Raw genomic sequence first — 139,494 nt, 5'->3', positions numbered from 1 at the left:
CAGAAAATCTCTCTGGTTCTGGGCCCTTCGAAGCTCTGTGTGCACACTTAGGGGAAGAGGGCTGCCCAAGAGGCTTCTTGTTGAATGACAGACAACTAGTGCATTATTGGCATTGCCCAGGAATTGGCAAGCCCAGGAAAAAAGTTCTGTTCTGGACTGCACAGCTCACCATTCTTTACTTGGCCCAAGCAGAGAGGAAAGTTAAAATCCTTAGAGAGGAAGACCTAGATTGTGTTAAGTGTTGGCAGGAGGAAGTGGTGGAAGATATATTTATTTTCATTTCCCCAGCATTGGCATGCACTCAGCAAATGTTTCCATACATTAAATAAACTATTTTTAGTTCCCATTTTGCTGTTAACTTATTGTATGACTTCAAGCAAGTGATTTTTGCTTAAGCCTCAGTGTCTCTAACTTTACAGTTGGTACGGCCCCTGAGATAACACCTATGAACAAATTTATAAACTCTAAAGCTCTATGCACATGAAAGGATGAAAAATAAGTTGTCTCCGTGTTGTTGTTTGTTTGTTTTGTTTTGAGACAGGGTTTCACTCTGCCGCCTAGGCTGGAGTGCAGTGGCGCAATCTCAACTCTGCACCTTCTGCCTCCTTGGCTCAAGCGATCCTCCCACCTCAGCCTCCGGAGTAGCTGGGACTACAGGCACACGGCCACCATGTCCAGCTAATTTATGCATTTTTTTGGTGGAGACAGGGTTTCAACATGTTGCCCAGGCTCGACTCAAACTTCTGAGCTCAAGCAATCCACCCACCTTTGCCTCCCAAAGTGCTGGGATTACAGGCATGAGCCACTGCACCCAACCAGTTGTCTCTGTTTTGCTGCTTCTCAAATACCAACAGATATTAAACACTGTCAAAAACACAGTGCTAATATTTTCTATGACTTTCTTCCAATCTAAAAGCTCCTATACCTTGTAAAAACGCATATTCTTGCTCATGGGCTAAAGCTGATTTCATTATAAAATTTTAAAAATTTGGCCTTAAGTGTCTTTGTTTTTTCAGAGTTGAATGTTATAAAAATTTTTGTTCACCTTAGTTTTAATTAAGATGGATTTTCTAGGCTGCTCCATAAAAACTCATTTAACTCATAGTGTAATCACCTACATTTCTGCTGTTAATTCTTAGTTCTGACAACTACAGCTGTATCTACTACTTATAGTCTATTACTGTTATAAATTGAATACTTACAATGTCCGTAGCACTGTGCTTTGGGTTTTGTATATATTCTCTTTAATCTTCATAACAACTCAGTAAGGAAGATATTATTCTTTTTCTACACATGCAAAAAGAGACTCTGAAAGGTAAAGGGACTCAACTCAGCTAAGAAATAATAGAGCCAGGATTCAGCCAAGTCTGGCTTACTTCAGTGTCCTTGGTCTTTCTGTTATGTTAACTGACTGACTTCAAACATATTTATGGAACATAGCCCACTGGTAAATTAGAGTCTATATATATGAATGTCAGAACTACCAATTCATTTTTAAGAAGAAAAGTAAGAGGAGGGATGGGGGAGGAGGAGGAGGAAGAGGAGAATGAACAGAAGGGGGAAGAATGAGGAATATGAGGAACAGGGAAACCACTGTAATATGTAACTTTTCCAAAAATCTTTACTAAATATGCCTCGGATTACCACACTTAATGCCCTTCATTGTTTGGTACAATCAAATGAACAGTATACAATCATTCTTTTGACATTTTCTAATTCAAATTACAGCGTTGATAGTACTAAAATAAACCAGGAAACAGCTTCTACAGTGCTCCTTGTGTAAAAATAATCCTTAAAAGATTTTAAAGATAATTCCCACCATCAAGCATACAAAAGAGGTCCCTGCATCTTTCATCTATTACATCATCTATCTCTACTGATACCACTTCAGCAGGGAATAGCTTGTTCAGTAACTATTGTTGGGTCTTTGCACATTCTGCTACAGGTGTTGTCTTGACTTAAGAATGAGTAACTTCTTCTAGTATTATCACACTGGCTGGAGGCAAAACTCTTAAGAAACATGAAGTAGAACTTGGCTTGAAGCCTTTTGAAAATATAATTACTCTCTAAATTTCCAATCTACACAATAGCATTTTACAGTAGCAACATCATTCCAGCACAGTGAGAGAAATGTTAAACTTAGCTTATTGGTAAAAATAGTCTACATAGCTTTAAAAAAATGCATATTTTAAATAAGTTTGAAACATAAGCTAACTTCCCACATTTCTTCCCAGTCTTTGGAATATGGGCAATTTGACACTCAGCCTACAATTAGAAAATATAGAGTGTGCAATCAGAAAAGCTAAAAAAGCTTCTAACTATGAATCAAAGAAATATGCATATTACACTCAATTATTCAGAAGTTAATTATCCAAAATCATCCAATATTAGCCAGAACCATTCAAATCTTCTTCATTTCCCTCATTTTCAGCCACTGCTCAGCAAGCTGTGTACATCTTCCAGGAGTACTTATAAAAATTAAGCTAAGAGACAAGGAGACTCTCTTATTAGCTAATATTTAGGGTCCTAAAACCTAGGTAAAGAAATAACAGCAATGGTTATCCACTGGGGTAACTGAGAGGATGTGATACATCAGAGCACCCTAGGAATTGTCTCTACCAATTTATTTGTTTTGTTCAATTTGTAAATTTGATTATGTGAATCATTTTAATCTTGGCTATACAATTATTCTAAAGCAGATATTAAGTCTTGCTTAAATTTAATCAACATTTTTGGAAATCCTAAATAGGGCAGTGGGGAAGAGGAGAAAATGCTTTCAGTTCAAATGCAAACATTTAACATTTCATTTACATTTTCTCTTCAATATAAAGTGATTAAACTGTATGCTCAATGTATTCACCTGATTTACAAACATTTATGCTGTAGCCAAAAACCCTACGTTACAATCCTGTTTAGTGATGGTCTTGTCCATGAGCAGCCCACAGACAGATGATTGGCAGGTCAGCTGGGTCTAAAAATAAAACAATGAGAAGAAGAGTTGAGTATCCACAGGGAAGTAGAAAAATAATAAGACTGATTTTCCAGTGAGGGTTATGGAAATCAGTACCTTCAACTTAAAGACACACATTGTGAATGATTTAAGTTTTAATGAGGTGCAAGTTAGATTGTGACTGTGAATTACTTCATAAGACGGAAGTGTAGTTAAAGCTTTAATCACCTTAGTTTATTTCATGGTCAACAATCATTTTACAATGCCACAGTGCATTTAATAGTGGAAATGAAAACAACCCAGAAGAAATACAGTACCAGAGAGATAAGTTCAAACTTAATGACTCACATGAGTGAGCTAAAAGAAAACCAAAATGTCATACTTCGAAAACCAATCAGTGAGTTAGCCCATCAGGCACTCAACATTTCTGGAAACCTACTATGTGGTAAGAATTGAACCAAGATTTTTCTTGTGGAGAATGAAGGGGGAGTTTGAACTGAGGATGGATCTGATTAAATAAATATTTCTAGAAGATCACAGGCCACTTTGCAGTAACATGTAGAATATATTGGAAGAAGGAGATACTAGAGCACAGAAGCCAATTAGGAAGGGATGAGGGCTTGGGCCATGTTATGGGGTTAGAAAGGAATGAGTGGAAGATAGAAATATTTTAAAAGAAGAATCAACAAGATGGACCTCATAAGATTTCATGATGTAAGTTGGCATTATTGATAGAAATAGGAAAGATGGGAAAGGGAATCTCTTGCAGTTGAGCAGGTAACTTTTGGGTTGGTGTGGAATATCTTCAATTTAAGAAGATGGTAGTTCATCTAAATAGTTGCTGGATCAATTTAATTTACCATAAGAACCCAAAGTATATGTGATTTCTTCATAATGTCACCTACTATAATTTTATGCAGTGATGAAGCTGAGTTTGAAAAGATGCAATTTATTAATTATATTTTTACATTTACCTTCTGTTAATTACTACTAGTCAGATATAATACTTATTGCAGAAAGCTGAGATTTAATTGTATCTTTGAAACCTACTTTCTTATACAATGAATGTTGTCTACATCTTATCAATATATGAACTGTAAACAGATTCAAACTTTGCCTATGTTGAATCTGTTTGTCAGGAGATTGGGGTCTGAAACTATCTTGCATGATATTGAGTTAATCACAGCATGCCACAATCTTTGAAACAGCTCACAGAGGCTAGTGTGTTCAGCGCAACGTGGATCTCTAAATTCTATGCTTTCATGTAAACAAGCTGTAGTCCAGAACCACCAGACCTGCACTTAGCCATCGGGCTCTATTTTAATCTCACTTCTCTTTCAAAATTACTGTCTTCCTGAAATGCCAAACATATCTGTCACAAATTACAGAAGTTCTTTCCAATTCTCCTGATATTACTTTATTTTCATGGTACATGAGATTAAGCAATAGATTACTTTTTGTTTTTTAAGCACAGGACAAGTAGGAAACAAGGAGATAAGGAAATGGTATATTCGATGCTCTATATGTTTAGACTAGTTAACAAAATTGAGATTCAAATATAAAGAACATCTTGGCCTGGTGTGGTGGCTCACGCCTGTAATCCCAGCACTTTGGGAGGCTGAGGCGAGAGGATCACCTGAGGTTATGAGTCCAAGACCAGCCTGGTCAACATGGTGAAACTCTGTCTCTACTGAAAATACAAAGTTAGCCGGGTGTGGTGGTGCGTGCCTGTAGTTCCAGCTACTCGGGAGGCTGAGGCAGGAGACTCACTTGAACCAAGGAGGTGGAGGTTGCAGTGAGCTGAGATCGCGCCATTGCTCTCTAGCCTGGGCGACAGAGCAAGACTCCGTCTCAAAAAACAAAAAACAAACAAACAAAACATTTCTGTACTAATCATACACAAACCATAAAATCCGGCCAATTTAATTTATAGTAGTGTAATGATGTTTAAAAACCCTTGCTTAAATATTTCACACCCTAAAAGTATTAGTCCTATACCAACAAGTAGAGTAGTTCCTTGAATGCTGGGGTTGTATCCTCAGTTTCCACTACAGTATTTGAAGTATAGGAGGTATCCAGTAATAAAAGAAGCAGGGAGGGAAGAGTATTGTGCCTTGGTGACAGTCACAACAAATTGATGAATCTCTAAGATGTTATTAATGAATGGAAAACTGAACTGTAGTTATATCATCACAGGACATGTTCTGGGTATTTTGACTTTTTAAAAAAATTGCAAATAGCTGATTATCTTGCCATTTATTGTTTCTCTTAAAAAAAAGCTTACTTTCTCTTAAAAAAAAAACCACAAAGTAATAAAACCACTAAAAATCCAGCAGGCAATTGGTTTGCTTCCCATTATAATGCATCTAGATAGTTGATTACTATGCAGTCATAAAAAATAATGAAAACCACATTATAATTCACATTTAAATTACAGAACATTATGTATAGCGCAATTTTATTTTTATTTTAAAAAAGTTATATTAACTTAAAAATTGTTCCTAAGATAAATATGTATTTTGGTAAAGATACATACCAGAATCCAATCAGTGATTATCTCTGAGCAATGGGATTACAAGTGATTTTTTAAGTTTTGCTTCTCTGTAGGTTATTTTTTTCTATAGTGAACATGTATTATAAGAAAGATAATTATAAGAAAAAATAAAAATAATTAAATTGTTTTAAAATGTATAAACCCCAGAGTCACAGCTGCATAAAAATAAATTTTAATTGCTTTTAAGTTAATATTTACTGCATATTATTTAGGACTAACAATTTCTTCAGAATCTGATTTTCTTGTTACATCTTTGGAGATAACTGCAAATTAACAAAGAGATGTTATGGTTGAAGCAAGTATGAATGAGAAGAAAGGCATCTACACAGGAGCAGCCAAGGCTGAATTTTGAGAAGGCGAGGTTTAACCAGGTCTGGCCCTCCAGGAAGAGAGAAGGTCAGTCACAGTAACCACTACCATTCATTGAATCTTACTGTATCCAAGCATCATGCTAATGCTTTACTTAAAATATCTCTAATTCTCACTACATTCTTGAAAAGTTGGAGTTATTATCTCATGTATCATATAATGAAACAGACTCAGAGAAGGAAATTACTTAAATCGATACAACTATTTAACAAGGCAGCTCCACTAGACTGACGGGACATTAGTGAGACCAAAGCAAGAAGGCAAATTGGTCCAGGTAGAGATGGAAAGACGCTGCTAAGCCCTGAGTTTCACGTCAACATTCCTCTTAATCAATGTCTAGTACAACACTACTAGGCCAATGGTTGGTCCTTCAATAACCTCCAACAACAGTTAGGGCCACAGTTACCATCACTGACACAACACATGGGAGAGCAAAGGATTTCATATGAAGAAAAGGTGCATTGGGTTTATCCTGATGACACAATGGTGGGAGGGCAACCAGTGAGGGAGAAAGGGGGATGCTTGCAGCTAGCTCAAGGAAGTGTGCAAAATGCATAGCCTATCTAAATTATTTAATACTCACAGTGAAATATGGTAATGAATGGTAATGTGTCCTCCTTGTAACCAACATCTGGCAGGTAGAGGTGAGTGTAGACACTAAAGCCACACCAAATTGTCAGTCATTTCGCTGTTACTCTCTTTGGAATTTATCACTATCTAAACATCTATCTATCACTATCTAAATATGTGTATATTTTGTTTAAAACTCATCTCTCTCTCTAAAATATAAATTCTATGAGAACAGGGTTTTTTTTGTCTATTTTATTCATCGCTATATTCCTAGTACTTAGTTCCTGACACAGATTAGACTGTCAATAATAACTGAATGATTGAATCAACTATATTATGAATATCGAGCTGGCTCCTACACAGTCATTAACAAGAAGCCTGTCATACGAAAGACTGGACTGTGTTTGAGAACGGCAGTGGAATATCTGCACAGAAATGGAACCCAGGTGGCCAAAGATGTGAAACTCAGACATCACTGAGATATCTGCCTGCCTGAAGTCGAACAGTGGGAGTTCTTTACGTCTAGGTTGATCAGTAAAACTATGAGATACATTCAATTCTATAAAAGGCATAGTGAAATTAGAACGAAGACTCAAAATCGAGCTTTGGTAAAATACCTCAGTTAGGCAGGAAGAACTGAAAGACAGATAAGAATTGACCATGAAAAAAAAAGTTTTAAGAAAGTTGTGGTATGTGCACTGCTGTCAAGCTATCCCTGTGATGATTTTAACCATAAATTTTAATGTAAATAACATACATGGCAATTTCAATATAAGATGATCACTTGTTCAACTGATTAGGGTACCAGAAAGCCAAGCTGAATTATGCTGATAGATTCAATCAGAAAAGGAACCAGAATGCAAGTTGAGAGAGATCTAGTCCCCCTGACTGAGGGAGAATGAAGAAATATCCATGTATCTGAGACTACTACTTGAAGGCTAACATAAAGAGCTCAAAAGTGGATATTCAATAACATTTCACATATTTGTACAATCATCTACAGCACAGTGGATGCAAAATTTTTAGAATTTGTTCTGGAGCAAAACTACTGAATATACCCCAAAGGAGTCACAATTTCCTGGAGAGGCAGGGAATCCACTTTGGATTCTTTTAATTCTGTAGTTTATCTGCTTACTGTTTGCTGCCTCTTACTATGTCCCTCTTGAGTGCTGTGCTAAGTATAGTAGGGGCAACAAAAAAGAACAGAACACAGTCCCTAACAGCCTTGCCATCTTGTGTTTCAGCAGAGTGAATGGGTAAAAGACAAACTGCAGTGGGTTCAAGGTGAAATATGATGCAAAGAAATGGGCACAGTTAATCTAAGACACCATTTTTCTTTCTCCCTCCTTTCTTTTCTCCTCTTCTCCCTTTGGAGGTAACTCTCTGTTCCAAATGAGTTGAGAGAAGAGAACCAGAAAAAGCTGAAGCTACTCCTTTTTCAAGTTAAAAAAGCAGCCAGCACATAATGACTCAAGGGAAATTACAATAAAACACACAAAAAAACCCACGTTAGTAAAATATTGGTAAAAAAGAATGAGACAGGTTAGCAATTAGAGACTCTTCCAAATATTAAACACTGGTCAAGGAATTACTAACTTGTGTAACCTGGGCCAATGTCTTAACTCTCTGACCTTCAATTTCCTCATTATAAAAATGTAAGCATTAGGTTAGAACAGTAGTTCTCAAATGTTTATCCATTTAAGAATCAGGGACTTGTTAATAAACTAAATTCCCTAGCCTCAGCCAAGGATTCTGACTTGAAATCTCCTACATGAGATCCAGAAGTCTGCATTTTAAACACACTCCTCATATGGTGTGATGCATAGTCCTTGCTCTGAAGAACACTGAGAGGTCATGCGCTGTGCAAGGCTTGATTACAAAAGGAAAATAGCAGAAATATTAACTACACATCTTGTAATTTCTTTTCTTCCTCTTTCTATTCATGTATTACCATTGTAATACATTCACAAATAGTTTACAAGAGGAATTATTTTGTAAATAGAAGTATAATTTAATCTGTATGCAATTCCTTCTGCAGTGAAATAAAAATCATACTTTTATCAGAAAATGAGGCTTAAACCCAACACTGCATCCAAACTAAGAAAAATAATTAACTCGCACTCACAAAGCAAAATGAAGTTTCCAAAAGATTTCATGAGTTACGGTTTATGATGTGGAGAGAAGAGTATGAGGTATCAAATGGAAAATGTTTTCATTCTCCCACTGAAAATATGTTCTAGGAGTCATGGTTATTTCATATGCATATATTAGGCATTCATGCAGCTCCTGTATGCATCCAGGGACTGGCATGGCAGTTTTCTACAGAGAAGTGGAAGGAGAGCAGGAAGTGAAGCATCCTGGTCCTCAGGAAGCTTGTGACTGCTTCAATGTAGACATATACTCCCATACATGAAAAAAGTGGTACTTGAGTTTGTGCCTTATCCTTTGGGTAACTCCTCTGCCACCTGGCATTTTCGGGCTAATAGTATTTTATTTTGAAAAATACCATAATTTTTTCCCTTAGTGGCAAAGATACACAGCTTGAATGCATGACCATTCAGTGCTAACATTCCTCATACAGTCAGATTATTTGGATCAAAATGAAATTACCATCCTCATTTCCTCAACCATGAATTTTTTGAAATTCAGTTACTTCATGATCCATTTCAAAAAGCTCTCCGGCTATCATTCCCCCTCAGCATTTAATCTGTTTCAAATTTAAGTTTACAAGGAGTTCAAGAGCTTTTGATGGCTCCATATTTATTAAGTGAAGATCAAAGACTCTCTTTGCTTTTTTAAGTTTTTTTGCATCTGAAAGGGATGACATAACATTTCAGATGATAGTCTTTCTGACCAAGGAATTCAGCATGAAAATGTCTTCCTTTTCAAGCACTTACTTCTCTCTAAGCCTAAACATTCTCTCAATTATAAGCACATTGCCATCGAACATAAAATTTTATTCGGTGTTGGATTTCAAGGACTCCAGGAATTTAGCACACCTGTTTTGTTTTGTTTTTTTCCTACCGGAAACCACTGTCCCTTTTCTTCCCACAAAGCCCTTTTTCCAGTTAGATTGGCTCCAGTGCTTACAAAGAGGTATAAGTCAAAGGTTATCTTTCTAAACAGATCTTGTAGAGAATATGGCTTTGTTGTGTTGTTTCTAACAAAAAATAATCAATGAATTTAAAAGATGGATCATATATGGAGAAAATATTACAGAAATATATAACAGACAAAAGATTACTGTCCAGAATACATAAGGACCTTCTAAAAACCAGCAAGAAGAAAAGGACAAACAAGAGAAAAGAAAAGAAAGCAAAATATTTGGTCACAGAACAGAAAGCCCAAATGATCAATTAATGTGAAAAGATACTCAAACTCACCCATAATCAGAAAAAAAAGAAAAACCACAAAGTAAGAAAATACGATTTTACACAGATCATACTGGCAAAGATTATAACGTTTAACAATACTGCATATAGGCTAGGATGTAGAGAAGCAGGACATGAGTAAGTTAGCATTAAACATCTTATAGAACAACTGGCAATACATTTGAAAATACACATATCCTATGACCCACCAGTTCCATTTCTAGGAATATATCCTAGTTCACACTTATCTACAAGGAGATAAAGCATTAGCTGTGATACTAACAACTTACTAAACAGTAAGAATATCTTAAATGTCCATCAAGTCGATAAGGGAGAAATAAATTGGGGTACTGTTTTTTGTTTGTTGTTTTTTTTTTGAGACGCAGTCTCGCTCTGTCGCCCAGGCTGGAGTGCAGTGGCCGGATCTCAGCTCACTGCAAGCTCCGCCTCTCCGGCTCACGCCATTCTCCTGCCTCAGCCTCCCGAGCAGCTGGGACTACAGGCGCCAGCCACTACGCCCGGCTAGTTTTTTGTATTTTTTTAGTAGAGACGGGGTTTCACCGTGTTAGCCAGCATGGTCTCGATCTCCTGACCTCGTGATCCGCCCATCTCGGCCTCCCAAAGTGCTGGGATTACAGGCTAGAGCCACCGCACCCGGCCAAATTGGGGTACTGTTAAATGATGGAATCTATGCAGCACTTAAGAGGAGTTATCAAGACCTATATGTATCAACACAGACATAGAAAATGAATAAAAAAGCAAGTTGCAGAACCTTATGTACTATATATACTATTTATGTAGACTTAAAACCATATGAATCAACATTGTATATTGTTAATATATGTATATAGCAAAAGATCATAGAATAAACAGAATTACTGATTACAGGTGCCTCTGTGGAAGGTAGGAGAAATGGGACTGAAAGACGGTCCGGCTGGGTGCAGTGGCTCATGTCTATAATCACAGCACTTTGGGGAGGTTCAAGACCAGCCTAGGCAACATGGTGAAACCCTCTCTCTACAGAAAAATACAAAAATTTGCTGAGCATTGTGGCACGTGCCTGTAGTCCCAGCTGCCTGGGGGGCTGAGGCAGGCGGATGGCTTGAACCCAGGAGTAGGTTGAGGCTGCAGTGAGCCGAGATTGTACCACTGCACTCCAGCCTGGGTGACAAAGTGAGACCCTGCCTTAAAAAAAATAAAAAAAAAAAAAAAGGAAGAGGGTTGATATGGTTAAGCTTTGTTCCCCCACCCAAATCTCATCTTGAATTGTAATCCTCAGGTGTTGAGTGAGAGAACTGGTTGGAGGTGATTGGATCATGGGTGCAGTTTCCCCATGTTGTTCTTGTGATACTGTGGGAGTTCTCACGAGATCTGATGGTTTTATAAATGGTAGTTTCCGTTGGGCTTTCTCTTTTTTTTTGAGACGGTCTCACTATGTCACCCAGGCTGGAGTGCAGTGGCGCCATTTTGACTCACTGTAACCTCTGCCTCCTGGGTTCGAGAGATTCTCCTGCCTCAGCTTCTGGAGTACAGGCACGCACCACCCTGCCCGGCTAATTTTTGTGATTTTAGTAGAGATGGGGTTGACCAGGCTGGTCTCAAACTCCTGGCCTCAGGTGATCCGCCCGCCTTGGCCTCCCAAAGTGCTGGGATTACAGGCGTGAGCTACCACGCCCAGCCTCCCTTGGGCTTTTTACACTCTCGACTGCCACCACGTAAGGTATGCCTGGTTCCCCTTTCGCCATGATTGTAAGTTTCCTGAGGCCTCCCAAGCCATACAGAACTGTGAGTCAATGAAACCTCTTTTCCTTATAAATCACCCAGTCTCAGGTAATATCTTTATAGCAGTGTGAGAACGGACTAATACAAAGTTCCATAGGAGATTTCATCTTTATACGTGCTGTGTTTCGTTTTTCATTAGAAGGTAAAGCAAATAAAACAATGCTAATATGTATTACTTGAGTGGACAGTGCACTGATTTATGTCATATTATTCTTTGTACTTCTTTGTAGTTATTAAAACTAAAATAAATAATAGCAGGAAATAACTGGGGGAAAAACAAAAATACTAATGACAATTCTTTTAAACCATAAGAGTGTTATGGTGGAGCTAGCCAGCTCTGCAGAGCTAGTTTCACAAAATGCAGTGGTGATATTTACAAAGCATTCTGAGAATTACTCATTGCAAGAATCCAAAGACAACTACAAGGACTGGGAATACTTGCTTCACGGAAAATTGAAAGTTGAGAAAAGGTACAAGTTACAGAAATTAAGACATACAAATTGGTAAGTCTCCTATATTTTGTATTTGATAAGAGTAATGATTACTACAATCTATGTAGCTTATTGATGGAGTCTAAGTTTCTACCAATTCAAAGACAACCTCCCTAATCAACATGTCAAATCTTAAGAATTTGTAATATAAAACAATTATGTTAAACTTGACTAAAATATATGCAACACAGTACATTCTTTTAGAGGCAGTCACAAACTCTAACATGTACAGGCAGGTAACTTTCATGAGTAAAGTGATTACAGGTGAAAATGAATGAATCAATGTGTAAATAAAATCATTCAACCAATTTAGTCCATCTTGGATTTTATAACCTTGGTAGACAAAGGAATAGAGGAGTATTTCTCTAGGAACACTGGTGTAAGTCTTGGGGTAAATGGTGACTGACGCTAGGCTTCAGCACAGGAGCCAGACACAGGGATGTGGGGTTTATGGTGAACAGGAAGTACAAGTCCTATGCTGGTCCTGTCTTAAAGGGGGCATGGGTATAGTCAGGCTAAGCCAACTGCTTCCATACAGGAATTATAAACCACAGTGTTGTTACATGATCCAATTTTTCACTATTAGCCAAAAAAAATCCAGATTTTATGTTAATCTACTAACTTTTAAATGTTAAAAAAAATGTTAAATGTTACCTGGAGATAAGTCAAAATGTGAATTATCATATATTGAAAGAAATATTACACAGCTGTACAACGAATGAGAAAGCTCTTAAAATACTGAGGTAGCATGATTTCCATGAAATACTAAGTAAAAAAAGGCAAAGTGCAAAACAGTGTCTGAGTATAGAATCGTGTCTACAGTGATGGAAAGGAAAAGAAATGCTTTTTGCTTTTATTTTCAAAATGGGAAAGATGGAAGAATAAATCCAAGCTAATAAATGTGGTTACCCATGAGGGTGGGGTGGATGGAAGAAGGAAACACAGAAGAAAACAGAGTTGGAAACAAAACTTCTGCACTTTGATATACAGTTTTGACTTTGGAATTGTGTGTATGCTTTATATAAGAAAGAAGTAAAAAAAGAAAATCACCAAAACAAATGAACCTAAGTACTGAGCAGGGAGTGAGGGTCTGAAGGTCTGTGTACCTGATGCCCAGGAACTCCATGGTAAAGCTCATGGTTGGCATGCCACGCTCAACACTTACACTGTCCCGCTGTCAGCCCTCCCACCCAAGGGAAGGGTCTGGCAAAAAAATAGTCATCAGTGAGAAAACCCAGGCCAGTTCCCTGTTATTATCAGTTTAGTCCTTAATTATAAATATAGTGGATCAAACATTTAAGGAAAACATAAAAGAGAACCAAGGTGAACAATGTGATACAATTCAAGAGAAAATAGAAATATTTCAGTAACAAGAGACTTCTAGAATAGTTCTAATTAGTAATCTCAAGAGATAGAGAAGATAATACAATCATCAAGTGCAAGCTGATGTGAAGAAACAATCATAAAGAGTTGGATATTGGCTGGGCGTGGTGGCTGGAGCCTGCAATCCCAGCACTTTGGGAGGCCGAGGCAGGTGGATCACGAGGTCAGGAGATCCAGACCATCCTGGCTAATACGGTGAAACCCCGTCTCTACTAAAAATACAAAAAAAAGAAAAAACAAATTAGCCAGGCGAGGTGGCGGGTGCTGTAGTCCCAGCTGCTCGGGAGGCTGAGGCAGGAGAATGGTGTGAACCCAGGAGGCGGAGCTTGCAGTGAGCCGAGATAGCGCCACTGCACTCCAGGCTGGGAGACACAGCAAGACTCCGTCTCAAAAAAAGAAAAAAAAAAAAAAAAAAGAGTTGGATATTAAATATGACTATCAAAACAAAGAACCCATCCAATAGAAAAAGGTATGAATTGCTTATATACTCAATTTTACATATTGTAAGCATATTAACATATAATTATATATAATACATACACATAGAAAATTTAAATACAACACAAAAATGGCCAATGAATATTTAAAAACTGTTTAACCTCACAAGTAAACAGGGAAATATAAGTTAAAACTAGGTACTTTTCACAGTTCAGAATGGCAAAAGTAACATTGCTATTTTGGTAATCTAATGATGTATAAACAAATCACTCAGAAACAATGTCTTAAAAAATCATTTATTCTCTCTCATGGTTTCTGTGCATGCATGAGGAATTCATTAGCGGTTTGGCTGAGCAGTTCTGACTTGGGGTGTCTCATTCCCATTAAGTTAGTTTTTAAAGGCTTGACTGGGGTGGGAGAAACCACTTCCGTGACTGGCAAGTTGGTGCTTGCGATTGGAGGCAGGCCTCGGTTCCGCTCCACAGGATCTTCTGGAGCGTCCTAGTGGCATGGCAGCTAGCTTCTTCTGAGAGACCAGTTCAAGAAAGCCAAGGCTTTTATGTCCTAGCCTCGGAAATACCACATGATTACTCACTATATTCTACTGGACACATGGGCTAGCTCTAATTTAGTATAAAAGGGACAACCCAAAGCGTATGGAAGCTAAGAGGCGGGGATCTCTGGTGGATGGCCAGCACAACTGCAATATTCAGTTTCGGTAAACATGGAAGGAAATCCGTGTCCTCAACCACTACTGCTGGATGTGTAAATTATCTTTAGAGGGCAATTTGACAGTAGCTAGTCAGATTTAAAATGCACATATCTTTGCAATGTATTTTATGTAAAAGAAATATGTACAAAGATGCTTATTGTAGCAGGGATTTTAATAACCAAAAAAAAAACCAAACAAACAAACAAAAAAGGATGGGGAATCTAAATATCTGTAAATAATAGAATGGATAAATTATGGAATACTGTGAAGCAGTTAAAAATAAATGTAGCAGATCCATGACTGACCAAGGAATGATTTCTAAGACACATTGTTAAAAAATAAGCTGGAAAAGGATATACTTCCATTTACATAAAAAACAAACACATGAACACTGTATGTATATGTTTGTGTGTATACATATATAGACATGAAAATCCACAGGAAACCTTTGGAAGGACACATGTAAAATTTTTGGCAGTTAACTTGCAAAATAATACAGAGCATGGGAAGTGGAGGCAGCACTTTTACTTTATAATATTTTGTTATATCGTTAATAAAACAATTTTGTTATTCCCAGAGCAAGTCTTCAGAAAACTAAGGAGAGAGCAAGGTCTCAACTTCTGAGTCTGCTTTCACTGAGGCTTAAGAAATAGGAAAGGGATGTTGGACACACAGCCATTAAAATACTGGCTCCCACTTAATTCTTTAGTTTCATCATCTATAAAATAGTGATAAGATACAGTATCTACTGTACAATGCCATCATGATCAAATGAGACAATGAAAGTCACTGGCACTTATGAAAAACTCAAAAAGTGGTGACTGTTGTTTTAGGTCTATTCTAAATCTCTTATCAGAAATAAAACAGTGTTTTGTCAATATGCAGAGTGTAACTGAATATATGCTAAGAGAAATAAAACCAATCATGACCTGTATTGGTTTCTTCTTCTTCTCCCAAAAGTATTTAAGGAAGGCGTGCTACCTGGATCTGCTATTAGTTTATGAAGAGTGTATCTGCTGGTACTATAAAATCAAAATACAATTTATTGTTGTAGAGGAAAAAAAGTCTTTAGAAAAGCTTAACTATGGTTAGAAAAATCAATTTCAATTATAACACCTTCTCAACTTAAACATTTCTATTAAAGTTTCTATATTTCAATATTAATACCTTCTAATTTCAACTGTAATACCTTCTCAACTTGAACATTTCTATTAAAGTATAATAACACCTATTAAAACAGCAACCCACTTACAGGTCTCTGATTCTATAACCTTGCAACTAGATGTAGAAATGAATCTTGCCTATACCACTGATTCACTGAATTGTCAGGACAGGTCATTTACCTTCTCTGGGCTTGAGTTTTCCTCATTGAAAAGTAAGAAATCTGGGTTAAATTATCTCTAACAACACTTTCTATCCCAAAAGTGTTCTATGACAAAGTGTTCTCTGGCCCTCCTTTAATCAGAAGCACTATTTTCCTTGTAAATCGATCAAAGCATCAGATGTACTTCTTGTTCACCATGAGAATGTGGTTTCTAGCAAAGGACTTTCTTAAAACACTGCAATAACAAGCAGTGTCTGTGGAATTCATCATGATGGGATCTGACCTGAAACCAGGGTATAGATTCTTTTTAATATGCAATGGCAGTGGAAAACTTACTAATCATAAGATCCTAAATAAAATGTACCTTAATATTGGTCACTCACTGAGGGGTTTGTCCTATCTGACATTCTTTGCCGAAGTTACTTTTGCCTTACCAGTTTACTGTCACTCAACTTTTCACATTATCAAGAACTGTGTTGTCCCATACCTTCTATCAAGAACTGTGTTGTCCCATACCTTCTGTACCATTTCCAAACTTTTCTGTATAATAAAATATCTATTAACACATATTGGGTAGGCTCTGGGTTGAAAATCTCATGAAATACATTTAGGAAAAGTGTTTTACATTTAGGTCTTTAATCCATCTTGAGTTAATTTTTGTATAAGGTATAAGGAAGGGGACCAGTTTCAGTTTTCTGCATATGGCTAGCCAGTTTTCCCAGGACCATTTATGAAATACAGAATCCTTTCCCCATTGTTTTTGTCAGGTTTGTCGCAATGGTTGTAGATGTGTTATTTTTCTGAGGTCTCTGTTCTGTTCCATTGGTCTATATGTGTTTTAGTACCAGCACTATGCTGTTTTGATTACTCTAGCCTTGTAGTATGGTTTGAAGTCGGGTAATGTGATGCTTCCAGCTTTGTTCTCTTTGCTTAGGTTTGTCATGGCTATATGGGCTCTTTTGTAGTTCCATATGAAATTTAATTTTTTCTAATTCTGTGAAGAATGTTAATGGTAGTTTGATGGGACTAGCATTGAATCTATAAATTACTTTGGGCAGTATGTTCATTTTCATATTAATTCTTCCTATCCATGAGGATGTTAGGTTTTTCCATTTGTTTGTGTCCTCTCTTATTTCCTTGAGCAGTGGTTTGTAGTTCTCCTTGAAGCGATTCTTCACCACCCTTGTTAGCTGTATTCCTAGGTATTTTATTCTCTTTGTAGTAATTACGAATGTGAGTTCATTCATGATCTGGCTCTCTGCTTGTCTTTCGTTGGTGTATAGGAATGCTTGTGATTTTTGCATACTGATTAAACCTAGGCAATACCATTTAGGACACAGGCATGGGCAAAGACTTCATGACGAAAATGCCAAAAGCAATTGCAATAAAAGCAAAAATTGACAAATAAGATCTAATTAAAGAGTTTCTGCACAACAAAAGAAATTACCAACAGAGTGAACAGGCAACCTACAGAATGGGAGAACATTTTTGCAATCTATCCATCTGACAAAGATCTAATATCCAGAATCTACAAGGAACTTAAACAAATTTACAAGAAGAAAACAAAAAACCCCATCAAAAAGTGGGCAAAGGATATGGTCAGACACTTCTCAAAAGAAGACATTTATGCGGCCAATAAACATGAAAAAAGGCTCAACATCACTGATCATTTGAGAAATGCAAATCAAAACCACAATGAGATACCACCTCATGCCAGTCAGAATGGTATTATTAAAAAGTCAAAACAACAGATGCTGGTGAGGCTGTGGAGAAACAGGAATGCTTTTACACTGTTGGTGCAATGTAAATTAATTCAACCACTGTGGAAGACGGTGTGGCGATTTCTCAAGGATCTAGAACCAGAAATACCATTTGACCCAGCAATCCCATTATTGGGTATATACCCAAAGGAATATACATCAGTCTACTATTAAGGCACATGTGCATATATGTTTACTGAAGCATTATTTATAATAGCAAACACATGGAACCAGCCCAAATGCCCATCAATGACCCACTGGATAAAGAAAATGTGGTACATATGCACCACGGAATACTATGCAGCCATAGAAAGGAATGAAATCATGTCCTTTGCAGACACATGGATGAAGCTGGAAACCATCATCCTTAGCAAACACAGGAACAGAAAACCAAACACTGCATGTTCTCACTCATAAGTGGGAGTTGAACAGTGAGAACACATGGACACAGGGAAGGGACAACACACACCGGGGCCAATTGGGAGGTGGGGTACAAGGGGAGGGAGAGCATTGGGACAAACAGCTAATGCATGCACGGCTTAAAACCTAGATGATGAGTTGATAGGTACAGCAAATCATGATGGCACACATATACCTACGTAACAAACCTATACGTTCTGCACTTGTATCCCAGAACTTAAAGTAAAATGAAAAATATGTACATATATTGAAAAGTATTAAAAAAAAAAAAGTGTGCAACTACCTTTTCTCTTCGACAGTTCAACTAACAACATAAACCATCTGAACTCGAATCATTTTTTCTATTTAAAGCCACAGTAAAAGTTAGAATGCATCCATTCAGTTGAGTTCCTACATTCTATTACCATCTTTATAAAACTGCTTGAACAGTTCTAGGTTTTTTCATGCTGATTAACAGGATCAGCCCATATGATCATGAAAATACTCACTGTGCCAACAGCAGACACCACAAGACAGGTAAGTGTCAAGTCCTTCCGATCTTAAGTACTTGGCCACTATAGGTTAAAATTTCGAGACTGAGAGTTCCAGAAAACTTTCTTATATTCAAGATATATTAATAATTTCAGATGTATAAACTACTTCTCTTGAAATATAACTTTTTAGCAAAAAAAGATTCTCAGCAGAGTTTTACTGCAATTGTAAAGCAAACATAAGCTGGGAGCAATGGCACATGCCTATAGCCCCAGCTACTTGGAAGGCTGAGGTGACAGAATCGCCTAAGCCCAGGAGTTCCAAGCAGCTTAGGCAACATAGCAAGATCTCATCTCTAAAAAGAAAAAGAGAATAAATATAAGACCTTTGTTTCAGGATCTTATTATGTATTTTACAATACATGTCACGTTCTATTGAGTGGCACAGGGTGAGACTCTGAGTATGTCTTTTTCTTGTATAAAGAGTTGAGAACTCACTTTGCAGAACAGCACAAAGGAATCTGGAGGCTTGGGGCTATGTTTTTCACCACTGCTTCTTCCACAGTGCTATCACAATGCTTTGTACATAAATGCTTAATAAATGTTCACTAAACTTAATTTGAGAGGTTATAGAGAACATACACAAAAACTCTTGATACAATATATAGATACTGTAAAATATAGTTACGTATTTTCAAAATCAAGAATATTTTATTCAATGAGGTAGATAAAAATATAACTCAAAGGTAAGGCATTTTCAAAATGTCCACGTATTATGGAATTTAAAATGTATCCTAATTTATGTTGTCAATGTTAAATGTTTTCATAACTCATATCTATTCAAGTATTTTTCAATGTTTAGAAAAAAGATTTTTGTTAGCCAAAATAAAAACTAAAAAGATGTAAGGCAAAATAATTCATTTTATTTCTTAAATGCCTGCATATTTATAATCATATAAATTTTCATGCATTATATAATGTATGAGATACTGTACTTTCACATTAATTAAAAATTAAAAATATTAGGAGACTAATTCAACCACTTCTGAAGAAATGAATGGCTGATCAGAAAATGTCAAATTACTATCACAAGCCCAAGATTTTATCATAATCATGAATAGCATTTAATCATGAATATCATTAACTTTTAAAACTATATTTATAGTTTTTAGATTAAAATCCCATATTGGGTCAATGAGACTTTACTCCAAATTATAGTCACATATGGAAGAAAGTTTTTAATTCAATATTTTATTATAGTCCACAGTATAAAGATAATTTTCATGAGGGTTACATGATGGATAGCTAGCAAAAGAAATATGCTAGCACAGGGTGGTAACTGCCAACTAAGCATGCACTGAACCAACAGACTACTTTAGTAAGTCCTTGATTATTGCTAGCTTTTCTATAATGTTCAGGATCTCAAAGGTCACTAAATTTTATAATTATCTCCAAACAATTTTCTTCATGGTCATTTAAGCTTTGTCTAAACAGCTGGGTGTGTTGCCAAGCGACATCACCATCTCCTCTGCTTAATTCTGCTTCCAAAATAACTTCAGTGGCACCAGAAAAATCAGCATAGGAGTGAAGATTGTTATCTGTTTGAGGGGAAAAAAATTAACATTTTGCTTTTGGTAATTTAAAGAGCACAGATCATTTTGAAATGCATTTTATATAGGCTGATGTATAAGTTAAAATAAACCCTTAAAAATAAATACAAATTATTCTTTATGGAAGAAATGCATCCTTTGAAACAAAGAAATGATTTTTTTCCTTGCGTTTGTATTTCACAACAGAAAACATCGGCCTTTCTGTTACAATAGGATCACACAGGTTTTATTTAAATTTTTTTTTTTTTTTTAACTGAAATAGTATCAATAACTCTTGGGTACAAAAAAGAACTACATCTCAAATAAGTACAAGTGGTCTTCAGAGTGGTAAATATATATTTCATGATTAATTCTCCAGTCAAATGCTTACCGCCTGTCAGTTCTACTCGTGCTGTATCAGATCGCAATTTCCATTCTATTGTTCCAGTTTGAAAAGTTTGACTAGTTGTTCTAATAGAAATGCTATCGATTTTTAGGCCAACCGACCCACACTCAAACTTCCAGGAAATATAAGCAAAAGATGATCCTTCCTTTCGGGCCAAATATACCTATAAGGAGTAGGGATGGGGAGAAAGGAACTGTCAGAAATAATGAAATAATACAGAAAACAAACTTAGTGAAGAATATTACTGTCACAGGGTAGTATGTACAAGTCGTTATTTAAAAACCAACTTTTCCCTGTTGAAAAGGTTTTTAACTGCTAACATTTTTTTTTTTTTTGGCAATTTTTCCCGTGGCATCTTTGAATGCAGATGTCCCCAATAAGTGCAATTCTAAAGGACTGCATCCTAACCAAATTTTGGTAAATCATATTCTTTTATATTAAGACAACTTTTTAAAATGAGTTTTATGATTAATCCTGCTGAAAATGAAGAATCCTTTTAAATGCAACTACTCCTTAATTTTTATTTCTTTTCTAAGTCTGGATTTTCATATACGCTTTCCTAGCGTGACGTGATATGCTGTAGCCTCTAAATCGAGAAAATACCTCAGCCATTGCTAACTAACGGTTTAAAAGGTGATATCCGTGCTCACTTCTCTAAATGGCATGCTCCCTGTTCCTTCATCAATACCCTTTAGCACATTAAATGTATACTATTGAAGGCATCTAAGCCTACTGGCTGCTTCCAGCTCATTCCCTCTCATACTTCTATCTACACTCCTCAAAACATTGCCATGAAAACTGACATCCATAGCCTTGGTCTTTCACAGGTCACTCTATTCAACCATGCTCAAACTCTTAAGACTCTGACTCTTCAGTTGTTCATCCCTTACATCTGAATTCCCACAAAATTCTATGTATTTGTTTGAAATAATTCCTGGAAAGAAACCCCTTCTTCACTAATACTGCACTTACTACTACAGTTTGGACTTTACACTCATCTTGCTGCAATTGACTACTGCTGTGCAATTCCAATTGCTCTGATCATATTTTTATTTTCAAGTGTATTATTTTAGACACAGGGTCTCACTCTGTCACCCAGGCTGGAATGCAGTGGTGCGATCATAACTCACTGCAGCCTCGAACTCCTGGGTTCAAATGACTCTGTTGTCTCAGCCTCCAACTACCATGCCTGGCTAATTAAAAAAATTTTTTAGAGGCAGGGTCTCACTTGGACGCCTGCCTCAGTCTCCTGAGTTGCTGAGATTACAGGTGTGAGCTACCGTGCCTGGCTCTGATCAGGTTAATGTTTTAAAATCCCACTCTCTTTATGTCATCTGCCTGGTCTGAAAGGTACAGCAAGTACTTGGTTCTTACATTAAGTCTAATCTATTAGCTTTAAAAATCCTCCACAATTAGGCCGGGCATGGTGGCTCATGCCTGTAATCCCAGGACTTTGGGAGGCTGAGGCGGGCGGATCCACGAGGTCAGGAGATCGAGACCATCCTAACACAGTGAAACCCTGTGTCTACTAAAAATGCAAACTATTAGCCGGGCATGGTGGCGGGCGCCTGCAGTCCCAGCTACTCGGGAGGCTGAGGCAGGAGAATGGTGTGAACCTGGGAGGCAGAGCTTGCAGTAAGCCGAGATTGCACCACTGCACTCCAGCCTGGGCGACAGAACAAGACTCCATCTCAAAAAAAAAAAAAAAAAAGAAAAGAAAAGAAAATACTCCACAATTTCATCCCACCTTGAATTGCCAATGCTCCTTTATATTTTTGTATACTATACTCCTTGATACTGCCCATATTCTGACCTACCTTCATCAAATCATAAGCTCTCTGGGGGGCACAGTTTCTGGATTCATAAAAGCATTTAGGGCCAGGCGCGGTCACTCACACCAGTAATCCTGGCACTTTGGGAGGCTGAGGCAGTCAGATCACTTGAGATAAGGAGTTCAAGACCAGCCTGGCCAACGTGGTGGAACCCCGTCTCTATTAAAAATACAAAAATTAGCCAGGCATGTTGGTGCACCCCTGTAATCCCAGCTACTCAGGAGGCTGATACATGAATACTGCTTGAACTAGGGAGGCGGAGGTTGCAGTGAGTGAGATTGTGCCACTGCACTCCAGCCCAAGTGACAGAGCGAGACTCTGTCTAAAAAAAAAAATAAAAATAAAAACATTTAGTAAATATTAAGTATTAAAGATCTGTATGCAAATATATATATATGTGTGTATATATATTCATGTTAGACTTGATCTTTTTAGGAACATCTAACTCATACTCTAGCTCAGGGGAAAATAGTTGAAAGTACCATATAAAACACATCTGCCATGGAATATCCTATTACATGTACTATTCTGTATTCTGGTCTTTACTCATCAAGTAAAAACATCAATCACCAATAGTATTCTAATCACCATCTATTTGACAACCAACCTATAGCTATTTTTCTTCCAGGTGTGCCCGTTAATCTGAAAAATTTTAGAATCAGTGAGTTAGAGATTATGTAACAACTGAGCAATCACTCTCCAAAGAAAATGATCTGAAACTACTACTTAAACTAGGTATGTATAGCCAACTGTTGTTTGTTGTTGACAAACCTAGACGTGGAACTGTCAATTGCTCCATTTAAGTTTGGACAACGTCACTATAACATCCTCTAGTGTTCATGTATGTTCCTACTGCATGCTCCTCCTAAAGCCGTTTGTAAGGAGGACGTGGGACTCAGGACTCCACCGGTGTTCCCTGGGAGTCATTAGTTTCACCCATCCTAAACTATTAGACATCTGAGTTACACACAGGTTAATCGCTCCTTTAAAGGAATGGCTACCAAAGGGGGATATCTGGGAAAGAAGAGCCAAACAGAGAGGTTACTGGAAGAAAGGTGAATTAAAAGAACTAAAAGACTTGAGGAAAGTAATCTTAAGACATAAAAATTTATATCTCAACATGCATTTCTGTATCTTGTGTATTTTCAGAGCTCACTAGATTCAAATGTCCCTCAAAAGTATGGGTATAAAATATGATAGGTTGAATTAGGTTAACTTCAAATCTAGCTTACTCCAATAACTGCCTTAATTATACTGTGTGGGTCTGGGTCAGAACTGTGGTTTTAACTGTAAGAGAAGGTTTATAGTAGCTGTTGAACATGCCTGACAGCATTTATTAAAGACTTAAAATTTTCAGTCCTAAAGGCATCATCAGCTTTTAAGACTAGAAAGTTAAAGAATAAGATAGAGGTCATGATTTAATACTTACATGTTTAAACATTCAAACATACTATGAGCAAAATAAAAAATGTCTCATGCTAAAGAAACAGTATATGGAGATCAAACACCCTATTTATATAGAAAATTCCTATCATCTTTTTTGCACAATATATTCTGTCAAAGACTCATTTTTAGAGGTGGTAGAAAGTTACCAAGAATACGTATACTCAGTTTGGTAAATTAAAATGTGCCAAAACAATGGAATTTATAAAAAACCTCCAAATCTGGTCCTGTCTATGTATAATACCAACACAATCAGTAACTATACCTTTATTTAAAAGGGGGAAAAAAGGCAAACATTCACTTGTTTAGTGTAGAGAAAAAACATTTTTTTATAACTGCTGATTATTCCTAACATCATGAGTTATTTGATAGACACATTTTTGCCTGTTGGCTTAAAAATTTTTTTTTTAATTTATTGTGTACATTCTATAAGCTCGGTTTTGTAATTTGTAGGTCTCTAAAAGGTGAGTGTTGCTATCCTACTTTAGCAGGAGTGCTAGTAAAGTCAGAAATCATGGAGGTTTTCTCCCGTATTCTATATATACCACCCCAACCCTCCTCCCACCAGTGACCCATCCTTGCTCCTTTTTGATGTCTGTAAGCACATATGGGCATATACCTTTGGGTGAGAACAAGACCTGTGTGTCTAGGGTTTAGGCATAAGCCATACTATTCACAATGTATACAAATAGAACTTGTCCTTCGGGTTGTGGCTGTAACCACTATTTTCAGGACTGAACAATTTGCATGTTGGCTTCTTTATGTAATTAATATTCTATAGAAGATCTTTGCTCAAAGATTTTTTGATTACTACATGTCAGGCTGCTATGGCTCCCTAGAGGTTCAGTTTGTACTATATTGTTTGAAGCTCTTCTTTAATACATTCTTAAAATTATTGTTCTACTTAGGCTGCTAAGATTCACTCAAATTAAGTTCACCATACAGCAGGCACCCTGATGGTCGTCATTCCTACAGATATAGAGCAAAATAGTTGTATTTCAAGGGATCTTAAATTGTTGCTGGTAAACTGGTACTTGCAATGAGTCTTATTTTTGGTTATTCCATTTTATCTTGAAAATCAAACATGAATCCACTCCTAGTTCCCACTGTATTTAAATATTTCTGTGTATACTTCCAATTTATTCCATTTGGAGAATCTGGTTAGAATTTTTAAGATTTCCATGTATACTTCCAATTTACTCCATGTGAAATAGGAAACTTTCATGGTTTCCTGTTACATAATTGCAAGGTAATCAAAGTCCCTGGGACCTGACAATTATTTACCTCTCTAGTCTCATTTCTCACTATTCTCCTTCATACTCTCTACTTTTCACTCTTTCCTGAATACACCAGATGTCTCTCACCTCAGTGCTTTCAAACCCACTATTTCTCAGGTCCCCAAACAACCTCCCCTTCCATATCCTATCCTCATACTAAGAAACTCTCCCTCTTCCTCCTCTCCAAAAGCCAACTCAGATATTACTTCTTCTCAAAGGCCTTCCCTGACTCAGTGTGAAACTATGATATGTGTGTGTGTATATATATCTCTCCAGATTTTCATTCACGGTTCCTGGCTCATAACTCCCATAGCCTTTGTTATTTCTAAGGCAGGCCATGGAAACGAAACATATACTCTACTCTCCCCACAACTTTCTGTCTTGGAGCTGACCATAAAGAATTTATCTGACCTACCTTGTCTGATTGTGGGTCATAACACCCCTGTTTCAGAAAGTGTCCTGTTCCATACCCTGGAGGTGGAAATGCCGCACAGAGACCAAGAAGAATCTGAACAGATAGGCTTCGCTGGGGTTTGTCAGGCTATTAGTATCAGATCACACCCTTTTTGTCCAAACATATTTCTACACTGTTGTCATGGTTATGAAAATCCAATGAAGTCTCCACAAAAGGCCTATGAGAACAGCGTTTGGAGAACTTCTGGAGAGCTGATCACATGGAGGTTCCTAGAGGGTGGCGCACCTGGGGAGGGCAGAGGGGCTCCATGTGCCTTCCTATACCTTGTCCTCTGCATCTCTTCATCTGCATCCTTTGTAATATCCTTTATAATAAACCACTAAATGTGTTTCCCTGAGTTCTGTGAGTCACTCTAGCAAATTAATTGACTCCAAGGAGAGAGTGATAGGAACCTGATTTACAGTCAGTTGGTAAGAAGCACAGGTAAAACAAACTGGAGCTTGTGACTGGCATCTGAAGTGGGGAGGAGACAGTCTTGGGGACTAAGCCCTCAACATTTGGGATCTAATGTTATCTCCATGAAGATTATGTTAGAATTGATTGCATTAGAGGTCACTCAGCTGGTTCTGCTACAGAATTGCTTGCTTGCTTATTTGGGGGAACCCACCCCCCACATATTTGGTCACAGAGGTCTGAGTTGATTGTTGTAGAGAGAACAGAAAAACAAAACAAAATACGTGTAGAGTGAACAAAAAAAAAAAAAAAACAAAATACTTGGAGTATGAGGTTTTTTTCACTCAGATTCAGGGTGTTAGTGGCTCTTGTTTCTGTCTTCTTTCTCTCAGTATCATAAACAAACACATACTCTTCTACCATTTACCCCATTAATCTAAACGGTTGGCCCACACATGTCTTTCATTTACCAGCTGATATGCACCTTGAGGCTTGCCTCTTAATTCACCATTACATCTGACTGCCAAGCACAATATTTGACAATGTGCATATTCGCTAAGTGCTGAATGAATTCTTGACATAATGCCATGCACCCGCCCCCTCCATCAAAATGCTAAAATGACTGTAGTGACAAAGAGAGAGAGAAAACTGATCAAAACCAAAAAGTATCTAAGACCATCTAAAGGACACTCAACAAAGTGAAGTTTTTACAGTGCTCTACATAGTCCTAGGGGTGATGCAGAATTTATGCCACATACATTCTTACATTCACCAATCTTTACTAAACACTTACTATGTATCGGGTACTATGCCAGATGTATGAATACTGAGAGTACAAAAGTGAGTAGAAAAAGACAAGGTCTCCCCCTGAGAATTGTTTACAATCTAATGTAAACATTGTTACAGAAAGAGACAAATAATTTATTCTCATACCTATTTGTTGAATACATGCCATGAAAGAGAGGTACATGGTACAAATGAACCTATAAAGAGGGAAATGGATTCAGTTTGCTGGGACCTGAGGGAGTGAGGCTTGGACCAAGTGGCAAGGTTAAGAATACATTAATCAAAAAAGAGAAGTATAGGAGGTTCTGTGAAGAAGGGAGAAGGGGCAATATATCTGCAATGCAGAGAGCAAGGGGTAGCATAGTGCAAGGCAAAGCCAGAGAAGAAGGCAAGGAGCAGATTTGGAAAAGACTTGGAGCTATGTCTTACTCTAAGAGCACTCAGTTAAGGATTAAGTTTTTGTAAATGTTTCTTTAGCGATAGCATGGATCACAGGTTTGAAAGGATTAGGGCAGATGGAGATTAGCAAGGAAGCTATTAATACTACTTTTATCAAGGTGTTATCACTTGCCTCCCAAAAAGCATACTGGTTTTCTTGATTTAGTTTTTATATTCTTTTCAATTCAGATATTATTGAACAATGTTATTTGCTAAATAGCAAATTTTAATCTTTGTGCTCCTGGGAGGATACCTCTTTGAGAGGTAAAGAATCTGTTCTAAAACTCTGAAAGCAGGCTGCATGTGATCTGTCATGACACCTGGTTGGAGATTACCAAGAAAAAGTGTGGTGAAAAATACATTTACTATTCAACAGAGCTAGAAAATCCCTAATTGGGGGCGTGCTAGTACAGAACCAGAAATACTGATTTAGATGGAATACCCAAATTATAATGACAATTGTTACTTCCGAGTTATCACTGTCTACAAGATTCTAGTATTTTTCTTCATTTGATACTAAATATATGTAGCTAGAAAGAAACTCATTCAACTTAAAAAAAATGGTACCCTTCATAAAAGTATATCAAGGCATAAGCTTTACTTGAATAGGGGTGTGTTTTCTATTTAATGGCCTTTGTCTATCATTTACATTATTTAAATCTTTCTCATACAATAGACCCTCTGTGGCTAAAATGTTCTATTTGGAGATGCTGAAACATGCCACGTACTCCATGCCTTGTTTTGGTTTCCTTGCCTGATGAACACCTACTCAACCTTCAGCGTCCAGCTCAAATGTCGTCTGCTCAGTGGAGCTTTGCCCAACTCCCACAGCCAGAGCTAATCACTCCCACCTCGCTGTTTCCATAGCAGTGTGCTGATATCCTTATTATAGCACTCTGCATCATGGTTAAGATGGCGGTTTATGCTTTGGCTTCCCCTTTTAGATCGTGAGGTCAGGAATCATCTTTTTGTCCATGTAGCTGAGAATAATGCCTGGCACAACAGTACAAGTTTGCTGATGAACAAATGAGTGTATAAGACAAAGAAGGAATACTCCATAGAGTAGTTCTGTTTCTTGGCATATCACATCTTCTGTAACATATCACTATTTTCCCCATCATTACTATTTTACTAATGTTGCTGGTTAGGAGGAAACACATGATTTTTCTCCATTTCAGCAAGTATAGTCACTGGATAAATAACACTTTTATTCTATCTTGCTTTCTGTTCAGAGAAATTCTTAGGCTAAGGATAGTCTTCTAGAAGATGTTCATCCTCTCTCATCAACTACCTAACTAATTACAGATATCTTGAAATTTTAAATTTTATCTCTATTTTTATGCATTTCTTTAGCTAAAGAAGAAAATTCCAAAATTTAGAATAATCCTATAAGTTATTAATACAAAAATGCCTCAACTTTTTTAGTATTAGACAATGTGATATAAATGGAGTATTTCTATGTTTAAGCAGCAAGGTAAATTTTTGAACAAAAACTTACGGTTGAAAAAGAGAAAAGCAGAGACCTTATCACTGTATAGACGTCTTTGGTAATTTGACTAATGCCTAGTATGGTGACAGAATATAATAGATGCTCATAAACACTAGCAGCTGTTTATATGTGTCTCACTTTTTAAATCTATCCAATATATTTTACAAGTGAACAACTTCCCACTCAAGTATATCTTGGTAAATTAACTTTAAAAGCTTCCTATAAGTTAATTAATTCCTATGAAACTCTATCAATAATAAGATCAGATCTACTGAGGTCATGTGAATAGCTTTAAGTTTATTTTTGGTGTATTTCTAAGGAGCAGGCAGTTTTAAAGCAAAGCCTCTTATTTGTTACTGAGAGCATGTGATGATAACATGCAACTTGGTATAAATGCACTGCTATAGTCCTAACCTCTACTTACTTATTTTTTTAAGATACAGAGAAGAAATAACCAATATTGCTGCTCAATCATCCATTCTTTGAAGTGACTGCCTATTAGATGTTTAGCTTTCTGAAATTTTGAACTAAATCTATTATACTCCCTAAATAGCCTGTATTTAATGGGTAATCAATACACATCTGTGAAGGAATTAATTCACTCTCTCTCTATATATATATATTTATAGTATTGAATAGTGTATATATATAGTATTGAATAGAATATATATATTCATGCAAAAATCATTCACATGACTTCATCATACATTTGATTATTTTTCCCCATGAAAGAATTAAATTCATCCTCTTAGATGAAAACAGATACTTCCTTGATAAAAATGCAAGAATTTCTAGTGGACTTTTGATTACACACTGGGGACACAATTTTCTTTTCCAGGTTAAAGGATTACTAAAAATAAGTATGATATATCAGTTTTCATATTTTGCACAACTGAAAAATGAAGCCAATCTATATTTGCTTAAACAATGACAAAAGTTTTAAACGGTTTTATGTATTAAGTTACCATGTGCCAGTCTGTTTCAACTTTTCTGAATATAGATTCCATTTTCCACACACCATTCTCCCATCCAGAAATGGTTTGATTGTTATTTGAAACTCGAACATAACGATCTTTCACAATATTATAACAAAGGTGGAGCTGTTTAGAAATCTTCTCATTTTCAGAGGGAATAAACGAGGTTTCTTTTCTCTTAAAAAGAAAGCAGAATTAGTTTTTCAACATTATGAAAGATGTAAAAAAGAAAAAAGAGAAATTACTAAGCAGAGTGGTAAGAGAATCCTTCAAAATTGAAAAGAAAAAATTGGTGCCATTGGAAAATTTGGAAATTACTTTATAAATTAAATATAATCAGTATGATGTTATTATAGCTCTAAACATTACTAGAGAGAAAAACAAGAAGTATGAGCTCTGACTTATATTTTTGTGATTTTGCATTCAATGAATTCATTAATTTTTATTCTTTTCTACCACCACCACTATCCCCTACTTGGACTTCTACAACTGTCTCCTGAAGCTGACTCCCAGCTTTCAACTCTTACCTCTCCTATCCATGCTCCACATAGCAATGAAATTGATTTTTAAAAAAATGTAAACTAGGATATGTCATTTTCCTGCTTAACTCACTTCAGTGACTTAAACTCCAAGCTCTTTACCAAGGCTACCAGGGCCTTATGATGGTTCATCCTGTTTGCTTCTCCAACCAGATGTCCTGTTACTCTTCCCTTTCATTTCTACACTCACATCATATTACTTTTCCTTTAGTTCCTCAAAAAGGTCCAGCTCATTTTGCCTCACGGCCTTGAGACATGCTGCTTCTTTCGTCTAGGATGCTGTTCTTTCTACTCTCCACATACTTGATTCTTTCTCATCCTCAGTCCTCAACCATTTCTTCAGTGTCCTTTCCTAATTCCCTAAGGTAGGAGAGCAGCTGAGAGGTATAGCATGAAACAGTCTTTTGCATGTGTAAAATTATTACAAAAGCTCACATTTTAACCTTAAAATCCCAGGCAATCTTTGCATTCTAGTCCAAAATAACATTAATATTTTATAAAATTTTTTTTTTTTTTTTTTGAGACGGAGTCTCGCTCTGCCGCCCAGGATGGAGTGCAGTGGCCGGATCTCAGCACACTGCAAGCTCCGCCTCCCGGGTTTGCGCCATTCTCCTGCCTCAGCCTCCTGAGTAGCTGGGAATACAGGTGCCCGCCACCTCGCCCGGCTATTTTTTTGTATTTTTTTAGTAGAGACGGGGTTTCACCGTGTTAGCCAGGATGGTCTCGATCTCCTGACCTCGTGATCTGCCCGTCTCGGCCTCCCAAAGTGCTGGGATTACAGGCTTGAGCCACCGCGCCCGGCCAAAATATTTTCATTCTAAGATTAAAATAAAACTTTTCTTTCTGGAAATGATATCACCAATGTTCCTTCTGTTTCCAACTGATTGCAAGATTAATTCCAAAAGTATTTAGGATCAATGTTTCTCTATTTACTTTTAAAACAAACATCTATTTCTAAAGGAAAAAATGATTTCTTTTTAAATCCATGGCCCTAAAATGGTCTCCAGCAATTAAGAAACTTAAAAAAAAAATTCAAAAGAGAAAACAATGTGGTATGCAACCCAATTCATATTTTTAAAGTTAATCAACTTCCATGCCGTGCAAGAGGTAGCACACCCATGCATAAAAAGAAATGAAGACCTAAATAATATCCATGTTTTAAATTGAACACAGCTGTGAATTAAATTAGCTCTTTTTAACTGGCTGTATTAAGATTTATACTTGTAACACACTGCATTGGCAGTGATTTGAATTATTTGTTGAATTTGGATCTTGTAATCCTATGGCTGAACCAACACTTTTAACTGCCTGCTACAGACGATAGGACAAATTAAAAAGCAAACATAAAATTTATTAGGGATAATCCACTCCTTTAAAACATACTCTGTTACTAGATAAATGAGCTGCAACAATGGCAAATTTAGAAAAAGTAGATAAATAAAACTCTGGAACTGCTTGATATTGATATTGTGATGAGTTATTTTCCTTTCAAGCATTTTTCATTGCAAATTTCCTAAACATTTATATTAAATGCTCTCCAGTGACTCAACTTTAGCTCCCTAAAGGCGAAGGAAAGTCTATTATACTGTCCTAATGCCCGTTACAAAGCCTAGCACACTGATTTTTACCTAGTCACTTAACTTTAGGACCTAACTATGGAAATTATATTTCTATTGTTATTTACTTTTGGGAGATTAATCATGTGATATCTTAAAAAATAAGTTTTAATATAACAGTAATTATACCACCAACAATAATTTCTAGCCAATATCAGATATATGCAAGCATATACCAAGAAATAAACACTTTCATCTGCTGAATTCCCCAAATTCTGTATTTTCCCCACTCCATAAAGTTTTCATCTGGAGAGGATAAAAGTGAAACAGCAGTCTTCTAAATGCATTAGAATCTCATTTTAAAAGACCTAAATAAGCACTTCACAAAAGAGAATGAGGACATCCAAAAGTTTAAAGAACAGGCATTCAACATAATTAGTCATCACCAAAATGCAAATTAAAATCACGATGCTACTATATGCCACCAGAACTGCTAAAATGGAAAAGATAGACAATACCAAGTGTACACAAAGATGTCGAAAAATTTCATATACTGCTGTGAGAGTATAAGCTGGCATAACCATTTTGAAAAATTGTTTGGCAATATCTACTAAAGCTGAATACATACTCATACTCTATTACCTATCAATTCCATTCCTAGGTATACATCCAACAAAATGCCTAAACATATTCACTGAAAACATGAATATAAATGTTCAGAGCAGCACCATTTATATCAGCCAAAACTAGAAATAACCCAAATAGCCATCAACAGTGAAAAATTACATTCATACAATGAATTATACAGCAATGAGACTAAACATACCATACATATTGCAACATGCAACTCACTGACACAAAGTTGCACAAAAGAAGTTATATACAAAACAGTACGTGCTATATGATTCCATTTATATAAAGCACAATAACAGGCAAAATTAATATATGATGTTAGAAGCCAGAATAACGATTACTTTCAAGAGTGTAAGACAGTGTGGAAAGAAACTCACGCTTGTTTCTACAGTTCCAGTGATCTATTTCTTATTCTGGTTGGTGATTATATGGGTGTTAAATATCTAAACATTCATTAAGCTGTACATTTGTAATTTGTGCATTTTCCTGTATATTCTTCAGTAAAAGTTATACTACACTAAAAATTTACATAAGGTAAAAAAAATTTTAAGTCCCATTTTAAAAATGCTTTGCTAACGCTTACACATGATTATGCTATGTCAATCAATTACTGGTTCTCTTCAAATGTTTGCATTTTAAAATAATTACTCTCAAGTTAACTGAAAGGTCATAGTCAATGCAGTTGGAGCATAGTACAGGAAAAGCATAGTATAGGAAGCAGGAAAGTAAAATGATCATCATGCTAGAATGAATTAAATACCTGTAGACCCATTTCACCTCGGGCTACTCTCCAAGCCACTGACCCAGATATTCTTCCCCCAAGTTCTCCAGGTTTAGGGGTTTTGGGAGATATAAATTCAACAAGCTCCACAATTATCCTCTGGAGAAGTTCTTTCCTTCTGTTTTCTGACAAAAACAGTTGCCTCTGTAATTCATGTTTTTTAAAAAAGTTGTTAAGATTAGGGGAATGTATAGGTCCATCTCTAAGCAAGAATATACTTAAAACACTTGCATTTTAAGAGGTCTTGAAACAAGTATTGAATTTTATTTTCAAACATATATTAATTCAGAAAATAAAAAGGACACTGTGGAAAAGTTAAATAATTTTATAAATTTTACATTGGGAAATCATTTAACACCTATTTCCAACTCTCCATGAGCTCTACTGTCCTAGATTTATTTATAATGAAGGTAGCAACTTCTGTTTCTGGATATGATAGACTGGCTTGTGTCAGAATGTCTTGCTGAGAAAAGCTAGAAAAGCTAGTAGAAACACACACACAGAACACTCACATATAAACACCTGTTGAATGCAACAGAAAGCTGCAAAGGCAGCCAGAACTTGAGAAGTTAAGACTCCAAGAGAAGAAAAGAATTCAGGTGAAGGGCACATACTGCACCCTTTTCCCTTCCAGTCATTTGTCAATTATTAAGTGGCATGAGAACAGTCTGAGAAGCCAAGGACAAAATAGTGACTAAAGTGCTGGAAATCAAACCAGAATTTTTAGCAGAATCACAGTGCTGGGGTAAAAATAAACTGAGGGTCAGAGTCTTCTACAGCAAGGGGGTCTAGCAAATACTCCAGGTTTTCAGGTAGAGATCTCTGAAGGGCTACACATTAGGCGTAAATGCAGATTCAAAATAGACTGAAACCTCACCTGGAATCATAATCACTGATTGGATTAATGTGCTCTGCTCTGTTCTGACTGCCTGCTACAGCAAAATTCATTGCTTATTTTTTAATTTATGAAAAAACCCCACATGTATAGAGTTAAATTTTTCAATACTATCCATGGGGTATAAAATAAAAATTGAACCTTTCATCTTGGAACCCCAGTTCCTCTCCTCGGAAGTAGTCATTGTTAATAATTTCCTGTGCCTTGCTTCAGAAATGTCCTCACATGGACGTGTGTGTGTGTGTGTTTGTGCGTGTGTGTGTGTGTATGTACACACATACTACATAAATATGAGTCTGTGTCATATCCAAAGCACAGTTACATTGATAAATAAGACAACACACTTGTCAGGTACTACCAACACTGAAATTTTGTTTCATAGAACTTTGAGATGAGACAGTTTAATCCAAAACTCGTAATATTTAAAATGAGTCCTCAAAATTTTCAATGAACAGAAAGACAGAACATATTAAAATATTCTTGCTTATGAAACAATGCTACTACTTTAAGAATTTCAATAGGCTAATAAATGGCTATTCTTGATTACATAAAAAATGTCAACTGTTCTTTCAAAAAAGATAGCCACCACATACCTGCTTATTAAGCCCATTAATAGTTTCTCGAAGTAATGCTTCTTTAACCTTAGTTCTTCTGGCAATCACCTCTTCATGTTTACAGGAATATCGCCAAGTAACATCAACTACCTGAAAGAAATAACAGACTACAAATAATTAACAAGATTACAACCATCGACCTTTATTTACTAGATACCTAAAATGTATGTAATTTTTAAATGCTTTTTTTTTTTTTTTTTTTTTTTTCTGGAAGTCTCGCTCTGTTGTCCAGGCTAGAGTGCAGTGGCGTGATCTCAGCTCACTGTAGTCTCACTTCCCAGGGTCAAGTGATTCTAGTATCTCAGCCTCCCGAGTAGCTGGGACTACAGGCATGTACTATCACGTCCAGCTAATTTTCGTATTGTTTTAAGTAGAGACAGGGTTTCACCACGTTGGCCAGGCTGGTCTCAAACTCCTGACCTCAGGTGATCCACCTACCTTGGCCTCCCAAAGTGCTGGGATTATAGGCATGAGCCACCATGCCCAGCCTTAAATGCAATTTTTAGAATACTATCCTTTGTTTAAAATTTAAAAGCCATGGGGCCAGGTGCAGTAATCTCAGCACTTTGGGAGGCTGCAGTGAGCAGATCACTTGAGGTCAGGAGTTTGAGACCAGCCTGGCCAACATGGTGAAACCACATCTCTACTAAAAAAAAAATACAAAAAAATATTAGCCAAGTATGGTGGCACGTGCTTGTAATCCCAGTTACTCAGGAGGCTGAGGCAGGAGAATCGCTTGAACCTGGGAGGCAGAGGTTGCAGTGAGCCGGGATTGTATAAGTGCACTCCAGTCTGGGCAACAGGGTGAGACTCTGTCTCGAAAAATTAAAATAAAATAAAATAAAACTTTAAAAGTCTGTAAAATAAACTGAATTCGTCACTTATTCATTCCTAAACAGTTGATAGTTTAACCAGAAATGCTATGATAAAAAAGTGAAAATTTCAAAACATTACCTTTTTAAAATGTATCTGCAAAGCTGATTTCACAAAATTCAATAAATAAAAATTTTATCCATTTTTATTATATTAAATTTATATTATAGAACTGATTTTTAATACAAGTGGAAAGACAATTCAATGGAGAAAAAATAATCTTTTCAGTAAATGGTACTAGAACAATTCATTATCCATATGTAAAAAAAACCCTTCATACCTTAGATCCTATAAAAAAATTAACTCAAAATGGATCACAGATCTAAGTGTAAAACTAAAAATATAAAACTTCTAAGACATAACATAGGAGAAAATCATTGTGACCAACGGCTAGGCAAAATTTCTTAAATATAACATCAAAAGGCACAATCCATAAAACAACAAATTAGTAAACTGAACACCAGTTTCTTCTCTTCAAAAGTTATTAAGAGTATGAAAAGACAAACTACAGATAGGGAGAAAAATCTTTGCAAAGCACATATCTGATAATGGACTTATGTAAGATTATATAAAGAACTCTCAAAACCCAACAGTAAGAAAAAACAATACCCAATTAAAAAAAAAAATAAGGGGACATATGGATGGTAAGCAAACACGTAAAAAGATGCTCAATATTATTTGTCGTTAGGGAAGTACAAATAAAAACCATAATGAAATGCCACTACACACCTATTAAAGGGGATAAAATTAAAAAGTCAGATCATACTAAATGTTAGCAAGGACATGGAGGAACCGGAAACCCTCACATACTGCTGTGGATGGCACAATCACGTTGGAAAACAGTTTAGTGGTTTCTTAAAAAGTTATATGTATATCTACCATATAATGCAGCCATTCTACTCGTAGGCATTAAGCAAAGAGAAAAGGCAGCATATGCCCGTATAAAGACTTGTGTGACTGACTGTTCATGGCAGCTTAGTTTGAAATTGTGAAAAAAACTGGGAACTACCCAAATAGCCATCAACAGGTTAAATGGTAAACTATGGCACATCCATACAATGAATACTGATTTACAGTGGTGATTTCAGTGTATACAAATAAAACTTATCAAACTGTACAATTTAAATATATGCAGGTTATCGTATGTTAATTTTACATTCATAAAACTGTCAAAAAAGAAAAAACTGTATTTTTTATTTTTGGAAAAAAGTTTTTTTCTTTTATGCCCTACCTCATCTTTTGAAAATGCTATGACGTAGGAAAGCTTCTTGCCCCATCCTATTTCATAAAGAAGTGGCTTGTCACAGACATCTTCACATGCATCACAGTGTAGCCACCGCTGCTGAGAAGGAGAATAGACTTCTGTCCAGACATGGTCTACTCAAGTAAGAGAAAAGAGAACAATGGAAAAAAGACAATGAAATCAGAATGACTTCTAATAACTATACACAAACCCCTAAGAATCATAAAGTAATGTGTAATATTCTGAATTTTAGTTAATAAGTACATTTTGTGGCACACAGGATTTTAGAATACCTGTATTAATTTCTGTCTCTTTGAAATCTTAAAAATGTTTTTCCAATCTCCTTTAATGTAGTCAGTTTTAGGCTTACTGCACGCTTTATCTCTTAAGAAGGTAGACATATTAAACAGCAGCATAAAAAGTATCATTCCGATTTTACCATCATGAAGGAGTTAATGCCACTTTTGAAACTACAGTCTCTCTCGCTGGACGTTAAGACCCAGAACCAGCAAGAAGCCTAATAGAATCTCTGGTCAATATATGCTTTATATTTGATTTTAAGAGAACACTAACTATTAACGGAAGGTTTCATTTAATTCTTTAGAAAATGGAAACACAAGGAAAACAACTTTTTAACATGTAGACCACCAAGTCATTTCTAAATAGGGACAACACAAATATCACATGACTTTTATTTTATTATTTCTGTATACTGCGATTTAAGTTTACAGTTTACTAAATCTTTTATAGTAATCCCTATAGCAATGAAGATTTCTATGGCACATTATTAAATGTTTTTATCCATATATAAATAGCATCACTATAAATGCCATGGTAAATTGCTAATAAAAGATATAATACCTAGTGTTTGATAGATCAATAGGGTGGTTATAGTTTACAATAGTCTACTGCATATTTCATATGAGAGGAGAGAGTAATTCAAATGTTTCCAGCATAAAGACAAATATTTAAGATCACAGATATCCCAATAATACTGATTTGCTCTGTGGAATTTATATAAATGCATTAAATTATTACAAGTAGTCCCCAAATATGTATATCCATTATGCATCAATAAAAATAAAATAAAGGGGAAAAAAAGAATATTTATAGTGCAAAGCACCAGGCACAACGCTAGGTGTTTTACAAAACTCTTGTGATCCCTTCAAAAAACCTGGAAGGTTGGTATTATTACTGTTTTACACAAGGCAAATGGAAGGTCAGACTGACAAGGCCAAAAAGTAACAGAGAATGCTGGGCTCAGAATGTAAACCCAAACCTGTAAGCCTGCAAAGCCCTACTACCCTCTGCTCATTCCACATTCTGTACCTGTGTAATCCCAAACATAGCGAGCTTCAAATCCTAAAGCTCGACAGCACAGTGTAAAACAATTGGCCCACTCGCCACACCGTCCACATCTTGTTTCCAAAAGTTTCTCAGGGTTATTATATCTGGTTTAAAAAGAAAAAAAAAAACTTTGATTATCAAAATCAAGATTTTAAAGATAATTTACATTACCTCTATGCTAAACAGAAACGTTTCTTAATTTTTTTTTGTTTTTTTTTGAGATGGAGTCTCACTCTGTCATCCAGGTTGGAGTGCAGTGGCGTGATCTCAGCTCACTGCAACCTCTGCCTCCCGGGTTCAAGTGATTCTCCTGCCTCAGCCTCCACAGTACCTGGGACTATAGGCACGTGCCACCAGGTCTGGCTAATTTTGTTTGTATTTTTAATAGAGACAGGGTTTCAACGTGTTAGCCAGGATGGTCTCGATCTCCTGACCTCATGATCCACCCCGCCTGCCTCAGTCTCCCAAAGTGCTGAGATTATAGGCGTGAGGCACTGCGCCCAGTCTTTAATTTGTTTTTAAATATTGCTTTAGGAATCTAGGATATATGAGGCACAATGTTAGAATCTTTGGTGAAAAATAAACAGTAGTACTGCTTTCAAGGTGTTTACAATCCTGAGGAAAGGAATGAACACAAATAATTTTAATATATGGCAGAATGTGATCAAACAATGCAACAGGTCAGATTTAGTGTTTAATATATGGCAGAATGTGATCAAACAATACAACAGGTCAGGTTAGTGATCAAAAAATACAACAAGTCAGAAAGTGGCTGGGGAGGAGAGCTTTTATTTGACCTGTGTTTTGAATAACGTAAGATTTGGACAAGCAAACTGGTATAACTAGCTCACTATATTTAAAAGGTAAACAACTTTAACAAATTACTCAACAAAAATTTTAGCTTAAATTCAATTTTATCTAAAATATTATCTTTCTTTCTAATAATCATTTTGATTAAAATTTTACTCTTTTGAAGTATTTAAAGGTGCCTGCTAATTTAGAAGTTGTTTTTTGGGATCTATTTGTAACATTCTTTTCAGAAGTTACTCCAATTATAAAATTACCAGACAATTCGAGAACACTAAATTTTGCATTTTGTGTTGAGATGGGTTTTGAACTGATCGAGCTGACCAGGAAAAGTGCTGCAGCTGAGCAGCGAGGTCAGCGATGTGCTTTGGAAGGAAAGGAAACAGTGGCATAAATGAATGGGCTCTGCGATGACAAGTCTGTTAAGCAAATGCTTAATGAAACATTTCTTAAGCTAAATAAATGAATTCAGAACTTAGGTAATTAAATAACTTTTTTCTTTTCTTTTTTTTTTTTTTTTTGATGAAGTCTCACTCTTTTGCCCAGACTGGAGTGCAGTGGCACAATCTCAGATCACTGCAACCTCTGCCTCCCAGGTTCAAGCAATCCTCCTGCCTCAGCCTCCTCATATAGAGAACAGCTAGAGATTGAAACGAGCACATGATTAGAAACTATGTCCTGAGCTAAAAAAATTAGATATTTTTAAGACGTGGTATGTTTTCTTGACTGATAATACAACCAAACTTTATAAGCATCGCCAATTCAGAAAATCTGAAAACAGGCTTATAAATGAAAGAATGCAAATTTAAAATTTAAAATGTCCTTAGTTTAAAATTAAGAGATATGAGGAGTAGGTTAGGTTGGGCAGGGGAAGCACCTAACTAAAACAAACTTCTGCTAATAATACTGATAATAATAATAATGCTGATTATTGTGAGAGTAAATACAATTATGTGTTTAAAATAATCATCCGATGATAACATGGAAGGTTAAAGTATACTTCAGCATTATTATTATCAGTATTGTTAGTTACCAGACAGTTAAAAATTAGGAATTAAAAAAGTAATACAAGATATATAGCATTAAACATGACTATACTCAAGTTATACTTTAGAACAAGAGTCAACTAATTTCCTATACAAGACAGATGGTGAATATTTCAGACTTTGTGGGTCATATCATTTCTGTCACCATTATTCAACTCTGCTGTTCCAGCATAAAAACAGACCACAAGTATATGAATCAGCATGGTTATCTTCTAATATAACTTTACTGACAAAAACAGGATGTTGGCTGGATTTAGCCTGCCAGCCAGTTTGCTCACCTGTGTTTCAGAGGAATACGTTTCTGATAATTAAAATAAATATTAAAAAGTTCATTTAGTAAAAACTCTCTTCTAACTATTTCATTAAGAGGTTATTCTGACTTTACTGTCCTGGGCACCCACCTTGGGAATCGATTGCTGAACTGGCAGGCATCACAGTAATGATCTTCCACTTTCTTTGCGCCCCACTTCAGCTCATCGTCATTGGGTAGTAATGATCTATCTCTAGACCTAGTCTGTCCACCACATTTGCTGCACAAAATGTTATTCACCCAGTGAAAAAATTCTTCCTTAAACCAGTGCAAAAGCTCCAGCAAAAGAAAATCCTCATCACTTATATTAGTACCTGAGAAATTAAGGGAGAACCAAGTAAGAGCTAAAGCTGGCAAAATTTAAAATATCCACACATATTTATTCTCAAATATGAACCTGAAAAATATGAAAACGTAAGATGATTTTAAAGGTTTTCACTAATAAGAGACAAGAAGAAACTGTCATTTATTATGCACTAGGCTGAAATACAATGACATGTATAACTGCACATTAAAAACAGTAGAACATTTACCATTTTATATCCTCTAACTGACATTATGCATTAGCAAGTGAGCTAAACACAATGACCTCTTAGGGAACTACAGTCAGTTAGGAATTGATCCTGAAGTACAAGGGAGGTAGAAAAATAAATTTGATTTTTAAAAACATTTAAAAATGGGATACATTAAATTTGTTGTCAGGTATATACACAAGTAAACATTAAACAATCACAAAAGGCAGAAATCGCAGAATTCCAGACATTTAAAAAATCATCCTAATTATTAGCCTTTCTATTAGGGCTTCAACTGTACAATATAATCCATCTATGGATACTCATCCCCAAACACATAAAAACACAACCATATCTCTAGTATATATAACAATCCTAATATTATGACAGATAATATTATACCCACTTTTCCATAAACAGATCTCTCTTGATCATATTCAAGACCATGGTAACTCTGGCAAGAAGGGAAGGAGAGGGAAAATCAATCTTAAAAACATATATGGGGGTTCTCATCTCTATCTTTAATGTTTTATGATTAAGATAGAGTGATAAAACATAAATATGAAGGATATATATAGCATAGAAATCTAAAAAAGCTTGATGTTGGTCATAGGTGTATGATACATTATACTTTGTGCTTGTATTTAAGTTTGATGTGTTTCAAAATAAAAAACTACAGAGAAAAAAAAAAAACTACAGAGAATATAAAAAGGTCAGAAATATTAATGTTCCTGGAGGGAAAACTCAATATTTCTAAAGTTGTTAACCTTCCACAAATTAATCTATAATTTAATACAATCCCAAATAAAATTATACAATATTTTTTCATAAAATTTGACAAGCTAGCCAGGCGTGGTGGCTCACACCTCTAATCCCAGCACTTTGGAAGGCCAAAACAGGCGGATCATCTGAGATCAGGAGTTCAAGACTAGCCTGGCCAGCAAGGTGAAACTTTTGTCTCTGCTAAAAACTACAAAAATTTTCTGGGTGTGGTGGTAGGCGCCTGTAATCCCAGCTACTCGGGAGGCTGAGGCAGGAGAATCACCTGAACCTGGGATGCAGAGGTTGCAGTGAGCCAAGATTGTGCCACTGCACTCAAGCCTGAGTGACAGAGCGAAACTCTGTCTCATTAAAAAAAAAAAAAAAAATTGACAAGCTAACTACAAAATCTCATGTGAAAGAGAAAATGCACAAAAAACCCCACACAACTTTGAATAAGAATCATGAGGTAAATCTGCCTACAGTGTATCAAGACATATTACAAAACTCTAATAATTGAAACATTGTGATATTAGTGAGGAATAAACAAACAGATCAATGAAACAAGAGTCCTGAAAGACAGATTTCTAAGCAAATGCACAGTATTTAATAAAGTTAGCATTTTAAAGCAGCTTTAACAGGATGGACTGTTTCAATAAATGATATTTGGACAAACAGCTATCTAAGTATCAGATCCCTACTATAGTTCATTAAAAAAAAAAAAAACTCCTTCTCCAGAATACTATAAAAGTAATAATAGAAGTTTATAGGTGAATGTGTTTATGTTTATGACTTTGGGTTAGGGAAGGTCTTAAGCAAGATACAAACCATTAAATCAATAATAAAAAAAATTTTTCTTATGTTAAAAATAAAAACTTTTGAATTTCAAAAGCTATACTAAAGAACCCTGGGAGGAAAAAATTATAACATGTCTAACAAAGAAAATATAAATTTCTGGCCGGGCACAGTGGCTTGTGCCTGTAATCCCAGCACTTTGGGAGGCTGAGGCAGGCAGATCACCTGAAGTCAGGAGTTGGAGAACAGCCTGCCCAACGTGGTGAAACCCCACCTCTACTAAAAACACACACACACACACACACACACAAAAGCTGGTCGTGGTGGCAGGTGCCTGTACTCCCAGCTACTCAGGAGGCTGAGGCAGGAGAATCACTTGAACCTGGGAGGCAGAGGCTGCAGTGAGCTGAGATCACGCCACTGCACTCCAACCTGGGCGATATCTCAAAAAAAAAAATTTCTAAATACATAAAAAACTTCTATAAATCAGTAAGAACATTAAGAAACCCATTAGAAAAATTCACAAAGTCCATAAAAGAAATTCAATACTTTCATTAAGTGGAAACAAATATTCTTAGACACTTCTAGTATAAATTGGAAGGCAATTTGGCAGGATCCATTATAGTATAAAAGTATTACACGCACTTGACATTTCAGTATCCATCCAAGAGAAACACTTGTGCATGTGTGTCAAAAGATATTTTACAAGACTCTCCACTGTGGTGGCATTTAGAACAGAGAAAATGGAAACAACCTCTTTGTCCATCAACAGGGAATTGTATAAATAATAGTATATGTACAATCAAACACTATGGAGTGAAAAGGCTGTCCAATACATATTTGTAAATGAAAAACACCAAGGAGCTGAATAGATGAGATGATAAATTTTACATAAACCCCACACAACTTAAACTATTTTTATAGATAATTATTTACAGGTATAAATACCCAGGACAAGACATGAAAAGGAACAGAACTGAATGGCAGGGAGAGTTTGGAGTTTCCCATATAATATGAAAGCTTTCCAACAGGAAGATATTCATGAATTAGTTACATTAAAAACAAAGTTTTAGAAACAGAGGACTATCATTCTCCTTCTCGGTCTAGTGCCTACCATGCAGCAGCTAGGGTCATCTTTTTTAAAGTACGGGCCAGATTATATGACTTAAAAAACCCTCCAATGGGTTTCCATCTCATTCAGAATAAAATTCAAAGTCCCAACTCTTGTTCTTTCAGCTGGCCCCCTGTAGTAGGCTAAAAAATGGCCCTCAGAGGATATCCATGTCCTAATCACTGTAGCCTATGAATGTAGTTACCTTATGTGGCAAAAAAAAGAGAAAGGTCTTTGCAGATGTTATAAAGTTAAGGATCTTTAGATGGGGAGATTATCCTGGAATATGTGGATAAATCCAATCACAAGTAACCTCATAAGAAGCAAGTAAACGGAGATTTTACACACAGAGAAGGCAATGTGAAGATGGGACAGAGAGAGATTTGAAGATGCTGGCCTTAAGACCGGACTGTTGCAGCCACAAACCAAGGACTGCCAGCAGCAACTAAAAGCTGAAAGAAGCAAAGAACAGATTCTCCCCTCCAAAAGGAGCATGGCTCTGGGGATACTTTGATTTCTCTCTGTGACAATGATTTTGGATTTCTGCCTTCTGGAACTGTAAGAATGCATTTCTTTTTATTTCACCAAGTTTGTGGTAATTTGTTATAGTAGCCCCAGGAAATGTAAATACCCTCTTACCTCTCTGACCTCAAACCCTATCTCCTCCTGTCTTGTTCACTGGCTATAGCCACCATGCTCTCCCTGCCATCTCTTAAACTTGCCAACCTCACTCCTTTGCAGCTGCTCATGCCTTCTACCTAAAAGGGAAATCATTGCTTTTTAGAGAAGCCATCCCTGAAAATCTTGTATCAAACAGCATCTTACTAATCATCACTCACTCTCTGTTCTCCCGCTGGTCTTCCTAGCACTTTTCACTAGTGTGTGTGTGTGTGTGTGTGTGTGTGTGTGTGTTGTGTTCCCATAATGGTAGGTACTTAGTTTTGTTCACTGCTATATCTCCAACACTTAGTGTTCTGCTTGCTATATACACTAGATGCTTAATAAATACTTGAATGATGAAGGGACTGAACAAACATGCCTCAAAATATTACTTAGAATTGCAATTGTTCACTAGTCATTATCAAGACCAAGAAGGAAAGGATAACAGCGTATTTGTACTTCTGTTACATACTCCAGGTATAAATCAGCACGTCTCCAGCTGAAAGTACGACTACCAAACAGTAACACCCAATTAAGGGTCAATGTTCCTCATTTAAGCAATATCCTTAACTAGGGGCTCAGAAAAAATAAAAGTAGATTCCTGTATGATGAAAGCTCAGAAATTTCAGAGATAAGGGAAGCCTGATTTAGATGCTAAATTCTGTGAAGACAATATTGGGTTTACTTCAAAAATTAAGACTTCAAATTTCTAAAGTTACCATCTTCAAAAATACCATATAAATGTAGATTTCTAGTAACTTATCAGTGACAAAATAAAATCAACAAGTTTAGGCCCCAACTCCATTCTCTGAAAACCCCTTCAATGTACAAGAGAATGAGAAAATGGGTAAAAACATCAGTAGAGGTAGCCTCATCCATGTTCTCCATCTCATATCTTCATATGCAATTTAGTAGGCCAAGACACATTTTGTTACCACTTTTCAAAACTAGGTTCCTCCTCCAGAAAGGTGTTTCACCTGTATCTGAAACATGCAATCATGACAAACCTTCAGTCTACCAGGCCAGAGCTATCAAACCATGCTTCTCTATCTCATTTGGCAGTGTCACAAGGTCCCCACTTCTGCATCAAACCAAAACACTTTCCCCAGTCCATAGACCCAGAATATGATTTTGTCTGGAAAGGAAAAAACAGTCCACTGCACTAATGAAAGAAAATCACCAACTTGGCCAGCGGGGGCTTTGTCATCATCTCAGTGCCATTCACTCACTGGGGCAGAGACTGATGGTGGCCATATAATATTCACTTGCCACTTCGTCCTCATTTGTAGAATTTCAGTTTTGGAGGGATGACAATGCACCAGCTAAAAAACTACAGATCCCAACTTCCCTTGCGACTAAGTGTGGCTAAATGACTAAACTTCACGTGACTCCAAGAAGATAACTTCAAGAGAAGGAGCTCAAATTAGAGATAAAACCTTTACGCTTTTTCTCCATTTCTTCTTCCTGATGTTTGGTCTGGAAATGTAATGGCTGGAGCTGCCGCAGCCATTTTGGACTACAAGGTGATGTGAAGGATGGAAAACATGTACATCTGAGCTGAAAGACAGAAGGCACCTAGGTCTTTGATGATAGCTCACCATTAGCACCAGACTACCTCCATAATTTCTTACATGAGAAAATAATATCTCAGCCACCAGTCATTTTACTCATAGCAGAACCTAATCCTAATTGATATACTCATTGTGCCTGCTGTACCACTTATTTCACTGTATGTTTAAGTTTCCTTCACTTGTTACTCTTCCTCTTCCTATATCCTGTTGTGTTTCTAAACGATCACCATCCAATAGAATTTTCAGCAATAATGGAAATAATTCCTATTCCTACTGTCTAGTAAGGTTGTCATTAACCACTTGAGGTTATTGAGTAGCTGAAATGTGCTGAATGTGACTGAAGAACTTGATTTTTCATCTCAATTTAATTTAAATGTAAATATCCAGGCTAGTGCTACACTGTTTTCTAGAACCTCTGTAATCCTACCTCTCCACCCTGTCCTCTCAATTTTAGCAATCTCATTTACCTGCATGGCTTTACCTATCATCCTAAAGTGTATTTCAAGGCTTGACTTCTTATTGAATTTCCAGGCCTATGTTTTCAGTGACAGTCCAGATAGCAGGCACCTCAACTCGCTCTTCCTTTCCCTTCAAAACCTGTTTCTACTAACTCCTTTAATTTCCTAGTTGCCTAGATTCAAAGTTACCCAGTCATCTTTGACATCTTCCTTATATATACATGATGCCTTATCCTATCGACTGCCAATTACACATATTCTATAACCCCAACAACTTTCACATCCATCTTCTCCCTTGTAATCTCAACCCTTTGTTCACCCTCTTACCCCTCTTATGTAAATTAGATTACTATTGTGTTTTAATTTTTCTCTCTTTGTACTCTTTTGATTTTAATTCATTCCACAAGTTATTACTAATCTTCCTTAAATACAGTCTGATGTCACTCACTCAAAGCGTCAGTAGTCAATCCTGCTGAATTACCTATTCAAGAACACCTGAAATATCATTTTCTGCTTTCTGATGAAAAAGGTTATGTAACATTTCTGCTATGTGTTCAATTACAGTCACAATATAACATTAGTCTTTTTGCCAAGACTTGTGTTTCCTTTGAATTTCTTTGGTCTTTACAATTTCAAACCTTATTAGAAATATGCTTTGTTTCATTTTACTGCTAATTCTTTTTGAAAACATTAAAAATGAACTTGGTATACACTGCTCTGTCTGAAATTCAATGTCAACCAAAACACGGTTTCAGCCTACTTGATCTTCCACTGCTTTATATACACCCTACCCTACACACAGTCTAACTGTATTATTCATTGTTCCCAAATAGAGCCTGTCCTTCTCTGCCTCTATGCATGTTGACCACTACATTTGGAAGAAAATCCCCAATCTCTTAGTATGTACTTTGACATATTTTATAAATCCCACTCATCCTTCACGCCCTAAAAAAAAAAAAAAAAGCCCAGTCTTGTACTGATTTTCATAATTTTTACTACTCATCTGCTGGCATTTCTTTCCTATTTTAATTAAAACTTTTTAAGTGTGAAAGAATGTATACATAGATCTTAAAAGTCATACTCCAATGTGATGAAGTTATTGATGTTTATCTTCTCCCTATTTTCCAAATTTTCTACAACCCCTGTATTATCTTTATAATTAGAAAGAAAAAATGCTGGAGCAAATGTTAGCAGGGAACATCAGCAGATTTTTATGGGAAATGGACTTTAAGTCTTAGCTAATGGACTTGAAGGATTCTTGGTCCACTGATAAGACCATTCCCACTGTGAGGACAGATGGACAAATGCATCAGGATAAACATAACGTTCACCTAACTAATGCTCTTTATTGTAGATTCTTGCTCCTTGAGCAATCTCCTGGTTATTATTTGCCTAGAGAGAGAGAAAATATGATGGACACAAACAGGAACATTCTGTCTCTATGCTATTTCTCATTGAAGTTTATTCATTTAGCAACATAATGGTTTTTTTTTATTTTCATTTTTTTTACTTTTTGAGACGGAGTTTCGCTCTTTTGCCCAGGCTGGAGTGCAGTGGCGCAATCTCCACTCACTGCAACCTCTGCCTTCAGGTTTCAAGCAATTCTCCTGCCTCAGACTCCCAAGTAGCTGGGATTATAGGCAACTGCAACTGGCTAATTTTTGTATTTTTAGTAGAGACGGGGTTTCACCATGTTGGCCAGGTTGGTCTACAACATGTTTTAAAAATTATACCTCATACATTACATTTGTTGGACTCTGCTTTACACTCAGTTGATCTGTATATTTGAATTCTCATCTTCTATTCAGCTGCTTCTTAAGGCAAGGCTATATTATTATACTGTCTCTCCCCTGCAGGGCCCAGCCCAACGACTCAAACACAAAACATGTTCAGTAAGTACCTGATAAACAGGCATTTATGTAAGGCATCATATAAAGGACCACAGTACTTTGAAGCTGGACAGGGCCTGTATAATCACATATTAAAAAGTATTCTTATTGTACACACAGGAAAAAAACCGTTAATACAAGAAGAGAACAACTGTCTTAAAGTTAGCAGGCCTGTAGCAGAAGTAAATCTAAGGCCCAAGCCAGTCATCAAAAATTTAAAAATGGCATAGCGTAACATTTTTAAAAAGACAAAAATCACCAAAATACAAATCACCAAAATACAATGGGTAGCAAAATATATAAATGACATATGTGAAAATTGATCAAATGGTTAAAAAAGGAAGAGATACACATAGTTAAGCCTTCAGAGGGATTTCTGGTTTCAGCTTCCAGCTTCTATCAAGCAGAGGTCAATACTTCCACCTTTAAAACAATAAAAAGCTCAACTGAAATCAGTGACTTTTCTTGGACCCATTAGAGAACTGAGGTCACAGAGTGAACTATCACCCCAAAATCCACAAAGACAAATAAAGAGAATCACAGCCCAAATCTGCTTAAATGGAACAGAAGTCACTAGAGCCATAAACTGGTAAGGATATTTAAATAGCAATTTTGACAAACTGCTGCAAGCTGAGTATGGACTAGCTTGGAAGTAAGAAATTCAGTCTTGGGAGAGGTCCCTACACTTCTGTGCATTTTGCCTGCAGGAAGCCCACCAGGTTTTCACAATAAAAACCAAGAAAAATCCTTTGTGGCTCTAGAAAAGATGAGATGTGTAAGAATTGTGAGGTATTGCCAGAGTGTTCTTCACAATTAAGGCCTACTCTCTAGGGAAAAAGATTTTACCAGAGTCTTCTCTGAACTGGGGGAAGGACATACATTCCCCCGACTCCAGCCCCTTGTAGCCCTCCTGTCTCACCTATGGGGGTAAAAAGGCTAACAAACACTTGTGACAGGCACAGGCCCAGAGATATAGGCCCACTAAAATACCGAGATTTAATCAAAAGATTATAGAACCTTCTCCTTGATACCTTACCATCACACCAATAGGGCTCCAGTATAGTAACAATGGATTACAACTAAACAAACACCAAGCAGGATAAATGCAGACCCTAAGGAGGAGCTCTTAGGGAAGCCTAAAGACAATGCGGGAGACAACAAGAACACTGGAGGAATCTGAAGCCTCTGATACCTACAGCTATAGCAAACATGAAAACAACTCTAGTTAGATTAATTCCTAGATTAGCATAAAACCTTACATGAAAGGCCTGTTTACCTCAGTTCCTATTATCCAGTACATCAAGCCCAGCTTTTAAATGTATTATTTCATTTATTTCTAAAAATTATCATTCTTATTTCTACATGAAGAAACTGAGTCATAGAGATTAAATTACTTGCTCAGTGACGCACAGGAAGTAGCGGAGCTGAATTTATACAAAGACAGTTGACTCCAAAACCTACTCTTAATAAATAATGTCTCTCTACTAACAAAAGTGAGTCAATGGTCTATTCATATGGATTAATTCTGAATATGGTTTCTGTTAGATTCACATTAAAATTCACTAATTTAAATTCACTAGTGATGCTATCATATATTCTGTGGGCTAAAGTTCTACTTTACCTAAAATATTCATATACCAATGATTAAACTGCAAATACATATTCAGGTTAAAAAAAAAAGTTGTTAAAAAGAATGTTCAAAAGACTTGAATAAACATTTCTCCAAAGAAGATATTCAAATGACCAATAAGCACATGAAAAAAATGCTCAATATCATGAATTAGGAAAATGCAAATCAAAACTACAGTGACATACCACTTCATCCTCATTAGCATGGCTACTATTGAAAAAATCAGAAAATAGTAAGTGTTGGTAAGAACATGGGAAATCAGAACACTTGTGCACTGTTAGCAATGTAAAATGATACAGTCACTGTGGAAAACAGTATGGTGGTTCCTCAAAAAATTAAAAATAGAATTGCCGTAAGATCCAGCAGTTCTACTTCTGGGTATATACCAAAAATAACTGAAACCAGGATTTCAGAGTAAAGTATTTGCACACCCATGTTCATAGCAACATTATTCACAATAGCCAAAATGTTGAAACAACCCAAGTATCCATGAATGAATGAATAAATGGATATGCAAAATGTGATATATACATACAATAGGATATTATTCACCTTAAAAAGGAAGCTCTCTCCTCCTCAGCGCTGCCTACAGAGGTGGCAGCCATCAGACCCCTTGTGAAGCCCAAGATCATGAAAAAGAGAACCAAGAAGTTCATCTGGCACCAGTCTGACCAATGTGTCAAAATTAAGTGTAACTGGCGGAAACCCAGAGGTATTGACAACAGGGTTCATAGAAGGTTCAAGGGCCAGATCTTGATGCCCAACATTAGTTATGGGAGCAACAAAAAAACAAAGGACATGCTGCCCAGTGGCTTCCAGAAGTTCCTGGTCCACAACGTCAAGGAGCTGTAAGTGCTGCTGATGTGCAACAAATCTTACTGTGCTGAGAATGCTCACAACGTTTCCTCCAAGAACTGCAAAGCCATCATGGAAAGAGCCACCCAGCTAGCCATCAGAGTCACCAACCCCAATGCGAGGCTGCACAGCTAAGAAAATGAGTAGACAGCCCATGTGCATGTTTTGTGTTTAAATAAAACTATAAAAACTGCCCAAAAAAAGGAGGAAATTCTGCAATATGTTACAACCTAGATATATTAGTTTGTTCTTATGCTGCTATGAAGAAATACCTGCAACTGGGTAATTTATAAAGAAAAGGTTTAATTGACTCACAGTTCCGCATGGCTGGGGAGGCCTCCTGAAACTTACAATCATGGCGGAAGGCACCTTTTCACAGGGCAGCAGGAGAGAGAATGAGTGCAAGCAGGGGAAATGCCAGATGCGTACAAAACCATCAGATCTCACGAGACTCACTTATTATTATGACAGCAGCATGGGGGAACCACCCCAATGATTCAAGTACCTCCACCTGGTCCCACCCTTGACACATGGGGATTATAAGGATTACAATTCAAGGTGAGATTTGGGTGGGCACACAGAGCCAAACCATATCACTGGATGAACCTTGAGGTTCATTATGCTAAGTGAAATAAACCAGTCACCAAAAGACAAATACTGTATGATTCCACTTATATGAGATAGAATAGTCAAAATCACAGCAACAAAGTAGAATAGTGGTTGCTGGAAGCTGGGGAAGGATTATTATTTAATGAGTATCATTTCGGTTTTACAAGATAAAAAAAGCTATAGATGGTGGTAATAGCTGAACAACATTATGACTATATTTAATAACACTGAATTGTACACTTAAAAATGGGTAAGATGGTAAATTTTGTTATATGTATTTTACTTCAATTAAAAAATTGAAAAAAAGGGTGTTATGTGCCCACGAGATATATGCAATAAAATTATACTATTATTATACTTCTTAAAAATTCAAATTGAAATAGGTTAAATATTTATAATGTATAACACTGTAAAACAATGTATAAGAGCAAAAGGCACTACAACTGTCCCTTGGTATATGCCGGGGACTGGTTCCAGGACCCCAACCTATACCAGAATCCACACATATTCATGTCTCAGTCATCCCTGCAGAACCCATGTATATAAAGAGCTGACCCTCCGTATGAGTTTTGCATCCTGTGAATCCACATTTGGTTTAAAAGAATCCACGTATAAGTGGACCCATGCAGTTCAAACCCGTGTTGTTCAAGGGTCAGTTGTATTTCAGTATTTTCTGTTTATTTAGCAATGATTTACATTTAGCAATAAATGATTATGTAAAGCTACTACCTTTATCCAATTTTCTAACTCTTGATAACTTTTCTTGTGATTTCCTTTTTAGTTCTTGGACTGGAATACAAGCCAACGCTTTCTCCTGAAGAGCAGGATTTTCATAGACCAGCACATGCTGAATGTTGGACTGAAGAACTCCTAGAATGGCTGAATCAGGAGTAACCTAATAAGAAAAAAAATACTGAAATTAACTTTTCACTATATGTTACAAAAATAATATATAATAAAAGAGCACTGTGGTTTTATGATTTTATAGGTAGAAGGGAATGTATGGATTCACTTAAATATAATAATAATACCCACGACCTTCATAACATTAGTATTAGGATACAGCCACATTTGTGTCAGATCCTAAGATCTATCTATTTTTTTCCCTTTGTATATACTATTAAGGATATATTTAAACAAGGATATGCAGAATTCTTGAATACAAGCATGGATCAATACAGCGCTCTGATCTAAGGAGCTAATGGCCCCTTCCACTTTAAATCCCTGTAACGTACAGCAGTAGCAAAAGAGGTGTGCTTTTAAATCAGGAATTTTGAGAAATTCCTGAAAGAGAAAAGGCAAATATGAAAGGACTTAAGGAAGAAACCTCCAGAGAGGGTGGTGATGAAAAGTAAAAAAAGTTTCCAAAACAATCCCAAGGGCAGAGAAGCCAGAGGATCTACAGAATAGGAAGTGTCCTCAGAGCAAGCATTAGGGAGAGTGGTTGAACTCTGGAGGAACAGCTAATTATTTTGGCTTCTCCCTCCTTATCACCTCATCAACAAAAAGGTCTGCCTCTGAGCAGTGAGCGTGCATGCTTAGAGTCACAAAAGGAAAGGGGAGTAACCAAGCTCAGAACTGCTGTCACTGGCACATCCCATTGTGCGGTATGTACTGCCCTTCTCCACAGCTGTCAGAAGCAAATGCAGTATTCACAGACAAGCTGGCAGGACCTCTCAAACACATATGGATCCACAACAACTGTGGGGGAGATGCATGAGAATCAGTATCAGAAGAACTAATCCTGTAGCAATGACAGAAATACAGAAGAAACTTTAAAAAGTTTCAATAGTATACTATATTCAGAGAAAGACTCAACTATGGATCTTGGATAGAAAAATTTTATTTATTTATTTATTTATTTATTTATTTATTTACTTATTTATTATTTTTTGAGACGGAGTCTCACTCTGTTGCCCAGGCTGGAGTGCAGTGGTGCCATCCTGGCTCGCTGCAACCTCTGCCTCCTGGGTTCAAGTGATTCTCCTGCCTCAGTCTCCCGAGTAGCTGGGAGTACAGGTGCCCGCCACCACGCCCGGCTAATTTTTGTATTTTTAGTAGAGACTGGGTTTCACCATACTGGCCAGGCTGGTCTCAAACTCCTGACCTTGTGATCTGCCTGCCTTGGCCTGCCAAAGTGCTGGGATTACAGGCGTGAGCCACTGCGCCCGGCTGGATATAAAAAATTTAAACATTAAAATAAAGAAGAAGCCAGGCACTTTGGGAGGCCAAGGTGGAAGGATTACTTGAGTTGGGAGTTCTAGGCCAACCTGGGTCAAAAAAAAAAAAAAAATTAGGTAGCCAGGTATAGTGTTGTGTGCCTATAGTCCCAGCTACTCAGGAGGCTAAGGTGGGAAGATCGCTTGAGCCCAGGAGGTCAAGGCTGCAGTGAGCTGTGATTGCCCTACTGCACTCCAGCCTGGGCAATGTAGTCTCAAAAATAAATTAATAAGTAATATAAAATAAATTAACGATACAAAATAAAGAAGAAAGCATAGATGGTGTCAAACGGTAGAATAAACACGGCTAAAGAGTGATCAGTTAATTAGTAACCAAAGACATTTTCTGAGAAGGAGGCATAAAAAGAACAAATAGACATTGAGGATAAATCCAAAACTTCTCACATCCAGTTAATGGAAATTCCAGAAAAACAGTAAAAACAATGGAAGAAGGCAACTGCTCAAAAAAATAACAGAAATAAATTTCTTATAGCTGAAGAGCTAGTATGTATGGAAAACAAAACAAAAACAAATGCTAAGCATATAATGATGACATTTTATGATAGCAAGGCTAAAAACAAAATCCTAAAAGTCTTCAAGTAAGAAGAAACATTACATGTAAAGAAAAAATTATTTGATGTCAGATATTTCATTGGAAACAATGAAGCAAATTTTTTGAAAATCTGAGGGAAAATGATTAGGAATGCAGAATTCATTCCCAGTCAAACTAATCATGTACAGGGGCAAAATAAATACATTTTCTGATATGTGACAATACAGAAATTATATCACTCTCAAATCCTATCTAAAAGAATTATGAGGAAAGTTATTATAGCCAAAAAATAAATATAGCCTACATTAATTTTTAAAAATAAATACATACTAGGGAGTAGGATCTAAAATAAAAGTACTGGTACAAGTTTTGATTGGTATAGATAATCACAGTTGGAAAGCAAAATCTCAATTTTTTCATAAGAAAAGTAGCAAGGAAGGGAGCAGAACAGAGGTTCTTCTCTTATGGTAAGATGTTGGTAGAAAAATATAAAATTAAAAATTTGCATTACAGATTTCAGGTCAATAATTAAAAGATTAAAAAGATTATATCTAATTCCTAACTCTTACAGGAATAAACCTATTATAGAAAAAAACTTGATCTAAACAAAACAGGGAGAAAAGAAAAAAAAAGCAAGAATATAGACAACACAAAATAAGATATCAGAAGTAAGTTTAAACATATTAGCAATTAGAATAAATGTAAATGGGTTAAATGTGCATAGTGCAAAGTAGAGACAGGTCGATAACAACAACAAAAAAAATTACCAAATACTTACATGTCAGGCACTGTATTAAGCACTGGAATAGGTGCACAAGACAGACATAATCAATTTAAGGTCTATGGGGAAAAGGTATTAAACAAATAATGACAGACCCACCACAGTAACTGAAAAATATTTGTGTGTGAATGTGTTAGATACTGGAAAAAAAATGGAGACCAAAATAGATATAGTATGGGCATTACCCTCACACAGCAAGTAGTCTATGGATACAAAAACAAGCAAATACTGATAAACAATGTTCATTTACTCAAATATTTATTTATCCTTTATTTGCTAGGTGCTGGGGATATAATGGTTAAAAATTAATCATGCGGATAAATATTATTAAGCAAATATGTAGCATAAAATGAGACTTTACAACAAGGTCCTTGAACCTGAACTTCCTTGAAGAAATGATATTTGTGGCAGAATAGGAAGGATGAGAAAACGCTAGTGAAGAGGGAAGGAAAAGACCATTCCTGTCAGAAAACAGCACAAAGGTAGCTGGGGATCGCTTAGCATATTTTGAAGGATCAGAGAGATCAGTGTTGAGTACCAAGAGAAACAAGGGGAAAGCAGTGGAGAGATAAAGATCATTCTGGTCGCTTTTCATTGCAATGGTAAGCCATTACAGAGATGAAAGTAAGAAGAGTAGAACAATCTGATCTGTTTTCAGAATATCACTTGAGCCGCTATGTAGAGAAAGCAGGTATCAGAAGACCCCATGGGGGACTACTGCAGAACTCCAAAAGAGCTGGTGGCTTAAATTAGGGTAGTTTTACAACTGGTAGGAAAAAAAAAGTGAATGGACATGAAAAGAACTTAGGAAGTAAAATCAATAAGTTTTGGTGACTGTACTATGAAGTCAAGAGTATTTGGAAAAGGAAAAAAACACATTAGAGATGATTCATGGCTTTTTTGTTTGTTTGTCTGTTTTTGGATATGAGCAACTGGGTCAGCACTTGAACCACTTGCAGCAGGAGAAAAACCATGAAATGACCAACTCAGTTAAAGAATATCAATAGGCTCTCTCTCTGGATGACAAGTGTCTGGATAACATGGAGTGAGGCAAGATGGCACCTCCCAAGAATGCTCCAAGGGATGCCTTGGTGATGGCACAGATCCTGAAGGATATGGGAATCACAGACTACAAACCAAAGGTTATAAATCAAATTTTGGAATTTGCTTTCCGAAATGTGACAATTCTGCATGACGCAAAAATTTATTCAAGCCATGCTAAGAAACCTAATGTTGATGCAGATGATAGATACTGCTTAACAGCTCCAAACTATAGGTTGAAGTCCTTAATTAAAAAGGGACCTAACCAAGGGAGACTAGTTTCACGATTAACTGTTGGTGCTGTTAGCAAACCTACCACTCCTATCACAGCGACCCCACAAACAGTGTCTGTCCCGAATAAAGTTTCAACTCCAATGTCAGTGACAAGCCAAAGATTTAATAGTGCAGATTCCACCTTCTCAGTCCACACCTGTCAAAGCAGTTCCCGCAACAACTGCAGTTCAAAATGTTCCAACTAATCCCACAATGATTGGGCCCCAAAATATTCTTATTACCACCAACATGGTTTTGTCATAGAACACAGTCAATGAAGCAAACCCACTGAAGAGAAAAACATGAAGATGATGAATACAATGATACTACGTAAGGAATTATAGTCTAGTCTAGATGCATTTCAAAAGGAAAGCTGGTTTTGAGCCCAATATACTGAACTAGAATATTCTAGATCTTCTCATTTTACCTTAAAAGACTGAAATGTAGCTGCAGCATTTTTCCTATTAGCTAAAACTGTTAGATCGCTTTAGTAAACATACAAATGTGTTTTTCATTGGACTTCAATTACCAACAGTTAAGTACTTGTTTCTTAAGTTTCATTAATGTTGAGTCCTAGTATGGTAATTCTGGTTTTGAGACACTTTTCTGCCTTCTATCACTGACAGCAGCACCTAAGTCTCAGGTTCTACAGCCTGGTCAGCAGATTTATCTTTTACAGCATAATTTCTAATCTACATTTAAATACTACTTTATTTTATAAGGTAAAATAGTCACTTTTATTGTCACTAGCTTTTTCATTTTTACCAAATCTCTCAATTTGGTAAAATTTTCCAAAAATGTTTTTGGAAAGGGTAGATTTAGAGGAGAGATTCTAAACCCATTTTGAATGTATTTGTTTCTTGGCCTTCTTTAATTCCCCAACTGAACTCCCTTTCTAAATCCCATCCATTTTCTGCACCTACCCCATAGGCTTGTTTCTGTCTCTCCATTGTTCTTAAATGTAAAAGGCCATACCTGGAATTTAAAAAATATAATTCCTGGTAATACAGCTTACTGTCATTTTCATATTTTTAAAACATTCTCTACATGCCTAATGTTTCGTGATTCATTTTAACCCGATGGTTTGCATTTGCTGTTTTTCACTCTACATCAGAACAGTTGGGTTTTACTCTTTAGTTTTTATGCCTGTTGAGCTTTCTGTGCTTTTGACAGGTAGTTTTGGGTCAGTTACAGTTTTAGTCTTACATTCCAAGTTGATAACTCTACCATATTTCACATTTCTAAATTTAACAGAGATGCTGTAGGTTAAAATTTGTTTTGATAAGTAATTACACTGGACCTAGGCAAAACCACTGAAGAACAAGTGTTTTCTTCCTTTTTACCACATACATATATGTTTTGATCACTGCTGCTTGAGTCCTCCTATTGGTAAAATTCAGATCATATTTTTAGCTTGTTGCTGAGGATATCACATATAAGATGGGATCAAACCTGAAAGTAAGACACTAATGGTTCTCCATCCTCTAAAAACAAGGAAAACAAACTAGTGTGATGTGACTTGCATTTATGTGCACTCTGCACTGGTTTCCCGATAATACTGTAATATTGCTGAACACTTTCCCCGTTTTCCTCTTACACACATCTTAAAGTCATATTGGGAAAGACGGCAAAGCTTTTGAGAATATAAACAGACCTGTTTTGTTTTTCTTAAGTTCAACATATATTTGCAGAATTTTGTAAAATAAATGTTCATATCATAATTTAGAATTTATAGCCAAGGATTCTCAAAACAGAAGTTTCATCTTAGGATAGTGCTTGATATATCTAAGAAAAAGTTCAGTAACAGAGAAGAAATGTCTCAAATGTCTCATCAGTTTTAGAGTTTTTTGATATTAGGGAAAGGTAATAGAAAAACAGGTAAAATGTATAAAAACAGACCTGATCAACATCATAGGAGATATCTGCTATATAGCATGGGATATCATTACTTGAATGTTCTCAGGGAGGCAGCAAGTCAAAAGGCCTAGGTTCTAGTCCCAGCTTTATCATTTACCAGCTGTGTGCCCTTACTTCACCTGTTAGCCTTGCTCTAAATAGTAGTAGGAAAAAAAACACCTATCCTGCCTACCTCACAGGGCTGTTGTAAGGGTTTGACTGGTATACGTGGAAGTTCTTTCAAACTTGTAAAATGCTATATGACTATAAGGAAATATTAATGTATTTGTTCCAAGGTTATTAATAAAATTTGAGCTTAAAAGAAAAAAGACTACCAAATGGTAAAAACCAACTGAAAAAAGTCAAATTTGGCAACATGGAAATCACTGATTGTAGTAAGAATACAGTCTAACAATAGCATTAATAAGGAAAACAATTTGCAAGAGACTGAGTTATACAAGTGATGTGCAACAGTGGGCTGGCTAAGCTGTACCAAAGGAGCTGTACGAGATGGTCCACAGGGATGTGGAAAGTATGAGAATTTCTATTTCTATTTTGTCCGACAAGTAAAACAATTAAGTTATAATAATATTTACTATCTGGATTAACAGTGCCTCCCTCACAGACTGCAGAAGCTACCCTGATGTAAGAGAAAAAATGTCATAAAGTCAAAGGGTTAACAGTGGCACCCGCACTCCTACTTCTGCAGCTGTCATGTGACAAAGTTGTGCAGTTCAAATGTGCTGGATTAAGTGGAATTACGGATTATATCATTTTAACTAAATTAACCCCCAATCTAGCTTAAAAAGATTACAAAGAACTCTAGGCCCCGAGGCTAATAATAATAACAAAAGCACACATTAACAAGGAGAAAATGACAGGGCAACCACATCATCTGCTTTTTTAGCATAAGCACTTCAACAGCTACATTTTAGTGCAAAAAAGAAAATCACTAACAATCTAATGAGATCTAACAAAGCCCCTTAAATTCAAAATTATCAAGACTATTTGAAATATGGATTTGTTTACATTCATTAGATAATATAGTATTAACAAATTTTTTGGTGGGGCGTGGTGGCTTATGGCTATAACCCTAGCACTTTGGGCAGCTGAGGGAGGCGGACTGCTTGAGACCAGCAGTTCCAGACCACCCTGAGCAACATGGCAAGACCCCCATCTCTACAAAAAATAAAGAAAAATTAGCTGGGCTTGGGGTATACACCTGTAGTCCCAGCTACTTGGAAGGCTGAGGTGGGAGGATCATTTGAGCCCAGGAGGTCAAAGCTGCAGTGAGCTGTGATCATGCCACTGCGTTCCAGCCTGAGCGACAAAGCGAGACCCTGTCTCAAAATAAATAAATAAATTTTTTTGAATTAAACATATTATTTAATATTTAGATCCTCTTTACATTGTTTTATAATATGTACAGTATATTGCCATAGTAGTACATGTATATAACATATAAACAAATGAACACAAATGTATTGACAATATGTGCTCAAAAATATTTTACTGATAGGGCATATAATTAAAGTATAGAGACCCACTAGAAAAGTATGTAAGAAATAAAGATGCAATAATGAGTACTGGGAAGAGGAAGCAAGAAAGACAGGGCATGGAGGACCAGGGATATTTCTATGTCACCTTGTTCCTAAGATAGGAGAGCTTAAAGGTAAAGCTCTTAAACATTAACCTGCTTGTTAAAAAATGTAGATTCCAAACTTCACTCTTCTTCCATTTTGATTCAGCCAGCCTGGAATTATGTTCAGAAATTTGCATGTGATGCCAGTGGAACAATCTCAAACGAAAACTGGCCTAAAACAAGGTTTACATACCACTAGGAAGATTCCCCAAGAAAAGAACAGGTACAAGATGGGGCACTGTCCATGTGAGATTCCATGGTGAACAGAGTAGAAGGGATATAGGGAGAGAGGAGCAACTGGCCTTTATTAAGAGCAGACACATTGCCTCCATTACAGAAGAGATTGTGCAACAGCTGACAGAAGAAATGTAGAGTTGGTGATGACAAGTCCAGGGAATTCGTCATGGAAACAAATATGCTCCTTTACTAGGATTAGTATAGAAACAGGAAAAAAAAAAAAAAAAAAAAGGAATGTCTCCATTTTTATTTGAAAGAATTCATATTAAAATGAAGCACTTATAGTGTCTCATTTTTCTTAAATGCAGACTTTCATTTACCAAGAAGGTAAGAATTCATCCGGAGTATTTCTATTTTCAATTTAATTATTTTCAATCTGAAAATTATCTGATTCACTGTAGTTTTAATGGCACTCAAAATATTTTAAACAATAAAGTTTATTTTCTTGCCTTATTTCTTTACATATTCATTGGCACAACTCTGAAAAAACTAAGTCATAAAAATAGAAGGTTGCTGATTACATGGCGATTACAGCAGCTGGGTAACCATGTACTAATGCTACAGAAGGCAGCAGTTAATTGAGACACTAAAGTTACTTGGAGTATAAATGGAAGTTTGAAATGTGAAATCTGCTGGTTTTAGATCAAAGAGTTTTTATCTTCACTAATCATACTTCCAATTATTTTGATTTCTGATATGAGACATATTTAAGACTTTTCATAAGAAAAAAAGTACAATGTGTATAATTTTATCAAATCATGGGAATTAATAAGTGGAAGTTAGATTAGCAAATTCACTTCTTTAGTTAAAACACACACACACACACACACACACACACAAAACAAATCAAGGCTTGAGCCTACTTGCCCTCTCTTTAATTTTATGCAACCCTTTGAGACCTTAAAATTTAAAACCTGTTTTTAGACATAAAATTTCTGTTATTTTAAATATGTTTTAATCAACTTGTGACTTCAGTAAACTTATTTAAAGAAAAACTTTTCTATTTATAAAGGTAATACATGTTGCTTCAGAAAATACTGAATAGTATAAATAATATGAAAGCACCCATAATTTCATCACTCAGAGTACATTATGGTTAAGATGTCTGTGTATGGCCTTCCAAACCTTTAAAAAAATGAACATATATATACACATATATATGTGTGTGTGTGTGTATGTTTCTAATAAGAAAAATCAAAATATTACACATATACAGACAACATATATTGTTTAATTTTGGAATTCTCAGTTTACCTTTTTTCCATATAATAATGTTCTTCATGTCAAAACAGACCACATCTTCATTTTTAACAGACCCTAAGTACGCTGATATAAGGATACAATGTAATCCCCCATCAAAGGGCATGTAGGTATTAGTTAACTTTTAAGAGTGGTAGGTTCATGAAAAAGAAAGTGGATGTTTAAATCTTATGTTCAAATAGGTTTCTTCTCTTACAAAGCTGGCATATAGGCCGGGCGCAGTGGCTCACGCCTGTAACCCAGCACTTTGGGAGGCCAAGGCGGGCGGATCACCTGAGGTCGGGAGTTCAAGACCAGCCTGACCAACATGGAGAAACCCCGTCTCTACTAAAAATACTAAAAATATTGAATTAAGGTATTGAATTAAGGTATTGATAATAGCTGGGCATGATGGTACATGCCTGTAATCCCAACTATAGGGAGGCTGAGGCAGGAGAATCACTTGAACCCAGGAGGCGGAGGTTGTTGTCAGCCGAGATTACGCCATTGCACTCCAGCCTGGGCAACAAGAGTGAAACTCCGTCTCCGAAAAAAAAAAAAAACTCACACATAGATCTAGACTAAGACTAAGAGGTTGCCTTATTGTTGCTTTATGAGATAAAATTAGTTTTAAAATTAACTAGTTCATTTTATTATTTATCATTATCTGATAATATATGACTTTTATAATTTCAATGAAATAATCACAAATTATGATAACTGGTTTAAATAAACATATACCCATATATAAATTGGTAGTAATTTCTGGAGCAATAAAGAGTTGATGAAAAGTTCCTACCAATTTCATATACATACTCAAAGTAGTCATGTGCTAAATAAAAGCATACATTTAGATTACCTGAGTAAAAAGTACTGACTGTATAATTTAAGCATATTATACTTCAGAATCACATCTTTAACCTAGATAAAGTTGCGAAGCTGGAAACAATGCTTCTAACACGCTGAGGTACCACGTCATTGAAAAATTGTCCTTGCTGTTCTGAATCTGCCTTTGGAAGGCAACAGGTATAAAAATAAAGGATGATCAGAAAGTTACTTCCATTAGGAACACTAAACACTTAGCATGTACAACCAGCAAGTTTGAAAATCAATTAAGTCATTAGGGAAATGCAAATTAAAACCAAAATGAAATACTACTTAACAACCACTAAAATGGGTATACTAAAAAAGACAGTAACAATGGTTGGTGAGGATACTAAGAAACTGGAAGCCTCACATATTTCTGATGAGAAGGTAAAATGGTACAATTTTGGAAAACAGCTTGGTAATTTCTTAAAAACAAATATAAACTTACCATACAACCCAGTGGTTCCACTCCTAGGAATCTACTCAAGAGAAATAAAAACACATGTCTACACAAAAATTTGTATGTGAATGTTCACAGCAGCATTATTCATAATAGGCAAACATGGGAAACAACCCAAATGTCCATCAACTGATGAATGGAAACAATATGTGGCAAATCCTTAAAATGGAATATTATTCAACAATAAAAAGGAACACAATACTGATATATCCTACAATATGAAGAATTTCAAAAATGTTACACAAAGTAAAAGTCAGAAACAAAAGATTATATACTATGTAATTCTATTAACATAAAATGCCCAGAAAAAGTAGCAAGATTAACTTTCTAATAATCACCACCACTATCATCATTTATTCAGCATCAATATATTCCAGTATTTTGTATCTTAAAAGCTTACTGGCAAATGTCAACATCAGTGACTATCATCTTGACTTATACATCAACATTTTACTTGATATAGTTTTAACCAAAAAAACACAAACAAAACAAAACAAAACAAAAAAATAGTTATAAGTTCACTAGGACTTATCTAGTTTATACACAGGTCAAATGCTTTAAAAACTATCTCTCTGGCTCCCTGACTTTGGTACATTTTAATTCTCAGTATCTCCACTCAAAATGGGCAAGGTAGAAGAAAACTGTCAAATTCTGTAGTATAGCAACTAATGATAAAAGCATAATTAACAAAACACTTTTAAGAAATACGTATATTCAAGTGATCCACAAATAACCAAGAGTTGTCAATGAAAAACAAGATTCATTCTAATTTCTCTCAACTTCTTTAAGAAATACAGAAGATATTTTGTCTGAAGGACTAGAGTAGTAAGAATTGATATATACTAGCCTATTAATAGCATACCTCTTTGAGAAAGTTTACTTTCTTCTACACTAGAATGTGTTTTGCCAGTAGAACGACATTCTGTTTTTAGTGTAGTGTTTAGAGGCTTTCTGGTGACTGACAGGATTTTAAACACCTGAAACTATATCTGAATTGTAAGGTTAAGAACTGGAAAAAAAAAAAAAGGGCTGGGTGAGGTGGCTCACGCCTGTAACCCAGCCATTTGGGAGGCCAAGGCGGACAGATCACTTGAGGTCAGGAGTTTGAGACCACCTGGCACACATGGAGAAACCCCGTCTCTACTAAAAATACAAAAAATTAGCCAGGTGTGGTGGCAGGTGCCTGTAATCCCAGCTACTCGGGAGGCGGAGGCTGGAGAATCTGTTGAACGCGGGACGGGGGGGTTGCAGTGAGCCAAGATCGCACCATTGCATTCTAGCCTGGGCAACAAGAACTCCATCTCAAAAAGAGAAAAAAAAAAAGCAAAAATTAGCCAGGAGTGATGGTATGTGCCTGTAGTTCCAGCAACTCAGGAGGCTGAGGCACAAGAATCACTTGAACCTGGGAGGCAGAGGTTGCAGTGAGCCAAGATTGTGCCACTGCACTACAGCCTGGACAGAATGAGACTCTGTCTCCACAAAAAAACAAAAAAACAAACAAACAAAAAAAGAGTTTAAAGAAGATTCAGAAAATGTGAATGGCTTTCCTGAGCCAGAACACTAACAAAATACTACTTAGCCCAGGAAAGAGATATTTTGTAAAAAAAAAAGTTTGCAAACTTTTTGCGCTATGTGCATTTTAAACTGTAATACTGCAATTAAAAAGATAAAGTAGGAAATTCTTATTCTAACACTGTAATTGGAAAACTCCTAAGAAGAGGTGTTAAAAACCAAGAAGGATGTTAAGTGAGCTTCTGTAACTGTACCAACCTTAACTGCAAAACTGATGAAGACCTAAGGTATTCAAAATGGAATGCACATGATCTCAGGGGGCATAAAAATCCATTGAGGTGCTTGTTAGACTTACAGAACTATCACAAGAATTTTTCTGACAGTAAAAACTTAGGAGAAGAATACGTAAAGACCTTGGTCAAAAGGGATTTTTGTAAACAGGATAATTTCCTATCAAATAGAATCATTTCGGCTTATCAAGAATGCCTGTAAGTTTGACTTTAGTTCTTCACAAGTATATATACGGTGTATACCAATAACAAAATTTCACTAATTTGCCAGCATCCACTATCATTAAATTAACGCATTCTTAATTACCTTAAACCTAAAGAAGCTTTTTTATTGAATTAAGGTATTGATAATGGCTGTGTTGTTGGAAATATCCCCACAGTGAATGGCAGCAGGTATAATTTAGATCAGAAGTATTAATGCAGTAGAGGAAATTTGACAATTTTTTAAAGAGCTGAAGAAATTTGGATGTTTTAGAGTTATAAGAACCAAGAATAAAATATGGTGCATAAATTGAGGAATAAATCATGACACATTCCAAAGCTTTTGCTATTTCAACATTTTGAAAGAAACAGTTAAAGAAGGTTTAATTCTAACATTACCGTTGAAGCAGATGGTGGATCTGGTGACTGCCCTTGACGGTTCCTTGTGTGCTGGTTTAACCCACTGGGATTTGAAGACGGTGTTGTAGGAAGCTGGGTACTGGCTGCAGGTTGCTGAGATGACTCTACTTTGTGGCTCTTATTTGAGCCATCCAATCTGCTGCTTCTCTCTATGGCAATCAGGTCACGAATTTTTTGCAGCTGCTCCACTGAAGCTTTTTTAGGAAAGATGAGATGTGTTTCTCCCTGGAATTTATAAAATTAGAAAAAATGTGAACCTTTGCTTTATGCAGTCATTCTTTTGTGCATACACACACATACACACACACACACACACAGACGTATAATGAAACCAATAGTATAGAATGCATGTTTCTAAAATCATACTGTTTTCTTACCATTATTGTTATTTTTAAATACAGTCTAAGGTAAATAATGCCTAAACATAAACCACAAAATTATAAAAAAAATTTATCTCCTTTTGGGCATTTAATCTTTAGCCTATTTAATGTGGTTCAAAGGACCTTCAGGAAAAAATATTTGATCTTCTAGAAATAATAAGTCAGATGGCCTCATAACGGTTGCAAAAATGCATATTCCTATCCTCTCTGCAATAGTATATGATACTACTATTCTCTATGAAATTCCCTATGAAATAATAACGACAGTAGAGATACAGCCACACAAAAGAACCCAGGGTCACATAAAACCAATAAGAAGTTATCTAACAACCTTTGAATCTTGTTAATCTGAGTCTTTAAAGAATAGCTACATGATTAGAAGTCTGTGTATGGGGCCCACTAATTTTTCCAAGGTAACAAAAAGTACACCCTGATAGTCAATCCAAAAGTATGGATGGTTAACAGTAATAGAAAGGTAATCTGAAGAAAACAAAAAAAATTAAAACTATGTCTTTGAGTAACGATTCATTTAAAGAATACCTACAAATATGCTGAGAATGCTTTAAAATAAAATGCTACAACAAATTCTATAATGTAAAACAGTAAATTACAAAACAAGAAAAAAGGTGAAAAGAAATGAAAATTTATTGGATCAAATTTCTGGATACTGAGAACAAACAATGTTAAAACAGTAATTTCTCCAACTGCAAATGAGATAAAAAGTTGCAGCTGGGCATGGTGGCTCACGCCTGTAATCCCAGCACTTTGGGAGGCCCAGATGGGTGAATTACCTGAAGTCAGGGGTTCGAGACCAGCCTGGCCAACATGGCAAAATCCCGTCTCTACCAAAAATACAAAAATGAGCCGGGCATGGTGGCAGGTGCCTGTAATCCTAGCTACTTGGGAGGCTGAGGCAGGAGAATTGCTCGAACCTGGGAGGCAGAGGTTGCAATGAGCTGAGACAACACCACTGCACTCCGGCCTAGGTGACAGAGCGGGCTCAGTCTCAAAAAAAAAAAAAAAAAAAAAAAAAAGTTGCTAGAGCCTGCAGTACACAACCTGCAGATCATGAGCATTTAAATTAAACTCCAAAATCGACAATATTACTGAATTTCCCTGGTGACGGCAGACCTATAGGAATCAACTGAACAAGACATTACTCAATGACATGAAAGTCAATTTCATTTGAATCCTTTTTAAAAAGCTGGAAAAGACCAGCAAGCTCCATGTATGATTCATAATTGCTATAACAAAGATAACTACAATGTATTGTCTTCGTGTGTTCTAGGTACTGTGCTAGGCTTTTTTTTCTCTGAGGCAGGGTCTCCCTCTGTTACCTAAGCTGGAGTGCAGTGGAGTGATCAAAGCTATAACCTCAAACTCCTGGGCTCAAGCGATCTTCCATCCTCAGCCTCCCAGTAGCTAGGACTACAGGTGCATGCCACCACACCTGGATGATTTTTTTATTTTTTGGAGAGACAGGGATCTTTCTCTTTTGGCCAGGCTGATCGCAAACTCCTAACCTCAAATGATCCTCCCACCTCAGCCTCCTAAAGCAAAATGCTAAGCATTTTAAACACATTATCTCAAGTAATACTAACAACTACCCTGAAAAGTAGGTATTAGATTAATACTCACTTTTTTTTTTTTTTTTTTGGTAGATAGTTTTGCTCTTATTGCCCAGTCTGGAGTGCAGTGGTGCGATCTCGGCTAACTGCAACCTCCGCCTCCCGGGCTCAAGCGATTCTCCTGCCTCAGCTTCCCGAGTAGCTGGGATTATAGGCATGCGCCACCACGCCTGGCTAATTTTTGTATTTTTTAGTAGAGACAAGGTTTCACCACATTGGTCAGGCTGGTCTCAAACTCCTGACCTCAGGTGATCTGCCCACCTCAGTCTCCCAAAATGCTGGAATTATAGGCATGAGCCACCGCGCCTGGCCAATACGCATTTATTATATGAAAATACAAAGGCTCGGGGAAGTTAAACAACCTGCTCGAAGCCACAGAATAACTGGCAGAGCAGAGATTCAGACTCCATGACCTTAATCGTTATGCTATAACTGACTCCATCTTCGACTGAAGAGACCAAAACCCACGAGCTTAAACAAATAGTTGAAGGGAATAAGCAGACAACATTTGTACAATTGTAACGATTAGACGACTGCCAAAAATTGTAACACAATGCTTTTTCAACATTAGAAAGAATCTTCCTACATCTAGGAGGAGGCCTAGGAAGAGAAACCAGACATCTGGTTTAAAACCAAATATAGAGGCATCTGATCTCATACTGTTACTGGAACAGCACTGAGAAAGGCAAATAACTCCATGGACAGAGAAGGAAAAAGAGCATGACAGGTTATTTAGATACAGTCTCAGTCCACAACTCAGAGAGGGCCCCATTAAGACAGAAATGCTGCTCATGCCATGCTCCCTTCCCTTCAATCTCCTTACAACCAGTCCTAAAAGAAGATATAATTATGGTCAAAGTGTCTAAATCAAAAAATTTAACCAACAGCACTGTTATTTTCATAAATGGACAAAATTATAAGCTTAATGCACTAGATGTAATAACATTTTAAGAAATCAAAAAGAGGCCAGGCGCGGTGGCTCACGCCTGTAATCCCAGCACTTTGGGAGACTGAGGCGGGTGGATCACCTGAGGTCAGGAGTTCTAGACCAGCCTGGCCAACATGGTGAAACCTTGTCTCTACTAAAAGTACAAAAATTAGCCAGGCATGGTGACAGGTGCCTGTAATCCCGGCTACTCAGGGGGCCGAGGCAGGAGAATCACTTGAACCCAGGAGGTGGAAGTTGCAGTGAGTCGAGATAGCGCTATAGCACTCCAGTCTGGGGGACGAAAACGAGACTTTGTCTCAAAAAACAAAACAACAACAAAAAAAGGCTGGACGCAGTGGCTCACGCCTGTAATCTCAGCACTTTGGGAGGCTGAGGCAGGCAAATCACGAGGTCAGGAGTTCGAGACCAGCCTGGTCAACACGGTGAAACCCGTCTCTACTAAAATACAAAAATTGGCTGGGGGGTGCCTATAATTCCAACTACTTGGGAGGCTGAGGCAGGAGAATCACTTGAACCCAGGAGGCGGAGGTTGCAGTGAGCCGAGATCGTGCCACTGCACTCCAGCCTGGGCGACAGAACTAAACTCCATCTCAAAAAAAAAAAAAGAGAAATCAAAAAGAATTCTAGTATTTAACAAATTTGTTTCTCAAGGAATTTTTGTTGAGACAATTCTTACTACAGGGTATTTAGCAAACCTGACCCTGACTACTAAATGCTGAAAATATCATCCAGTCAACAGAACAACCAAACTCCCCTAGCAAATTTCCCATTCTCATCTTCAACAGGTTGAAGAAAGAGGTGCAGGTGGAGGGGGCAGGTATGGCTCCTAGTGGAAAACTACTTCACTGAGATAAACTGTAGGGTCACATATCCATTTGGAACCCAATCTTTTTCATTTCAACATCACTCTCAGAAACTGTCATAAAAAAGAATGCAGCCTCAGAGACAAGTGGGCCTAAAAGTAACCAGAATTTTAACATAGTTGAAAATTTTGGGATAGGTCTTAGGTTCATACTCCATTTTCAAAAGCCCAGCACGCTGGGAAAATCAGATATCCATACGCAAAAGAATGAAACCAGAACCCATCTATTTCTTACCATATAAAAAAATCAAATCAAGATGGATTAGAGTCTGGGCACGGTGGCTCGTGCCTATAATCCCAGCATTTTGGGAGGCTGAGGCAGGTGGATCGCTTGAGGTAGGGAGTTCGAGACCAGCCTGGCCAACATGGCAAAACCCCGTCTCTACTAAAAATACAAAAATTAGCCGGGCGTGGTGGTAGGTGCCTGTAATCCCAGCTAGTCGGGAGACTGAGGCAAGAGAATCACTTGAACCCCAGAGGCGGTGGTTGCAGTGAGCCAGGATCACACCATTACACTCCAGCCTGGGTGACAGAGCAAGACTCCATCTCAAAAAAAAAAAGATGGGCCAGGCACGGTGGCTCATGCCTGTAATCCAAGAACTTTGGGAGGCCGAGGTGAGTGGACCACCTGAGGTCAGGAGTTCAAGACCAGCCTGGCCAACATGGTGAAACCCTGTCTCTACCAAAAATAAAAAAGAAAAAGAGCTGGGCGTGGTGGTGGACACCTGTAATCCCAGTTACTCGGGAGACTGAGGCAGGAGAATCGCTTGAACCTGGCAGAGGCTGCAGTGAGCGGTGACTGTGCCACTGCACTCCAGCCAGGGCAACAAGAGGCGAAACTCCATCTAAAAAAAAAAAAAGATGGATTAGAGACTTAAGTGTAAGACCTTAAACTATAACCTTAAACTATAAGACTACTAGAAGAAAATATTGGGAAAACACTTCAGGAAATGAGTCTGGGCAAAGATTTCATGAGTAAGATTTTTTTTTTTTTTGGAAGTGGAGTCTTGCTCTGTCGCCCAGGTTGGAGTGCAGTGGTGCAATCTTGGCTCACTGCAACCTCCATTCTCCTGCCTCAGCCTCCTGAGTAGCTGGGACTACAGGTGCCCACCAGCATGCCCGGCTAATTTTTTGTATTTTTAGTAGAGACAGGGTTTCGCAGTGTTAGACATGGTCTCAATCTCCTGACCTCGTGATCCGCCCACTTCGGCTTCCCGAAGTGCTGGGATTACAGGCGTGAGCCACCACGCCCGCCCTCATGAGTATGACTTTAATAGCACAGACAACTAAAGCAAAAATTGACTAAAGGCATCACATCAAATTAAAAAGTTTATGCACAGCAAAGGAAAGAACAAACAATGTGAAGAGACAAACTAGAAAGTGAAAGAAAATATGTGCAAACTATTCAAATGACAAGGGATTAAGAACCAGGATACAAAAGGAACCAAAACAACTTAATAGCTAAAAACAAATCTCATTTAAAGATGAGCAAAAGAGGCCGGCGTGGTGGCTCACGCCTGTAATCCCAGCACTTTGGGAGACAGAGGTAGGTGGATCACTTGAGGTCAGAAGTTCGAGACCAGTCTGGCCAACATGGTGAAACCCCATCTCTACAAAAAATACAAAAGAATTAGTCGGGCAAGGTGGCGTGCACCTGCAGTCCCAGCTACTCAGGAGGCTGAGGCAGGAGAATCACTTGAACTTGAGAGGTAAAGGCTGCAGTAAGCCGAGATTGTGCCACTGCTCTCCAGCCTGGGCAACAAAGTGGGACTCTGTTTCAAAAAATAATTAAAAATAAAAATAAAAATAAGCAAAAGATCTGAATAGACATTTCTCAAAGGAAGACATACCATTGGCTAACAGGTGTATGAAAAAAAATGCCTAACATCACTAATTATCAGAGAAATGAAAATCAAAACCATAATGAGATATTATCTCACTCCAGTTAAAATAGTTATTATCAAAAAGACAGAAAACAAATGCGGGCAAGGATGCAAAGAATCTTTTTTTTTTTGAATTTTTTTTTTTATTATTATACTTTAAGTTCTAGGGTACATGTGTACAACGTGCAGGTTTGTTACATATGTATACATGTGCCATGTTGGTGTGCTGCACCCATTAACTCGTCATTTACATTAGGTATATTTCCTAATGCTATCCCTCCCCCCTCCCCCATCCCCACAACAGGACCTGGTGTGTGATGTTCCCCTTCCTGTGTCCAAGTGATCTCATTGTTCAATTCCCACCTATGAGTGAGAACATGCAGTATTTGATTTTCTGTTCTTGCGATAGTTTGCTGAGAATGATGGATTCCAGCTGCATCCATGTCCCTACAAAGGACATGAACTCATCCTTTTTTATGGCTGCACAGTATTCCATGGTTTATATGTGCCACATTTTCTTAATCCAGTCTGTCACTGATGGACATTTGGGTTGATTCCAAGTCTTCGCTATTGTGAATAGTGCCACAATAAACATACGTGTGCATGTGTCTTTATAGCAGCATGATTTATAATCCTTTGGGTATATCCCCAGTAATGGGATGGCTGGGTCAAATGGTATTTCTAGTGAATGAACTCCCATTCACAATAGCTTCAAAGAAAATAAAATACCTAGGAATCCAACTTAGAAGGGATGTAAAGGACCTCTTCAAGGAGAACTACAAACCACTGCTCAGTGAAATAAAAGAGGACACAAACAAATGGAAGAATATACCATGCTCACGGATAGGAAGAATCAATATTGTGAAAATGGCCATACTGCCCAAGGTAATTTATAGATTCAATGCCATCCCCATTAAGCTACCAATGATTTTCTTCATAGAATTGGAAAAAACTGCTTTAAAGTTCATATGGAACCAAAAAAGACCCCACATTGCCAAGACAATACTAAGCCAAAAGAACAAAACTGGAGGCATCATGCTACCTGACTTCAAACTATACTACAAGGCTACAGTAACCAAAACAGCATGGTACTGGTACCAAAACAGAGATATAGACCAACGGAACAGAACAGAGCCCTCAGAAATAATACCACACATCTACAGCCATCTGATCTTTGACAAACCTGACAAAAACCAGAAATGGGGAAAGGATTCCCTATGTAATAAATGGTGCTGGGAAAATTGGCTAGCCATAAGTAGAAAGCTGAAACTGGATCCTTTCCTTACTCCTTATACGAAAATTAATTCAAGACGGATTAGAGACTTAAATGTTAGACCTAATACCATAAAAACCCTAGAAGAAAACCTAGGTAATACCATTCAGGACATAGGCATGGGCAAGGACTTGACGTCTAAAACATCAAAAGCAATGGCAACAAAAGCCAAAATTGACAAATGGGATCTAATTAAACTAAAGAGCTTCTGCACTGCAAAAGAAACTACCATCAGAGTGAACAGGCAACCTACAGAATGGGAGAAAATTTCTGCAATCTGCTCATCTGACAAAGGGCTAATATCCAGAACCTATAAAGAACTCAATCAAATTTACAAGAAAAAACCAACCCCATCAAAAAGTGGGCAAAGGATATGAACAGACACTTCTCAAAAGACATTCATATAGACAACAGACACATGAAAAAATGCTCATCATCAGAGAAATGCAAATCAAAACCACAATGAGATACCATCTCACACCAGTTAGAATGGCAATCATTAAAAAATCAGGAAACAACAGGTGCTGGAGAGGATGTGGAGAAATAGGAACACTTTTACACTGTTGGTGGGACTGTAAATTAGTTCAACCATTGTGGAAAACAGTGTGGTGATTCCTCAAGATCTAGAGCAAATAATCTTTTATACATTGTTAGTGGGAATACAAATTAGTATGTAAACTAAGAAAAAGAGTATGAAGTTTCCTCAAAAAAACTAAAAATAGAACTACCATATGATTCACTAATCCTACTGCTAGGCACATATCCAAAAAAAGTAATCATTTTTAAATGATCTTTAATTTTTAAAAAATTCTTATGCTTAATTTTTAAGCATTTTTAATTTTTTTTAATTCTATTTTTTTATTTCAATAGGTTTTTGGGGAAGGGGTTGGTTTCTGGTTACATGGATAATTTCTTTAGCGGTGATTTCTGAGGTTTTGATGCACTTATAACCCGACTAAATGTATAGTCTTTTATCCCTCGCACCCTTCCTACTCTTCCCCTCTCCAAGTCCCCAAAGTCCACTGTATGGTTCTTAGGCCTTTGTGTCCACATAGCTTAGCTCCCACTTGTAAGTGAGAACTTATAAGTGAGAACATACAATGTTTGGTTTTCCATTCCTGAGTTACCTCACTTAGAATAATGGTCTCCAATTCCATTCAGGTTGCTGATGCCATTCAGGTTGCAAATGACATTATTTCATTCTTTTTTTATAGCTGAGTAGTATCCACAGTATTCCACTTTTTTATTTGAGACAGAGTTTTGCTCTTGTCACCCAAGTGGGAGTGTAATGGCATGATCTCAGCTCACTGCAATCTCTGCCTCCTGGGTTCAAGTGATTCTCCCCTCAGCCTCCTGAGTAGCTGGGACTACAAGTGTCCACCACCATGACCAGCAAATTTTTGTATTTTTAGTAGAGATGGGGTTTCACCATGTTGGCCAGGGTGGTCTTGAACTCCTGACCTTGAGTGATCCACCCACAATGGCCTCCCAAAGTGCTAGGATTACAGCCATGAGCCACTACGGCCTGGCCTCCACATTTTCTTCATCCACTTGTTGACTGATGGATTGATTCCATATTTTTGCAATAGCAAACTGTGCTACTATAAACATGCGTGTGCAAGTATCTTTTTCATATAATGACTTCTTTTCCTCTGGGTAGATATCCAAGTACAGGAATTGCTGGATCAAATGGTAGATCTACTTTTAGTTCTTTAAGGACTCTCCACGTTGTTTTCCATAGGGGTCATACTAGTTTACATTCCCACCAACAGTGTAAAAGTTTTCACTAACATCTCTTATTTTTTGATTTTTTAATTATGGCCATTCTTGCAGGAGTAAGGTGGTGACACACTGTGGTTTTGATTTGATTTCCCTGATAAAGATGTTGAACATTTTTTCATATGTTTATTGGCCATTTGTGTATCTTTTGAGAACTGTCTATTCACGTCCTTAGCCAACTTTTTGATGGGATTTTTTTTCTCACTGATTTGAGTTCCTTCTAGATTCTAGATATTAGTCCTTTGTCAGATGCCTAGTTTGTGAAGATTTTCTCCCATTCTGTGGGTTGTCTGTTACCTATGCTGATTATTTTAGCTGTGCAGAAGCTTTTTAGTATAAGCTCCATCTATTTATCTTTGTTTTTATTGCATTTGCTGTTGGGTTCTTGGTCATGAAGTCTTCATCTAAGCCAATGTCTAGACAGGTTTTTATGGTGTTATCTTCTAGAATTTTTTATGGTTCCAGGTCTTAGATGTAAGTCTTTCATACAGCTCCAGCTGATTTTTGTATAAGGTAAGAGATGAGGATCCAGTTTCAATCTTCTGCATGTGGCTTGCCAATTATCCCCGCACCACTGAATAGGTGTCCTTTTCCCACTTTATGTTTTGTTTGCTTTGTTGAAGATCAGTTGGCTGTAAGTATTTGGCTTTAATTTCTGAGTTATTTATTGTATTATATTAGTCTATGTGCCTATGTTTATGCCAGTACCATGCTGTTTTGTTGACTATAGTCTTGTAGTATATTTTGAGGTCAAGTAATGTGATTTGTCCAGATTTGTTTTTTCTTTAGTCTTGTTTTGGCTATGTAGGCTGCTTTTAAAAATTTTAGAACTGTTTTTTTCTAGTTCTATGGAGAATGATGATGGTATTTTGATGGGAATGGCACTGAATTTGGAGATTGCTTTTGGTAGTATGGTCATTTTCACAGTATTGATTCTACCCTTCCATGAGTATGGGATGTGTTTCCATTTGTTTGTGTTGTCTATGATTTCCTTCAGCAATGTTTTGTAGTTTTCCTTGTAGAGGTCTTTCACGTGCTTGGTTAGGTACATTCCTAAGTATTTTATTTTATTTTATTGAAGCTATTATAAAAGGAGTTCTTGATTCTCAGCTTGGTCGCTGTGGTGCACTAATAGTGCTACTGATTTGGGTACATTAATTTTGTATTCTGAAACTTTACTGAATTCACTTATCAGCTCTAGGAGCTTTTTGGATGAGTCTTTAGGGTTTTCCAGGTATACGATCATATCATCAGCAAAGAGCAACAGTTTATTCCTCTTTACCAATTTTGATGTTCTTTATTTCTTTCTCTTGTCTGACTGCTCTGGCTAGGACTTCTAGTACTATGTTGAATAGAAGTGGTGAAAGTGGGCATCCTTGTCTTGTTCTGGTTCTCAGAGGGAATGCTTTCTGCTTTTCCCTATTCAGTATACTGTTGGCTGTGAGTCTGTCACACACAGCTTTGATTACCTTAAGGTATGTCCCTTCTATGTCAATTTTGCAGACCTGTCTAGTGCTATCAGTGAGTACTGAAGACTCCACTTTTATTGTGTTGTCGTCTATCTCATTTCTTAGGTCTAGTAGCAATTGTTGTATAAATTTGGGAGCTCCAGTGTTAGGTGCATACATATTTAGGACTGTAATACTTTCCTGTTGAACTAGGCCTTTTATCATTATATAATGCCCTTCTTCATTTTTTTTTAATTGTTGCTTTGAAGTCTGTTTTGTATAAGAATAGCTACTCCTGCTGGCTTTTTGCATGGAATATATTTTTTCACCCCTTTACCTTAAGTTTATGTTAGTCTTTATGCATTGAGTCTCTTGGAGACAGAGAATACTTGGTTGGTAAATTCTTACTCATTCTGCCATTCTGTGGAGCATTTAGGCCACTGACATTCAATGTTAGTACTGAGATGTGAGGTACTATTCTAGTGATCATGCTAGTTGTTGTGTGAATACTTTGTTTTCTGTTTTTTTTTTTTTAATCATGTTATTTATTGTTTTAAAGGATCTGTGAGATATATGCTTTAAGGAGGTTATATTTTGGTATTTCAAGGTTTTATTTCAAGATTTAGAGCTCCTTTTTAGCAGTTCTTGTAGTGTTAGGTTGGTAGTGGCAAATTCTCTTGACATTTGTCTGAAAAAGACTATCTTTCCTTCATTTATGAAGCTTAGTTTTGCTGGATGCAAAATTCTTGGCTGACAATTATTTTATTTAAAGAGGCTAAAGATAGGACCCCAATCCCTTCTAGCTTATAAGGTTTCTACTGAGAAATCTGCTGTTAATCTGATAGGTTTTCCTTTATAGGTTATCTGAGGCTTTTGCCTAAGGGCTTGTAAGATTATTTCCTTTGTCTTGACTTTAGATGACCCGAGGACTATGTGCCTAGGTGATGATCTTTTTGAGATGAATTTCCCAGGTGTTCTTTGAGCTTCTTGTATTTGGATACGTAGATCTCTAGCAAGGCTAGAGAAGTTTTCCTCAATTATTCCCTCAAATATGTTTTCCAAATGTTCAGATGTATTTTCTTCCTCTAGAACACTAATTATTCTTGGGTTTGGTCGTTTAACATAATCCCAAACTTCCTTGGGGCTTTGATCATTTTTTAAATTCTTTTTTGTCTTTGTTGGATTGGGTTAATACAAAAGCCTTATCTTCGAGCTCTGAAGTTCTTTTTTTCTACTTGCTCAATTCCATTGTTGAAACTTTCCAACATATTTTGTATTTCCCTAAGTGTGTTCTTCACTTCCAGAAGCTGTAATTTTTTTTATTTATACTATTTATTTCTCTGGAGATTTTTTTTCATCCATATCCTGTATAACTCTTTAAATTTCTTTCAGTTGGTATTCATCTTTCTCTGGTGTCTCCTTGAGTAACCTAATAATTGACCTTCTGAATTCTTTTTCTGGCAATTCAGAGATTTCTTCTTGGTTTGGATCCATTGCTACTATGCTAGTGTGATCTTTTGGGGATGTTAAAGAACCCTGTTTTGTCATATTACCAGAATTGTTTTTCTGGTTCCTTCTCATTTAGGTATAGACTATGTCAGAGGAAAGATCTGGGGCTCAAGGGCTGCTGTTCAGATTCTTTTGCCCCACAGGGTGGTCCCTTGATGTGGTGCTCTTCCCTTCCTCTAGGAATGGGGCTTCCTGAGAGCTGGACTGCAGTGATTGTTATTGCGCCTCTGGGTCTAGCGACCCAGTAGAGCTACTGGGCTCTGAACTGATATTAGAGAGTGTCTGCAAAGAGTCCTATGATGTGATCTGTCTTCAAGTCTCAGTCATAGACATCAGTTCCTACTCTGATGGAGGTGGCAGGGGAGTGAAGTGGACTCTGTGTGGGACCTTGGTTGTAGTTTTGTTTAGCGTGTTGGTTTTCTCGAATTCCAGGTGTGCTGGCAGTAAAGCTGTCATGTGGTCAGACTCAGGACCTCTGGTTAGCCAGGATGTTACAGGTGGTGGAATCAGCTGTTGTTTTTTCCTTTCTTGGAAAGGAAGTGATGCTCAGCCAGGAGGTGATGCTTTCAAGACAGCATCAGCTACAGTAGTATCAAGAGGATATAAGCTTGCCCTAGGGTTGCCTGGATAAGCATTTGGGTTTCTCAGGCAGTGGGCAGGGCCATAGAGCTCCCAAGAGATTATGTCTTTTCTCTTCAGTTACCAGGATGGGTTGAGAAAGACCATCAGGTGAAGGCAGGGTTAGGCGTGTCTGAGTTCAGACTCTCTTTGGGTTGGGCTTGTTGTGGCCGCTGTGGGGGATGGGGGTGTGGTTCTCAGGCCAATGGAGTTATGTTCCCAGGGAGGTTATGGCTGTCTCTGCTGCGTCATACAGGTTACCAGGGAAGTGAGGGAAAGCCACCAATAACAGGCCTTACCGCACTCCCACGCAGCCAGAAGGGCCAGTCTCACTCTCACCATGAGCCACCCATAGCACCATGTTTATATCCAGACAGTGTGCGCAGCACTGAGATTTTGCCCCAGGCTACAAGTCTCCCCACTGATAAAGCAATCAGGGCTTTCAGGCTTCACCCCTCTCCGTCTGCCTTGGCTTCTGTGCTTCTATCTGCATTTCCTCTTTGCCACCTCCCCTATACTCCCCAGTCCAGGAAAATTTGTGTTCAGCTGCAAGTTTCATTCTCCCTGTGGTCCTTCCCCAATTCCACTGGCAGCCCTCCCCAAGGACCCCTGTGAGATAAAGTCAGAAATGGCTTCCTTGGTGGCCAGGAGTGCCTGCAGGCTCTTCTCGCCACTTGTTCTACTTTTGTATTTCGCTCAGCTCTCTAAATTCATTTCAGCTCTAGGTAAAGTTAAACCCTTCTCCCATGATCTGGATTTTCAGGTTCCCCAGTGGACTTTCCCCCCTCACACTTCAGGCACTTACAGATTTTCCTCTGTCTCATGGAATTTGCAGCAGCAAGCTGCTTTTTTCAAAGGATCTGTGAATTCTTTTGGTTTTCCTGGAATGTTCCTGTGGCAGTTCTCAGAGCAAAAGTTCACGATGTGAGTTTCCAGGCACTGTTCTGTCAGTCCAACTGGGAGCTGCAAGTTAGTCCTGTCTCCTATCCACCATTTTCCAAAATCAGCATATTGAGGAGATATCTGCATTCCTACGTTTACTGCAGCACTATTCACAATAGCCAAGATATGGAATTAACCTAATTGTCCATCAACAGATAAATGGATAAAGAATATGTGGTATATATACACAATGGCATATTATTCCACCATAAAAAAGAACAAAATCCTGTCATTTACATCAACATGGATGGAAATGGATGGACCTTATGTTAAGTAAGCCAGATTCAGAAAGACAAATAACACATGTTCTCACTCATATTTGGGAGCTAAAACAATTGATCCCATAGAAGAAAAGAGTGATTGTAAAAATATATTACAAAATTAAATACAAATTTAAAAAAATAAAGAAGAGTGGAATGGCAGTCACCAGAGGCTTGGAGGGATAGAAGGGACTGGGCAATAGAAAGAGATTGGTTAATGGGTACAAAATTATAGTTAAATAGGAGGAATAATTTCTCATGTTCTACAGCACAATAGGGTGACTATGGTTAAGAACAATTCATTGTGTATTTCAAAATAGCTAGAAGACAGAATTTTGAATGTTTCTAACACAAAGAGATGATAAATGCTTCAGATCATGGATATTCCACTTAATCAGATTTGATGATTACACATTTGTATGCTTGCATCAAAATATCACCTGCACCCCATAATGTACAACTATTATGTATCCATATAATTATTCTTTAAAAAGCCCACCAAATTTCTTTTTGGTGGTAGAGTTCAGTTTCAGCACTATTAGTTCTTCCTAAACTTAGCCACGCTGATAAAACATTTACTTCAGACAAGTCCTGAGATGCGATGTCTAAAGCCGAACAGAAACAGTATAAATTAGTCATATCAAAACCTGTTAATCTTTTCTGAAATTGTGACTCCATTTGCATCAAATACTACTACAAGTCTCAGTGTGGCCTGTTATTTGGCACTGGAGTGATCAACACTGGTTTGCCTGAGACTGAGGGGTTTTCCGGGATGTGGGACTTTCACTGCTAAAACCAGGACAGCACTGAGCAAACTGGAATGGCTGGCTATCCTACTCAGCACTCAAATATTTGCTGAATGAAAGACAAATCTAATTCTATTAAATATGTGACACTTCAACATGAGAAATGGGTAGAGCCTTCAGTTGTCATTTACTCAATTTTCCCAACCAATTTGAATCTTGAAAACTGGCACTTCCTTGAACAAGGAATTTTAAATTCTTTATGTTAAGATGCCTGTGTATCATCTACAATCAGATGACACCATAATTTATATCCCCAGCCTAGTCTCTCCTTTGGGGTTGTAAACTCATATATCCAACTGCGTGACATCTCTACTTGAATATTTGACAGCAAATTAGTCACAATTGTCCAAAGACAGGTGGTGGTTTCTCCCTTAAAACCTGCTACCCTCCAAGGCTTCTCTATCTCAAATAATGATACTCCCATCCAATTAGCTGCTTAAACCAAAACATAGATAAGTCCCTGATTCCTTCCTTTCCCTTATATCTTACATCTAAATCACCAGCAAGTCCTGTTGATTCTGCCACAAAAAGAAATCCTGGATCCATCTACTTCTCTCCATCTCCACCATCAGTACTTAATTCAACAAATCTTTATTGAATGCCTAACATTTCTAAGGTACCAGCATTATTCCAGGAGCTAGCAACACAAGGAACAGAAATGACAAAAAGCCCTGCCTTCATGGACCTTACACAAACCACTACCATTTCTTATTTAGACTAACATAATAAGCTTTCTAACTGGTCTCCCTGCTTCATCCCTTGTCCCCATCCCACCACCTCCAAGAATTCTCTTTACAGCAAGCTGGAATAATCTTCAAAAATATTTTTCCCTACTTAAAACTTTCCAGACTGGGCACGGTGGCTCACGCCTGTAATTCCAGCACTTTGGGAGGCCAAGGCGGGCAGATCACCTGAGGTCAGGAGTTCGAGACCAACCTGACCAACATGGAGAAACCCCATCTCTACTAAAAATACAAAATTAGCCAGGCTTGGTGGCATATGCCTATAATCCCAGCTACTTGGGAGGCTGAGGCAGGAGAATCGCTTGAACGCAGGAGGCGGAGGTTATGGTGAGCCGAGATTGCATCATTGCACTCCAGCCTGGGCAACAAGAGCGAAACTCCATCTCAAAAAAAAAAAAAAAAATTCCCAATGGCTTCTCATCTCACTTAGAATAAAGTCTAAGTCTTTTGCCACAGTCCTCAAGACCCCACGTGTCCTGGTCTCTGCCTCCCTATGCAGCTTATTTCTGTTTCACGGTTACTCCTGCAGGAAATCCTTTACACACATTAATCCTTCTGTCTGAAACACTCTTACTTGAGAGTTTCAGGTACCTGAGATCTTTCAAGTCACAGCTCAAATGTCATCTCCTCAGAGAGGCCTTCCCTGACCACTACCTGCCATGCAAAGTACTTTTTATTCTATCACCTGGTCTTATTTTCTTCTTTGCACTCATCTTGTTTTCACATCTACTGGCTGTTTAAACTATTAGAAATGTAAGTTCCACGTGAGATGGGACTATATCTACTACTTTGTTCACTACTGTTACTTCAGGGACTGAAATGGAACCTGGGGAGGCAAGCAGAGAGGCACGAAGGAAACTGAATCTTACATAGCAGCTCAGCATCTCTCTTTAACAATTTCTACGATTGCCTATTCTAACTACTACTGACTACTGAGTCTCTGTAACCTGTTCAAATTCTTTCAACACTCTACAAAGGAGAACTAGTTAAGGATATAAACATAAAGAAAATTCAGAATCTTAATAACTACTTTCAATGTGTCATAAAATTAAACTACACCACAAGATTCCAAAAGGTAACACCAAAATATTCGTTTGAAGTAAACAAAAAAACATACTGAGACTCCTCTCCTGTCACAGAAGAAACCCCTTCTGTGTGGTAACTGAACTCAGTTTTTCTGTTTACGTCAGACTCTTTTCATTTCCTACTAGAGACAGGTAGCTAGATCTATTAGTATTCACGTGTGCTCACAAATCAGGTTTTTGCTAAAAGCCTAAAGTGAACCACATTTGGTCCTGGGGTTGCATGTTTGACCCTCCCTTCTTCTCAAGAATTAAGACTCGTAAGAATTTCTCTGTGGAGCGTTGTTATACTTTACTGAAATTTTAAACTATACTTGCTGTGATTTTTAAATGTCCAATCAGTGAAGAAACAACTATTTCTACTGATTCCCAAAATGATAAATTAAAAAACATTATCTTATTCAAACAATTATTCACCAACATGATAACGACTGCTTTGTGCGTGAAGAGGGGAGAGGAAATCCTCGAACATACTTACCTCTTCAAAGCCCATTTCAAATAAACATTCAACAGCTCCTCTGACAGGCAAGAGTCTAGTAGAAAAAGCTGTGTTTCCAATCCGGATAGATCTATATTTTTCATCATTAGGGTTTCTGACAAAAAACAAAAGTTTGATTATATATGGTAATTTATATTTTTCATAGTGTTTTTGTATTCCTTTTAATATTTTATACTGGCTACATTCCTACATGGTAGCATAGGCTTGAACTTCAAATAAATAGGAAGCAGTCTGGAAAAGTAGTTCAATTTTGTGACTCTTACTTCAGTACACATCTAGCACCACCTCACTGTTTAATTTCACACCTCATAATATTAATGCTGCCACAAAGAAAATCCATGTGACATATTAATTCTGTGCTGTTAAGTCTAGACACCTTAATGAGTCTTTTAGGCTGTTTAAAAAAAAATCCATGTAATCTCTGAACAGGGGAAAAAATTTTATCTGTTTTGTTCTGATGAATCTTCATCATATAGAATGGTGCCTGGCACACAGATGGTGGTTAACAAATATTCGTGAAATGAATGAAAGAAACTAAAAAGTTATATAAAAACAGATCACGGCTGGGTGCAGTGGCTCATACCTGTAATTCCATCACTTTGGGAGGCTGAGGCTGGTGGATCACGAGGTCAAGAGACTGAGACCATCCAGGCCAACATGGTGAAACCCTGTCTCTACTAAAAATACAAAAATTAGCTGGGCGTGGTGATGCACACCTCTAGTCCCAGCTACTTGGTAGGAGGTAGGAGAGTCGCTTGAACCTGGGAGGCGGAGGTTGCAGTGAGCTGAGATTGTGCCATTGCACTCCAGCCTGGGTGACAGAGCAAGACTCCGTCTCCAAAAAAACAAAACAAAACAAAACAAACAAACAAAACAGGTCATAGTTCTTCAAAGACTTTACTTTCAACAAACATGACCTAGGTATACCTTTATAGTCACTTGATTTTCTTTCTTCCCTAAATCAGTGATTGTTCTTACTGTAAGTGAAAACAGTAAGTTACATTCTGTGCTGTTAAGTTTAAGGTACATTTTTTTTTTTGAGGTGGGGGGTCTCCCTTCAGTTTAAAATACATTCTTTTTTTTTTGAGAGGGGGTCTCGCCCTGTTGCCCAAGCTAGAGTGCAGTGGTGTAACCTCGGCTCACTACAGCCTCTGCCTCCTGGGTACAAGCAATTCTCCCACCTGAGCCTCCCAAATAGCTGGGATTACAGGGGCGCGCCACCGCTCCTGGCTAAGTTTTGCATTTTTTAAGTAGAGACGGGGTTTTACCATGTCAGCCAGGCTGGTCTCGAACTCCTAACCTCAGGTGATCCACCTGCCTCGGCCTCCCAAAGTGCTGGGGATTACAGGCGTGAGCCACCGCACCTGGCCCAAGACACATTCTCAACACAGTACAGCAATAAAAGGAAGATATAAATTTCTTTTACCATAATTAAGATTTTGAATAGCATACTTGAGACAAGAAACCAGCACATGAAAAGTTTTGGTTTGAGATTTTTAATTACTTTGATAAATCAGAAGAATTGTTTGAAAAAAACATTAAAAGAACATAAGGTTAAGATAAAGACAGTATTATATACAAAAGACTCTCAGAACATAGTTTAGGATGATAACTTTCATATCTGATACCAACTGCCTTAAAGTAATAGGACTTCTTTAAGTACTATGTTAAGGAGGATTCTGAGGCAGTGTCTGGGATCCACAGGAAGATGTACTTCCATAAGAAGCCATCAGCCTGGGGTATGGTATGGTGAGTAGGCAAATGCTAGCAAACGACTTATCAACTTTGTCCTATCTACACATGTTCCACAGGTATTCTGACATAAAAACAAAACCAAAAAGCAAATATTTTAATTTTATAAGTTTTAACAAATTTTGCATTTGTTTTTCACCAGTCAACTACCTATTGCCAAATGTCATAAATACTCAATGAATGTTTTTAAACTTTTCCCTAATTTCAAAAATCATGTAAGTTTATTACAGAATATTCAGAGACAAAAGCTCTAAATAGTGCTATTCAAAATGTCCACAGATTGGTGCTAATCTACAAATTATTTGCTACCCATATGCAAGAAGTACAGAAATCTTTTGTTTGTTTACAAGGGCATAAAAATGAAGCAAGAAGTACAGAAATGGAATGTTTGGTATATAGCAATTTGATACTGCCATGAAATTTTCAGTGTATTTTACAAAAGTTATTGGTCCATAAGGGATTGGAAATTAAAACAAAAACATTGTTCTTTACTGTATGTAATTTGAGAATCACAGATGGTTGTTAAATACAAAGAAAATTTTATTCTCAACTCTTTATTCTGTGTATTAGATTAGGGTTTCTCAGTCTCAGCACCATTAACACGTGGGACCTTTTCTTAGTGGAGTTTCCTTGAGCACTACAGAACATTCAGCATTCCTGGCTTCCATGCTACACTGTGTTACAAGTGAGCCTCTCTTTCTTACCACTTAAGAAAACTGAACTATAAAATAATCCTACATTTATCAAAGCTAGTTTTAGATAAATGAGGCATCTTTTCCTGACACTCAATGTATTTCACAGGGTGATAAACATGTCAGTACCACCAGGATGATATAACCTACTGGTTCAAAACTGCTTGAGCTATTTTAATCTATTCTTTTCCTTACAGCTTTCAGATCTCTACATGCTCGGTCTTTCTCTAGGCGAATTTTCTAGTTTCTTCCTTTTTTCACAATTGTTTAAAAATTCTTATAAAATACACATCAGTTCTCATATAGTTTGGTTTGTTTTGTTTTTAAAAAACAAAGTCTTGATCTGTCACTCCAGCTGGAGTGCAATGGCACTATCAAAGCTCATTGCTGCTTAGAACTCCTGGGCTCAGCAATCCTCCTGCCTCAGTCTCTGAAGCAGCTAGGACTACAGGCAAGCCACCACACCTGGCTATTTTTTTTTCATGAAGAGATGGGGTCTCACTGTGCTGACCCGGCTGCAATCCTTCCACCTGGGGTGTCCTAAAGCCCTGGTATTACAGGCGGGAGCCACTTCGACTGGCCTTTGTTATTTTGATATATGTTGCTTCCATTTAACTATTGATATACAATATAGATTTTCCTCCTTAATTTCTAGTGAGATTTATTTATTTATTTATTTTTTTTTTTGAGAAAGGATCTCACTTTGCCACCCAGGCTAGAATGCAGTGGCATAATCATGGGCTCAAGCCATCCTCCCACCTCTGCCCACCAAATAGCTGGGACTACAGGTGTCTGCCACCACGCTTGACTTATTTATTTATTTATTTATTTTTAATTTAATTTTTTTTGGGGGGGACGGAGTCTCGCTCTGTCGCACAGGTTGGAGTGCAGTGGCCAGATCTCAGTTCACTGCAAGCTCCGCCTCCCGGGTTTACGCCATTCTCCTGCCTCAGCCTCCCGAGTAGAGTAGCTGGGACTACAGACACCCGCCACCAGGCCCGGCTAGTTTTTTGTATTTTTTTTTGTAGAGACGGGGTTTCGCCATGTTGCCCAGGCTGGTCTCTAACTCCTAAGCTCAAGTAATCCGCCCACCTTGGCCTCCCACAGTGCTGGGGTTACAGGAGTGAGCCACCGTGCCCAGTGAGCAATTTTATTTTTATATCATCTGTGGACCTCACATTAATCTATTTTTCTCAGTAAAAGAATACTGCAAACAGGGTCCAGCAATGACAGTCACATCCAGTTCCTCAAATTCTATCTTTTTTCTTATTAAATATGTTGAGTAAACTGACCATGGTTTTGTGCATAGATTGATACCAAAGGCCTCACCCTGAAGCCCTCAAAGACTTAGAGGGCTGTAGGGACTTTAGACTTCAAACCCATCATATCCTCTTTCCTATCCCTGGAAAAGCAACGCACAAAGACTTTCTTAAACTCTTCTCAGCATTATTCCAGTGTGTCCACTATCCTTTGAGCTCACTGCCACACCCCTCATCTTTCAGAATCTTGAACCCGGGAGGCGGAGGTTGCAGTGAGTCAAGATTGCGCCGCTGCACTCCAGCCTCATCAACAAGAGCAAACTCCGTCTCCAAAAAAAAAAAAAAATCAGAAACAAGCCATTAGTAAACATTCCTAATGAAGATTATGATGTTAAATGTCATTATTTGCATGCAAAGGTTTCCTCCTCAAGCTAAACCTCAGCATTTTCGGTTTCACTAGATTTAAAGCAGAAGTGAGTCTTCATTACAAGGGCACCTCTTTTTTCTGACTAGTGGGGTTTAAATAGCTTGGTGGCTTTCCAGGCGGTAAGTCCCAGCTAATGGGCTCTGGAGAACCCAGCCTATCAGTTCATTTATGGAATCCCTTGGCATCCTTGTACTGTGAAGAGCTGTAAGGCCCCAAAGGGTGAAAAAGGTGAGTTGAGAAGGTGTCACAGAGCACGAAGGAGGTCCCCACACAGGTCACAATTATGTAGCTGTGAACAGGCTATATGTTGCATCCTTCATAGCATCTGCCACAAAATAAGGGCTCAACATATTTTCCCTTCAATTTACTTTAAACATCATTACCATTGCCTAAATGAAATATTACTGACATGGATTTTAAAAACTGCACATGTAACTAATGTCTAAAATTGGGTCACATGAAACATAACCTTGAAACTGAGAAGAATTTCCTCTTAGACTTCATGATAATTTACCAACCACTTAATGCACCAGGGGCTGAGGGGAACAGAGAACCTAATTAATTAATCACGGTGACCTGATAAATGAGGTAACATCACTAAAGCAAGTGGCGCTCCTTTAACCTCAGTTCCATTTCCCTCCCCCAACACCATGTCTCTCCGTTAAGACACATCATTTGATCTGCAGAGTTGAGGTGGGTACTCATTCAAAATGAATAATCAAACTTGCCCCCCAATTCCCGAAATCTACAAGGTCCCCTAGACCTCTAGAAGTGCAATTTTGCTGACAGGAAAATGAAGCAAATTACTCTCATCCAAGGCGATTACCTCCACGAATTCTTAAAGAGTTTATATAGTAGAGTCCAGGTATTAATATAAAAACCGTAACTTCAAAATACTATAATGCTTCGATCAACAAAAGTGGGCAGAAGAAAACATTAAAAATTTTAAAACCCACCACTTCAGAAGCATTATGCTTTAGTACTCGGATAGTCTCAACATGGGAAGAAAACATCACTTTGTCAGTGACTAACTTCTGGTAAGTATGTGGAAATGTAAGCCACTCCGCTCGAAAAAATGCACGCAGGGGGAATGACACGCGCGGTGCGGTTACGGTTGTGTCCTGATATCTGAGGTCGTTAAACGACGAGAAGAGCGGCAGTGTCCGCAGCACGCCTTCCTACCTCTCCTGCGCCCGGCCCCGCTTCCGGGACTCCAGTCCACCCGCAGCACCCTGACTGCAGGTGCCAAGTCACAACTGCAAAGAAACTTCCTCTTCTCGAGCGGAGGTGGGACTTGGCCGGGTCCCGAGGCCCCTGGCTGGCGGGCTCGGACGTTAGAAGCAGAACCAGCTCCAGGTCCCGGTCTGTCCGGGTGTCGCTGCCCTCCGAAGCTCAGGCCGGACGCCCCCAGTCCCTGGCCGAGCAAGGCGCCGCGGCCCACCCACCCCGGTACCCGCCGTTCGACCCCTTTGCCCTGCACCTGAGGATGTTGTCAGCATAGGTGAGCAGCAGCTTGGAGGCCTCCAGAAAGGTCTCCGGGGTGTTCTGGCAGAGCTCGGCCACGGCCGGGGACGCCGAGCCTGAGGAGCTGCCCAGCGCCGCCGCCGCCATGCTTGAGCGCCAGCGGCCGCCGCCGCCCCTCGCGCTCCGTGTCCCACACTGAGCAGGCGCTTCAGCGCGCAGCGGCTACCGCAGCCACCGGGAGGGGCGGGGTCGGGGCCTGGGGCGGGGTCGGGGGCCTGGGGCGTGAGCAGGGCAGCTCGGCTGGGAGCTACTGCTGCCCCTTCGGGAGGGGCGAGGGGCTGTTCGGAGCAACGTGGGGGGGCCTCGGCCGGCTGGGGCGAGGTGCTTCGACCCAGGGTTGGGGCCTGGTCGTACAGGTTGGGGAGGGATTCCGCAGGGAGGGCGGGGCCTGGGCGCCGGGGCTGAGGGGCGTGGGGCTGGAGGAGGGGGTTGTCGAGTCCTTAGGACGGATGAGCTCGGCTGGAGGGGAGGTCGGCTTTAGTCTAGAGGTACCGGGAGAATAGTGCTGGCACGTGCCTCTCAGAAACCCGGATCCCTCTGCGCCCCGGGGCCAGCCTAATCGATCCAGCTATTAAGGTGGAGAAACCGCATGTACCTCTCTCCTTTCCCCACAAATAAAACGACCTTAGCGCCTTCACTTCGCAGATTGTCAGGACGTTCTACATAGATGTGGATGAAAGACCCCAGAAGGAAGGAGCAACAAACGTCAAAAACAAAACCATGGCTATAAACTCTGCTGGGTTTGTTACGTGGATTCTTTTCAGAATTTGGCGAATGACTGAAAATCTAAGTCCCAGCTCAACTAGTATATGATTCCTCTGTAAGGAAGTGTATTTTTAAACCATAGGTTGCAACGTAATAATGGGTTGTGGATTCGGTTTACTGCGTGGTGACCAGCGTAAAACACATGCATAATAATTACGCGATATTATAGAATGTCGGGGGCGGGAAGGGAAGAAAATAAAAATTTGCATCCCACACAGTAAGGGTAAGTATTATTTTGTGACTTGTTTTTTAGGTATATCATATGATCAAGGTCTTTTATTCCTCTTAGAAGATGCATCCCTAACTACTTTAATCCAGTCTCTGCCCCACCATGTCCTTGAAAGTGTACTTTACCACTGGCTTCCTTCTTTGCAGAAATCCCTTTTCAACCTCACAAAGTATTTGTCTTGACTTTATTTCTTAAGATAAGTGATTTGCCTGAATAACTTCTTTTACATTTCTTGATGTTTCATCTGTTGGCTTTTAAGACTTGAAATTTTCTTCCAGAATCTCCGAGCAAGACCCTAAGCTTTGCCAATCCACTTCAATGACTATTCGTCTCCCAGATATACGTACGCTTTTAATAAATATGTAGATCTTTGGACCAGCTTCCAAGTATGGTGTGTTCAACAGAAAGTAGTATGTTGCTAGCTTCTGTAACTAAAATTTTCAGTGGCTTAACACAAGAGTAATTTCTTTCTGGCTCATATAACAGTTTAATAATGCAGGTGTCATAATGTCAGTGGACCCAGTCTTCTTCCATCCCTTAGAACAGGGGTCAAGAAACATTTTTCTGTAAAGGGCCACATAGTAAGTGTTTTAGGCTTTGTGAGCCATAAGGTCTGTCTCAACTATTTAACTCTGCCTCTACAGTTGTAGCTCCACAGACAATACTTGAAAATAAATGGACATGGTTATGTTCCAGTGAAATTTTATTTACAAATCCAGGCAGCCTGCTTGGACAAAAAAAAAAAAAAAAAAAAAAAGTCACACCTACTTTTAACCACATAAGCCCAGAAATGACATACAGCATTTTCTCTACCATATCATTGCTAAGAATGAGGCCTCATCAAGATAAAAGAGGGTATTTCAGTAAGGCCAGATTTACAAAAAATAAAAATAAAAATAAAACATAAAAAGATAAAAGGGGAGAGTCTGGGAAACGTAGTCTCCTATAACTACACAATGGATTGGGGGCTTGGGTCTGGGGATATAGCTATCACAAACTTTATTCCTCTTCATTTGGGTTTCTTTTTTCCATTGATACATTTATTTATACTTTACTAATTATATGAGAATAATATATATTATACAGTATTTGTGACTTTTTAAAATGCAACAGATTTTTTTTTATATTTTTCCAAATAAAAATTTAGGGGCTGGACATGGTGGCTCATGCCTATAATCCCAATACTTTGGGAGGCTGAGGTAGGTGAATAGCTTGAGCCCAGGAGTTTGAGACCACCCTGGGCAACATGGCAAGACCCCATCTCTCCCAAAAAAAAAAGATAGGAAGATTGTCTGTATACAAAACACCAAAGTGGAAATGCTCTGGTATTGAAGCAGAGGTGTCAAGTAAAGGGCAGAAAGCTGCTAGCTCAGGCTTCCCTCTGACAGATAGAATGGTCATAGGGTACTTTTGTGGGGGAACAAAATGACTTGTTTATCTCTTCATAATAGTTTGTTTCCTCAACTAAAACGCTATCTCATTGTAAGTTATCATTAGTTTTGTCTTCCCTATTTGATTAAAAGTCTCTTATGCCACCTGTCTCAGACTGCTTTGCACACAGCAGATTCTGAATAAAGAGTTGTTGGTTAATCACTTAATGTAGTCACACAATAGTGAATCCCTATATAAATTCCTGAAAGACTTCAACCCCTCTCCTTGCTAATGGTTTTTATGGAGGTTAACTTTTTAATATCACCAAACCAATCCTGGGAAAAATTTAGAGAGTTCTTTTTTCTGTTTTATTAAAGAATAGCGTTAGCCAGGCGCGGTAGCACGCCTGGAGTCCCAGCTACTTGGGAGGCTGAGAGGCAGGGGAATCACTTGAACCCAGGAGGCAGAGGTTGCAGTGAGCTGAGATCGCCCCACTGCACTCCAGCCTATGCGACAGAGCAGGACTCTCTCTCAAAACGAAGGGAAAAAAAAAAAAAAGAACAATGCCATGATATGTCAACTCTAAAAATGATGTTTTTAATAAAAGTGAAATCCTGGAAAAAAATATCTTTATTTTGGGACAAATATAAATAAATAAAATAAAATAAAAGAACAAGAATTTCAATGCTGATTTAGTACTAGACCATTCTTTGGTTGTTTGAAACAACGATGGGTATAAAAGGTAGGGTAACTTACTCAGCTTTTCTAAAGGAAACGGAAGAATTAGAATATCTCCAACTTGACTGAAGTGGAGGAAGCAGCCAGGAAAATGAGAGACAAAGTCCCTTATTATAATGGATTCCCTTAATAGCTTTATAAATGGCGGTATTCAAAAGAGATTATAGTTACTCAAGAACTTTAACGGAAGTGTTACTAAAGAGTTATTTGGAAGGACTTAAATTTCAGATGATTTTTTTAAAATGGTGATTTCTATGATTTTATGGACTACATTTTTATCACAATATTAATGCTATGGCATTGGTTTTCGCAAAAGTCATTTGGTGAGATATGCACAAAAAGTGCATGTGTACTCTCAAATATAAGGATAAATGTTGATTTATTCATTCCATAATTCACTTATTCATCATATATTTATGAAGTGACTACTAGTTGCTCAGCACTGTGAAGGAGACAAGTATGGTCCCTACTTTCATAGAAGTCATAAGTTTAGAGCAGTGGTTGGACAAGCAACAGCAGCATCAGCAGGAAACTTGTCAGGAAAACAAATTCTGAAGCTCCATCTTTAAAGGTGGGGCCCAGCAATCTGTGTGATAACAAGCCCTTCAGGTGATTTTGATACACAGGAAACTTTGAGAACTACTAGTTTAGAGGGAGGGAAATTTCATTGAGAGCTGCAGTTTCAGTGAGGGGGGACAATTTGAACAGAGGCCTTAAATTGAGAGGTTGAGAAGGTGAGAAAGGAGAGGACTTGCTAGCTGTGAGAGACTCCCCACCCTCCTTAAATCATGTACAGTATCCTAGTAATGTTTCCTTCTCAACATCTCCTACATCTCTCCTTGCCATTGCCCCCAGAGCCTCATCGTGTTGCGTCCATTCTTAACTTTCTTCCTTGTGTCCATTTCCACATCCTTCCAATCCACCCTGCTCATTTGTGCAACAGTGATCTTTCTAAAGCAGCCATCTGATCATGTTGTTCTCCTGGTAAAAAGTTTTCTATGGCTCCCTCTACCCACATTCTAAAGTCAAATGGTGTCAGGAACCAGGCTGGTAACTTAAATATTTTAAGTGGCTTTGTTCAAGACAAAGAGGAGTAAGAGAGACTCCGGTGAAGGGAATGAGAGATTTTACCGTGTCCTTTCTAGAGGAGTTTAGAATCAACAAAAGAATGTTGCACTCCAAATTATACCATGGAGGCTAGCATATGCTCTCTGAACTACAGGATTAAATCCAAAGTCCCCAGTATGATACCCCAGGCTTTTGTGACCTGGGCCTGTCTTACTCTCATGCTTTTACTGTTGCTTTGTCCCACACTTCAAATTTGACATGGGCCACATACTTAACTGTTTGTGGAAGATACCATGACACTTCATTTCTCCAGGCCTTTGTTCTACTCTTCCTGCCAGGATGCCCTTTCCCACCCAATTTACTAGACAAATATTCATTTCCAAGATGTAGTTCAAGGATCATTTCTCTGAAGCCTTTTCTGATTTTACAAGGTAGCACAGACCTCATTGTCCCTTTTGTGTTATAATAGTTCCGCTACAGCACCTGTTTCAGTAGTTTGCACTTACTTGTTTCTAATGGGTTGACCATGAACTTTATTAGACCATGAACTTCTTGAAAGCAAGAGCCATACCTCTACTCATTTTTGCATTCAAACTTCAAGCATCGATAGGAAGAAAATGAATGGTTGTTGACAATACCAAAAGTACAGAGATGAGAAAAGTTAGGGTCAATCAAGACATGTATAGTATGAAAATCAGTTTGCTGGGTGGAAAGCTCAGTAGAGAATGGGAGCCATAACTGGAAAGATAGTTTTGAATCAGATTACAAAGAATTTAAGGCAGACCTAAAAAGTCTTAATAGGAGGGTAGGATAAGCAGAGCCCATTTGAAGATTTTGGTGCAAGAAGACACCATGGGATTGTAGCAGGAAATACGGTACCAAATACGTAAAGCTATAAAATATCATAAAATTTCCCACCCTTTTCCAGATCAAAGGTGATGAGGTAGATACAAAAATGATGGTCTTTTTACTTTTTTGAAAGATTTTGTCACCTCTTAGCCAAGATGATTTGTGATATTACAAAAGAAATAGCACATTAAAATTGTATGTTTCATATGAGTTCAGCTTCAGAAAAAATATTGTAGGTATTTTCTCACTATTATTTTAAAGACAGCAATGAAAAGAGATCAAGTTTAGGTACTTACTCATCAAGTGTTAGTTTTTTTATAACACATGTGTTTAATTCTTCTTAAAGTAACTCTATTTGTCACTGGATGAGGATCATACTAGAGGTGACTGGTTAGGCCTGGGACGAAGGTCAAACTGGACTTTGCTTAATTATTTTAAACAAAATAGATTTCCAAACTCATTTAAATCCAGGACCAACCTGGAAAAGCTAAGCTTGACTCACATTCTTCTGTAGGGGTAGGAAAGAATGCAGAGGACTCTACTTGGAAACAATGGCTTCAAGAGGCATTGCCCAGAAAGAAACATAAATATGACTAGAAGGTCCAGATGAAGATTCTATGGTCAACCATTTTTCTAAAGAAGAGCAAGGACTAAACACGCCTGGGATAGCATGTGAAAAACAGATGTTCAATGAATACCATCTTGTCGACTTCTTGCCTTTTTTACTTTTTCATGTTGTATTTTCCCTTTATCGATTTGCAATCCGCTCTGAGCAAAGTTAATGAATTTTTCAGACACTTAGAAACAAATATCTCCAGTGTTACAATGGGTGTGATATTTTTAAGTATTGTCTCGAATCCGGTGATAATTTTTTTTTTAAGTGAAAGAAGTTTATTAGGAAAGTAAAGGAACAAAGAATGACTACTCCATAAGCAGAGCAGCCTGGTGACAACTTTTAAAAAGTAAAAACTTTACTACAAAAACATTTGTTTATTGTAGAAAAGCTTTATTAAATAAAGCTAAGCAAAAATGAGGGAAAGATCACAATCATTATATATCTTGCAGCTCTTTAAAGAATTATTTTTGAAAAAATGGATATATACTGTTTTGTAACTATGTCTCCTAACAAATAGTCTCAACATCTCATTAATAAATATTCACCCATAGAGTTATTTTAAACGGGTGCATGGCATTTGGATGTACCACAAGATACACAACAAATTTCCTGATGTTGGCCATTTTGGTTAGTTCTACTTTACTCACAATTACTAATAACGTTCCGAGCTATAGCAATAACTTTGTGACTGCAGTCATTTCCTTAATTCTTTCTTACAATTCCAGTAGAATACGATGGTGTCCCTTCTCCGACAAAAAGGAATATTTGGGCATTATCACTGGCAAAGAAAAATGCCTTTTTGATGGGTGAAAATGCTATCTCATCGCGTTATTTGCAGGTCCTTAATTATCGGCGAGTCACTGAGGTTCCGAGAGAAGAGTCTCTGCTAAGGCAAACAGCGACCCAGCCGCCTCCCAAGGTCTGACCTCCGCCAAGGTGACGCGGCGTAAAGTCAACCGGCGGAAGGGGAGTCGAAAGGGATGCGTGCGCGGGAGCGCGCATTAGCGTGCGCGTGCGCGTGCGCTCGAGCGCGTCATCGCCTAGGACAGTGGCGAGTGTGTCTGGAGCTGTAAACGTGTTACAGGTATCGCTCGCTACCCTCCTCCTTCGACCCTCCTTTCCTCCTTTACAGTCAAATCAAGTCGGGGTTGAATTTCGAGAGGGAAGTCCGAGGACTTAGGGCCTGATTTCTTTTTCTGTCGCCATGCTTCTTCAGTTGTGTACATGTGTGGTGGTGACTGAGGCAGTACAGGGAGTGACTACGCCCTATTACTCCCGCCCCTGGCCTTTGTAGTACCCTTGAAGTGATCCACCAGTCCTAACCCCTCCTTCCACAGATGATTCAATTGGAGAAGTTTAGAGGGGTGGAAAGACTCGCCCCCTTCCCCCAGTCGCAAGCTTGGACACAGAGTCTGTTGCCAACCCACGTATCCAGACGCTCAGTCTAGGGCTCTTGGCCCTGGGTGGCGTTTTGAAAAGGCTCGTTATCCTTAATTATTGAAGATTGATAAAGCCCACTTACTTAAGATAATATGCCCTGAAATGTGTTTTCTGTGCCACTGACACCAGAAATGCTATTTAGAAGAAGTTATCAGTAATCCTGACAAAGGATGCTTCCTGCAACTCATACCAGGCTGGAGGTGCCTTTATATTTTTCATTGAATTACTGTTTTGGTGAATCGAATGAATCATCAATTCATTTATTTGTCTTCAAATGTCTGAGGGCACTTACAGTCTAGAAAAGGAGATAAGTTTAAACAGGTAGTTTGATGTTAAGGTATAAATTGAAATTATGTAACATTTTCCCTGTGTTCGTTAGCAGCTCATATCAAGCACCCAAAGGAACACCTTGGATGTCTTTCCTTAGGCCCTTAAGCTATATAAAAGAATACCTCCTAGGTGTGTTGTGGTCTTTTACAGGAATGTGTTTCTGATCATCTGAATCTCAATCATGTCCAATTGCCTGCAAAATTTCCTGAAAATTACAAGCACTCGTCTTCTGTGTTCAAGATTATGCCAACAGATAACAAGAAGTAAAAGGAAGTTTTTTGGAACTGAGCCAATAAACAGATTGCATAGGCGAGTTGTCATTACCGGTATTGGCTTAGTGACTCCTCTTGGTGTTGGAACTCACTTGGTTTGGGATCGTCTTATCGCAGGAAAGAGTGGAATTGTTTCACTGGTTGGTGAAGAGTATAAGAGTATCCCTTGCAGTGTTGCTGCTTTTGTGCCAAGAGGCAGTGATGAAGGTCAGTTCAATGAACAAAACTTTGTGTCCAAATCAGATATCAAGTCCATGTCTTCTCCCACCATCATGGCCATTGGGGCTGCAGAATTAGCCATGAAGGATTCTGGCTGGCATCCTCAGTCAGAAGCTGATCAAGTGGCTACTGGTGTTGCAATTGGCATGGGAATGATTCCTCTTGAAGTTGTTTCCGAAACTGCTTTGAATTTTCAGACAAAAGGTTACAATAGAGTTAGCCCATTTTTTGTCCCTAAGATTCTGATCAATATGGCAGCAGGCCAGGTCAGCATTCGATATAAACTCAAGGGCCCAAATCATGCGGTATCCACAGCCTGTACCACAGGAGCTCATGCTGTGGGAGACTCTTTTAGATTTATAGCCGGTGGTGATGCTGATGTGATGGTGGCTGGAGGTACAGATTCTTGTATTAGCCCTTTATCTCTTGCTGGGTTTTCCAGAGCCCGGGCTCTGAGCACAAACTCAGATCCCAAGTTGGCCTGTCGACCATTTCATCCAAAGAGAGATGGTTTTGTAATGGGAGAAGGTGCAGCTGTGCTGGTGCTGGAAGAATATGAACATGCTGTTCAAAGAAGAGCCCGGATCTATGCAGAAGTTTTGGGCTATGGACTCTCAGGTGATGCTGGTCACATAACTGCCCCTGATCCTGAAGGAGAAGGTGCCTTAAGGTAAAAATGGGTTTTTTCCTTCAAAATATTTCTCCAAATAAGACACTTTAATGGGAGTCCCAAATTAGGGAAAATTGTAGTGTCTGTCCTTGGTGTACCGAATCTCTATTGTTTTAATTTTTAGACTAAACAAGATTATTTAATTCTTTGCTTAAGATATTTGAAGTATTTCAAAGCATTTGAACATCCTTACAAAATTGCATTTGAGTTAAAACCAGTGGAGTTGCGAAAAAGACCATGTGTGCCTTTGCCAACTTTTCACGCCTCCATTTGTGCTTAAGCATCAGTGTGCTCCCTCACAAAGTCCTCTTCTTTGACCCTTCATCAGACTTGGAAAGTAAAGTCAACCCTTCTAGATGTGTCTGGTCTTTGCTCCATTTCAGCAGGATTCTGTTCTTTTCAACAGAATTCTGTTCTTTTCAAGTCAGCACTTCTCAAACTATAATCACTTAGGGATCTTATTTAAAATGCTAATTCTGATTCTGTAGGTCTAGGGTGGTGCTTGAAATTCTGTTTTGTTTTGTTTTTTTAAAGACAGGGTCTCTCTTTATTGCTTATGCTGGTCTTATCTCACTGCAGTCTCTAACTCCTGGGCTCAAGCAATCCTATCACCTCAGCTTCCTGAGTAGCTGGGACTACAGGAATGCACCACTGAGACCAGTTTTTTTTTTTTTTTTTTTTTTTTTTTTTTGTAGAGATGGGGTTTCACTTTATTTCCCAGACTGGGAGATTCTGTAGTTCTAACAGGTGATGGTGATACTGCTGGTTTAAGGACTACATTTAAGTTAACTGTTATAGATTAGTGCTTTTAAAATGAAAATTAAAAAGTCCCTGATAATGTGTTAATAGATAGCTAATAGCTATTAAATCATACTATGTTTTACTTAGTTAAATTAGCCAGAGTTAGCAACCTTTTCTGTAATGGGAAAAATATAGTAAATATTTTTGGCTTTGTGGGCCATGGAGTCTGTCGCAACTAATCCATCTGCCATTGTCATGTGAAAGCAGCCTTAGACAGTATGTAAATGAGTGGGCATGAATGTGTTCCAGTGAAAACTATTTACAAAAATAGGCATCTAGCCAGGGCCATAGTTTACCTATCCCTAAATTATATGTTTGAATTTTTATTTTGTTTTTGTTTGATTGTTTTTCTTTTTTCTTTTTTTTTTTTTTTTTAATAGAGTTGGGGTCTTGCTATGTTGCCAGAGCCAGAGCTGGTCTCAAACTGCTGGCCTCAAGCAGTCCTGCCTTGGCCTCCCAAAGTGCTGGGATTACAGGCGTGAGCTATCATGCCTGGCCTACTTTTGAATTTTAGTGAGTAGTTGCTAGTGCTAAAAATGTCGAGCATAGTAACAAAATAGATGAAGAAATGGTTATGTTCACAGGAAACCTTTCAGCGTACTTCAAATTATACCCTGAACTGGCTGTTAAGAAATATATATACACACAAACACACATACATACCTGTATATTTATCTTAGGAACTAAAGGAAGATGACATCCAAAACGTTTTCAGAGGTTCTTTCAGATATATTTTTTTACTCTTAAGTTTGTTTGGCTTAGATTGCCTTTGTAATTTTTTGTTTAGAATTCTTATGGCCTAAATAAAGAGGATTTTGAAAGGTTATTTGAAACAATGGAACAGTAGATTATTGGGAAGTATGCCAAGTTTTAAATTTAAATGTGAAAAACATCATAATTACAATTCTCATAAAAAATTGCCACACTCCAGAAATCCCTGGAAGAAAAATTATTCTAGTCTTGAGTCAAGATGATATTTTTTCCCCAAGGAAAAATGCCAATGCAAATAAATGAAATTATATTTTATTTGAGATTATACAATCTTGCATTAGCTTGTGTGTTTAACTCTTGGTGATGAACCAGTCCAAGGTAGTGAGTGTGACTCATTATTCCCGTAGAGATGACATCCTAACTCACATGGTAATCCAAGATGGCATTCCATTACTAGAATAAGGGATTCTTTTCATCCAGTGTACTTGGATACCTACATTTGTTTCACATAAGCCATACAGATGAAGAGACTTTTGTTAAAATTAAACTTGGTCCTGATGTCTTTTCTTGTTTTATTAGGTGTATGGCTGCTGCTTTAAAAGATGCAGGTGTACAGCCTGAAGAGATATCCTATATAAATGCACATGCTACTTCCACACCATTGGGAGATGCTGCTGAAAACAAGGCAATCAAACATCTCTTCAAAGACCATGCATATGCCCTTGCAGTTTCCTCAACTAAGGGAGCAACAGGACATCTGCTGGGAGCTGCAGGGGCGGCCGAGGCAGCTTTTACCACATTAGCTTGTTATTATCAAAAACTACCACCTACTTTAAACCTGGATTGTACAGAACCAGAATTTGATCTCAACTATGTTCCACTAAAGGCACAGGAATGGAAAACTGAGAAAAGATTTATTGGCCTCACCAATTCCTTTGGTTTTGGTGGTACTAATGCAACACTTTGTATTGCTGGAATGTAGAACAAATCATTTGTAATTAAATATGAATTTTTAAATGTTATATGTGAAGAAATTATATATTTATACATTGATACCCAGATATCCTTTATGTTAGGGTTTCTCAACCTTGGCACTATTAATATTTGGGTAAGATGATTCTTCGTTGGGAAAAGGGGGATTGTACTGTACATTGTTGGGTGTTTAAGGCCATCCTGATCTCTTAATCTATTCCAATAGCACTCTCTTCCCCAGTTGTGACAACCAAAAGTGTTTCCAGATATTGCCAAATGTTTTCTGGGGGACAAAATAACCGCCATACCCCACCGCCTATGAGAACCATGGATCTATATTTTCCTAATACTTTAGGTCAAACAATTTTCTATAACATTTGAGCTGCTCCTGTCCCTTTCAACTCCTCTTTGCTAGGCAGGGTTGCTATACTGTAGAACTCCAGGCATACCATTTCCATACAATACATAGGAAGGAATATAACAAAGTTTGCATCAGCATTCTTTGAGTAAAACTGTCAGCCAGTAATGATCTATTTACTCCTTAAACACCTAGCCCTCTTTTCTTCATATTATTCATACTGTAATTCAGTATAATGAAATTTCTCTAAACTCCCAAGCATCAGTTCTCTGAAAGAAGAAACTGAAATTGATTTGACATTTCTTATTCTTTTTGTCTTTATGTTGGCACCTAGTGATTAACGGAGATAAAAAATCTTTGGGACGTGGAGCAGAAATTGTTCGAGACTCGGGCCACGTCCCCTTGGCTCTCCTCTAACTTTTTTGAAGCTTTGCTAGTTTCCTATGTTTTCCCAACATCCTACTACATGTGTTGGTGGTCCCTCTACCTCTCTGCCTTGTTTTCTCTAAAGCCAAGGGATCTTGTTCATCCCCAGCAGCCTGGAAGTGTTGGTAGAGGGAAGGGAACGTATTCCCCAGAGGCAATACTCAACCAGTGAGGGATGAGGACAGTTGGTGGCTAAGTGCCTCAGCCTCCTTTCAGAAGGGTATCTGTGGTTCTCCACAGTTCTTCCCAGGGTCCCCAGTGAAACAGAGCTTTAGTTACCCACAGTATTAGCTAGCTCTAACACTTGTTCACTGGCTTTTATTTTCCCTTTCCCATCCTCCCTGATTTTTAATCTTGTTCCCGGGAATCACCTCCCAAACAAACCGCTTTTTCTCAGGTTCTGCTTTCTGGGCAACTCAAACTAAGGACGTTTATGTTGTAGTGGGGTTTATATATCACTGGTATAGAGTGAATAGGGGATAAACAGGATGTGTGTATTTCTGCTGAAATGAATAGAGTTTCCCACATTGCAATAGACTGGACACATTGCCTACCCACTGACTTTCACTGTAGTACTTTATCCCCGTTATGCCAAAGGCTCCAGCTGTGTGTTCATAGAACTATAATCGGTTTTAATTTTCATGAGCACACATTTATTCATTCAACTGAAGTCTGTTGGGTGCTAACATAGACCTGACTTTGTACTGGTCACCAGTGATGAAGAGAGTATGTCAGAGAAGGTTTCCTAAAGGAAACTGAGGCTGTAAGGGTGAAGAGGTCTTAGCCAGGTTGAGGGAGAAGATAGAGAAGGGAGCGTGTTCCAGTCAGAGAATTCAATGTGGGAAGGTTTAGAAGTCACAACATTTGTACTAAACATAGGTACGTATACCCTGAGATGGATTAGGAAATAATGGCAGAAAATCTGGAAAGGCAGGTCACAAATAACTACAAGTTTTGTTCAAGGCAGTGAGGGTAATAGGAAGCCATTTAAGGTTTGGGATGGTGTGATGGCTTTGTAATGTGTCGGTTTGGCTAGGCTGACCTACATTTCACAGCATTCCTTTTATTGTATGTTCTTGGTTAGGGTGGGCCGTAAGAAATTCTTGTGGGAGATTTGGAGGATGGAAGTGAAGCAGCAGCTATTTTGTAGCTCATGCATGTTACTTATCTGTTAGCTCATGTTGGTGTGAGACTGGCTGAGCCTTCAACTGCTTCGCCTTTCCCTGGATCCTCTGTCAGTTTCCCTGACTCCTGGACCAGGTGTGTGTTTAGTTCCATGATAATGAAGGACCTGACCTTCTGCCTCATACCACCAAAGTCAGAGGCCATGAGAACTGACAGATTTCTTTCTGTCACTTTGTGGATTCCATCTTGTTACTGGAATTTACATCCATCTTCCCTTCCCAACTGCCTGCCCTGTGGACTTCAAACTCCATCATCGGTAGATAACAGGTGAACATAACTGCATTACAGAAACTTTAACCTGTTCTCACAATTGTGTGGTTACACAAACTGTCAAATTCCTGTAGCAGATATCTATATCTGTCTTAGTGGTTCTATTTCTCTGAGTCAACACTGACTGATACATGTGAAGAAGAAGGGGTTATTGGGGCTGACATAATCATATTTTCTTTTAGAAACATCAGCCTGGCTGCAGAGTGAAGAACAGCTGGGAAGGAAGCTTTATTCCCATAAGGGAATACAGTCAGACGGTGTTGCAAAATGTAGGTAAGAAAAGATGGTGGCCTGGATGAAGAAGAATATTTTGACCCAAGTTTCTTCCAAAATTGAAAATCGTGTGTTTTTAAAAAATCAACTTTACCAGGGCATAATTTATATATAAAATACATTTATATGCCATTTTAAGTATATAGGTCAATTAATTTTGATAGAAGTATGCACACACATGGAACCACCACCTCAGTCAAAGAACATTTCTGATACCCCAAAATTCTTTTTGCCCCTTTGCAGTCAGTGCCCCCAGCTCCAGAAAATCACTGAAGAACTTTCTGTTACTATAGGTAAGATGTAATTTTCTAGAATTTTAAATAAGCGGAGTCATACAGAATATAACCTTTCGTGCCTGCCTTCTTATAATATTTTTGAGGTTTATCCATGTTATTGTGTCAGTAATTCATTTCTCTTTTATTGCTGAATTTTAAAAATTCTTTTTTTTCTTTTTTTTTTTTTTGAGATGAAGTTTCGCTCTGTTGCCCAGGCTGGAGTGCAATGGCACAATCTCAGCGCACTGCAACCTCTGTCTCCTGGGTTCAAGCAGTTCTCTTGCCTTAGCCTCCTGAGTATCTGGGATTACAGGCACCTGCCACCACGCCCGGATAATTTTTGTATGTTTAGTAGAGACGGGATTTCACCAATTTGACCAGGCTGGTTGCAAACTCCTGACTTCAGGTGATCCACCTGCCTCAGCCTCCCAAAGTGCTGGGATTACAGATGTGAGCCACCACGCCTGGCCCTAAAAATTCTTTAATCAGTATAGATACCCTTGACTTTTACTCTTTCTTTAATCCCTACTTAGCTTATTTTTTTTAACTTTTTACCGTCACTGTTTTTTTTAAAAAAGAATATGTATTGCCTTTTGAACAGAAAAAAGACAGGATTTAAAAAAAATTACAGAACCAAGATAGTTTCTAAAGCAAACAATTCTTCTGCCCCAAATCACAAATGTACAAGGGTTTAACAAAGGACCTACACACACACGTGCACGCACACTTTTATAAATATTATTTAGATTACCAGAAATACTGCTAGAAATTTTAGAATTTCCTGTGATTTAGTGCCGTGAGTATATGACGAGTTTTGGATCCAAATATCCTAACCTTATCCCCAGGGTCTTTATATTTATGGAAGAAATAAAACTTCAGATAAAAATAATAATAGTTGATTCATATGTTTGTTCAGGTCTTCAGAAGCAGACATCAAAACAAATTTCTGTGCAAGAAACTTGTGAAGGATAGAGGGAGAGAGCAGGAGAAGGCAGAGAGATCTCTCCTTCCCACAACTAGGAAGGAGAGGGGCACAGGAATGAAAGGATTGGGTAGGAAGGGTGTCAATCTGAAGTGCCATTCTAATAAAGTTTTGGCCAGGCCGATGGGCAGTTTGCAGTCCAAATCTCTTGTTAAAGGAGTTCCACATCTCTCCAGAATGGTCCTGCATTAGGACTCATACCACGCGTGGTCATTGGCTGTGAGCTGCCCAGGCACAGCAGGAGATCTGAACTGTCCATTTTTCATGGCCATTATAATCTACCCCTTGCACCACAGAGACCTGTTTCTCCAAGCAGGTTCATGGGACAGCTCCTTTATGGTTCCTGTGGGCCTCTCTTTCTGAGGAAAAATGTAGATGAGGGTGGTTAGTAGGATAAATAATAGCCTCTGAGGCTGCAGTTGGTCTCAGGTCCACAAATGCTCCTCTCTCTAACCCACTATTCATTCTAAATTCCCCTTGCCCTCAGCTATCGTTTCTTTAGGCCTTGGTGGCTGGGTAGTATAACCCAAACCTTCAGTCCTCAGGAATGTAAGCCCTTGGCAATCATACCATTCCCTTTTCAGACAGTGGCAGCTGCGTGTATCACAGGGCACTGGGATCAGGAGGCAAGGAAATGCCAAGATACCCACGTAGATCATCTAGCTTCCACATATATTCTCCCTGTCCTAATTGTGTGAACACAACACTACCTTCTCTAGCGGATTAGGGTCAACTCTCACAGTTAGTATGTTGACTTCATGGTTCCTGGGCACAAGAACTCCAAAGTGTCCTAGTGGCATCTACATCTTGTTGTTCAGGGTAATACTTGCGTCTCCTGGCAAGAGTGCATATCCTTTGGAGACCAGGACTTCCCACTTAAATTATTTAGTTAGCTTAAATAAAATCTTATCTAGTTGCAGTAATACATCTCTGCAAAGCCAAGAACTGCAAAATAGGAAGTATGAAGTTCCTTATTGTGATTGAATCACTGGAAATGACAGTAAGTGGGGCCATTCATGTTTTCCAACTCCCTTTGTTTCTAAACCTACATGTTCTTCTTATTGCAGACTTAGCCCCATATAAAAGTTTTTGATGTAAGCATGTGCTGCATCTTGAGGATGGCACCACATCCAGTCAGAGTTATCACTGAGTTGGTGATTCAGGTGTGCATTTAGAAGCCAGTTCTAGCTTCTTTGAGGCTGGCTTCTTCTGGATGACGTAATATGTGATACAAACTATGGAACCGTGGTCATAGGGCCATCTTACTTGCTGTGCAATAGGTCCCCCTGCTCAGGTGCTATGTCATAAGGGATTCCATGCCTGTGAATTATTTATTCCATAAGCTTGCAGATAGTGGTGCTGGCTCAGGCTCTGTGGGTAAGAAAGGCAAACCCACATCTGAAATAGGTATCTATCTATACCTATGAAGATGAACCACAGGTACTTCCTTTTGAGCTAGGTTGGACACTCAGAGGCAGCAGTAGTGAGATATCTTGGTAAGTGGAAGTCCATATTGTTGAGCCCACAGGTAGCCTTCATTTCTGCCACTGTAGCCTCTTGATTCATATGCCTTTCATGTAAGTTATATGGCGGCCAATGACAAAGGCTGGCTACTGTCAGTTGGCAAAGTCATTTTGTCTACTTGGCTATTTAGTCCCTCTACTATGATAGATACTTCCTGGTAGGTATAATTGTGTGACGCAGAAGTCTTTATCCTTCATTAAGTGTCTATATGTCCATCCACCTGCCTCTACTCAAGATATTGTTCTGCTCTTTCAGTCCTTTTCCTTCTAGACCCCTGACTGAAGGCTAGGCCTGTGGACACTTCCCAGGAATTTTTATATATGCTTACTTCTTGGGCCACTTCTACTGTATAAAGTGAGTGATCAGATGAAGCTCTGCCTATTGAGAAGATTTTTCCTTCCCAACACCTTTCAAGGCTACCCCTTGAAGGTGGCTGTGATGCAGCTGCCATTCATTTTCTACTGGAACTACTACAAGACATCTTTAGGAGGTAGAATCAACAGGATTTGGTAATTGATACCTTCACCTTCCCCATCTAATTCCTTGCTTCTTAATCTTCCCTATTCTCCATCCCCACCTAGATAAATTCCACCAGAGGAGGGATTTTTGCTACTTCTTTCACTGCTATAGTTCCTGTGTCTAGAACAGTACCTGGCACAAACTTGGTCTCAACAAACATTGATGAGTGAACAATGAATGAATCTCAGTATATTGCTCCACCAACCACCTAGAGCTCAGATCACAAGACTAGTAAGAATCATTCTTGATTTCTCCCTTTTTATCTTTCCCTTTCCTAATCCTTCAACAAGTCTAGCCAATTATATTTTCAAAATATGCCCTGAGTAGTCACTGTTCTCCATTTCTACCACTGTTATCCTTTCTTCTCTGAACTGCAAGCACCAACTTTTTGGTCTTCCTGCTTCCACTCTCCATTGCTTTCTAAGTATTATTCATTCTTGTAATAGCTGACAAATTGATCTTTTACAATATAAATCAGATCATGTTATTTCCCTACTGAAAATCTTCTGATGGATTCCCATTTGACTTAGGTCAAATTCAAACATCTTACCAAGGTCTATGAGACCTCACAGGACCTCCCTCTCTAATCTCACCTCATACTGCTCGTCTTCAAGCTGTGCTGGCATATCAGCATGTGTATCCTCAAAAACACCAAGCTTATTTCTGCTCTTGTATGGAACACATTTTTATTTATGTGAAAATTACCTTCCTCTTTCTATTTGAGTTTCAGTACAAATATCTCTTCTTGAGAGAAGGCCTTCTGTAGCCACCAATTCTAAAGTAACCCCTTTTGTTCCTTCTCAATCCTTCTCCATCCACATCCCAGTGGTTTTATTGAACATCTCTTTGCTTTTCCAGAGTAGTGCAATGGGAGAAATGGGAGACTGGGCTTGATAAGCCTGGATCTAAATCACTGTCACTGAGCTTAATTTTTTCATGAAAGTAGATTCAATCTGTAAAATGGAGTCAAACCTGTTTAACAATGGTTTTCAGACTCAAATCCAGTTGCACAATATACTAAATATAATCTTCACATCTCTTTCACTATTAGAAATTATCTTAAGGAAAAAAATATATCTTTAGGACTTTTTTCTCCTCTCTAGTAGTATGTAAGCTTCATGGCAGAGAGATCTTATCAACCTTGTGAACAAGAATAGTATTCCCAGAACTCAGCAAAGTATGTGGCACACATGTGTACACATATATACGTACACACACAAGCACATATACCAACAAAAACAAAAATTTTTGTTCCAACGGTAACTGAAAATATCTATGTTATAGGAAAGACAACAAAGAGGAGAATTTCTTCCATGGTTTTAGAAAAGTAAGAGAGCTGTTGTTACTGTCAAGAGTGAGTGCAAGGAATGGATCTTGCAGCCATAATTAGTGGAGGCACTGATGCTCATTCTCTGTCTAGTTACTTGAGACTCATGTTTGATCTTTGGTACCAAAGAAGAAAGGATGATGGTTATGTTGGCGATTTCTTTAGAATTGCTTAGCACAAGCAACATATCTTGAATTCTAAGAGACTAAATATGTTATCTTGAACAAAAATGCCTCTAGCTTAGGAATCAGCTAATTTATTTTTTTTTTTTTTCTGTAAAGGGCCAGATGGTAAATATTTTTGGCTATGTGAGCCATATGGTCTCATTTGCAGCTTCTCAACTCTGCCCTTATAGTGCAAAAGCAGCGATAGGAAAAAAATACAAAAACAAATGGGTATGGCAGGTTTTGGCCTTCAAGAAGCCAGATTTGCCCAATGGGCTGTGGTTTTTGACTCTTGCGCTAACTCTGCAAGGAAGTACATTCTCTGAAGTGTTTAGCCGGCTAATTTTTCTATGTCAGTGGAGTATCCAGAAATTTTGCAGTATAAGATTAGACAGCTGGATTTTGGTACTGTAATCATAACAACTATAACAACAACAACACCACCACCATAAATAGCTAGTGTTTATGTGCCAGGCATTGTTTCAAGTGCCTTTCTTAATAACCCATTTAATTATCACAACAGCTTTGTAATTTAAGTAATATTGTTGTCCCCATTTTATGGATAAGAAATCTGAAGTGTAGTGAGATTAAAAAGCTGGTCCAGTCACACAGCCAAACACTGGCAAAGTAGAGACTGAAAACTGTCATCTGACTCCAAAGAGCAGGTTTTTAACCCCATGAATATGCTACCTTCCCACAGAGCAAGCATTGAAATCTTATAGCGAGGGGCAGAGCTAACTCTTTGGGACCCTGTACTGAGTTGGGAAAAGGAACGATTCAGATTTTGATTGACCACCTCATCTTATTTCTTTGGAAAAGAAGAAAGATGTGATCTGTTTTGTTATCGCAGTTACTGACAAATAATTTAAGTGGATAAAGTCTGATAACCAAATCCCAACCTAAAAAGTAAAATGATCCCTCTCTAGGTATAAATATTCTATTCTTTTCAGGTTAATGGTTTGTGAATCTTTATAATTTTTAAAATATTTTATCACAGTACTTTAAGGGAAGGACTCTTTACAGGTAAAAACACTAGTGGTATATTTTTATGCACATAAAAATATCATAGGCATTTAATATATATATTATTTATACCATAGGTAGAAGCACAGATAGTATATAGTATGTGCTCATATATGCTCATTTTTAAAATGTGAAATAGTGCAGAAGCTATGTCAGTCCTTTCTCCACATCCCTGACCGCTTGTCAGTAACACTGTACAACCTCACAGTGAACTAAAATATGTGTTGCCATTTTGATCTAGTCTAACGTCAGCAAACAGCATATAAGAACTTTCTTTATCCTTTCACTGCTTAATTCTACAATGGCCAAGCTCTGTTAAAGGTATTCTGGTAGTGAATAACCTACCAGAAGATCTGTTTGCTTTTCCAGAGTGGTGTGATGGGAGAAATGGGAGAGTTGGGCTTAATAAGCCTGATCTAAATCACTATCACTGAGCCTAATTTTTCTCATGAAGATAGAGTCAATCTGTTAAATGGAGTCAATATATTACCTGTTTAACAATGGTCTTGAGACTCAAATCCAGTAGTTCAATATACTAAATATAATACTGTATACAAAGAGTGGATGTTATATTTAAAGAGTAGTGTGTTTTTTTTCATATTGATGAATTATCCAGGAGCTTCACTGCTAAGTACAGAAAAATGCATTGGTATTTTATCATTTGTATATATCTATATCAATTTATTATTATTACTACTACTATTATTATTATTGTGTTATCCTTGTTACCTATTTTTTCCTTTTTTTGAGATGGAGTCTTGCTCTGTCACCCAGGCTGGAGTGCAATAGCTCAATCTAGGCTCACTGCAGCCTCTACCTCCTGGGTTCAAGCGATTCTCCTGCCTCAGCCTCCCAAGTAACTGAGACTACAGGCATGTGCCACCATATCCGGCTAATTTTTGTATTTTTAGTAGAGACGGTGTTTCACCATGTTGGCCAGGCTGGTCTCAAACCCCTGACCTTATGATCCATCTGCCTCGGCCTCCCAAAGTGCTAGGATTATAGACGTGAGCCACCGTGCGTGGTGTGACCTATTATTAAATGGAGAAAAGCTTTGTCCGGGCAAAAAGAACCATATCCAGACTTTAGGAATGTTCCCAAAAGTAAGCAGTCTAAGGCATTGATATATTAAAAGAAGCTTATGAAATTCCTTCTGTAGAGATGAAAGGTTAGAAAGCTGCCTTTCTTGTCTAGCTTATGCCCACCCTTTTTAGCAGTAGGGGTGGATTAGATGACCTCTCAAGGTTCTTTCTAGCTATGGTTTTGTTTTTTGATGTCTACTTAAAGATTATGCTAATATTGCTGATGTGAAATCCTTTGTACACAAGGATGGTTGAAAACACTGGCTCGTGATCTGAATCTTTGCCTGCCTGGTTAAAACTGTATACTTGAAATTAACAGGGCTCAAATGCTCATGTTTTATACAAGCCATTGGGTTTTTTTTTTCTTCTCAAGAAGATTTTTTCTTGGTTGTCTTCTGTTCTAAAGCAAGAGGGAGAAGGTTGATAAAAATGCATTCAGTTATAGAAGGAATTAGATTATTTTAATAACTAAGCTCAGTTATATTGTGGTTCAGAAAAATGAATGAATAATAATGTAGAGTGCAAAGATCCAGGAGGTAATCCCCTAGACAAGACATTGCTGGAGCAGCATATTAACTAGAAAAGAGCCATTGTTAGAGGAGAGCAGAGAGAGAATTCTCCAAATCCATAAATGTCTTGTATTTAACAAGTAACTTGTATAATACTTAAGGAGAATAGGCTTTGGAGCTAGCCTGCCTGGGTTCAGCTACTGGCTCTGCCCCTTATGCATTCTGTGACCTTGGGAATTTATTTAACCTCTTTGTACCTTGTGTTTCTCATCTGTAAGTGGGGATACTAATAGTACTGTATTAGTCAGGGTTCTCTAGAGGGACAGACTAATAACATATATATATATATATATATATATATGTAGCATTAAGAGGAGTTTATTAAGTATTTATTAAGTTTATTAAGTATTATTAAGTATTAACTCACATGATCACAAAGTCCCACAATAGGCTGTCTGCAGGCTGAGAAGCAAGGAGAGCCAGCCTGAGTTCCAAAACTGAAGAACTTGGAGTCCGATGTTCGAGAGCAGGAAGCATCCAGGTTCGGAGAAAGATGTAGGCTGGGAGGCTAGGCCAGTTTCTCTTTTCACATTTTTCTTCCTGCTTATGTTCTAGCTGTGCTGGCAGCTGATTAGATTATGCCCACTCAGGTTAAGGGTGGGTCTGCCTTTCCCAGCCCACTGACTTAAATGTTAATCTCCTTTGGCAACACCCTCACAGACACGCCCAGGATCAATATTTTGTATCCTTCAATCCAATCAAGGTCACATTCATTTACACAAGAACCTATTTCTTAGGGTTGTGGTGAAGATTGAGTGAGTGAATACATGTAAAGCGATTAGCACAGTGCCTGGAATATAGTGTGCTTGATAATAGTGATTAATTCAAGATATTAAGTATTATTGTGTTTTATTGTGTTTGACTTTTGTTTTTGTTTCTTCATTTTTTATTATGGAAAGTTGCCAACACATCCAAAAACAGAGAAGTGCTGTATAATAACCCCCGATGTACTCATCAGCAGTTATCTATTCACGGGCAATCCTGTTTTACCTAAATGCCTACTCCTATGTGATTATTTTGAGATAGATCTCGTACATCATATTATTTCATTTATAAATATTTCAATGTGTGTCTCTAAAACAGAGGTAGCAAACTATAGCCCAATATCTGTTTTATAAGTAAAGTTTTCTTATAATTTAGTGAAGGGTTGCAGAATAAGCAACTGTGGCATAAACATTATTTTGAACTGAAAGCATTTGAGAATAAGCTTTTTTTTTTTTCCCCCTGAACTCCCTTGCCTGGCTAAAAAGCCTCTCAAATGAGCTCAATCAATGTTCATAAATTCCTTTTCCAGGAGTTTTGCAACCAGGGAATATTGACTCTTAACACTAGGTTGAGAAGCTGGCACCACACCTAACAAACTGTCAAGAAACTATCCTGTCTTCCATATAAAAGCCCATTTATCTTTCCTAAAAGTAATTTATTTTTCCATGAATACTTCCCTCCACTTTTCCCCATTAGGATAGTATATAAGCCACAAATTCTAATGGCCACCTCAAGTCACATTTTCCTATGAACTCCCATTTACATATGTGAGTAAAAGTCTATCTTCTCTCTTGCAAATCTGTCATTTGTCAATTTATTAATAATTCACAGGCCTCTAATCAGTAAAACTAAGAGGAAGTTTTTCCTCCCTGTCAACAGCTATGCTCTTTCATTTACTTACTGTGTGTAGCTGCTTTCGTGCCATAATGGTGGAGCTGAGTAGTTGCGACAGATACCGTGTGGTCACCAAGCCTAAAATATTCACCATCTGGCCCTTTATAGAAAATGTTTGACAATTTTTACCTAAAAGACAAACAGACTCTCTTTGTCCTTTAAAAAGATAACCATAGTCACTTTTACAGCTAAAAACATTAATAACAATGCGCTGATATAATCAAATACCCAAATGGTGTTCAAATTTTCTCAAATGTCTTATACATTAAAAAAATGATTTATTAAAAATTGGGATCCAGGCTGGGAGCCGTGGCTCATGCCTGTAATCTCAACACTTTAGAAGGCCAAGGTGGGATGATTGAGGACAGGAGTTCAAGACCAGCCTGGGCAACACAGCACTCTGTCTCTACAAAAACTTAAAAAAAGAAAAGCCGGGTGTGGTGGCGCATTCCTGTAGTCCTAACTACTTGGGAAACTGAGGTGGGAGGATCACTTGATTCCAGGAGTTCGAGGCTGCATTGAGCTATGATCACGCTACTGCACTCCAGACAATGACAGAGCAAGATTCTGTCTCTAAAACAACAACAACAAACAAACAAACAAAAAACCAGAAAATCGAGATCCAAAAGAGGTCAATACATTTGGAAGACGTAGCTCTGAAGTCAGAGCTATTTCTACTGAAATAGAAGAGAATCAGTCCTCTTTCCCCTTGCAATTAATCTGTTAAAGAAACAGGTCATGGCTGGGCATGGTGGCTCACGCATGTAATCCCAGCACTTTGGGAGGCCGAGGCGGGCAGATCATGAGGTCAGGAGATGGAGACCATCCTGGCTAACATGGTGAAACCCCGTCTCCACTAAAAAAATACCAAAAATTAGCTGGGCGTGGTGGCAGGCACCTGTAGTCCCAGCTACTCGGGAGGCTGAGGCAGGAGAATGGCCTGAACCCAGGCGGCAGAGGTTGCAGTGAGCAGAGATCACACCACTGCACTCCAGCCTGGGCAACAGAGCAAGACTCTGTCTCATAAACAACAACAACAACAACAAAACAAACAACTACCAAAAAAAACCAGGTCATTTGTCCTCTAGAGTTTTCCATGCTTATATTTTACTGGTTGTAAGTCAGTGGTATCCTCCATCCCTTGTATTTCCTATAAATTGGTGGTTGGAATTGGAGACTTTACTTGATTGAAGTTTACAGAAACACATACCATTCAAAGGTAATGTGTACTTCCATCAGGCAGCAAATAATGTCTATCTGTGATGTTAGCAGACAGGCAGAGTTCTGACAAGTTCTGAATAAAAATCAGCAATGGAGGCAGTGCCCTTTTGAACAAGAGAAAGATCTGCCTACTAAAATATTGTAAAATTATTCGAATGTACCTTTATTTATCATGGCAGCTGTAAATAGGTGGAGATTAGCAGTCCTTCACAGGGGACAAACCTCTGAATTGTGCCCATTCTAATGACCTTTAAAATATATCTGGGTCCAGGCATGGTGGCTAACACCTGTAATCCCAGCACTTTGGGAGGCCAAGGTGGGTAGATCACAAGGTCAGGAGTTCGAGAGCAGCCTGGCCAATATGATGAAACCCCGTCCCTACTACAAATACAAAAATTAGCTGGGCGTGGTGGTGGGCGCCTGTAGTCCTAGCTACTCAGGAGGCTGAGGCAGGAAAATTGCTTGAACCCAGGAGGCGGAGGTTGCAGTGAGCCTAGACTGCACCACTGCACTCCAGCCTGGGCAACAGGGTGAGACTCTATCTTAAAAAAATAAAAATAAAAATAAAATAAAATAAAAATAAAAATAAAATGTATCTGGAATCCATCCACTTCTTTTACTTCCCATGCTCCTGCTGTCCTGGTCTGTGCCAGTGTCATCTCCTGTCCGCATCACTGCTGTTGCCTTTTAACAGGTCTCCATGCTTCTGTACTGGCTTGCTATAACCTATTCTCAACCCAGCAACCAGACTACCTCTTTTAAAATCCAAGTCATGGATGGTCGCAGTGGCTCATGCCTGTAATCCCAGCACTTTGGGAGGCTGAGGCAAGGTCAGGAGTTCCAAGACCAACCTGGCCAAGATGATGAAACCCCATCTCTACTAAAAATACAAAAAAATTAGCCGGACGTGGCGGCGGGCACCTGTAATCTGAGCTACTCGGGAGGCTGAGGGAGAGAACTACTTGAACTGGGGAGGCGGAGGTTGCAGTGAGCCGACATTGCGCCACTGCACTCCAGCCTGGGTGGCAGAGCGAGACTCCATCTAAATAAATAAATAAATAAATAAATAAATAAATAAATAAATCCAAGTCATGTGACATGACTACTTGGCTTAAAACATTCCTATTGTCCCTGTATCATTTGAATAAGTACTAAAGTCCATATCATAGCTCACAAGCCCTAAATAATCTGCGCTCATTCCTGCTCCAGACTTCTTCATCTAATCGCAGACCCTTAGATGCACCCATCATGAAGACCCCATTACGGCCTTTGCACCTGTTCTTCCCTTTCCCTTCTGTGGTCTTCCCCCAGACATCTACATGACTTATTCCCTTACCTCCTTCAAGTCCTTGCTCAAATGTCTTCTAAAACATTCCTAGTCTGGGGGCCGGGCGTTGTGGCTCACTCCTGTAATCCTCGGAGGCCGAGGCGAGCGGATTGCCTGAGCTCAGGAGTTTGCAACCAACCTGGGTGAAACCCCGGTTGAAACCCCGTCTCTACTAAAGAGAGACGGTGAAACCCCGTCTCTACTAAAATACAAAATACTAGCTGGGCATGGCAGCAAGCGCCTGTAGTCCCAGCTACTCGGGAGGCTGAGGCAGGAGATTTGCTTGAACCCAGGAGGCAGAGGTTGCAGTGAGCCTAGATCGCTCCACTGCACTCCAGCCTGGGTGACAGAGCGAGACTCCGTCTCAAAACAAAAACAAAATTCCTAGTCTGATTCCTCTAGTAAATATTGCATTTGGCCCCCTGCCTCCACACTACTGATTACTCTTAACGCACTCACTTTTTAATTTTCTAAGGCATTAGTCATCTTCTACCACCACACCTTTTAATTTACTTATTATGTCTACTGTTTATTTTTTATTTGTTCCTGCCTGAAGGTCAATTTCCTAATGGTGGAATTCTTTGTTTTGTTCACTAAATTATCCTATCCCATGTGCCTAAATCAATGTTTGGCACACAGGAGGTGCCTAAAACATGGTTGTTGAATGAGTGACTGAATTGCTATCGCTTATACCTACGAAGAGAAAACAAATGTATTTTATGAGCTAAAGGACCTCTGATCATCCCCTTCCAAATACTGTGTATCTTTCTTCCTCCTAGGCAATCAGTCTGTGCCTGGTGCTATGTGAACTAGTTTCCAAGTATCATCTCATTTAATCCTTCAAACAACCCTAAGAAAACAGGAAATTATTACTCCCATTTCCAGATGATGTAACTCAGGTCTAGGAAAGTTTAGCTCCTGCTCAAGCTCACATAGCTGGAAAGATGCAGAGCCAGGACTGGAACTCAAATATATCTACCTTAAACCACAAACGTAATATTTCCCCAGTGGATGGCTTCGCTCTAAGCTTCGCTACTTATGACAATTTCTCTATTCACTTATTCAACAAATATTTGTTGAGTGTTGACTACATGCCAGGTCCTTAGGATATGATCAGTGAACGAAACAAAAATTTTTGCCCTCACCGAGCTTTTATTATAACTCTTTTAAGATGTATGATTCAGGGCTAATATAGAAGGGGGCCGGTCATTCTCCTAGAGGGAATGATTTTAGGGTCATAGGGTGAGCTCACATGATAAAAAATTGCTCCCCTTCACCACAACTTGTCATAGTATTCTATCTGAAGTACCTGAATTAATAATACCTTTGGTGAGACTTCAAAGTTGCATTAAAGTGCATTTTTTTCTGTTTAGGTTCATCCCTACTTTATAGATGAGAAAACCATCTGTAATCACCCAGGATGATTTTGAGACATTCTCAAAGTCAGTTAGTAAATGGCAGAGCTAGGATTTCTGGCTCCAAATTTTGTATTCGTTATACTATAGCGAACATCAGAAAAGAACACGATGAACTAAGTGGGATGAGGGAGTGTTCTAGGCAGCCATATCTATAAGAGGAAAATTAGACAGGAAGATAAAGGGAGCCTGGAAACCCCAGTTGACCCATTGATTTTCCCAGAGCTGGGCAATGGGAACATCTTGGTAGGACAAGAGGAACAAGGGAAGGTCAGTACTTTTGAAGGCCAGTAGACCAGTTAGAAGAAATAGGAAAGGGGTGAAGTTGAGAGACCAGCTGGGTGGACTTTGCTTGTAAACACCAGGATACTTTACTTCAAACTGATTTTCAGAGGGCACAGCCTCAAAGGGATGAGAGAAGGGTATAGAGAAAGTAACCTTGATCTGGTCCATGTCCCTCTACATTTCCTGGCATGGGACAGCTGGACCCAGCAGAACTCAAGTTATTGTAGGTAACTTTACTGTAATTTAGACCAGAATATCTAAAGCATGAGAACTCCATTAGTTTACATTCTAGTTTTTGGGTGTGTACAGGAGAAAGAGTGAGACAGAAAGAGACAAGGCTTTGGGTTAAAAAAAAAATTCTTTAATTTCTGACTCTGTGACTTAGTACCCAAATTATTTAAGTTATCTGAATGCCATTTTTCTTATCTGTAAGAAAGAGTTAACAATTCTTACCTTGTAAGTATTTATTCATTCACTCATTAAGCATTTATTGGCATCTTTTATATACAAAGAACTGTACATAATAGGTATTGTAATAAGAATATATACATATAAATATATATATATGGCCTGACAATGGTTGTTTAATAAGTAGCAGCTATTATTATTGTTATTATTACCAGCGTGCATAAGTAATCAATAATAAGTATGTTGGAATGGTAGTAGTACCAATATCACATCAGTTAGCCTTCCAACCATGATTCAAGAGTATTCCTGTGGAACTTTATCTGCCAGGGGGAAAGATTATTTTCCTCTCTAACTGAAAGCAGCACCTCTTTCTGCAATGCTTGTGTGACTTCAAACAACCTTGGTCAACTGCATCCCAGAAGAAAATTAAGCTGGTTGCCCTGAAAATCATTCCATTCCATGACGGTTGATATGGGTTTGCTAATAATTTTCACCTGATAAGGAGGCAGTCAGTAGAAAATTAGAAATTTTAATGAAGATTCTTATTAGCTGTTCCTCACAAATATTGGGACTATAATCAACTCAAGATTCTTGGCAAAGCAATTCTCATTTCAATTCTCACAAGTAATTATTATTTAGTGTTTATATCCCTTTGTATTTTTAAAAATGTTTTCAATTACTTTTTCCATTACTCTTTGGGGAAAAAAACCCCGCAAACCATAAAACAAGACCCTTTGAGGTGTCTTAGCATGTTAATCTCCATTTCACAGATGGGGGAATATGGGACAGTTCTTAAGCAAACAACAATATATCCTGTTATGCTAACAAAAATAGTGCAAAGTTCTCTCCTAATGGGTGGCTACAACCAGCACCTACTATTAAACCAGAAACATATTTAAACACACACACACACACACATGAAAAGATACTCTTGGATCAGTGCTTGTAATGCTCAGTGAGGAAAAAAAGGCTCTCTGCATGACTTCTCACCAGAAAATTTGTGTATTCATCGAACTTGTAATGAAGATGGTGATTTCATCCCTTCTCTGCTAGATTTCTGCCTTTAGAATCCCCATTTTCCTCCTTGCCTCCTTCTACTCTTCTAATTCAGTTTATCCATCAACTTTTGCTGTGTAACAACCTCACAGTTTCAGTTGCATACAACCGTAAGTATTTGTTTCTGGCCCTTGCACCTATAAGTTGGCAGGGCTCATTCTGCTCCATGCTGAAAAGATAGTATCTACATGGGGTCTGTTTTTCTACTAAGTGCAGTAGTATAAGTTTTATGCATAAGCACATTTTATGCCTTTTTTGATCACACATCCCATTGGCCAAAGCAAGGCACATGGCCCCTCTCAAAGTTGAGGGCAAGCTTATTCTACCAACCGTAAGGCCATAGAAAAGGTTTTGGATGTATTTTTGGTGGGTGCTGAAGGACAATACAATTCCACAGACACAGGCAGCATCTTCCTCTTTTCCTCTTGCCTCATCCTTTCTCTGACTTTCCCTTTAGAGTGTAACAGCATGTGCAAAACAGGGTCACAGTAAGATATAGTCCCAGCAAGACTATGATCCCCAATGAAGTGCCATGTTGAAATGTGATACCTAGAGAGGCTACCCAGAAATTTCTCATGGGTAGTAGATTTATAACTGAAATACTTTATTTTTTTACCTCTATATTTAAACAATCTGCAATGTGACTTTAAAGATCCCCTTGTCAAGAGGTAGAGTCCATTTCCCTACCTCTTGAGTCTACACTGACTGGTGACTGACTTGCTTTGGCTAATAGTATGCAGTGGATGTGATGGTGTGTCAATTCTGTGCCTAGTCATCAAGGGGACTTGTGTGCTTTTGTTCTCTCTTTACTACTACCATGCAAATCAGCCTGATCTAGTTGACTGAAAGGTGAGAAGACCATATGGAGCAGAGCTGAGACCTCCTAGCTGTCCTTGCTGGAGCCATTACTGATCACCCAGTCCGTAGCCAACCTACCAGCTAACTGCTTACAGGAGTGTGCTCAGATCGACAACCTGCCTGACTGACCTATAGATATATGAGACATAATACATGTTGGTTTTTTTCATTTTTTGTCACTTGAACCACAGGAATTTTTTTTTTCCTTTAAATTTCAACTTTTATTTTAGATACAGTGTTATACATGCAGGTTTGTTACATGGGTAAATTGTGTGATGCTGAAGTGTGGGGTACTGATCTTTTCATCGAGGTAGTGAGTACAGTACCGAATAGGTAGCTTTTCCTACTCATGCCCCCCTCTTTTCCTCCTCCCTCTAGTAGTTCACAGTGTCTCTTGTTCCTGTGTTTCTGTCCATGTGTGTTCAATGTTTAGCTCCCACTTGAAAGTGAGAACATGTGGGATTTGATTTTCTGTTCCTGTGTTAATTCACTTAGGATTGTAGCCTCCAGCTGTATCCATGTTGCTGCAGAGGACTTGATTTCGTTCTTTTTTTTTATGGCGATGTGGGATTCCATTGTGTATATGTACCATATTTCCTTCATCCAATCCACCATTGATGGGCACCTAGGTTGATTCCATGTCTTTACCATTGTAAATAGTGCTGCAGTGAACATATGAGTGTACGTGTCTTTTTCTTTCCCCCAAGGTCTTGCTCTGTCGCCCAGGCTGGAGTGCAATGGTGCAATCTTGGCTCACTGCAACCTCCACCTCCTGGGTTCAAGGGTTCAAGGTTTCAAGCGATTCTCTTTCTTCAGTCTCCCAAGTAGCATGAGGTAGTAATGTGATCTTGGCTCACTGCAACCTCCGCCTCCCAGACTCAAGCAATTCTCCTACCTCAGCCTCCTGAGTAGCTGGGATTATAGGTGCTACATCACCACTGCCCAGCTAATTTTTATATTTTTGGTAGAGATGGGGTTTCACCACGTTGGCAGGCTGGTCGCAAACTCCTGACCTCAAGTGATCTGCCCGCCTCAGCCTCCCAAAGTTTTGGGGTTACAGGCATAAGCCATCTAGCCTTGCCCAATTTTTGGCATTTTTACTAGAGATGGGGTTTCACCAGGTTGGCCAGGCTGGTCTCAGACTCCTGGCCTTAAGTGATCTGCTTGCCTTGGCCTCCCAAAGTTCTGGGATTACAGGCATTTGAGCCACTGCACCCAGCCAAATGCACAAGCCTTTTTGGTAGAATGATTTATTCTCCTTTGGGTATATACCCAGTAATGGGATTGTTGGCCATATTGCCCAAAGCAGTTTATAGATTCAATGCTATTCTTGTCAAACTACCAATGTCATTCTTCACAGAATTAGAAAAAAAAAAAGATTTCTAAAATTTGTATGGAATCAAAAAGAACCGGAAAAGCCAAACCAATCCTAAGCAAAAAGAACAAAGCCAGAAGCATCACGCAATTCAACTTCAAACTATACTATAAGGCCACAGTAACCAAACAGCATGGTACTGGAGGAAAAATAGGTGCAAAAGCCAATGGAACAGAGTACAAAACCCAGAAATAAAGCAACACACCCACAACTATCTGATCTTTGACAAGGCTGACAAAAACAAGCAATGGGGAAAGGACTTCATAGTCAATAAAAGGTGCTGGGATAACTGGCTAGCCATAGGCAGAAGAATGAAACTGGACCCTTACCTTTTACCAAATACAAAAATTAATTCAAAATAGATTAAAGATGTAAATGCAAAACTCAAACTATAAAAATACTGGAATAAAACCTAGGAAATACCTTTCTTGACATCAGCCTTGGCAAAAAATTTTGGCTACGTCCCAAAAGCAACTGCAACAAAAACAAAAATTGACAAGTGGAACCTAATTAAACTAAAAAGCTTCTGCACAGCAAAAGAAACTATCAACAGAGTAAACAGACAACCTACAATATGGGAGAAAACATTCACAATCTATGCATCTGGCTAAGTTCTAATATCCAGAATCTGTGAAGAACTTAAACAAATCAACAAGCAAAAATTAACCCTTTTAAAGAATGGGCAAAGGGACATGAACAGACACTTCTCAAAAGAAGACATACAAGCAGCCAAAAACATGAAAAAATTCTTGTCATCACTAATCGTCAGAGAAATGCAAGTCAAAACCACACTGAGATACTCACATCAGTCAGAATGGCTATTACTAAAAAGTCAAAAACAACAGATGCTGGTGAGGCTGCAGGGAAAAAGTAATGCTTATGCACTGTTGGTGGGAACGTAAATTAGTTCAGCCACTGTGGAAAGCAATTCGTTTTGTTTTTAAGAGAAATGGGGTCTTCCTCTGCCACCCAGGCAGGAGTACAGTGGCACGATCATAGGTCATGGCAGACTTAAACTCCTGGGCTCAAGGGATTCTCCTATCTCAGCCGTCGGAGTAACTAGGATTATAGGTGTGCACCAACCACCTGGCGTGTTGTTTTAAACCACTAAAGTTTAGGTGGTTTGTTAGCCAGATATACTAACAAAAATGATATGGAGAGGAGACAGGGAAATACTGGGTAGAAGAGAGTGGTTCCCTGGCAAAGGCCCCACCCTCAAGCCTGGATAACTGTGGCTCTAAGTGAGAACAGGCATTCCTGTTTTCATGCCCCCAAAGTTGCCTTTTGGCCTGCCATGCCCCCATCCTGTACCCATATAAAACCCTTAACTCCAGGCTCCAGGAGCAGACAAGGAGATGAGGGGATGAATAGATGAATGGCAGAATGGTGAGGCAGAGAAGGAGAGAAAAGAAGGAATGTTGGGAGGAATTTGGCTGGGGGTGGTCAGAGAATAGGCCACTGGATGGCCAAACTCCAGGGGAAGATTATCTTCCCACTTCATCCCCTGTCCAGTTCCCCATCGATCCTGCTGAGAGCCACCTCCACCACTCAATAAAATCTCCGTATTTATCCTTCAAGTCTATGTGTGACCTGATTCTTCTGGGATGCTGCACAAGAGCTCATGATACAGAAAACTGTCATACTGGACCCTTCCCTTTACAAAAAGGCAGAGGGTCCAATGAGTTGGTTAACCCTTAGGCCATCCAGAGACAGTAAGGCTAAAAGGGTGCACTGTAACACGTGCCCACTTGGGCTTTGGGAGTACCAGACATCTACCCCTATAAGCTGCTGTGGGGCCAGAGCCCCAAAGCACTTGCCCTGCTTCTTGCACCTGCCCATCTGCATGCTCTCCCTTCTGTAAGGGGTTAGAGCTTGTGGTAGCCGAACAGAGAGTCACATCCCTGTCGCATATCCTGTGAGGGGTGGGGGTCAGGGAACTCTCTCCCTTCAAAAACAGCCTGGAACTTCCCACTTTGGGCTGCCTAGAACCATAGTATCATCTTCCCAGATCTTGCATACTGTTGGGGCAGGCTAGAGGTAATGAAAAGATGCCTCCAACACGCCTCCCCAAACCTGCGTCTCCACTTTTCACATCTCCTGACTTTTCTGCAGTTAAGCATTTATAGTGGGTAGGCATTTCTTTAGGAAGATTATGTGATTCTAATTGATTTTGGAGCATGTGATTACTGACACAATAGAAAGGAAAGCAAAGCACAGTGTTTTCTGTGCAAGCTGTCAGATGCATTCCAATTTCTGTAACAATGGTAATTAATCTTAGCTGGGTAGAAAATTCATTTTCTTTGAGGAATCAGTGAACTATAGAGAAATTTGTCAGTAACCATTGTTTGGGATTTTAGTTGCCGTGTAGGAGGAACAATAATTTTACACTGACAGCTAATATGTCGAGAAACCAACCCAAAATGGAGAAAGTGATTTGGTATTATTGTGTATTTCTGGAAATGTGTGATAATGGGGCTGAAATCAAACGAAACAGTAAGCAGCCTGATATCAAAGCTTTACTTTTTTCTCCTCTATTTTGTCAGCACTAAAATGCAATATAAAAACAGAAATGTAAAGAGATGAGTGTGGTATTCAAACTTTTTACAATTATCAAACATATTTAAGAGCAAGACCTTTGGGGTTTGAGGAAAACATTATTTAATGGAAGTGTCAGGAATATGACCCGTATTTCAGTTACTCTGTAATTCACCTGTAAATTTTCTGTGGTTTAGTGTTCTGTTATCAGTATTTTTGTCTGCTCATAACTGAACTCAAATAGATTACTTTCACATTTGTGGGTGTGTGTCACTAGTTTTATGTTTTCTAGTTTTATGATGCACTATTGTAATTGAACCCTGGTACTGGTTTTAGTTAGTCTATCAAAGCAACGGGGAATGTATGGCAAGTCAAATCTGTATAAAATAAGGATATAACAGAATGTTTCATACTGTTTTTATATAGACTGATGAAGCTATTCATCTACTTTGAAAAAGTTTCTCAGTTCTGGTGGTAGATTTGCACCATTCCATTCACACTTTGCCTCACGTCCCTGCCAAGGGGCAGAGATATTATTCCTCTTTGTGATATCACGGTCCAGCATATGTAAGCACATTTTGCGGTCATATCAGTCGTTTTTGGGTGACAAGGGTATCAGTTTCCAGCAAGCTTCTTTGTGGGGGCAAAGAGAACATGAGGGATCCAGGCTTTCTTTCCCTACTGAACCTTGCTTGTAAGTTTCCCCAATACAAAGCCTTTGCCTTCCACTATTTCATGTGATGATTTGTAATTCTTTCTGAACCCTGGAGCTTAACAGGGAGTTGATCACAAAGGGACTCACCCTGCATGACAATTCACTTTCAAATGACCCATTAAGGGAAGAAAATTAATATTGCTAGCAAGAATGTCAGTGCGGCAATTTTTGTCTATTTTATTTATTGCTTTATCTCGAGCACCTAGAACAGTACCTGACATAGTAGTAGAAGCCAATAAATGTCTGTTCAAGAAGTGAAAAGAAATTAGTAGGTGACAGAGACCAAGATATTTAGGTGACTTCTCACACAAGCTAAAGAAACCCTGAGTAGCTTCCTTTTCTTTAGTTTCCCTGGCAGAAGACTACTGCCTTGATAGAAAGGGTTCCTTATCAGTTCTAAAGATAAAATGTGCTTTTTGCTTTCTGTCATCTTCCATTTATCTAAATCCCTTCTCTATTCCAATCTATCCATTAGGGTTCAGATCAAGTTCCAAAGCCAACATAAGGTCTTTTATAATTACCCTTCTCTCATGATCTCCTTATCCAAACACTCGGAATCCCTTATGATTACTCTCTTACTAGAACACATGTGGCCAGGTATGTCTGTGGAGTCATACAAAGCTTGGTATTCCTGTCATGCAAATGGGTGGAGATGTTCAGTGAAAAATTCTATATATGTAGTAGAGTTCATGAGGGAGAACTGAGCTGGAGATACAAATGTGGAAGTCATTAATACATGGGTAGTTATGAAAGTCACAGAGGATGAGATTACTCAGGGAGAAAGTCTAGAATGAGATGAGTCAAGAGTAAAGCAGCACTTTTCAAAGCTGAATGTGCACATAGATCACCTGGGTATCTTGTTAAATTGCAGATTTTGATCCAGAAGTTCCGGAGTGAGGCCTAGGATTCTGAATTTGCATCATGCTCACAGATGGTGACGCTACTTTTGCTTATTTACAGTCCAAGGAGGTAGATGATTGAAACTTGAGTAACAATGCCATTTAAATAATAGGCAAAAGTAAAAAAGCTACAAAGAGAATGTTAAAAAGTGGCAGAGATGGAAGAAGTCAAGAGAGATATTGGCGTCATAGAGTCAATGGTGGGAAGATTTTCAAGAGAGAGGATGTGCCCAACTCTGTCAGATACTGCTGAGAAACAGAAAGTTAAAGATAGAACGGGCTCTTTTGGATTTTTCAAAAGGAAGTATCTGATTATTTTAGGGCAGTCTTAATGGAGTAAGGAGGATAGATTGCTTCAGTGAAAAATGCAGAGAAAGCAAGCAGTAGCAATAACTGGATGTGGATAACTTTCAAGCAAGAGAAATTTGAGCGTGTTTATACGCTGAAGAGAAAGAGAAAGCAGAGAAGAAAAGAAAAGGTGAATATGCAAGGGGTGAAGTAGTTGATAGAACAATTTTGAAGAAAATGGGAGGTGACTGGAATGAGACTCAGACAATAGGCAAGAAGGATGAGTGAAGAGTATGTAAGTTTGAAGGTTGAATTAGGAAACAGAATTTTAGCGAAATGGAATTCTTATTTGAGGTTTCCATTTCTCTGTGAAGAAAGATTAGGGTTGCTCATGGAAAAATGATTTTTTAAAAAAGGTTGTATTCAAAGGTAGTGGCTTTAAGGAACACGGTGAAGATGTAAGTAGCTATTAAAAACAGGAAAGGGAATTGATCAGGGACAGGATTTCCGACTCACACTGAGTTTCCACTGAGGTTTAAAGCCTCGAATTTGTGATGGTACCAGTGCTCATGGTTATGTTAATTTCTCCGAGGGAGCTCAATAAACTGAGTGTAAGTGCTGAGTAGGAATTCATATTTGTGTTTTCACAGGGTAGGCATAGTAGTCCACAAGAAATGTCTGAGATTCTTGGCACACAGTCTTGGGTGTACCCATATTCACTTGTAATAATGGAACTTGCCATTTAAATTCCCAGGATGGAATTTTTACTCCACTTATTGTACCAGTAAGTGGCGTTTTGGATGTAGGGGATCACTCTGGTTCCTAGCCCAAAAAGATATTAGGGACCTGCCATCAAAAATTACAAACCAAGATGTTGTATTTTCCAGATTATTACCATTCAATATGGCAGCCACTAGCTAGCCACATGTGGATACAGATAATATGAGCACTGGAAATGTGGGTAGTCTGAATGGAGAAGAGCTATAAGTTAGTATGAAATACATGTAGGCTTTCAAGGCTTAGTACTAATGCAAGTAAGTTAAGTATCTCACTAATAACTTAAAAATAATGATTACATGTTGAAATGGTAAGATTTGGGGCACATTTAGATTAAATAAAATACGTTGTAAATTTTTTTTCACTTTATTTTGCTTTCTGAAATGTGGCTACTGGAGAATTTAAAATTACATAAAGGCTTATATTATATTTCGATATTGCTGTTTCACATTCTTCTCTTCTTTGGGTCAATTAATTTTTACTCTCAATTACTCTTTACTTCTCTTTGTTATGTTAATCATTGTTTCAATGGCATAGCTAATCCAAATCTTTTCTTTCTCTCTCAATTCAGATTATAGCTGAATTCACCATCTACTTTTTATTTGCTACCTTTTGGAGGAGCAATTGAAGCAATTTGGAGCAGCAATCCTAGGAGCATCCTTGCATTAACTGGTGCATATTTGTCAGAAGTCATCTGAATTGGCAACCTGCCAGTTATGCAAAAGCTAAAAACCTGACCCAAACAATGAAACTAGTTTTTTTTTTTTTTTTTTTTCTCTGTATGCTGAGCTGATTCACTTTGATTGAAAATGGATTTCTCCTAACATTCATATAGTAAGCCAAAAGCAAGATTCTGACTGGTCCTGCTTAGGTCACATGCACATTCCTGAATACTACTGGGGTCAGTAGTATGTGGCACTTGACTGACTCAGTTTGGGTCATCTGCCAACCCTGTGGCTAGTAGAAAGTATGTTACCAAAAAGAACAGAGGAAACTGTGTATACCGAGCAGATGAAAATAGTGGTCACTGCAGGCTACTCTAACCAGCATGAAGTCTTCAAGCCTGAGCCTCTTAGTTCAGGGGAAGATTGAGCTAGCTCTCTCTCTCTCTCTCTCTCTCTCTCTCTCTCTCTCTCTCTCTTTCTCTCTCTCCTTCTCATTTGGTTTGGATGTCTGAGTTCAAGTAGTTTGGGATCAGTCACACAAATATGTGCATCTGAGAGGAACAAATCATCCTGAATCGTAGACTAGACAACTGGAAAATAAACCACTTACGCCTTTCCTGAATCATTTGCTGTACTTACAGTCTATTCTATAGTATTTACATGACTTCACTTGGTAAAGGCATAGCTGTAAATGCTGAGTCATTATATTGCTAGTGTAGGTGACTAAGCCATTACCCACAGTAAGTTAGCTATGGCAGGTTAGTGTACAATCTGTCATAGAAAAAGATCCTTCGCAGTTATCCTGTAATTAGTACATATTTGCTATAACTATTCCAGAAAAATGTCTCCTGGCCATCTTTAAGGAGAATAAAATCTCTATTATTCAAAATCATGCTGTAAGCATCAGAAAACTTAATTCTTGGAGTTGGTCAAATGAGGTTCTGGGAGTTCACTTTGAAAGGAAGATAATCTAGAGATATGTGAAATTTAATAATTGTTCAGGAGATTTTGCTTTTCATTTATGGTTTTGCTTTTATGGTATGCTTTTCTTTACTTGTTGATTTTGGGATTTGAGGAAATAATCCAACAATTATTGAAAAAATGTGAGAATATCTTTCACTTCAATTTGTAGATAAATTAATTTTCATAGCCATTTACTGTCGTCAATGTTTTTCCCATTCATTACACCAGTGCTATGAGGAAGGACTTGATAGAGAATGAAGAATCAGAGATACAGCTACACTTGACAAGATATTTGGTGAATGGTGACTAAACAATAAAGAATTTCACATAAAAAGAAGACTGGGCTGAGCACGGTGGCTTATGCCTGTAATCCCAGCATTTTAGGAGGCTGAGGCAGGAGGATCGCTTGAGCTCAGGAGTTCAGGACCCACTTGAACAGCATAGTGAGACCTCATCCCTACAAAAAAATTTAAAAATTAGCTGGGTGTAATGGTGCATGCCTGTAGTCCCAGCTACTCAGGAGGCTGAGGCGGGAAGATTTCTTGAGCCCAGGAGGTCAAGGCTACAGTGAGCCATGATCATGCCACTGCATTCCAGCCTGGGTGACAGAGCAAGACTCTGTCTGGAAAAAAAAAAAAAAAAAAGGGTGGGGCTGGGGGTGGGGAAGAAAAAGACTGGAGGCAAGTTGTTCCTGGTTAGTTCAAGAAGCTACATTTGTGTCTCTAATTTTTTTGATCTTTCCTTCAAGGCTGCAAGATGGTTGCAGCAGCTCCATACATCACATCTTCACATTATAGAATCAAAAGCAAGAAGGGAGGGGGAAACCTCTCTCTTTCTTTGTGCCTCCCTTCCTCTTTTTCTCTCTCTCACTTCCTTCCTCTTTTTCTTTCTCTCCCATCTCTGTCTCTCTCTCCTCTCCTTCTTTCTTCTTCTCTGCTTGTACCTCTCTTTCCCCCTTCTCCATCTGTCTTTCTCGCTCACATTCCTTCTTTCTCCCCTCTCCTTTAATCAGGAGAAACATCTTTCTGAGAAATCATTCTTCAAAGATTTTTCCCATATAGCTCATCAGCCAGAATTGCTTACATTTTTACTCCTAGTTGCAAGAAAGGCTGTGAAAGTAAATGTCTGACATTTTTAATGTCCATTGTTGGAGGCAGATCTTGCTGTAAAGGACAACAGTATTGGGAAGTGAATGTGGAGTTGATAGTAAATAGTGTCTACTATATCTCTTCACTCACTGTTCAGCTCTTTTAATTTTATTTCATCAGACTTATTTTTATTGCTCAGAAACAGAAATAGAATTAGAATTATTCATTTAGTTTAGAAGCTATTTATTGAAAGCCTGCTCTTCACCAGACATTGTAACAGGCGTTTTGGGGCTATCAGTATTAATAGAGGCTGTTCTTGCTTTCAAAGAACATACAATCAGTGAAGAAAGGTGGGACCTGAATGCAAATGTCTCTTTAAATGTAAATTAACATATAAGTGTGATTGTACTGAAAAATGAACTACTGAAGTTTAAAGAAACAAATATCACCTCTAGCTTGTGTTTGGTATTTAAGAACTAAGATGAAGGTATTACCTATTCAGTATTTTACTAGGAAGTCTGGGGGCAATATGTTGCTTGGTAATGATACAAAGCTCCTGCACTGTACATAAACATACAGATAGCTGGAATCCTCATATTTGGTAGGAAGTAGAAGACAATGAATTGAAAATGTGGTGGCTAACCTTGTGTGCAGTCATACTAAGCCAAGATCAGCATATTAGACTTTTTGGACAATAAACCATCCTTGAGAACTTTAAGTAGTCTTGAGGAAAAGTCACCTTGAGACACTAGGCAATTTTGGATCACTGTGCTAGGCTTGCTGGTTAATATATGATTATTGCTTTTGTTCTTTTTCTTTAATACATGTTCCTTTTGGTATCCCATAACCAGGATGCTTGCAGTTGGGGCACAATCAAAGTTGGCAGCTGGACTGTCCACAGTTTTTGGAACAAGTTTTCAAGCCACTTGAAGGATGGGTCCAGAACATCTATGTGGTCATTTCAAATCATTAAAGTCTAACATGAGAGTCTCATAGATGGAATCAATCTTCTCTATGAAATCTAGCTTTGACTGATATTTTTAGAGGAAAACGTTCTTTATATCATTTCACACTTAATTATTCTTCAAAATACAAAGTTTTTGGCTCTTTGAGAGTAGACTCTTTGTCACATACAATAACAAACAAAATAAAACAAAACTCCCACAGTCCTTGATATAGTGCATTGTATATAGCAGAAGTTTAATAAATCTTTTATTAAATGAGTGCTTGTTTTTTAAAGACTTCTAGCAAATTATTAAAAATAGTCTCAAATTTGAACATTTTCCTAACTGGGCATTAAGGTCCTCAGAACTAATAAACATTGCATTTGTAATATAAACATATTAAGTAGTGAAACAGATATGCTTTAAAACAATTTAAAAATATTTATTGTGAAATAATTAAGATATACAAAAGAAATAAAGCATAGCATAACAAAAAGTTTTGTGTTTTTCACCCAGTTTAATAAAAAATAAAATTTGTTCTGAAATAAATACTTACTCTCTATTTTATAGATAAAAACTAGGACTCCCCATCTAAATTTTGACAATAAATTAGGAATTAAATTAAGAGAAAAAGCCTATTTTTTCTACATTTAATCTTAATGGTGGGTTGTTTGCTTATTCTTTTTGAGTACTTTATTCCTTCTATAAAAATAATACTTGTACGTTACAAAAAATTAAATAACGCAGAGAAAGAAACTAGCATCTGAAAATCTGCAGTTCAGAGAAAATTGTGGATCACATGGTTCAGATATTTCTTATGTGTCAATATATGTGGAAATACTTGTATGTATGCATTTTACATTAATGGGTTCATAACATCAATTCTATTCTGTAAGGCTTTTCTTTTTTTACCCTACAATATGTGGTGGACATCTTTGCATTAAAAAAGAATCTACAACAATTTTAATAGTTGCCAAATTTTTCATTTTCTTATATCATGATGCGCTTAAAGAGGCCCCTATTCATGGATATTTAGGTGTCCAATTTTTCCATATTGTAATCATTATATTGATGAATATCCCTGTGTATAGTTGTGCTTTTCATCTTGTTAAAATATTTCCTTGAGTAAATTCTTAAAAACGGACATGCTAGATTGCACCGGTGGCTGTGATCAGCCTTCTTCCACTGTGAGCAGGAGTGTATGCACCACTCCCAGGCTCAAATGACTTGCTTTGGCTAATGAAATCTTAGAAATGTGACTCAAGCAGAGGTTTGAAAAGTGATTTTGCAATTAGCCTTCTGACATTGCCATGTGAAGGACATTCCTAGCTAGCCTTCTAGTTCCAGAACAATAGAAGCATGATTTCCCCAGCTAAGCTGATGCAATAAAGTTCTGACTAAATCAGAGCCACCTGCTCAACTCACAGCCACTTGATCACAGAACTATGGAGCTAACCCACAGGCAGGTTAAGACTAAACACTCGTTTTTGTATGTCATTGAGGATTTGTGGTTGTTTGTTACACAGTATTAATGTGGGAATAGGCAACTGATACAGTGGAATTTAACCATTTTTTAAATTGGTACTTGTATTAGTTTGTAGTTTTTAAAGCCTTGGTATATTTTTCTGGATATTATTTGAAGTAGCAAATGCAGTCGTGCTGAAGTGACAATACACATTAAAACTGGATAAAAGAACAAACAAGCAAGCGAAAACCTCTTTAGTAGTTTATTTCTTTTCCTTTTCTCCTCTCCCTCCCTTACTTTCTTTCTTCTCTTCGTCCCTTCCTTTCCTTCCCTTCCCTTCCTCCTTCCCTACCTCCCTTTTTCCCTCTCTCCTCCTTGATAGTTTCTAAACCTGATTTCTAACTTTGCTTTTTGCATTTATCTTGGCTTTAAATATATATATGAAAATATTTTTAATAGTGAAAAAGAAGAGAAGTAATTAATTATCCATTTACAGAAAGAAAATGGGAAAGTTAAATTACTAAAACCAAGGGCAAATTACCAAATTAGAGGACCAAATTGATTTGTAAAGTTTACTTGAAAGATGTTAATTTTCTTGCATTTTTTATCAGCTTCTTTAATCTTCCAAATGCTGTGTGATTTAAGTTGCTGACCACGATGAGCATTATTCTCAATAAATTTAGGGTCATGGCTCAGGATTTTATTTTTAATAATTGCTAAAACTCTTATTTGCCAATACCAAGGTTCTTTATTGGTTCTGGCCTCACTTTTCTAGCTCTACAACTATTGATCCATATTAATATTTCTGCTGAATGTATTCTATGAATAGAAGTTTTTGTCCATTCTCACTTTAGACTTTAAAATGAGATAGTTCCTACAAGTTAAGCAGGATTGAATTTCATTGCATATTCAATCCAATTATCTTAGAAATCCAGAGATAATCCTCAAACCTCATTTAAATGATTAGTATCCCTGTTTTCTATAACAATCCTTCCACTCAGAATTGTAATAAAGGAACAAGATGGACATTGTAAGGTTTTGCCTCCTTTCTCCTTCTTGAAGTCATCACTTTTTTACTCTTGGAATTTATCGGTCCTGCTTCCTGACTTCTTTACCTTCCCTATCCAATCTGACTCTCATGATCCATCCCTTCAGCCATATTTCTCACATCACCAGGTTCCTTCATCTGTTTATCCTTCTACTGCACCTACCATGACAGCCCCGAACCCAGAGTAACCCAACTCTTCATAGGAGGATCTCATCGAAGGGCACATCTACCCGTCTCTTCAGGCCTTGGCTTTACTTTTATGCCCAGCACTATTGACAGATGACCGTTTTGAAGGGAAAAATAGCAACCATCAGAGCAGATATCTCTCAACATTTTTTGTTTCTAATCTTCATGGCTCCAGACTTTCTTCCTCTCATCCAACTTATATAATGCCATTGGTTATTTTTCTAAAACATGATCACACTGATTAAAAATACTCAATGGAACTCTTCTGCCTATAAATTCTAAGCATGGCATCCAAAGCTTTCGCAATCTAGTGGCCGTCTATTGTGTAGTTTTATTTTCTGCCTCTCAGCCAAGGAGTAGTGAAAGGTAATTGGAAACTAGAAGGAACTGAAGGGGCAATCAGAGTAAAGCTGGCTGTCAGTAAAAGTCAGGTGAATGTGACAATTTGTGAGATTCCAGGCCGGTGCCATGTTCTAGGGGGCTCTACTCTGGAGGAATAAAAAACCAGTTTGAAAGTGTAAGGAAGTGTCTTGGGCTTGGCTTCCCTTAAAGCAGAGCTTGAGATATAAACTTGTGTGAAATCTGTTTATTTGGAAATATAATCCCAGGAAGCAGGGGTGGAGGATGGAGGAATGCAACAGGGAAGGAGGAAAGCCAGTACAAGGAGTCATTGTTGGGTTGGCCCAGTGCTATAATTGTCTACTTTTGGATCCAGCAGAACCTTGTGAGGAGTCTTATAAAATAAACTGTTTGCTTGGGAAGTGCAAGAAAAGAGACTTTGCTCATTGGCTTCTGTCCCCCATGGTCAAGGATGGTCTCACTAATGTTGACCCCTCTGTATACCTGGGCTAAGAATGCATGAATTCCATTTAAATCGAAAAGAAGAAGCCAAATGGTCTTTCTTCACTGACAATATAATTCTATCCAGAGAAAACCCCAAAGATTCTGCCAAAAGTCTACAGAACTCATAAACAATGTTAGTAAGTTTTCAGGATACAAAATCAATGCATAAAAATCAGTAGCATTTCTATATACCAACAATGTTCAGGCTGAGAGTCGAATCAAGAACATAATCCAATTTACAATAACCACAAAGAAAATGAAATACCCAGGAATACAGCTAACCAGGGAGGCAAAAGATCTCTACAAGAGAACTACAAAACACTTCTGAAATAAATCAGAGACAACACAAATAAATGGGAAAATATCCCATGCTTGTGGATTGAAAGTTTTTTTTTTTTTTTTTTTTGAGACGGAGCCTTGCCCTGTCACCCAGGCTAGAGTGCAGTGGCACAATCTCGGCTCACTGCAACCTCCACTTCCCTGGTTCAAGCAATTTCCCTGCCTCGGCCTCCCGAGTAGTTGGGATTACAGGTATGTGCCACCATGCCTGGCTAATTTTTTTGTATTTTTAGTAGACATGGGGTTTCACCATGTTGGCCAGATTGCTCTCTAACTCCTGACCTCAGGCAATCCACCTGCCTCAGCCTCCCAAAGTGCTGCGAATACAGGCATGAGCCACTGTGCCCAGTCCTGCAAGTCAATATTGTTAAAATGGCCATAGTGCCCAAAGCAATTTGAAGATTTCTCAAATAACTTAAAACGCTACCAGATTCAACATTATTCCTGTCAAAGTACCAATGTCATTCTTCACGAAACTAGTGACTGGGTCATGAGGGCTCTGTTCTAATGAATGAATTAATACATTCATGGATTAATGGATTAACAGGTTATCATAGGAATGGGCTTATAAGAATGAGTCTGTTATAAAAGTTAGTTTGGCTCTCCGTGTACCCATCATGCCCTGTGATGCCTTCTGCCATGTTATGACACAGCAGGAGGCCCTCACCAGAAGCTGACAAGATGTGACTCCTGATCATAGACTTCCCCGCCTCCAGAAGTGGAAGAAATAAATCTCTTTTCTTTATAAGTTACCTAGCCTTAGGTAGTCTATTATAGTGACAGAAAATGGATGAAGACACAGGGAAAACTGATAGCATGATATTAGTGGAAGAACAGACATACAAGATTGGCATAGATCAATGGAACAGAATAAGGATCCAAAGGTAATTCAATAGGGGAATAATAACCTTTTCAACAAATGGTACTGGAACCATTGTAAATCCATAGCAAAAAAAAAAAAAACTGAACCTAAACACAGACCTTACACCTTTCACAAATATTAACCAAGTGTAGTGTAACCCAACACTGGGGGCGGGGGTGGTGGGGGAGCGGAGGAAAACCCTGAAAACACTAGGGATAAAAAAAAAATTCCAAAAATCTACAAGTGATAAAAGCACAGACTGTCTACAAAAGAAAGAAAACCAGAATGATATCAGACTTTTCATCAGCAACACTTGATGCATAAAACAAATATGGAATATAGTCTGAATCAATGGGAAAGTTCTCTGGACAGAAAGAAAATGATACCAATAGAACTTGTATATACGGCATCGAGCTATGAAGTATTGCATTTTTGACTTTTAAGTCTACACTTAAATCCAAAGAGAAAGCTAGAATTTATCTTCAGTCTGGGGATGGGTGTACAAGAACATTTTAAGAAAGAGAAGTGAAACCGGGGCATGCTCTGGGCAAAATGACTAGTGCATTCAGTCCTGGCTAAGCTTAATTAAGTAATGTGAGTTTGGATACTTATAATTTTCTCAGCTGGATATTTATTCTTGTTACACCAGTTGTGGCAGAGCAGTTATCAAACATACTCATTGGATCTCTATGCCATACTTTACTTTCTGTAGAGCCTCTGGCAGCTGACAGAATTTACTTTACGGAAAACCCCCTGGTCAGTGTGATAGTTCAGAGCATGACAGCTCCTTCTGCCATAAGACATGATTTGAACAGAAAGCTTTTGCTCGAAAACAATGTAGTGTAGCCTAGTCAGTTAATCAAAAAGTATAATGCTAGGAGTGGCAATTTCATCATGTGGAAAACTTTTGATGCATTATCTCATCTACTCACCAAACGCAGTCTTCCAGTGAAAAGCACCCCATATACTACCAGATGGAATTTTATGCAAGCACATGTAGAAGTGTGCCAGGATAGTAAAAGGAGAAATTTCAAAGCACAGCTGCCAGCTCTGCCTAACATAGGACTGGAAGAACCAAATTTATAAGCGGGTGCTTGCCAGACAGCAGACCTCTCAGTTAAGCCAATTATGTAAATGGGCCTTGAAGAATGATTTGTACCAGGAACAGTTTTGGATGAAAGCCCTGCTCTTGTAAAGCCTTATCCTGGATCTAGACTGTTTTAATATTTTTGCTTTTCCTCCAGTTCTGTTTGATTTGATTTTCCTGACTTGTGGAGAAGCTCTCCCTCATCAAGCAACGGTGGGCATTCAGAATAAGACCTTTGTTAAATTGATAACTTGCAGGAGGACACGGAATCAGCAGAAACAATGGAATGTTCATTACTGTGCTATATTTTTAAGGTTAAAAAGGTAAGAATTCTCAAGAATTGATTAAATAAATTTTAAAGCAAAGAATCATCATGAACAGTGTTTTGTTTTCTGGTTCCTTGAAGCCAAATCAAATCCCAGGATATGGTGATCATGAAACATTCCATCGAGACTGTAAACAAATTCCCTGTTTTTGTGTCTAAAAGTTATCTTGGGACCCCTATCATTGAAATAGACTGATCTTTATGGCAGAAGAGAAATACAGATTCTAGAGAAGAGTTGGGACTAAAGAAGAAAAAAAAATGCGTGCTCAACTTCAGGAGTTCCATAATCAGAAATGAAAGGGGAAGGAGAGCAGAAAGCTGTACAGATTTTCAGACTGTGCTTGGTGCATTGTTCTCAAGTCTCTCAAGGATTCAGAGGAGGCTTCTCCTTTACCCAGGCAGCTGCCCTTACCACAGTGTCAGTCAAATCAGCTCAGTTGCAGACATTGTGCTCCTGTCCAAAGTTTCACTGGGAGAAAGAGCTCCTTGCCTAAAAAAAAAAAAATGAGGGAACATCACTGCCTAGACTGAGAACAACTTTAGGAACCTTATTTCGGGAGCCACGTAGTTGCTTGATTTTGTAAAAAACCTTTGTTTCCAAATTTTATGATTTCCTTTTCTCTTTTCCCAGGTGTTTAGCAATAACATTCCACTGAACTACAATTGTATTTAACAGCTCTTCTCCAGGAATACCAAAGGAAACATAAAAAACAGAATGGGTAGGTACAGCTATCAAACTACTAGAAACAATAACATAATTTATTAAGGTGCCCATATACAAAATCAGAAGATTTCTTACATGAACAGTAAGAGGTTTTATATAAGCTATACAGAAATTCACATACGGAATTTAATGGAAGAAAATCTTCCATTCATATTGGCATCACAAAATAAAATATCCAGAAACAAGCTTAACCAAAAACATAAAGAACCTTTTGGAAGAAAACTGTGAAATTCCATTGTGGGGCCATTAAAGAAGTCTTGAATACATAAATTAAATCCCTTGGTTTGAGATAATAAAACTCTCAATATTTACTGTGCTTTTGTTGTTGAAATACAAATTGTGGACATTTTTACGAGGGGAATAGATGAGTTACAACCATCCTTTTATCATTTACACAGAATCTTATTGAATGGGTATATCCTACTTACGTCAGTTCTTAGTAGTGAATATTAGTTTGTTTCTAATTTTTCCATATTAGAAACAATGTGAAAAGAACTTGCTCTTATTTATGTGTCTTATGTCCACACTAGAATTTAATACCTTTCTAGGAGTGGAAATTCCTGGCCCAAAAAACTGCCTTCCAAGAAGATTTACTAATATACATTCCTGCTAATGCTATTTTAGAATGCCTTTTTCTCCACATCTCTATGAACACTGAGCGTTCTCTTTAAAATTTTTTTTTTCTCAATCTACTAGACTCCTTCTAAAATATATACTTTTCAAAATGCCTGCTTACCCTTCAATATATTGAGTTGTCTTTTAAAAGATTATTTGTAGGTACTGTTTATGTATTAGGTTGTTGGAAAATTAATTGCGATTTTGCCATTAAAAGTAATTAAAAGTAATGGCAAAACCCGCAATTACTTTTGCACCAACGTAATATTATCTATGTTGACCTTGTGTTACCCATATTGCAGACATTTCCTTCGAGTTTTATTGTTATCTCTTTTTTTCTTTTTGAGACGGAGTCTTGCTCTGTGGCCCGGGCTGGAGTGCAGTGGCGTGATCTCGGTTCAATGCAACCCCTGTCTCCTGGGTTCAAGCGATTCTCCTGCCTCAGCCTCCCTGGTAGCTGGGACTAGAGGCGCCCACCACCTCTGATACCAGGCTGGAGTGCAGTGGCGCGATCTCGGCTCGCTGCAAGCTCCGCCACCCGGGTTCACGACATTCTCCTGCCTTAGCCTCCAGCGTAGCTGGGACTACAGGCACCCGCCACCACGCCCGGCTCATTTTATATATTTTTAGTAGAGACGGGGTTTCACCGTGTTAGTCAGGATGGTCTCAATCTCCTGACCTCGTGATCCACCCGCCTCAGTCTCCCAAAGTGCTAGGATTTCAGGAGTGAGCCACCGCGCCTGGCCTCTTGTTATCTTTTAACATTTCTTTTGTTATACAGATGTTCTTCATTTTTATGTAGTCACACTTTTTTCTTCTTCTTCTTTAGGTTTCATGCCTTGTGTAAAATGTTTTACTTCTGGGTTTCATTTCTTAAAAAAGCCTTCCACATCTGCCAGGTGCTGAGAAATCAAATCCTCAATCTAACTATAGCCACCATGTGGAACCTGTGGCTGCGTTTATGATCCCAGCAGCTTCTGCTCCAGGTAAGCAGATCTTGGCTATGAGTCTCTGGATGTACTTGTCTCTCTAGATTTCAGGGCAGTGATTTGCCCTGCTACTTCAGTCTCTGATGGGTCCAACTAAAGTCACAGATTTTCAGTTTGTTCAGCTTTTCTTATTGTAAGATGGGAGATATGACTTCCAATCTTCCCATATAGCAGAGGTGAGACTAGAAGCTGTTTACTGTAAATTATTTTTGTTTAGGTGCTGAATGGTTTTATATAAATGCAAACAGGCCGTGAGGGGTGGCATATCAGTAATTAATTTTGGATAAGCCACATTTCAAGTGCTTAATAATCACATGTGGCTTGTACAGCAGAGGCTACTGTATTGGACAGTGCTATGTGCCATGTTAGGACTGGGAAACTTTTCTTAGGAGAAGTGGGATATTACTGAAGGATGTTAATTGGAGTTTAGGAGTGATATGATTACTTTTGCATTAACACAAATCACTGTGGCATTGGAGTGGAGAATGAACTGGAAGGAATGAAGAGTTTATTTTATTTAGAGAAGTTAGGAGGTTAAGAGACAGATTTGCTGAAGGGCAAACATAGGCACTTGAACCAGGGTACTGGCAGTAGGAAAAGATAGAAAAGAGAAGTGTCAGATATTTAACCAGTACATTCCAGGAGGCTTGACAATAATTGGGTTCAAAATAGGCAAACCAACTTTATAAGTCAGCTAATAATTTGATCATAATAATCATTTGTCCCTTAAAAGTCAGAGAACAGGTTTTATTGAAATATTATTTTGAAGAATGTCACCTTTATTTCCAGATGTGTGGAAATTGTGTGGAGTCGTGGGAATATGTTGGCTATGGAGAGCTTTAGTTTCTTATGGCCAAATGTAAATGGCCGCAGTTGCCAGCAGATGCAGAATAAGTCTCCAGCTCATGTTCCCCAACACAAACAATGGTCTGGCAGCTGTTCATGAACAAAACTGCCTTTGTGGGAGCTTTGGGATCCAGATAAGAGGTCACAAAACCCTGGCAAAGCTCAAGACTGAGGAGAGGTACTCTGAGAAGGCAGGTACATGCCCCAGTGGCAGGCTCACTGAGCGTGGTTCAAGACTGCGGAGAGCTACTCCAAGAAGGTAGGTAATTCCCCAGTGGCAGGCTCACTGAGCATGGTTCCAGCTAGAGACCCAAAGCAGCCCCGTCCCCCCATGGATGTGGCTCTAGCCTTGCTTGACTGCAGTGCTGCAACTAGCCCTATCCAACAAGAGACCTGGGGGAGCCACATCAATCTATGCCTCTGGTAACAGCACTACTGGCCACAGACCTGGCTGTGGATCCTGAAATGGCCCTGTGACTTGGCTTCAACCCTGCTCTACCACCAGTCTGGAGTCAGTGCTGCCTTCGAAGGGATCTTGTGAAACACACATTGTCATGCCCCAGGTTATAGATTCACCAACCTTGGTCCTTACTGTGGCTCTTGAAGAGTCCCTGTGACCCAGCTCCTGCCCTGCTCTCAGTCCTGCCCACCCAAAGACCAAGTAATGTCTGTCTATGCCCCTGGTAGCAGGCTTGCTGCCCTCAGTCCCTGCTGTGGACCCTAAGTCAGTGTTGGCTACGGACCCTGAAGCAGCCCTGAGACTCAGTTCCAGCCTCCTTCTGTCATGGTTTCAGAGTAATCTTGCCTGCTCACAGAATTGATGGCATACATGCCCCTCATGGTAGACCCACTGACCTTGAGCCTGACTGTAAACCTTGTTGCAGTCCTGTGAGCTGGCTCCAGCACTGCTCTACCACAATACTGGGGGAAGTCCTTCCTGCCCAGAGACCTAAACAGGGCCCTAACAGGAGTCTGTTCTGTCAGGGACCTGGTGGAGCTACACACTTAGCAGGTATTCTCTGGCAGCAGACCGACTGTCTGCAGACTCAACTGCAGAAACAGAAGCAACTCCATGACCAGGCTCTAGCCTTGTTCAACTGTGGTTCTGGAGGTGGTTCCATCAATCTGGGGATCTGGCAGGAACCACGCCCATGCTTGCCCACACCCCTGGTAACCAGACTGTCAACTGTGGGACCAACTACAGACCAGGCCACAGCCATGTGACCTAGCTTCAGCCCCACTTGACTCTGACCCAAAAGGCAGTTCCATCAGTCTGAGAAGGAGGCAGGAGAAGGTCTTTACCTGCTGAAAGCAGTCTATAAAAACAGGAAGAGGTGTTTGCTCCTTCAAGTGAGCAGATACCAATACAAAGGTATATGAATCATGAAGAACCAGGCAAACAAGACACTACTGAAGGAAATTAATAAAGCTCCAGTAACCAAGTACCAAAAAGTATAGATCTATGAATTTCTTGACAACAAATTGAAAATGATTGTCTTATGGAAGCTGAGTGAGCTACAAGCTCAACAGACAACTAAATCAATATTTCAGGAAAACAGTACGTGAACAAAATGAGAGGTTTAACAAAGATGTAGAAATCATAACTCTCATTTTGTTCATGTACTGGGCCCAGAGGCAGGCCATTTGAAATTATCCAGCCACGGGAGAAAAAAGAAGACTAAAAAAGAATGAGAAAGGCTACAGAATTTATGAGGCACCTTCAAGCCAGTCTGCATGTACATTGTATAAGTCTTAAAAGGAAAAGTGAAAGAGAAAGGAGCAAAAAGCTTATTTAAAGGAGAAATGACTGAAAAGCCCCCAAATCTGGGGAAGAAAATAAACATCCAGATTCAAGAAATTAAGAACTTCATATAGGTTGAACATAAAAAGGCCTATGCTGAAACACGTCACATTATAATTAAACTGTCATAAGTCAAAAATAGAGAGTTTTGAAAGCAGCAAGAACAAAACGACATGGCAGGAACCATGCTTGCCCATACCCCTCGTAACAGGACTGCAGACTGCGGAACTAACTGCAGACCAGGCTATAGCCATGTGACCCACTTCTAGCCCCACTTGACTGTGATCCAAGAAGCAGTCCCATCAGTCTGAGAATGAGGCAAGAGAAGGTCTTTACCTGCTGAAAGCAGTCCATAAAAATAAAATAAGAAGAGGTTTTATACACATAAATAGAAACTTCTACAGGACTGTCAGCAGATTTCTCAGCAAAAACCTCGCAGGCCGTGAGAGAGCAGGATAGATAATATATTGAAAATACTGAAAAAAAAAACCAACCCCTGCTAATCAAGAATACTATACTAATCAAAACTATCCTTTCAAAATGAAGGAGAAAGTCTTTTACAGACAAAGAAAAACTGAGGGAGTTCATTACCATCAGAACTGCCTTACAAGAAATGCTAAGGGGGTTCTTCAAATTGAAATAAAAACATAGTAAAGAGCAATGTGAAAGCATAAATGTTGCTAGTAAAGGTTAATATATATACAAATACAGAACAATGCAACAATGTAATGGTGGAACATAAATTACTTTTAACATAAACATGAAATTACAAGACAAAAATGTTAGGGATGACTAACACCACAAAAATTTGTTAATAGATACATACTATACAAAGAATCAACCGACTTTAAGAACACCAAGAGTGTGGAGTAAAAATGTAAAGCCTTTGTATGCAATTCAAGTTAAATTACCAACTTAAGATAAAAAGTCATGATTACAAGATACTTTATACAAGTCTCATGGTAGGCACAAAAACCCTGATATATATATAATACAGAGACAAGAATCAAAGAAATTGCTACAGATAGTCATCAAATAACGAAAGACAGTAAGAGAGGAAGACAGGAACAAAACAATAGCAAAGGTGACAGAAAACAACAAAATGTCCATAGTAAGTCCTCATCTGTCAATAATTATCTTAAAGGTGAATGAATTAAATTCCCCAATCAAAAGACATAAAGTGGCCAAATGGATACAGAAAAAAGAGCTAGTAATATGCTTTCCATAAGAGACTCACTTTAGCTTAAAGGACAGATACAGGCTAAAAATTAAGGAATAGAAAAGATAATCCATACAAATGGTAATCAAAAGAAAGCAGAAGTTGTTACACTCATATCAGAAAAAATAGACTTTAACTCAAAAACTGTCACAAATAATGTCATCATGTAATGATAAAAGAGCCAATTCAACAGGAAAGCATAAATATTGTAAATATACATGCACTTAATATTAGAGCACCTAAATACATAAAGCAAATATTGGCAGATCTGAAGGCAGAAATTGACATCAATACAATAATAGAAGACTTCAATATCCCTCTCTCAGTAAATGGATAGAACACCAGACAGAATTAATAAACTGCTGACTTGAGTAATACCATAGACCAAATAGACCTGACAAACATACAGAACTTTCTACTCAACAGCATACATATACATATTCTTCTCAAGCACACAAGCAACGTTCTCCATGATAGATTGCATGTTAGATTACAAAGTAAGTC

The 139,494-nt window shown here is 38.3% G+C and overlaps 2 protein-coding genes and 2 pseudogenes across 7 annotated transcripts; 3 read left to right on the top strand and 1 right to left on the bottom strand.

The window, feature by feature from the left end:
* Positions 1 to 19,497: 19,497 nt before the first annotated feature.
* On the bottom strand, positions 19,498 to 87,272 carry NGLY1 (N-glycanase 1). Of its 3 annotated transcripts, XM_045387050.3 has the most exons (12): positions 87,092 to 87,272; positions 81,461 to 81,575; positions 64,800 to 65,045; positions 51,919 to 52,084; positions 40,432 to 40,654; positions 38,160 to 38,281; positions 36,819 to 36,964; positions 34,694 to 34,804; positions 33,185 to 33,349; positions 29,688 to 29,873; positions 20,575 to 20,752; positions 19,498 to 20,192 (listed from the first exon to the last, which is right to left on the bottom strand). In XM_045387050.3, exons 1-12 carry the CDS (start codon positions 87,220 to 87,222, stop codon positions 20,017 to 20,019), a joined length of 1,965 nt encoding a protein of 654 aa, XP_045242985.1. In that variant the 5' UTR covers positions 87,223 to 87,272; the 3' UTR covers positions 19,498 to 20,016. The 3 variants fall into 3 exon arrangements, with proteins under 3 accessions (XP_045242985.1, XP_005545681.2, XP_005545682.2); XM_005545624.5 differs by lacking the exon at positions 33,185 to 33,349; XM_005545625.4 differs by lacking the exon at positions 20,575 to 20,752 and having other exon boundaries at positions 19,830 to 20,192.
* Positions 49,241 to 50,727, top strand: LOC107128723 (large ribosomal subunit protein eL32-like; annotated as a pseudogene).
* LOC123571683 (transcription initiation factor TFIID subunit 9B pseudogene) lies at positions 55,783 to 56,390 on the top strand (annotated as a pseudogene).
* Positions 86,820 to 98,236, top strand: OXSM (3-oxoacyl-ACP synthase, mitochondrial). Of its 4 annotated transcripts, none has more exons than XM_074030880.1 (5): positions 86,820 to 87,112; positions 93,610 to 93,855; positions 94,692 to 95,020; positions 95,475 to 95,702; positions 97,794 to 98,236. In XM_074030880.1, the coding sequence occupies exons 4-5, from the start codon at positions 95,551 to 95,553 to the stop codon at positions 98,194 to 98,196; spliced, it is 555 nt and encodes a 184-aa protein (XP_073886981.1). In that variant the 5' UTR covers positions 86,820 to 87,112; positions 93,610 to 93,855; positions 94,692 to 95,020; positions 95,475 to 95,550; the 3' UTR covers positions 98,197 to 98,236. The 4 variants fall into 4 exon arrangements, with proteins under 4 accessions (XP_073886981.1, XP_015300508.3, XP_015300507.3 ...); XM_015445022.3 differs by adding an exon at positions 87,781 to 87,955 and having other exon boundaries at positions 94,692 to 95,702; XM_015445021.3 differs by adding an exon at positions 87,781 to 88,123 and having other exon boundaries at positions 94,692 to 95,702.
* Positions 98,237 to 139,494: the final 41,258 nt, after the last annotated feature.

Source organism: Macaca fascicularis, chromosome 2, assembly GCF_037993035.2.
Source record: "Macaca fascicularis isolate 582-1 chromosome 2, T2T-MFA8v1.1".
Taxonomy (NCBI): Eukaryota; Metazoa; Chordata; class Mammalia; order Primates; family Cercopithecidae; genus Macaca; species Macaca fascicularis.
The sequence above is the reverse complement of the archived record's forward strand: the minus strand, read 5'-3'. Positions and strand labels throughout refer to the sequence as shown.

What these genes read in the sequence shown, in the direction of transcription:
- OXSM (XM_005545626.4), top strand. Translation starts at nt 94,723, where the DNA reads ATGTCCAATTGCCTGCAAAATTTCCTGAAAATTACAAGCACTCGTCTT. An exon ending in GAAGGAGAAGGTGCCTTAAG is followed by an intron (nt 95,703 to 97,793) that starts GTAAAAATGGGT and finishes TTGTTTTATTAG; the next exon opens with GTGTATGGCTGCTGCTTTAA.
- NGLY1 (XM_045387050.3), bottom strand. Translation starts at nt 87,222, where the DNA reads ATGGCGGCGGCGGCGCTGGGCAGCTCCTCAGGCTCGGCGTCCCCGGCC. An exon ending in TATGCTGACAACATCCTCAG is followed by an intron (nt 81,576 to 87,091) that starts GTGCAGGGCAAA and finishes GTTTTTTGTCAG; the next exon opens with AAACCCTAATGATGAAAAAT. An exon ending in TTCAGCAATCGATTCCCAAG is followed by an intron (nt 38,282 to 40,431) that starts GTGGGTGCCCAG and finishes TTTTTAAACCAG; the next exon opens with ATATAATAACCCTGAGAAAC.